Here is a 144,179-nt window from a genome sequence, read left to right on the forward strand (position 1 = left end):
CTCCCCTCCCCTCCAGCTCCGTGGCTTGATGACTCATTGCGAGCTCACAGAACAGGGCTCTGGGCAGCCGAGCGGAAATGGAGGAAAACTAGACTCCCTGCGGACTTGGCATCTTTTCACTCCCTCCTCTCTACATTTTCTTCATCTGTTTCTGCTGCTAAGGCCACTTTCTACCACTCTAAATTCCAAGAATCTGCCTCTAACCCTAGGGAAGCTCTTTGCCACCTTCTCCTGACTGCTGAATCCTCCTCCCCCTCCCCACCCCTCCTCCCTCTCTGTGGATGACTTCGTCAACCATTTTGAAAAGAAGGTTGACGACATCCGATCCTCGTTTGTTAAGTCAAATGACACTGCTGGTCCTGCTCACACTGCCCTACCCTATGCTTTGACTTCTTTCTCTCCTCTCTCTCCAGATAAAATCTTGCGACTTGTGATGGCGGCCGCCCAACAACCTGCCCACTTGACCCTATCACCTCCTCTCTTCTCCAGACCATCTCCGGTGACCTTCTCCCTTACCTCACCTCGCTGATCAACTCATCCTTGACCGCTGGCTATGTCCCTTCCGTCTTCAAGAAAGCGAGAGTTGCACCCCTTCTCAAAAAAACCAACACTCGATCCCTCTGATGTCAACAACTACAGACCAGTATCCCTTCTTTCTTTTCTCTCCAAAACTATTGAGCGTGCCGTCTTTAGCCAACTCTCTTGCTATCTCTCTCAGAATGACCTTCTTGATCCAAACCAGTCAGGTTTCAAGACTGGTCATTCAACTGAGACTGCTCTTCTCTGTGTCACGGAGGCTCTCCGCACTGCTAAAGCTAACAGTCTCTCCTCTGCTCTTGTCATTCTAGACCTGTCTGCTGCCTTTGATACTGTGAACCATCAGATCCTCCTCTCCACCCTCTCCGAGCTGGGCATCTCCGGCGCGGCTCACTCTTGGATTGCGTCCTACCTGACCGGTCGCTCCTACCAAGTGGCGTGGCGAGAAGCTGTCTCCGCACCACGTGCTCTCACCACTGGTGTCCCCCAGGGCTCAGTTCTAGGCCCTCTCCTATTCTCGCTATACACCAAGTCACTTGGCTCTGTCATATCCTCACATGGCCTCTCCTATCATTGCTACGCAGATGACACACAACTAATCTTCTCCTTTCCCCCTTCTGATAACCAGGTGGCGAATCGCATCTCTGCATGTCTGGCAGACATATCAGTATGGATGACGGATCACCACCTCAAGCTGAACCTTGGCAAGAGCGGAGCTGCTCTTCCTCCCGGGGAAGGACTGCCCGTTCCATGATCTCGCCATCACGGTTGACAACTCCGTTGTGTCCTCCTCCCAGAGTGCGAAGAGCCTTGGCGTGACCCTGGACAACACCCTGTCGTTCTCCGCTAACATTAAGGCGGTGACCCGATCCTGTAGGTTCATGCTCTACAACATTCGGAGAGTACGACCCTGCCTTACACAGGAAGCGACACAGGTCCTAATCCAGGCACTTGTCATCCCCGTCTGGATTACTGCAACTCGCTGTTGGCTGGGCTCCCTGCCTGTGCCATTAAACCCCTACAACTCATCCAGAATGCCGCAGCCCGTCTGGTGTTCAACCTTCCCAAGTTCTCTCACGTCACCCCGCTCCTCCGCACAATACACTGGCTTCCAGTTGAAGCTCGCATCTGTTACAAGACCATGGTGCTTGCCTATGGAGCTGTGAGGGGAACGGCACCTCCGTACCTTCAGGCTCTGATCAGTCCCTACAGCCAAACGAGGGCATTGCGTTCATCCACCTCTGGCCTGCTGGCTCCCTACCTCTGCTGAAGCACAGTTCCCCCTCAGCCAGGTCAAAACTGTTCGCTGCTCTGGCACCCCAATGGTGGAACAAGCTCCCCTCACGACGCCAGGACAGCGGAGTCACTCACCACCTTCCGGAGACATTTGAAACCCCACCTCTTTAAGGAACACCTGGGATAGGATAAAGTAATCCTTCTACCCCCTTACCCCACCCCAAAGAAAGAAAGAGAAAAAATAAAAAAATAAACATATATTGTAAAGTGGTTATCCCACTGGCTATAAGGTGAATGCACCAATTTGTAAGTCGCTCTGGATAAGGCGTCTGCTAAATGATGTAAATGTTAATGTAAATGTACAAGGTGTCGAAAGCGTCCCACAGGGATGCTTGGCCCATGTTGACTCCAATGCGTCCCACATTCTTGTCAAAATGGCTGGATGTCCTTTGGGTAGTGGACCACTCTTGATACACACAGGAAACGTTTGAGCGTGAACAACCCAGCAGCGTTGCAGTTCTTGACAAACACCTGTGTGCCTGGTACCTACTACCATACCCCGTTCAAAGGTACTTAAATATTTTGTCTTGCCTATTCACCATCACAATACATGTCTCAATTGTCTCAAGGCTTAAAAATCATTCATTAACCTCTCTCCTCCCCTTCATCTACACTGATTGAAGTTGATTTAACAACTTACATAAATAAGAGATCATATTTTTCACCTTGATTCACCTTATCAATCTATGTCATGGAAAAAGCAGGTGTTCATAATGTTTTATACACTCAGTGTATTAAAATATACGACATAAACAACTAATTATAAGCAGATGCTTTACAGTATATACTCAGATACAAAAAATACATCTGGTTTCAGATCTAGAAGATTATCCTCTTCAATAGTAACATCATAAATTCTGACCAGTAACTTACCTGGGGTCAAAGGTCACTGGTCCATCACTAAAATGTATAGGACGTTCCATAGAGAAGTCACTCTTCATGGACAGATGACTGGGTACTGGAGAGACTGATCTCAGAGTTTGGTTGGAGATTCTGGAAAACATAATAAATCACCATGAAACTACATTTTAAAATATTTCAAAACTATATTTCAATAGATAAAATACATTACATGAAGCAATAAAACATATGCCATTACATAAAGCAAAAAGCATACACTGAGTATACAAAACATTAAGAACACCCTCCTAATATTGAGTTGCACCTCCCCTCTCTTTTGCCCTCAGAACAGCCTCAACTCGTCGGGGCATGGACTCTACAAGGTGTCGAAAGCGTCCCACAGGGATGCTGGCCCATGTTGACTCCAATGCGGCCCACAGTTGTGTCAAAATGGCTGGATGTCCTTTGGGTAGTGGACCATTCTTGATACACAGGTAACATTTGAGAGTGAACAACCCAGCAGCGTTGCAGTTCTTGACAAAAACCTGTGTGCCTGGTACCTACTACCATACTCCGTTCAAAGACACTTAAATATTTTGTCTTGCCCATTCACCCTCTGAATGGCACATTTACACAATCCATGTCTCAATTGTCTCCAGGCTTAAAAATCCTTCTTTAACCTGTCTCCTCCCCTTCATCTACACTGATTTGAGTTGATTTAACAAGTGACATAAATAAGAGATCATATCTTTCACCTGGATTCACCTGTCAATCTATGTCACGGAAAAAGCAGGTGTTCATAATGTTTTGTACACTCAGTGTATATAAAGCATTTAAATATATGCCATTACATAAAGCAACAAACAAACAGTGTAAAAAACATTAAGAACACCCTCCTAATACTGAGTTGCAACCCCCCCTACCAGTCTCCTCCCCTGCATCTACACTGACTGAAGTGGATTAACAAGTGTAACTTACTTGTAACATCATCACATTGTAACATGGTCACATTGGCCTACTGATTCACTTTCTCATCTCAGTTCCACTTTAATCCTTAAGAGTCTATTCATGCACATCCTTTATAATATGTCCATATATAGTTATAATCTGTTCTAGGAACATCTACCCAAAATATTACACCTTCTTTATTACTTCACCAAACATACACTACACCGATCAAAAGTATGTGGACACCTGCTGGTTCAACATCTCATTACACCTGCTGGTCCAACATCTCATTACACCTGCTGCTCCAACATCTCATTACACCTGCTAGTCCAACATCTCATTACACCTGCTGGTCCAACATCTCATTACACCTGCTGCTCCAACATCTCATTACACTTACTGGTCCAACATCTCATTACACCTGCTAGTCCAACATCTCATTACACCTGCTGGCCAACATCTCATTACACCTGCTGGTCCAACATCTCATTACACCTGCTGGTCCAACATCTCATTACACCTGCTGGTCCAACATCTCATTACACCTGCTGGTCCAACATCTCATTACACCTGCTGGTCCAACATCTCATTACACCTGCTGGTCCAACATCTCATTACACCTGCTGGTCCAACATCTCATTACACCTGCTGGTCCAACATCTCATTACACCTGCTGGTCCAACATCTCATTACACCTTCTTTATTACTTCACCAAACACACACTACATTATCAAAAGTATGTGGACACCTGCTGGTCCAACATCTCATTACACTTACTGGTCCAACATCTCATTACACCTGCTGGTCCAACATCTCATTACACCTGCTGGTCCAACATCTCATTACACTTGCTGGTCCAACAAATCATTACACCTGATGCTCCAACATCTCATTACACCTGCTGGCCAACATCTCATTACACCTGCTGGTCCAACATCTCATTACACCTGCTGGTCCAACATCTCATTACACCTGCTGGTCCAACATCTCATTACACCTCCTGGTCCAACATCTCATTACACCTGCTGGTCCAACATCTCATTACACCTGCTGCTCCAACATCTCATTACACCTCCTGGTCCAACATCTCATTCCAAAATCATGGCCATTAATATGGAGTTGGTTCCCCCTTTGCTGCTATACCAGCCTCCACTCTTCTGGGAAGGCTTTCCACTAGATGTTGGAACATTGCTGCGGGGACTTGCTTCCATTCAGCAACAAGAGAATTAGTGAGGTCGGGCACTCGCAGTAGGCATTCCAAAGGTGTTCGATGGGGTTGAGGTCAGGACTCTGTGCAGGCCAGTCAAGTTCTTCCAGTTCAAACCATTTCTGTATGGACCTTGCTTTGTGCACAGAATCGTCTAGAATGTCATTGTATGCGGTAGCGTTAAGATTTCCCTTCACTGGAACTAAGGGGCCTAGCCCGAACCAAGAAAAACAGCCCCAGACCATTATTCCTCCTCCACCAAACTTTACAGTTGGCACTATGTATTAGGGCAGGTAGAGTTCTCCTGGCATCCGCCAAACCCAGATTTGTCAGTCGGACTGCCAGATGGTGAAGCGTGATTCATCACTCCAGAGATCGTGTTTCCACTGCTCCAGAGTCCAATGGCGGCGAGCTTGTTGGAAATGTTGCATCCTATGACCGTGCCACGTTGAAAGTCACTGAGCTCTTCAGTAAAGCCATTCTACTGCTAATGTTTGTCTATGGAGATTGCATGGCTGTGTGTTCGATTATATACACTTGTCAGCAACGGGTGCGACTGAAATAGCCGAATCCACTAATTTGATGGGGTGTCCACATACTTTTGTATATATAGTGTATGTGTAAAAATAAATACATATATACAGTACCAGTCAAAGGTTTGGACACAGCTACTCATTTAAGGGTTTTTCTTAATTTTTACTATTTTCTACATTGTAGAATAATAGTGAAGACATCAAAACTATGAAATAACACACATGGAATCATGTAGTAACCAAAAAAGTGTTAAACAAATCAAAAAATATTTTATATTTGAGATTCTTCAAAGTAGCCACCCTTTGCCTTGATGACAGCTTTGCACACTCTTGAGCAATTTCCAAACGCCTGAAGGTACCACGTTCATCTGTACAAACAATAGTACGCAAGTATAAACACCATGGGACCACACAGCTGTCATACCGCTCAGGAAGGAGACGCGTCCTGTCTCCTAGAGATGAACGTACTTTGGAGCGAAAAGTGAAAATCAATACCAGAACAACAGCAAAGGACTTTGTGAAGATGCTGGAGGAACGCGTGCAAAAGTATCTATATCCACAGTAAAACGAGTCCTATATCGACATAACCTGAAAGGCCTCTCAGCAAGGAAGAAGCCACTGCTCCAAAACCGCCATAAAAAAAGCCAGACTACGGTTTGCAACTGCACATGGGGACAAAGATCATACTTTTTTGGAGAAATGTCCTCTGGTCTGATGAAACAAAAATAGAACTGTTTGGCCATAATGACCATCGTTATGTTTGGAGGAAAAAGGGGGTTGCTTGCAAGCCAAAGAACACCATCCCAACCGTGAAGCACGGGGGTGGCAGCATTATGCTGTTGGGGTGCTTTGCTGCAGGCGGGACTGGTGCACTTCACAAAATTCTGCTTATTATGTGACTTGTTAAGCGCATTTATACTCCTGAAACTTTTCAGGCTTGCCATAACAAAGGGGTTGAATACTTACTGATTCAAGACATTTCAGCTTTTCATTTTTAATTACATTTGTAAAAACTTCTTAAAACATAATTCCATTTTGACATTATGGGGTATTGTGTGTAGGCCAGTGACCAAATAAATCTGATTTTTATGCATTTTAAATTCAGGCTTTAACATAACAAAATGTGGAAAAAGTCAAGTGGTGTGAATACTTTCTGAAGGCACTTTATATACCTAAAATCCGGCAAATTGAGAGCTCTCCACTAAAGTTTTACAAACAATAAAAACCTTGGGGCGCCCGAAAATATTATAAAAAAGTTTGGTCCTTGGACACAGAGGGGTTAAACACTAAAGTTACCGTCCATCTAGTGAAGAGAGGAGAACCGGACAGAGGGATGGTAGGTAGCCAGCATCCGTCAACGAGAGAGGGAGAAGCCCTCCACGGTATTTAACAGGTGGAAGAAACAACCAGGGAGCTCCATCGGTCCACAAGAAATGCAGGCAGCCGGTGATGATGTAGTGGTAGCTAGGATAACTAGGATGCTGCTGGTAGAGTAGCTAGCTTAGCTAGCTGTACCGACTAGCTTGGCTAGCTAGCAGGTCGTTCGTCTGTCCCTCAAGGATGATGACGAATCCGGTGAACCACACAATTAAACAAGACTAGCGAGTGAAAAAGGATCTGGCTACACTCATACTGTCACTGACCATTACGCAAAAGCAAATTGAACAATAAACTTCGGTGTCTCAACACTGTAACGAACTCCATCGTTATTCCCCAAGATCACCTCAGACCACTCTGTGCGTAACTGGACAATATGCTTGGCGCCAAACCGTACGTGGACGCGGACAGTTCTGTACGGGGGACGCGGACAGTTCCAGAACGCGGACATGAGCACTGCCACACAATAAACTAAAAGCAGTCTTTAAAGTCGGGTACATTAGTAATATTTATTTATTTATTATGTCAAACAAAAATTATTCGTTTTTTAAAACAATATTTAGAGATCTGGGCAGTTATCCAAAAAGCGTCTCAGAGTAGAAAATTGGTCCTTTCTCTCCCCAGACAGACTCATTTTAGACCACTGACCCCTAAACAGAGATACAGCATGTTGGTTGTGGTTAACACTGTGACAACTAATTCTTGAATGTACATCTGCTTCACTCTCAGATAAATAAGTAGTACTGCTAGGTTTTACACAGTCAAATGTAACAAATAACTATATTTTTTATAAAGAACTGTACACATGATACATTTGTAAAATCTATATAAAAATTGTTTAAAAAAAATTAATCCAGTAATATGAGATCTGTATGTAAAACATTTACCTTTGAATTTAGCAGATGTTTTTGTCCAGGGCCTGGTATCCCAAAAGCATCGTAAGGCTAAGTTAATCGTTAGAACATTCGTAGGAGCATTGTTAAATCTCTAAGCTGTTTCCCAAAACCATCGTTATTAACGTTGCACTTGAAAACGCTCATATTCTAAAACCTGCCTCAGACCACTTGTAGAACAGCCAAGTGTGTCGTTAGATGCTTTTTTGCCCTCCCGCATCACTTTATACACAGAAGATCTCCGCTAAACATAGAATCACATGGTTCATCCGTCTCTTTGTGACCGCAGATAAATTCAGAACAAAGTTGACTACAAATACAAAGTTGCAAATGTCTTTGCAATTGATTCAAACAAGGGAAGTACACAAATTTGGTTCAAATGAAAACCGAGATGACTGCATTACAATATAAACAGTAGGCTATAGGCCTATTTCAATCAAATTGAAATATATTCATGTTCAATATATTTTGTTTTATTTTGCTACTTGTAGGCTACTGTCTGTAAATTGTCTCAATATATTTCATGATGTGTAGCCTAACATGTGCGCAATGATGTGCCGAATCTGTGATTTAGTGAATTTTTATTGGGTAAGCATTCGAATAAACTACCTCAATATTTGCAGCCGTAGGTTGTAATATCTTTCTAGAAGCTGATCCGTGGTCAGTATTGTGAAATAATTATAATGTTAAGGAATGTTTTTAATGGAGAAAACTGATCCGAGAGCAGCGCTCCCCTTCTTTCGATCCTATCAGTATCGATACATGCTCCACCGGACGTGACTGATCCAGTTTCTGCTGGTCTGCCTGCGAATCTGGAACTCTGACCTGTTCTCCGGACGTGCTGTTTTCGACTCTCTCTCTCTCTCTCTCTCTCTCTCTCTCTCTCTCTCTCTCTCTCTCTCTACCTCTCTCTACCTCTCTCTACCTCTCTCTACCTCTCTCTCTACCTCTCTCTCTACCTCTCTCTCTACCCCTCTCTCTACCTCTCTCTCTACCCCTCTCTTTACCTCTCTCTCTACCTCTCTCTACCTCTGAATGCTCGACCGTGAAAAGGCAACTGACATTTACTTCTGAGATGCTGACGTGTTGCAACCTCTATAACCACAGTGATTATTATTTGACCCTGCTGGTCATCTATGAACATTTGAACATCTTGAAGAATGATCTGGCCTTAATGGCCATGTACTGTTATAATCTCCCCCCAGCACAGCCAGAAGAGGACTGGCCACCCCTCAGAGCCTGGTTCCTCTCTAGGTTTCTTCCTAGGTTCCTGCCTTTCTAGGGAGTTTTTCCTAGCCACCGTGCTTCTACATCTGCATTGCTTGCTCTTTGGGGGTTTAGACTGGGTTTCTATATAAGCACTTTGTGACAACTGCTGATGTAGAAACTGTCTTCTGGGAATACATATGAAGCAGACCAGGCCAGGGTTTGGGGTTTGAGAAGTCAATGAGAGGTAAAAATTACTTCCTTATTTGTTCATTTAGAAAATGTTCTGTCTTAAGTAGTTTAACAAACTGACACATTTTCATGTTAGTCAAAAACAACTTTATATTGAAGGAGTGCCTTTGATTTGACATCCAGCACATGTGCAGTTCGGCACAAGACGACCAATAATATATATCTGCCTCACTCTCAGAGAAATAAGTAGTACTGCTAGGTTTTACACAGTAATAATATATATCTGCCTCACTCTCAGAGAAATAAGTAGTACTGCTAGGTTTTACACAGTCAAATGGGACCAACCGGCTCTCGATTTTATGTAGCAAAATTTGAAATTGTGTTTTTTTTTACATTGGATAAAAGTAGAGACTAAGCTAGAAAAAGGTATATCATACACTACAGTTGAGGAACAATGGGAAAGTAATTCTGCTTTGAAAGATGATTATCTTGTAACCTCACTTTTGAGAAAATGGCCTTTGAATGTTTTGGTTCACCTACTGGAGAGCTCTTCTTTATCTACAGTGGTGTTACTTTGGCAGATAATGTCACCCATCTAAATAAATAGCATATATATATATAGTGAACTAAATGTATGGTGTTTTTGGTTTATGTCAGTTTCATTGTTTGTTATGCTATAAATTGTTATTTTATGGTTGTAAGTGGTAAAATGAACTAGAAAATGTCATATTTTGCAATTCTGAGTAATTACTACTTTAGTTAGGATATTCTTTATTCAGTACTACTGCAGTTGCTAAATAATTCCAATAGATGGCAGCGTAAGACCACAAATTACATTTCAGAAGGTTAGTTTAGTTTTCTCCCTGGATACACCACCACTCCCCCTCACAGGAAAACTCCTGCACACGCTTTTTACTGTCCCTTTCCACACTGCTAATGCAAGAGGAACGACTGAAAAAGCATTTAACACATTACTGTGAAATAATATAATGATGATTCATGTTTATTATTAACTGTTTTTATGCTCATGTTTTGAAATTATACTTCATTACTATAACGATTATCAATAAGCCTGAACATTAATTTAGTCACCTCTGGTTGAGAAAAACATATTTTCCTAGTACATTCATTGTCAGATTCATCAACCAGCAGCGAGCACTCTGCCTTCTAGCACAAGCAAGGGGCATGTTGAGGTACATTTGCTAACCGGGAGGGTTGCATGATGTAATTTATTGGCGGGCTGGAAGACGCACTCTTGTCTTATCTATTCCGAGGTTGTTTAATCGCAATATTGGATATTTCATAATGCATGTATACTAGGGTTGAGGTTGGAGCATCTGACTAGTGATTATTTACCCGGGGTTCAACACCTGCTATAGTCACTATTTAATTGCTCTTCCAAAAGCATCACAGGCCTAATACGAGATATATAGCTAGCTAAAGTAATGAGTGACCATTTCAGAGAATCATGGGACATATAGTATTTGGTTGCATGCTATTTTATGTTAATCATATTGCTGCTTGTAGCCTATAACTGATGCTTTGTTGTCTTATGCTGCCATCTATTGGAAATATTTAGCTATTAAAAGTTATTAATTCACGTACAGACATTGGTGAGGCAGCTGAGAAATAAAGTGTATTAGATCAGTCTCAATCCTGCCCCACGCCAATTGCTGGACTTTCACACAGAGGTTACTAGGTCACCCAATTCAAACCACATTTGAAAAATAAAACAAATGTGTCTTATTTATCAAGTGTTCTGTCTTGCAATTATACATATAATAAAATAACAACAAAATAATCAAAACACTATTTAATACTATAATTGTTTTTACTAAGATAATATTATTACTAAAATAGTTTCTAAAAGTGTTCTAGGCTACCCTACCCTAGAATTAGGGGTTAGGGTTACGGCTAAAATAGGTTATAAGTAGGGTAAGAGTTTCTGTATAGCACTTTGTGACATCTGCTGGTGTAAAAAGGGCTTTATAAATACATTTGATTGATTGTTAGGTTTAGGGTTTTTATGGCAAAAAACTGTATGGGTTTATAGCACTCTTGCGCCTCCCTTTGGCCATCTGTGGGTACTACATAACTCATTCATTACATTTTTTACATTTACATTTTACATATTTAGCAGACGCTCTTATCCAGAGCGACTTACAGTTAGTGAGTGCATACATTTTCATACTGGCCCCCCGTGGGAAACGAACCCACAACCCTGGCGTTGCAAGCGCCATGCTGTACCAACTGAGCTATATGACACTTGCTAGGCTCATAATCTGAGGTAGCAACTGCGTCAGATCTACAAATCCATTAGCTAGACCACCCAAATAGACAACAATCACCCCATTATATCCATTTGGTTATCAACTCAGTGAACCTGCGCAGCATTCGCTCAATTTGATGCCTATGAACGAAGATTTCGATGCATATCAAATTACCCAGCAGCCATTTAGAAACAACAAGTCATCAGAAAAATGGTTATTTCTTAATTAAAAAATGTATTCTGGCTGTTTAAATCGGCCACATCTTGAAAAAGAGGACAGGGACATGCGTTTTGTTTAGATTGTACACTTTTTTCTTAAAACAAATATGTTTAACCATGACCAGAAAATGTTTAACGTTTGATGGCTTTGCGCCAGACAACACCTCTTAGACTGTGGCTCACCACAACATGTACTCAGGTTAACATTGAGCGCGCTCACCAAGTAACCATAACCTTGTTAATATTAAGTGACCTGAGGTAAACCTACAGGGTTAACGCTCACCAAGTATCCATAACCTCGTAAATAATAAGTTACCTGAGGTAAACCTACAGTAGAACTAATAGTAGCTGGCGGGGTGAAAAATGCCCAAACATAAGGCCTGTTTTTTGCGATTACTTCATAACCAGGGACAGAAGGTAATATTATGAAACTGGGCTCCATGGCGGATGCAATGAACTAATTTTATCAGAAATAAACTTTGTAAAAAATGTAACTTGAGGCGCCCCGAAAATAATATTCAAAAAGTTCAGTCCTTGGACACAGAGGGGTTAAACACTAAAGTTACCGTCCATCTAGTGAAGAAGAGAACCAGACAGAGGGATGGTAGGTAGCCAGCATCCGTCAACGAGAGAGGGAGAAGCCCTCCACCGTATTTAACAGGTGGAAGAAACAACCCGGGAGCTCCATCGGTCCACAAGAAAAGCAGGCAGCCGGTGATGATGTAGTGGTAGCTAGCTTAGCTAGCTGTACCGACTAGCTTGGCTAGCTAGCAGGTCGTTCGTCTGTCCCTCGAGGATGATGACGAATCCGGTGAACCACAAGATGAAACAAGGATAGCGAGTGAAAAGGATCTGGCTACGAGTGAAAAGGATCTGGCTACACTCATACTGTCACTGACCATTACGCAAAAAAGCAAATTGAACAATAAACTTCGGCGTCTCAACACTGTAACGAACTCTGTCGTTGTTCCCCAACATCACCTCAGACCACTCAGCGCGTAACTGAACAATATGCTTGGCGCCAAACCGTCCGTGGACGCGGACAGTTCTGTACGTGGACGCGGACAGTTCTGTACGTGGACGCGGGCAGTTCTGTACGTGGACGCGGGCAGTTCCAGAACGCGGACATGAGCAAAGCAACACAATACATTTACATTTTAATCACTTAGCAGACGCTCTTATCCAGAGCGACTTACAGTTAGTGAGTGCATACATAACCCAGTCTTTACACTGGCTTACATTAGTAATATTCATTTATTTATTTTTATATGTAAAACAAACATTCAACGTTTTTTAATAACAAAGTGTCTCAGAGTAGAACATTGGTCGTATAAGTGCTGAGAAGAAAGACATTTTACACTTATGGGTATAAATTAAAGCTATGCATGAAGCCTCTAGTCCCACCTAGTCGGTAGATATTTAGGACACCTCATGAGCTGTCCTAACCAGTTAAGAGTTAACAGCAGGTGTCTTGATAATACTATATAATAATGCAGTGAGTCAGTGGTTCCTGCGCCACATGTAATTGCTTTGGAGTAGTTAAAATAATGTTTCTATATTTCTATATGATCAATCCATAAATAATATAGACCTACATGGAACAGTTTCTCTTCAGCTTTTGACAATGATTTCTGTATAATAATTATGTATAATAAATGTTGGTGATTCAATAGCCTAGTTAATCATTACATGTCTTTTAACACACTATCTATGTTTTGCTCAGTCTGGCAGTAACCCAGAACTATCAGAGGGTCTCTCTTGTGGCTGCTGCTGATGACAACTGCATGTATGTTATCATAATAATGATGTCTGCATAACATTTTGTCTTCATTTTGTCAGATTAACTCATGCTTATTTCTGAATATTAACTCAGGTTTTCGCCAGCGGCAAATGAGTTGGAGCTGTGGCAGGCGTTGGACCTGTGGCCGAAAAGTGTCCAGTTTGAATCCCGGGCCGGGCGCTGGAAAGAACGGACGGAATTGATCTGACCCCTGGAGGGCTGCTGGGTCCACGTCCTCAAAACAATCACCTTTCGTTGGGCCCTTGAGCAAGGCCCTTAACCCCACAACATGCTCTCCATCCAGGGGCGCTGCACTGCAGCTTGAACCTGTGCTGGTCTCAACTGTATGTGTGAGGTCTGCTGTTTGGGGGTAATGAACGGAGCAGAAAATACATTTTTGTTGTTTGCTGGAACTAATGGACAAAGTTGTACTGTATTGTAATGTATTGTATTGTAAAGAAGTCAGCCAGAGTTGGGCCATCGTTCGAACAAAGAGATGCCTCCCTGGCCACCAGTGTGTTTGAATATAACGAAGATAAATTCTACCCCCCATACAATACTTTCATACACAGTAATTACTTTTTTTATATATATAATAATAATAATTAATTATACACATTACATTTTGGATATATAGTACTCAGACATCTATAGTGTTTACAGTAATGACTATTACCAATCATGATATTTTTAATCCCACCCCTCTGCTACTCTCAGCCCCGCCCACCTATCTCCGTAGAACATCCTCTTTTGATTTCCACCTGCCATATTTTTTTCAGCTGCGCTGTGATTTCTTACATGCATTTTTAACCTTTCTAGTCGCATAGTATCCACAGACTGTAAGTTAAAGATCAATATTTTTCATAAGAGTATTGTTCTATTGTTGATTGACTGACTATGGCTTTCCAAACCCCCAGCACTGCTATTTCTAAGGATAATTTTTAATGAATATTGGGATTTTTCAACCATTCCTATTTTCCTATAAATTATATTCTTAGCTAAAAATATTCCTATTTAATAGTAGTAGCCATAATTCATAAATGACACCATGCAGGGTTCTATATGGAGCCATTTTGGTTCAGGGAAGAAGAACCTCTAGAGTTCTGATTAAAGAACCCTATAAAAGGTTTCTATATAGAACTTTTAGTGGTTCCATATATTAAGCAAGCGATAGAACCCTTGTTGTTTAAAACAGGAGTGAAGAGTGTGTTGATTTGACGGTAGTATTGTCAAAATTCCGCTTGTAACAACGATCAGAATTAGTAAAAACAATAAGGTTCTGCATGACAACATATTAGACAATAACTAAGAGTAGGATAAATGATTGTGTCATGCAAAAATTCTATAGATGTGTGTGTGTATGCTGGTAAAGATGTGTCGTGTGTGTGTGTGTGTGTGTGTGTGTGTGTGTGTGTGTGTGTGTGTGTGTGTGTGTGTGCTGGTGAGACAACCATATATCACAGTCAAATATACAGGATACAAACATTTCATTCCAGTTATATAGCGTTTTTGCTTAACAAAAATTAATACGCAAAAATCTATTAATTAAAATCTTAGAACAACAATATTTTACACGCACATGAAGGTACCCATAAGCAATCATTTCTGATGTAAAATAACAAACGTGAAAAAAATTGTGGATATAACGTTTTAGAAATAAACTCCTTATAAATTCTTAAACAACATTGTTATCTCACCTCTTAGCTTTGGTGTCATGTCCCCCAGAGAGACTTGTTTTAGAGGCAGGGACCCCCTCTTCTCTCTCTCCCCAGAGAGACTCATTTTAGAGGCAGAGCCCCCTCCTCTCTCTCCCCCAGAGAGACTCATTTTAGAGCACTGACCCCTAAACAGAGATCCAACAGTTTGGTTGTGGTTAACACAGTGACAACTAATTATTGAAGGTCAATTGTTCTATTTTATTCATTATCTCTTAGAAATAAAACATGTACTAACAGACACGTCCAAACAGTCAGGTGATTTAATGCAATCACATCAACACGTAGTTTAGTGAGCAGGTAGCTTAGTGGGTAAGAGCGTTGTGCCAGTAACCGAAAGGTTGCTGGTTCTAATCCCGAGCCGACTAGGTGAAAAATCTGTCGAAGTGCCCTTAAGCAAGGCACTTAACCCTAATTGCTCATGTAAGTCGCTCTGGATAAGAGCGTCTGCTAAATGACTAAAATGTAAATGTCATGACTGATATTGTTAACCCTTTTCTCCATGTAGTGGAACTAATAATAATTATAGTAATAATAATAATAATGGGGGATTGATGGAAGTTACAATCTATCCGAAATATTAAAGCTGATCTAAAACTAAAATAAAATAAAATAAAAATTATAATAATGTCTCACTTTCTCTTGTAATAATTCCACTCATTCTAGTGTGTTGCTTTGTTCAACAGGTCTGATATTATTATGATATTATTGAATTTAATTCATAATATCAATGTTAAGAAAAGTACGTTCAGGTTTCATACCAAATTACACAGGAAGTAGGAGCTCATTGTAATTTTGAAAACAACAAATATATATTATATATATATATATATATATATATATATATATATATATATATATATATATATATATTGAAATATGATTTAGAACTATGATACATCAACATTTGTACAAATTGTAAAATAACCACGATATACGAATCCTATAATAGGAGATATGAACAATATGTTTTTGAATCTGACTTGCCTACACCCAGTTAGCGCCATTTTGTATGATTGAACTGTCACGTATCTGTCCCAGGTGAAATGGACTGTTAGATCTGAGTGTTTTACTGTCATTCTCTATACTATAATAACACCATATATTTAATTTCCCTACACACTTTACAATAATCCCTTGGAAGATTCTTACCTTGTAGCCTGTATTCACAACCAGAACATGTCAAGTCATTGAGATATTTTCCGTTCTGCTGAGAGAGCACCTTCCTGATGACAAGTGGCTCTGTATCTATGTTCTAGGTACAGTTGATCTTTGGATGCAATAATATCTGGTCAAAGTCTAGTGGCACAACACCATAGTATAGCATTAACATAACAGTAGTTTAACCTTTGGCCAGTAATGGCCATGGCATACTATAAAATGTTGAATCATTATGACGGATCCAGTTTCAACATATCTCTAACTTAGAAGTTAAAATATTAAATTAAATGATTTTATACTAATACAATTTCTCAGAGAAAGAGATTGTTTAACAAGTAATACTTTTTTTCTCAAAAAGGTAGCGGTCAAAATTGACACCCCCGTTCAATACCTCCCTTGCGAGAACACATTAGGAGTGATATTAGACCATTTCTCCATACAGAATCCTTCCAAATGACCACCTACAGGAAGGTAAAGGTACAACTAAACACACAATAAAGAAACAAATCTCCCTAATTGACAGGAGGCTTGATTCTTAGTCATTTACCCACCGGCCTCTTACTACTGTCCCAATGTATACATTCTACCAACATCATACATAAATAATCCCTGGTAGGATCCTTACTACTATCCCAATGTATACATTCTACCAACATCATACATCAATAATCCCTGGTAGGATCCTTACTACTATCCCAATGTATACATTCTACCAACATCATACATCAATAATCCCTGGTAGGATCCTTACTACTATCCCAATGTATACATTCTACCAACATCATACATCAATAATCCCTGTTAGGATCCTTACTTTGCAGCCTGATGGCCTGCCAATGGCATGATGTGTAGGGTGTTTGCCTTTCACGCCAACAACCTGGGTTTGCTTCCCTGCCCCGCCGTTTGCTACAGAAGTGGGATGGTGGCCATGAGGCCATCAGAAAGCCTGGACGTGTGAGGGGGCTGAGTAGTGCCTTTGATGTCGAAATTTTTATTTGTCGTCAGTGAAACAAAAAGTACTTTCAGAGTTTTTGTAGAATTAAGTTAGACTTTATTACACAGATAATATAGCCGAGGTGGTCTGCAGAGCATCTAACTTTCCACCTCTCAGCTCTCAGTTTATATAGAGTTTCATCCTTACTCATTTTACATACATTTTAGCTTAATCCCTCCCTGTTTGGTTCCTCCACCATTGTCTCCAGTTTTCACCTCTTGACCGCTCCGCCCACTTCCTTATTTTATAATAATGGCGGTATCTGACTTCTCTTCCTTCTAATTCAGTGTCTGGAAACATTAGTGACGGGACCAAGGCCTGTCCTGTAAAAATAACAGCCCTGTCCTGTAGAAATAACAGCAGGCATTCTTCCAAGCCTCTTCCTTCTGTACCACTCAGTCCCAACACCTGTCATGCTGTGATTAACCATGTTTAACTTATAGTCTGAACTATGTTTAACCCCTGGCTCCGTTCCAGGAATATGCCTAAGGAGGGAGGCAAAGTGCAACAGTCTGGTTTCAGTCACTGATAAGGCAGGACAGCCATGGATTAGGGAGGAGCGAGGAATTTGACCAAAGTCAGATCAGATGACGAGAGAAGAAACTTCCACGCCCACGAAGGTTCTAGCATCAGGCAGGGCCATGACTACACCAGCGAGAGGAACCAATTAAGTTCCTGCCTAGCAACAGAGATGTAACTATGTTTATCCCTGGCTCCGTGCTTGTCATGTTGTGATTAACTGTTTAACTTATAGTCTACTGAGTCTAAAAGGATTGAACTATAGTCTACTGAAAAATCCCCAATACCTTCCTGTTTTGGAGGGGGCTGTGTAGTGAGCCACGTTACAATTCCCACCATGTGGGTTAACCCTATTGCCATGTGTAGGGTGTTTGCCTTTCTCGCCAGCGACCCGGGTTCACTTCCCTGCCCCGCTGTTTGCTACAATATTAATATCATACCTGTTGAACAAAGAGACTCAATAGAATGAGATAAAGGATTTTAGGATAATATAAATAAGTATCTATTTAGAGTTGTCTTCTGGGTTCAGCCTTGTAGCTGCTTTTATCAATTGGCTGAAATGTAATAAATGACATGGCCTCCGAGTTGGGGAGATAACCAGGCCCAGTTTAAATCACCATGACAACCATTTCATTATTTCCCCCAGTGCAGCAAGGGAATCTAGAGACTCAACCTTTGTACCCAATCACATAGGTTTACAGCAGCTCACAGTTGCAACTTCATTGCTAAGAAGTCAAACTGCTTTGGTTTAGATAAAGACATAGGTCATAATATCTGTAGCAATCAGGGTTGGGCTCATTTCAGAATTATGGAATTGACTCCCATTCAACTCATGAAAAGATTAATCGTCTTAGAGCAAATTTCAGGTCTGCTGAGCCCAAACTTGAATGTTGTGAAAATTCCGTACAACTTCCGGCACACGTTTACTGTGAACACTGAGGCTGTACCAGCTGGAAGTTACAGTTTTAACAGTGGCCAAGTATATTCATTTCTCTAGAAGCATGCTGAAAGTCTGTTGTTAATTTGTTTACAGAGAAATAGCATTGTATTCGGTCAAACACAACAGTTTGCTAAGAGCTGGCAGCAAGCTGCTAGGTCTGCTGTTAGAACCAGTAAAGGTCGCTTTACCACTCTTGGGTAGCGGAATGACTTTGGCTTCCCTCCAGGCCTGAGGACAAAGACTTTCCTCTAGGCTCAGATTAAAGATATGACAGATAGGAGTGGCTATAGAGTCAGCTACCATCCTCAGTAGCTTCCCATCTAAGTTGTCAATGCCAGGAGGTTTTTCATTATTGATCGATAACAAAAACAATTCTACCTCTCCCACACTAACTTTGCAAAATGTAAACTTGCAATGCTTTTCTTTCCTTTGTTGTTTTCTTATGCATGAGTACTATGGCTCAGAGTACAGGCCTGAGTCGTGCCTGGCAATGCTACAGAATCCTTCTCTGATGCGCTCTGCCTACAAAATCTACTGCATAGTTAGTTTTGTATACTAAGTCTTGCATAGTTTGCTTTATTTCAGTATGTTGGACTGAAAGTGGCTAATATTGTGTTAATTCCATCAGAATTCCCACAGTAGAGGCAAATGTTAATAGTGTTAACTAATCGGGAAAACGATCAAGTTGGAGAGAACATTGCTCATGAGTTGAAATTCTAATTGGCCACATCCCACAGGAATTTGAATTTTAGTAACAGAAAGTCGAATTTAATTCAGTGCAATCAAAGATTATGGAGACACTGACAAGATACGTCTCTCTGCCCTCACAATGGGTGTTGTTGTCCACAAAGCTCCCGCCTATCCTTTTCTTTGGATTGGTTCCAACCGCCGTGTCTTTGTGAGATGCAGGGTAGGTGAACAGATGATCTCCGCATGTGTGGTTCCCACCGTGAAGCATGGAGGAGGAGGTGTGATGGTGTGATGGTGTGGGGGTGCTTTGCTAGTGACACTGTCTGTGATTTATTTAGAATTCAAGGCACACTTAACCAGCATGGCTACCACAGCATTCTGCAGCGATACGCCATCCCATCTGGTTTGCGCTTAGTGGGACTACCATTTGTTTTACAACAGGACACTGACCCAACACACCCCCAGGCTGTGTAGGGCTATTTGACCAAGAAGGAGAGTGATGGAGTGCTGCATCAGATGACCTGGCCTCCACAATCACCCGACCTCAACCCGTTTGAGATTGTTTGGGATGAGTTGGACCGCAGAGTGAAGGAAAAGCAGCCAACAAGTGCTCAGCATATGTGAGAACTGCTTCAAGACTGTTGGAAAAGCATTCCAGGTGAAGCTGGTTGAGAGAATGCCAAGAGTGTGTAAAGCTGTTATGAAGGCAAAGGGTTGCTAAAAACACTTGTTTCATTACTACATGATTCCATATGTGTTATTTCATAGTTTTGATGTCTTCACTATTATTCTACATTATGTCCATCAACTGTAAACATGGAATGCAACAGAACCAGTTACAACTGAAGTATCTGATCATCAATGAATTCGAGAAAAAGTTATTCATTTTTCAACACAGCAGCCGCAAATCATCAGGTGGGCAAATGTGCACTTGTAAATTATTTTTGGGGAAACTATCATTTTCTAATGTATTCTATTTCATTCCATGATATTGTTGTTACAAAATAGATTTGTGTTGACTGTGATTAGGGCATGGGAATACACTAGCCTCTGCTAGGCTAAATTAACAAACCAGGCATTTATAACTCACCACATGATCCTCAAACCAAAGACTGGCCAAACTCGTGTTTCTAAAAGTAAATTCAAAGGCACTGAATAGCTTAATAAGGCATACGTTTTATACAGCCTAAATGCTCAATGTATAGGCATGTTGTTGAAGTGCTGTTGTTCATGTGTTGTTGAAATGCTGAATGCTCCTGCCAGCATGCAGCATGTGACCAATGCTACATGCCATGACTAGGAGGCTACCAGCCGGTTCCTCAACCCTGCACCTTAGAGGCTGCCGCCCGATATACACAGACATGGAATCACTGGCCACATTAATAATGGAACACTACCAGCCGGTTCCTCAACCCTGCACCTTAGAGGCTGCCGCCCGATATACACAGACATGGAATCACTGGCCACATTAATAATGGAACACTACCACCCGGTTCCTCAACCCTGCACCTTAGAGGCTGCCGCCCGATATACACAGACATGGAATCACTGGCCACATTAATAATGGAACACTACCAGCCGGTTCCTCAACCCCTGCACCTTAGAGGCTGCCGCCCGATATACACAGACATGGAATCACTGGCCACATTAATAATGGAACACTACCACCCGGTTCCTCAACCCTGCACCTTAGAGGCTGCCGCCCCGATATACACAGACATGGAATCACTGGCCACATTAATAATGGAACACTACCAGCCGGTTCCTCAACCCTGCACCTTAGAGGCTGCCGCCCGATATACACAGACATGGAATCACTGGCGACATTATTAATGGAACACTAACCACTTTAATAGTGTTTACATACTGCTTTACTCATCTCATATGTATATACTGTAATCTATTCTATTCTACTGTATCTTAGTCTATGCCACTCCGACATTGCTCGTCCTAATATTTATATATTTCTTAATTCCATTCTTCTACTTTTAGATTAGTGTGTCCTGTTGTGAATTGTTAAATACTACTGCACTGTTGGAGCTAGAAACACAAGCATTTCTCTACACCCACAATAACATCTGCTAAATATGTGCATGTGACCAATACAATTTCATTTGATTTTGATTTGAAATGCTTCACAATTGATTTCTTAAATGGCAGGCTATAGCCTTGGAATAATAATAACAATACAGCCTAAATAATTCATGTTCGTTCCTTAGGCTACCTGGCTTGCTCCTGACTCATTTAGAGTTAGTATGTTGTTTAACAGCCGGTTGAAATGTCCAACATCAATTGATGGTGACAGAATCACACATTGCTTAAGCAAAGTCAATTTTGTTTATCGTATAAAATGTTGTGCAGCCTCTGAATATCATAGACAAATCAAAGATGTCCAATATGCAAAATGTAAAATGGAAAATGGAACTGTCAAATTATATGCAATGTCTAAATCTGTCTTATCGACGGCCTTGTCTCTGCTATCTGCATGATCAATCATCAACCCTCCGGGTGGGAACAGAGCACATCTCAGGATGGGGGGGGCACATTTTTTATTGTAAAGATACTTATATTTTTATTTATTGCAGCGGCAGAGTTTTAAAACAGCCTATCACTTGAATACCGTTGCTTTAAATCAATGCACATGCCAGCACTCTCTCGCAGTCTTTCTCTCAAAAATATAAATGCAACAGCAAACAATTTCAAAGATTTTACTGAGTTACAGTTCATATAAGGCAATCAGTCAACTGAATTAAATGCATTATACACCCCCGGGAATAATATGATACTTTTAAAACATTTTCTGATAAGTGACCACTTAGAAATGTTCATTTTCACGTTTTAATAAATTATTTTGAATGTTTGGGAATGATGTGTACTAACTCTATAGCAGTCAGGAGCAAGCCAGAAAGCGGCCGTGCGTTTGGACAATGAATAGACACTGCAGGAAATAAAACCAAATAAAACCATCTGTCTAGCACATTTCTCCTATTTGTCTGCCTCTTCAGTCCAGGGTGCGTTGCCAGAGATATTAGAGGAAACAGATAGGAATCACATTGGACAATGCACGTCGGAGAGTATAACGCTCCACCAAGCAGACTGTCGACCAATCCCGTTGAAGTTGTCATGCAGCGTCACGCGGTTGCTAAACTAATCGTCGACCAATCCCTTCTCAAAGTCAGGGTATGAGTGGAGAAACGTGCCTATTTTCCTCTAAAGTACATAATGTGACGATTCCAAAGCTATACAATATTACAGATATAAAGAGATCAATTATATCATAACTCGGAAAAGATTCGTAATGTTGTACCTTGTTGACGAAATTCGTGCTAATGTTTTTTTTTTTTTTAGCTAGCACTCAATTGCCTCCCATTCACTCCTTGAAGGAGAGCTCTCCTTGTCCCAGAATCGCCCAGAATGCACCGCGCGGCCCATGGACGTAGCATGGGCAATGTACACAATGGGCGTTACCAGGAGTCCAATGGAGTTTCCCCAATCTCCTCAAAAGTATCTCTGCTGTTGTGAACGTCAGACTCCACTCTGTGAGGTACATCGATCTGCAGGTTGAACATGGTGAGATTGTAGACCCCTAAATTGATAGTGCAGTTTGTTTAGGCGACTTTACAGCTAACTAGCTACTTCACATGCTGATATTGTCTCTGGTATTAATGTGTGTAGCTACGTTTGCTTGCTTGCTTGCTTGCTTGCTTGCTAGCCAGCCTGCCAGCCCATAGAGAGAGCATTGTATTGTGGATTTTGTAGTCGACCTGAGCTGCGACAGATACCCAAAACGATTTTTACATGTTTCTACCAACCTTATTATAACGGCTAAATGAAACATTTGATCACAAAAAAATATTGTTCTCACATATTAGTAATATTATTAGTAGTGTTATTTAACAATGTAAATTATAGGAATGGGTGGATTTCTCCTTTCATAAGGCAATGCATCCCAGTGCTGAGGCGCCACTATAGCCGGCCATGACCGGGCCCATAGGGCGGAGCACAATTGGCCCAGTGCCGTCCAGGGGAGGGTTTGACCAAGGGGCTTCCCTTGTCTCGCCACGCTCTAGCCCGGGCGCCTGCAAGCTGACTTCAGTTGTCAGTCGAAAGTGGTTTCCTCCGACACATTGGTGTGGCTGACATCAAGCTTTGATGTTTTCAATCAGCTGTGTAGTTCTAGGACAAAAACCACAACGTGCACCCGGGGGGCAGGACCAAGTTTGGGAAACACTGGGCTATAGCAGTTATTTATTCAGACCTATAACTGTTCAATCTTCGTGAAAAGAAGTGAAAGACGTCTGCATCTTATTATAGGCCTGTATTATTCAGCATGTCATTACAATGATGAAGATAAGGACAACGAAACCTATTTAATTTAACTGTTTTAAAGCCAGGAAGGAATGAAGCACCAATAGAGAGAGAAGGAGGAGGTAGGCTAATAATATTAAGGGAAATATTATGAAAGGTGTATTTATACATTATACATGTGAAGTAGGCCCTATTATTAAAATCTAATTCGCTAGCTTATGTCCTGCGAAAGCATGCATGTTCTCTCCCAGCTTCATGGTTTGAACAATGTGTGTAATTCCAGTCCATATAATACAGTATAATACCATACAGTACAGTCCACACTCAAAAAGATTAGCCTACTGGAGCTTGTTTCATTGATTTACCTAAAAGAGCATAGCTACATCAATGGGCTTTTATGTTTTTCTGTCGTGCCTAAATTAAGGGAAAAATCCACCCAAAACCACAAATTCCTATAATTTACAGCGTTAAATAACACTAATATGTGAGAACAATGTTTTTTGTGAACAAATATTACATTTCTGTGTTATAGTAAGGTTGGTAGCAACGTGAAAATTGTTGTGGAAATCTGTTGCAGTTAAAGTTGACTACAACATCCGCAATGCTCTCTCTATGGGCTGGTTGGGTAGCTAGCTAGCATTAGATGTAAAACATAGTAATATTTTAGTAATATATATATATATAACAATTATTTGATAAAATATTGAATTTGGCCTTTACTACTAAAGCCCATATAAACTCATTGAATAACACATTCAGAAATGGCAAAAAAATACATCATAAGGAATAAAGTTTTGAAGTGTCTGTCCTGTATCTAGGAGACATAAGACAGATCAGGATTCTTTTTTCTTTTTTTTTACCCATATAACCCCATATTTATGAGGCACAAAACTACCTCCATACTTCTATTTGTTTGTATGGGATAGCTTCAGACGAGTCCTGTAGCACTTGTGTGGGTTGTAGAGCAAAACGGAGAACACTACCATGTTCATGAGAGTCTCTCCTTTTCATAGTGGGATCATACAGATGCTACAGACATTTTCCTGAGAAGACCAATTTTCGGGATGTCTCATGGTCTGACAAACTCCGCTGTAGATCCGCCACTTTCCACCGCAGATGTGGAAGGCCAACATAGGCGGATGCGGTGGATTGAGACGATATCTCCAGCTTAAACTGACTGATTTTGTTGGGGATTTTTTTATGTTACTTAGGTTGACGCACTGGTGCGTCGATATAATTTTAAGGGTTAATGGCAAGCCCTGAATAAGGTAAAAACTTTTTTTAAAGTCTCATGCAATGTAGGCCTGCATTGAACACCACATATAGGATTTGCTCCATTGGTTTGGTTGGTAGGCCTACATTATACTCAAATAGCCACAACAGCCTATTGGCTACTGTCTACAACTGTAAGGGTACAGCCTATTGGCTACTGTCTACAACTGTCAGGGTACATCCTATTGGCTACTGTCTACAACTGTCAGGGTACAGCCTATTGGTTACTGTCTACAACTGTAAGGGTACAGCCTATTGGCTACTGTCTACAACTGTAAGGGTACAGCCTATTGGCTACTGTCTACAACTGTAAGGGTACAGCCTATTGGCTACTGTCTACAACTGTCAGGGTACAGCCTATTGGTTACTGTCTACAACTGTAAGGGTACAGCCTATTGGCTACTGTCTACAACTGTAAGGGTACAGCCTATTGGCTACTGTCTACAACTGTAAGGGTACAGCCTATTGGCTACTGTCTACAACTGTAAGGGTACAGCCTATTGGCTACTGTCTACAACTGTCAGGGTACAGCCTATTGGCTACTGTCTACAACTGTCAGGGTACAGCCTATTGGCTACTGTCTACAACTGTCAGGGTACAGCCTATTGGCTACTGTCTACAACTGTAAGGGTACAGCCTATCAGCATCAGTGTTTACTGTAAACGTGCGCCGGAAGTTGCTCAGAATTCTCACAACGTTCAAGTTTCCGCTCACAAGAGCAGAAATTTGCTCAGTGCCCCAAAACATTTAGAGGGAACATTGGTGGATGATCCAAAAACCTCACACTTTCTCAGTGTTCAGCACTGGCCTACATGCTACAGATATCAGAGGAGGTTCTGGATGTGTTTGACCTGAAGGTATACAAGACATCAGAGGAGGGTCGTAGGAGACTGCTCCCAGCTGTGAGAGGCTACAGGAAAGCTCTGTAAGTATTCATGGAAATACCCCACACCAAAATACATTGTAGTTACAGCAGCATTTTTATTGGCTGACTGGCTCTGTAAGTACTCATGTGACTATCCCTCAGACCAAACTTTACTGTAGGTAAGAACAACAATATTTTCATTGGCTGACTAAACTTTCTATCAGCTGAAAAGTCTTAAACAAACTGTAATACAAAAAGTTGTAGCATTGAGACATCTATACACAGTGTTCACATTATTAGTGCAGGGGTAACAGTGTAAGCAGGAAAAGCTAAATGTAACATTTTAATACAACCTGTCCCTCATGGTATTTACTCTGTTGACAGACTCACTGGCTGTGAACTCACAGACACATCCTGTGAACCGTTGGCCTCAGCTCTCAGTTCAAACCCCTCACACCTGAGAGAGCTGGATCTGAGTAACAATGACCTGAAGGATTCAGGAGTGAAGCTGCTCTCTGCTGGACTGGGGAATCCCCACTGTAAACTGGAGACTCTGAGGTCAGTATTCCTGTAGTTGGTCAACAAGTGATAACTGTTCACCAGATCCACATGTGTTTACCAGGCACACATAGTCCACACCATATGTGTTTGGACAGTGAAGTTTACCGTTTTAAATTTGGTGCTGTGCTCCATCATTTTGGATTTGAAATTGTTTCATATTAGGCAACAGTACAGAATGTCACTTTTTATTTGAGGGTATTCATACATCCCTGTTTTACTGTTTAGATATGAAAGCACTTAATGTATCTAGTTCTCCCATTTGAAAAAGTCATAAATATTTGGACAAATTAATTTAGTTGAGTATTTGGTCCAATATTCTTTGCCTGCTGTTATTGGTAATGGTGAGAGGTTAGCATGTTTTGTTGTAGCCTCTGTAACTTTCTCACTCATTATTATTCATGATTCATTCATGATTTTTGCCCACTGACAAAGACATGATCAGTCCATAATTTTAATGATATGTTTATTTGAACAGTGAGAGACAGAATAACTCAAAAACTTAATGACTTGGAGAAGTTCTGCAAAGAGGAGTGGGACAAAATCCCTCCTGAGATGTGTGCAAACCTGGTGGCCAACTACAAGAAACGTCTGACCTCTGATTGCCAACAAGGGTTTTGCCACCAAGTACTAAGTCATGTTTTGCAGAGGGGTCAAAAATGTTATAAATTGATTTGCATTTTAATGAGGGAAATAAGTATTTGACCCTCTGCAAAACATGACTTAGTACTGGTGGCAAAACCCTTTTGATGTGGTTTCTCAATAATAATGCTAAGTTTGCTGTGAGATCAAGGAGTCCGCTTACACTGTACTTTGATTATAAAGGTTTATTCATATCACAAGATTTCAGCGTAAATTGACAGACATCTGCAGGCATCTAGAGAACAACGACCCAAAATAATATGTTGTTCTGACCTCCTTTGTTCCAACCAAGTATTTATAATCTTCACCATGATATGGGTGGTTTTCCCTACAGACCAATCCCATGACTCCACACAACAGACTTCCTCTGTTTTATGGGGTGCCCCTATAAAACTGCTCCCCAGATGCTTCCCTAAGCTGAATCAACATCCTCCCAGATACCATTTGCAAACGTTAGCAAAGTCATACATTCCTTAGACACCACATATTTCCCCCCTTCGAGACGAATTAAGTCTCGAAAACAAAAAGAATAGGATTATGACAAATAACAATTAATCTTATTGAGTAACTTTAACAATAAACCAAATTTTATGGAGAGTAAACACCTTTTCTATGGAGTGTAAATACATTGCTATGAAATATGAACAAATCTCTATGGAGTGTGAGAGCGAAAAACCTGTCTGGCAGCTTTCTTTCCAAATATCCCTCAATCAATCAAGACACTCAAATTCTCTCACGGCCCCTCTGCCCCAGGCAACCACTTAAGTACTCCAGATCAATTCATAAATCTTTATCAATGCATTTTAAACTATGATGCAATTTGAATACACATTAAAGCCTCAGCAAACAAAATACAATCAAAAATGTCCACATCAGGCTGGTCGACTCATCGGACCCTCCTGTGGATTCTCTCTATCCCTCCCTAGACCCAATATCCCTAAGCATCCACGAAATAAACAAAAACATCTGAGATCCCCACATGTACCCAATAACAGCAAATATCATTCTTCAAAAATTTATACAGAAAGAATATGACACAAATTATGTATTACACATGCAAATATGTCTATAGATCATTGCAGACACTGGAATGTAGTCCACTACACTTCATCTCCTCAGCAGTGTCGACTTCCAATGCAACGTCGATGATGGAATCTGAACCTTTCCACACCTTCCTTGTTCCACTTCCTCCAGTCCCTTCATATTGTCCATTTTTGAGTATTTGAATCCCCTCTACACATTCCCCCATATGCTTTTGGAAGAAAATAAAATACCAAACAGTATCTTTTGCAAAACAACACATTCAAATTAAAACATCAATATCAACTAAAAATGATACATAAAATTATATATAAAATGAATCACATTCTATTTCCCCCCTTTGATTCATCACAAAATACTAAAATCACACTAACATTTAAAAACATTTTAAAAAATGATCGGATAATCAAAATGGATATCTATCCATCAATACTTCATCCAGTCCCACTTGTTCATCTTCATCTAGATCAGTAACAGTTAACAACGGCATCTGAGTGTTTTCTCCAGGCATCACAACTCCAACCCATTGTCACGATCGTCGAAGGAAGAGGACCAAGGTGCAGCGTGAAATGCGAACATACTTATTTTATTAAGTATCACACGATAAACAAAACAACAAACGATAACGTGACATCCTAGGTCTAAACACAACCAACACGGAACAAGATTCCACAACTACTGTGGGAAAACAGCCTGTCTAAATGTGGTTCCCAATCAGAGACAACCAGCAACAGCTGACACTCGTTGCCTCTGATTGAGAACCACTCTGGCCAACATAGAAATAGAACAACTAGAATCTACAACACAGAACACAAAAACATAGAATCTACACACCCTGGCTCAACATATAGAGTCCCCAGAGCCAGGGTGTGACACCCATCTCAATATCATAGCCTTCGCAAAAGTCAATAACAAAGTACAATGGGATCAAAGTATAACAATCATCCCCCGTCAAATTCATAGCCAAACATAAGCCACCTTGTTTTGCTAAAATATAGTCAAGAGCCATGTCATGTTTCAACAGCGTCAGTCTGTGACTTCTTTGAGTATTCGACAGAAGGTTAAACCCTCTTATCGTTTCATTTGCAAAACCCTGCAAAGTATAGGTAATATTATCAATGTGTTCTGCCAAAAATTTTACACCATACCATGGAAAAGTCACAGTCCCCACTTCTCTCCTAGACTTATCCTCCAATGGTAGGCTTCCAGACTTTGAAATTCCGCCATGTCCCTTTTCACCCTATTTCCAAACCTAGACTCAGATTTATCTGTGTCCGGTGCTTCCCCTATTTTAATGGTAAAAACCTCATATGGAAGCTTCAACGTCGACATGTAACAACATCATGTCCATCCATAGGGTAAGAATATATACTTCTCACCACAAACCCCAGATGTTTCTCTAAAATTCCCAATAATCATATTACCATGCAAAAACTTCTCTCACCCTCAAAGTCTTGCTCTTCTTACTAACTGGAACATAAAAAGTTACATTATATTTCTCATTACTAACCTTATGTTCATGCTTACCCAAAGTCATCATCTCCTTTCCATCATATGTTTTATTAGAACAAACACAGCTTTTATCCCTCACTGGTTTCACCTCCAATGCTTCAGGAATCGCTTTTAACTGATTTTCCTTCCCATCTAACAAATTCACATAGGGTAATTCATTTAACCAAGAACACTTAAACCTAGGCCTAAACTAATGTTTCCAGAACTACATTATTTTATCTCTTAATGATTGTTGCTGATACAACATCCCTTATAAAGCATAAGATTGACACATACTTGATAGAGGTTTAGCTACCTTCTCTAAGATTCAACCCCATGTTCCTTGTGCTGGAATTCTCAACTGGCATGGACCCTCAAGATTCCTCACTGATCTTACAGAATGAATATGAGTAATGAGAATGAACTGTTGGAACCAAAGATTCCGAACCAAAGATTCCTACCTGCCCATCCATCTTTAATTTGCAAAACAGAAAAATCAAATCCATATGCCTTCCATTTAGTTTCTCTCTTCCCTAACAAGCAGTATTGATCAGATATATCTTCTTGTCTTCCATTAAAATCAAACAACTCATCCTGTACCTCTATGATAGTATTCTCCCTAAAATTGGTGCTGGAGCGATTGGCTCCCTTGTAATCAAATGTGATATATTTATAGCTTTAATAACTGTCAATGTTGAAAGAGTTGAATTGCTTCTCACTGTTGTTATAATAGGCTGAAGTGTTGATGTCATTGTGGTTGATTCATCCATTCTCCCTAAAGCTTTTAACTCTTTACTTGTATTTCCATCTATCACCACTAGTGTCACTACATTCACTCTCAGTCCTAACTCTAATCCCTCACTTTCAAACTGTTGATTATAAAAATACACTTATAATCACCTTGATCTTCCAGCTGGGAATTGTAAATATAGATACTGCAATCACCCTCAATCTTCATTCTTCTCTTATCATTCAGCTTCGCATACTTTCTCAATGCAACTGCTCCTAACAGATCTAAACTCCTTCAATATCTATCTTCCCACTGAACTCTAAATTTCCCTTCACCACTGTTCTCTCTCGTGCACTTACATGGGAGCTGATCTGACTGTCCTAGAGTTCCTTCAATTCTAGTTTTCTTAACTTTTTAGTCTGACTTTTCTCCAATTTTTCAAAAACCATTTCACTGATTTATCCACAAATTCCTTTCCCACTAATTTTAGGATATATACTTCCCCACCTGCTTATGACTTCTTTACACAAAAACTTGGCAAACGACTGAGCACCCTTTAGCTTAGTGTGACATCTTATGCACCTCTTGGTGTAGGAATAACAGTCACCCCCTGTAAACATCATTTTTCAGACAGATTGTCCACCTTCCTATGACATAGTCAATCTATTCAAGCAAATATGGTTCCCAAAAACCCTACTCCTTTATAATCTTTCTCCTAACCTTAGCCTTCTTTAAAGAATCTTCACTGAGATTTCCAATCCAGAATACTAAAGATGAATCCATCTCTGTCATCATCAACAATTGGTAAACCTTTTCCTTTGGCATTTCTACCAGACAGCCGTCTGGTGTACATCTTATTTTACAATTCAACTTACACAATGCATCTCTTCCCAACAATGCAATAGGTATATGTTCTGATACCAGTATGGGTATTGTAATTTTCTAATTTTCATAGCAGAGCTCCATTGGTTCCTTAAGAGGAATCAACTGTTTCATTCCTCGAATCCCTATCCTAATTAGTTGATTTTACATAGTGAGATGTGTAACCTCTTCAGGCTGAACACAGATAAAAGCAGTTCCGCTATCCATCATCACTTCCCATAGTCCGTTGTTTATTTTCACCTCAATTGTTTGATCTTTTTTCCCTAACTGGTGCTACCAGCTGACACCCCCCTTTCAGATCTTCTAGGCACCCCTATAATCCTTGCTCCTTGCCCTTATAAGGGTTCACCTGTCCTCCAGATGATCTTCACTTGCTCCTGTATCTTCCTCTGAAATTCCCTCTTGTGTTTCCTTCTGGCCCATTACACTCACAGCAAAGTCACCAACCTGTCCACAATCATAACACACTTCTTAAGATTGCTGGAAGTATGGCTTAAATCTTCCTCCTCTTCCTCTTCCTAAGCCTTCTCGCCCTCTTCCTCTCCAATTCTGTGTCTGTCCAGAAACTGTCTATGGATATGAAACAACTTGTACCACTAGTTGTGGCTGGTACAATTGCATTTGGCCTTTTTCAGTTGAAGCTATGGCAGTGATTGTTGATTTGGTGCACACTGATTCTTCATAACCAAAGCTTGTTTCTTCTCCTTCTTATTCTCCCCCCAGTTGTATTTCTTCAAGTTTTCTGAGAGTTTCTTGGTCCTGTTCTTTCTAGTTGTTGACATATCGGTATTCTTCAAAGGCTTATATTCTAAGTTTTGTCCTCGAATGATCACTGGCATCATCTTCTTACTTGTGCTCTCTTTCCTTGGCCTCAATGTATACTTCTTCTCCAATTCTGGGGATCCTTTTCTCAGCATTTTTTTCTTCTGTATCTTCAGCTTCTTGAGTTGTTGTTCCAGTTCTCTTACTTCTTCTAAATTATTTGCCTTATCCAGGCATGATACACATCGGTCTATATCTCTTTCTATTTCGTCTGTGCTAGTCATTGTAGGATAAAATCCTCTTGAATATGAAGCACCTTTAATCTCCAAATCTTTATCGCTGTCTTCATCTTTGTGTCAGGAATCTGATGTGGATGTGGTGTGGGAATCAAGTGCAGGACACAGAAGCTTCGTCTAACCAGACTTTACTGACGACAACAAAATAACAAAACGGGCCTAAACAAACCCACGATACGCAACAGTGCGTAAAACACCCAAAATACCGACTGCGCACGAAACAACAGTGCGACGGTTATAAACTAGCGAAAGGCAAAATGAACAGCACCACAAGACAGGCGGAACAATACACACAACACATGACTAACAAATGGAAAACTTATAGGGTACATAATTAACCCTAACAGGGAACAGGTGTACAAAGAAGACAAAACCAAAAAACATCGAAAACATACAACGGTGGCAGCTAGTACTCGGGACGATGACCGCCGAAGCCTGCCCGAGCAAGGAGAAGGAGCAGCCTCGGCCGAAACCGTGACAGTACCCCCCTTGGACGCGCGGCTCCAGCCGGTAAGCGTCGACCCCGGCCTCGGGACGCACCAGGAGGACGCGGAGTAGGGCGCGTGGGGTGACCACGGTGGAACTCTGTCAGGAGAGACGGGTCTAGGATGTCCCTCCTCGGCACCCAGCACCGTTCCTCCGGGCCGTACCCCTCCCACTCCAAGAGATATTGGAAACCCCCCATCCGACGTCTCGAGTCCAAGATGGACCGAACTGTGTACGCCGGAGCCCCCTCGATGTCCAGTGGGGTCGGAGGAGTCTCTCCTATCTCACCTTCCTGGAGTGGACCAGCTACCACCGGCCTGAGAAGAGACACATGGAACGAGGGGTTAATGCGATATTCATTAGGCAGTTGTAACCTGTAACACACCTCGTTCAATCTCCTCAGGACTTTAAAAGGCCCCACAAACCGCCGACCCAGCTTCCGGCAGGATAGGCGGAGGGGTAGGTTTCTGGTCAAGACTCAGACTCGATCTCCAGGTGCATACACTGGCCCCTCACTGCGGTGGAGATCGGCGCTCGCCTTTTGTCGACGGATGGCCCGCTGCAGATGGACGTGTGCAGCGTTCCACGTCTTCTCCGAGCGCCGTACCCACTCATCCACCGCAGGGGCCTCGATCTGGCTCTGATGCCATGGTGCCAGAACCGGCTGGTACCCTAACACACATTGGAAAGGGGTTAGGTTGGTGGAGGAGTGGCGGAGAGAGTTCTGGGCCATCTCTGCCCAGGGAATATACCTCGCCCACTCCTCCGGCCGGCCCTGGCAATACGACCTCAGAAACCTACCCACATCCTGGTTCACTCGTTCTACCTGCCCATTGCTCTCCGGGTGGTACCCCGAGGTAAGGCTCACCGAGACCCCCCAAGCGCTCCATGAACGCTCTCCAGACTCGGGAGGTGAACTGGGGACCTCGATCAGACACTATATCCTCGGGTACCCCCGTAATGCCGGAAGACGTGGGTGAATAGTGCCTCAGCGGTCTGTAGGGCAGTAGGAAGACCCGGCATTGGGAGGAGACGACAGGCCTTAGAGAACCGATCCACAACGACCAGTATGGTGGTATTCCCCCTGAGAGGGGGGAAGGTCTGTAACAAAATCCACTGAGAGGTGAGACCAGGGTCGTTGTGGAACGGGCAGGGGTTGTAACTTCCCCCTGGGAAGGTGTCTGGGCGCCTTACACTGGGCGCACACCGAGCAGGAGGAGACATAAACCCTCACATCCCTGGCTTACGTTGGCCACCAGTACTTAGCACTAAGGCAGTGCACTGTCCGGCCAATACCTCGATGTCCAGAGGAGGGTGACGTGTGAGCCCAATAAATAAGTCGATCCCGAACCTCGAGCGGAACGTGACGTCCGACCCACAGGACACTGTGGAGGGCTAGGGTCGGTACGCAACGCCGTTCGATTTCAGCATCGACCTCCCACACTACCGGTGCCACCAGACAAGACTCCGGTAGTATGGGAGTGGGCTCAACGGACCTCTCCTCTGTGTCATACCACCGGGACAGGGCGTCTGCCTTACCGTTCTGGGACCCAGGGATGTATGTGATTTTAAATACGAACCGGGCTAGAAACATGTTCCCCGAGCCTGGCGAGGGTTCAGTCTCCTAGCTGCCCGGATGTACTCCAGGTTACGGTGGTCAGTCAAAATGAGGAAAGGGTGTTGAGCCCCCTCAAGCCAATGCCTCCACACCTTTAGGGCCTGTACCACGGCTAACAGCTCCCTGTCCCCTACGTCATAATTTCGCTCCGCCGGGCTGAGCTTTTTGGAGTAAAAAGCACAGGGGCGGAGTTTGGGTGGCGTGCCGGACCGTTGAGATAGCACGGCCCCTATACCGGCCTCAGACGCGTCCACCTCTACCTGAAATGGTAAGCGGGATCCGGATGCGCTAGCACCGGAGCCGAAGTAAACAGGCCCTTCAGTCTCCGAAAAGCCCTGTCCGCCTCAGCTGACCACTGCAAGCGCACCGGACCCCCTTCAGAAGAGAGACGGTATGGGAGCTGCCACCCGTCCAAAACCCCGGATAAACCTCCGGTAGTAATTCGCAAAACCCAAGAACTGCTGCACCTCTTTAACAGTGGTTGGGGTTTGCCAATTACGCATGGCTGACACACGGTCCACCTCCATCTTCACCCCTGACGCGGACAACCGATAACCCAAAAAAGGAGACCGACTCCTGGAAAAACAGACATTTCTCTGCCTTGACATACAGGTCGTGCTCCAACAGCATCCTCAACACTCGGCGCACCAGGGCTACATGCTCGGCTCGGGTAGAAGAGCACACCAGAATGTCATCAATGTACACGACCACACCTTGCCCCTGCATGTCCCGGAAGATCTCATCCACGAAGGATTGGAAGACTGAGGAGCATTCATCAACCCGTATGGCATGACGAGATACTCGTAATGACCCGAGGTGGTACTAAATGCTGTCTTCCATTCATCGCCCCCCCTAATGCGCACCAAGTTATATGCGCTCCTGAGATCCAGTTTTGTGAAGAAACGGGCCCCGTGCAAAGACTCCGTCACAGTCGCAATCAGAGGGAGTGGATAACTGTACTTCACAGTGATCTGATTGAGACTACGGTAATCTATGCACGGGCGCAACCCTCCATCCTTTTTCTTCACAAAAAAGAAGCTCGAGGACACAGGAGAAGTGGAGGGCCGTATGTATCCTTGTCTTAGAGATTCGGCTATGTAAGTCTCCATAGCCCGCTTCTCCTCTTGGGACAGAGGATACACATGGCTCCGCGGAAGCGCTGCACCTGCCTGGAGGTCTACTCGCACAATCCCCCTGTCTATGAGGAGGCAAACGCGTCGCCCTCGATTTACTGAATACCAGTGCCAAATCCTCATACTCAGGGGGAATGCGCAGTGCGGGCACCTGGTTTGGACTCTCCACCGAGGTCGCCCCCACGGAAACACCCAAACATCGCCCCTCACACTGGGCAGACCACTCCTTAAGAGCCCTCTGTTGCCACGAAATGGAAGGATTATGGGTACTCAACCAGGGAATTCCCAGCACCACCGGATACACAGGAGAGTTGATCAGATATAGCTGGATAGTTTCCTCATGACCCCCCTGCGTACACATCCTAAGTGGCGCTGTGACCTCCCTGATCAACCCCGATCCCAACGGACGGCTATCTAGTGCATGAACGGGAAATGGGATGTCAACAGGAAGGAGGGGAATTCCTAAGTCTACACAAAATTTTCGATCAACAAAATTCCCAGCTGCGCCTGAATCTACTAGCGCCTTATGCTGGGAATGAGGTGCCACCTGTGGAAAACAAACAGGTATACAGAAGTGCACAACAGAGAGCTCTGGGTAAGTGGGACGCCTACTCACCTGGGAGGACTCCCCAGTGCGTGGCCTGCCGTCTTCTCCCCCAGGAGACCCTCCCCAGCACCTAGCCGCGGTGTGTCCTCCACGACCACAGTAGGTACAGGGGTTGGTTCCCCTGGGGCTCCTTCTCCTCTCCTCTCTAGCGCCAGCACCCCCGAGCTCCATAGGGCTCGGCTCGGGGGTGCTGGAGGATGGAATGGACGAACCCCACTCGGAACGTCCGCGGTTAGCCAGCAGGGTGTCCAGCCGGATGGATATGTCCACAAACTGGTCGAACGTGAGGTTGGTATCCCTGCAGGCCAGCTCACGACGGACGTGCTCCCGTAGGCTGCACCGAAAGTGGTTGATGAGGGCCCGCTCATTCCACCCTGCATCCGCCGCTAGAGTCCGGAATTCCAAGGAGAACTCCTGGGCGCTCCTCCTCCCCTGCCGGAGGTAGAATAGACGCTCCCCCGCCGCTTCCCCCTCAGGTGGATGGTCGAACACGGCCTTGAAGCGGCGGGAGAACTCCGCATAAGTGATCGTGGCGGCGTCTATCCTCCTCCATTCGGCGTTGGCCCACTCCAACGCCTTGCCGGTGAGACAGGAGATGAGGGCGGAAATGCTCTCGTGTCCCGAGGGCGCCGGGTGTACGGTGGCCAGGTAGAGTTCCACCTGCAGGAGGAACCCCTGACACCCGGTAGTGGTGCCATCATATGCCCTCGGGAGCGAGAGCCGAATCCCACTGGGTTCCGGAGCTTGGAGGGGCAGACTGACCGATGGTGATGGTGCGGTAGGTGGAGGTGTGGGTGCTCCTCGGTTCTCCCATCGGTGCAGAGTATTAATCACATCCTGAAGGGCAGTCCCGATACGCTGGATCCTGTCGTCCTAGTCGCGGACGTGCTCCTCCAACGACTCGGGCGCTGCTGCTGCTCCTGCTGATTCCATGGGTGGTGTGTAATTCTGTCAAGGCGTGCTGAATGTGGATGTGGTGCAGGAATCAGGCGCAGGACACAGAAGCTTAGTCCAAAGACTTTAGTAAACAAAATACAACAACGAGCCTCAAAAGAGCCCGGAGGCAAGCGATACGCACACAAGGCGTAAACAACAAAATAGAAAAACAAACGCGCACAGCTGTGCGAGAACCTCTCTAAAACAGTGGAGCAAAATAAAGCAGCTACTGCAGACAGGCGGAACAATTACACACAACACATGACTAACAAAACGAGAACTTATAGGACACATAATAAACGCTAAATGATAACAGGTGTACACAATCAGACAAAACCAAACGAACATCGAAAAACATACAACGGTGATAGCTAGTACTCCGGGGACGACGACCGCCGAAGCCTGCCCGAGCAAGGAGGAGGAGCAGCCTCGGCCGAAACCGTGACAAGTATCAAAAGTAAAAGTACAAGTATAAATCATTTCAAATTCCTTACATAAAGCAAACCAGACAATTTTCTTGTTTTTAAAATATATGTTCAGCCAGAGGCACACTCCAACACTCAGACAATTTACAAACAAAGCATGTGTGTTTAGTGAGTCTGCCAGATCAGAGGCAGTAGGGATGTTCTCTTGATAAGTATGTGAATTGGACCATTTTCTGTCCTGCTAAGCATTCAAAATGTAACGAGTACTTTTGGGTGTCAGGGAAAATGTATGGAGTAAAAAGTACATTATTTTCTTTAGGAATGTAGTGAAGTGAAAGTAAAAGTAATCAAAAATATGAATAGTAAAGTAAAGTACATATACCCAAAAACTACTTAAGTAGTACTTTAAAGTATTTTTACTTAAGTACTTTACACCACTGGTTAACGATCTTTCTTAGCTAGCTAGACTATGCACTTGCCTCTGCTATCAATACACTGTGCTAACATTAGCCTATTCTGTACCACAGAAAATAACAGTTTTAAACAGTTGTAAAAACCCACTTCTTCCAGACAGAATAGTTCCTGTAGATTCAGACGTACTCATCACCAATCTTTTGTTATGTCTGGTGGGTTTCATAACCATGTCTGTATAACAATTCAATAATGATGAGACAGGAGACAGGAATCAGTTCAACCATTTATCTGGAACATGATCATCTCAACACATACAAACCCCCATGATGCTCTGCAGCACAACCCCAATATACAACATATACAGTGGGGAGAACAAGTATTTGATACACTGCCGATTTTGCAGGTTTTCCTACTTACAAAGCATGTAGAAGTCTATAAGTTTTATCATAGGTACACTTCAACTGTGAGAGACGGAATCTAAAACAAAAATCCAGAAAATCACATTGTATGATTTTTAAGTAATGAATTTGCATTTTATTGCATGACATAAGTATTTGATCACCTACCAACCAGTAAGAATTCCGGCTCTCACAGACCTGTTAGTTTTTCTTTAAGAAGCCCTCCTGTTCTCTACTCATTACCTGTATTAACTGCACCTGTTTGAACTCGTTACCTGTATAAAAGACACCTGTCCACACACTCAATCAAACAGAGTCCAACCTCTCCACAATGGCCAAGACCAGAGAGCTGTGTAAGGACATCAGGGATAAAATTGTAGACCTGCACAAGGCTGGGATGGGTTACAGGACAATAGGCAAGCAGCTTGGTGAGAAGGCAACAAATGTTGGCGCAATTATTAGAAAATGGAAGAAGTTCAAGATGATGGTCAATCACCCTCGGTCTGGGGCTCCATGCAAGATCTCACCTCGTGGGGCATCAATGATCATGAGGAAGGTGAGGATCAGCCCAGAACTACACGGGCAGGACCTGGTCAATGACCTGAAGAGAGCTGGGACCACAGTCTCAAAGAAAACCATTAGTAACACACTACGCCGTCATGGATTAAAATCCTGCAGCGCACGCAAGGTCCCCCTGCTCAAGCCAGTGCATGTCCAGGCCCGTCTGAAGTTTGCCAATGACCACCTGGATGATCCAGAGGAGGAATGGGAGAAGGTCATGTGGTGTGATGAGACAAAAATAGAGCTTTTTGGTCTAAACTCCACTCGCGTGTTTGGAGGAAGAAGAAGGATGAGTACAACCCAAGAACACCATCCCAACCGGGAAGCATGGAGGTGGGAAACATCATTCTTTGGGGATGCTTTTCTGCAAAGGGGACAGGACGACTGCACCGTATTGAGGGGAGGATGGATGGGGCCATGTCATCGAGATCTTGGCCAACAACCTCCCTTCCCTCAGTAAGAGCATTGAAGATGGGTCGTGGCTGGGTCTTCCAGCATGACAACGAATCCCGAAACACACAGCCAGGGCAACTAAGGAGTGGCTCCGTAAGAAGCATCTCAAGGTCCTGGAGTGGCCTAGCCAGTCTCCAGACCTGAAACCAATAGAAAATCTTTGGAGGGAGCTGAAAGTCCGTATTGCCCAGCGACAGCCCCCGAAACCTGGAAGGGATCTGGAGAAGGTCTGTATGGAGGGAGTGGGCCAAAATCCCCCTGCTGCAGTGTGTGCAAACCTGGTCAAGACCTACAGGAAACGTTTGATCTCTGTAATTGCAAAGAAAGGTTTCTGTACCAAATATTAAGTTCTGCTTTTCTGATGTATCAAATACTTATGTCATGCAATAAAATGCAAATTAATTACCTAAAAATCATACAATGTGATTTTCTGGAATTTTGTTTTAGATTCCGTCTCTCACGGTTGAAGTGTACCTATGATAAAAATTATAGACCTCTACATGCTTTGTAAGTAGGAAAACCTGCAAAATCATTAGTGTATCAAATACTTGTTCTCCCCACTGTACATAGATAAGTAAATGGACACTAAACAAAACTCATAGAGGAATTTAAATGTTCAGTTGTAGAAAGTAGGGCCATGGGATAGGGTCAGAAAGGTCAGTATGTTTGATAACTGGTTACAGAGGTGACATAACAAGCATAAGGTCCATTATAACACAGTGAAGTAGAGGTGGGAGCTAAAAGCAGACATGGACAGTGAGACGGTGGAGGAGGTCAGGGGTGAAACACTAGATCAGGACAGGTAGAAATGGCAGGGCTGGAAATAGACACAGAGACACATTCTGATCATGGCTCAGACCTGACCTGAGACACCCAAACAGAAGATGCCATAGAAAAGTCCTGTCCAGTAGGCTATATGGGATTTCCTTTCATGAAAATCCAACACATGGAAATGTGTCCAGTGTGTGTGTCCAGTGTGTGTGTGTGTGTGTGTGTGTGTGTGTGTGTGTGTGTGTGTCCAGTGTGTGTGTGTGTGTCCAGTGTGTGTGTGTGTCCAGTGTGTGTGTGTGTGTGTCCACTGTGTGTCCAGTGTGTGTGTGTGTGTGTCAAGAGTGTGTGTGTGTCCTGTGTGTGTGTGTCCAGCATGTGTGTGTGTGTGTGTGTCCAGTGTGTGTGTGCAGTGTGTGTGTGTGTGTGTCCAGTGTGTGTGTGTCCAGTGTGTGTGTGTGTGTGTGTCCAGTGTGTGTGTGTATGTCCAGTGTGTGTGTGTGTGTCCAGTGTGTGTGTGTGTGTGTCCAGTGTGTGTGTGTCCAGTGTGTGTGTGTGTGTGTGTGTGTGTCAGTGTGTGTGAGTGTGTGTGTCCAGTGTGTGTGTGTGTGTGTCCAGTGTGTGTGTTTGTGTGTGTCCGGAGTGTGTGTGTCCAGTCTGTGTGTGTGTGTATCCAGTGGGTGTGTTTGTGTGTGTCCAGTGTGTGTGTGTGTGTGTGTCCAGTGTGTGTGTGTCCAGTGTGTGTGTGTGTGTGTGTCCAGTGTGTGTGTGTGTGTGTCATTTGTGTGTGTGTGTCCAGTGTGTGTGTGTGTGTGTGTGTCCAGTGTGTGTGAGTGTGTGTGTCCAGTGTTTGTGTGTGTGTGTGTGTGTGTGTGTCCAGTGTGTGTGTGTCCTGTGTGTGTGTGTGTCAGGTGTGTGTGTCCAGTGTGTATGTGTGTGTGTTCGTGTGTGTGTGTCCAGTGTGTATGTGTGTGTGTGTCCAGTGTGTGTGTGTCCAGTGTGTGTGAGTGTGTGTGTCCAGTGTGTGTGTGTGTGTGTCCAGTGTGTGTGTTTGTGTGTGTCCGGTGTGTGTGTGTCCAGTCTGTGTGTGTGTGTATCCAGTGGGTGTGTTTGTGTGTGTCCAGTGTGTGTGTGTGTGTGTGTGTCCAGTGTGTGTGTGTGTCCAGTGTGTGTGTGTGTGTGTGTCCAGTGTGTGTGTGTGTAAGTGTGTGTGTGTGTGTGTCCAGTGTGTGTGTGTGTGTGTGTCCAGTGTGTGTGAGTGTGTGTCCAGTGTGTGTGTCCAGTGTGAGTGTGTGTCCAGTGTGTGTGTGTTTCCTGTGTGTGTGAGTGTCAGGTGTGTGTGTGTCCAGTGTGTATGTGTGTGTGTCGTGTGTGTGTGTGTCCAGTGTGTGTGTGTGTGTGTCCAGTGTGTGTGTGTCCAGCGTATGTGTGTGTGTCCAGTGTGTGCGTCCAGTGTGTGTGTGTGTTTGTGTCCAGTGTGTGTGTGTGTCCAGTGTGTGTGTGTAAGTGTGTATGTGTGAGTGTCCAGTGTGTATGTGTGTGTGTGTCCAGTGTGTGTGAGTGTGTGTGTTTTAGTGTGTGTGTCCAGTGTGTGTGTCCAGTGTGTGTGAGTGTGTGTCCAGTGTGTGTGTGTGTCCTGTGTGTGTGTGTGTCAGGTGTGTGTGTGTCCAGTGTGTGTGTTTGTGTGTCCAGTGTGTGTGTCCAGTGTGTATGTGTGTGTGTCGTGTGTGTGTGTGTATCCAGTGTGTATGTGTGTGGGTGTGTGTGTCCAGTGTGTGTGTGTCCAGCGTATGTGTGTGTGTCCAATGTGTGTGTCCAGTGTGTGTCCAGTGTGTGTGTATCCTGTGTGTGTGTGTGTCAGGTGTGTGTGTGTGTGTGTGTGTGTGTCCTCTCTTGTGTGTGTGTGTGTGTCCAGTGTGTGTGTGTCCTGTGTGTGTGTCCTGTGTGTGTGAGTGTGTGTGTCCAGTGTGTGTGTGTGTCCAGTGTGTGTGTCCTGTTTGTGTGTCCAGTGTTTGTGAGTGTGTGTCCAGTGTGTCTGTGTCCTGTGTGTGTGTTTGTTTGTCCAGTGTGTGTGTGTGTGTGTGTGTGTCCAGTGTGTGTGTGTCCTCTGTGTGTATTTGTGTGTGTCCAGTGTGTATGTGTGTGTGTTTATGTGTGTGTCCAGTGTGTGTGAGTGTGTATCCAGTGTGTGTGTGTCAGGTGTGTGTGTGTGTCCAGTGTGTGTGTGTTTCCAGGTGTGTGTGTGTGTGTGTGTGTCCAGTGTGTCCAGCGTGTGTGTGTGTGTCCAGTGTGTGTGTCCAGTGTGTGTGAGTGTGTGTGTCCAGTGTGTGTGTGTGTGTGTGTGTGTGTGTGTCCAGTGTGTGTGTGTCCTCTGTGTGTATGTGTGTGTGTCCAGTGTGTATGTGTGTGTGTGAGTGTGTGTGTTTAGTGTGTGTGTCCAGTGTGTGTGAGTGTGTGTCCGGTGTGTCCGTGTCCAGTGTGTGTGTGTGTCCAGTGTGTGTGTGTGTGTGTGTGTGTGTCCAGCGTATGTGTATGTGTCCAGTGTGTGTGTCCAGTGTGTGTGAGTGTGTGTGTCCAGTGTGTGTGTGTGTGTGTGTCCAGTTTGTGTGTGTGTGTGTGTCAGTGTGTGTGTGTGTCCTGTGTGTGTGTCCTCTGTCTGTGTGTGTGTGTGTGTCCAGTGTGTGTGTGTGTCCTGTGTGTGTGTCCTGTGTGTATGAGTGTGTGTGTCCAGTGTGTGTGTGTGTGTCCTGTGTGTGTGTCCTGTTTTGTGTGTCCAGTGTTTGTGAGTGTGTGTGTCCAGTTGTGTGTGTGTGTGTGTGTGTCCAGTGTGTGTGTGTGTCCAGTGTGTGTGTGTGTGTGTGTCCAGTGTGTGTGTGTGTGTGTGTCATTTGTGTGTGTGTGCCAGTGTGTGTGTGTGTGTGTGTGTCCAGTGTGTGTGAGTGTGTGTGTCCAGTGTTTGTGTGTGTGTGTGTGTGTGTGTGTGTGTGTGTCCATGTGTGTGTGTGTCCTTGTGTGTGTGTGTCAGGTGTGTTGTGTCCAGTGTGTATGTGTGTGTGTATGTGTGTGTGTGTGTCCAGTGTGTATGTGTGTGTGTCCAGTGTGTGTGTGCCAGCGTATGTGTGTGTGTCCAGTGTGTGCGTCCAGTGTGTGTGTGTGTTTGTGTCCAGTGTGTGTGTGTGTCCAGTGTGTGTGTGTGTAAGTGTGTATGTGTGAGTGTCCAGTGTGTATGTGTGTGTGTCCAGTGTGTGTGAGTGTGTGTGTTTAGTGTGTGTGTCCAGTGTGTGTGTCCAGTGTGTGTGAGTGTGTGTCCAGTGTGTGTGTGTGTCCTGTGTGTGTGTGTGTCAGGTGTGTGTGTGTCCAGTGTGTGTGTTTGTGTGTCCAGTGTGTGTGTCAGTGTGTATGTGTGTGTGCTGTGTGTGTGTGTGTATCCAGTGTGTATGTGTGTGGGTGTGTGTGTCCAGTGTGTGTGTGTCCAGCGTATGTGTGTGTGTCCAATGTGTGTGTCCAGTGTGTGTGTCCAGTGTGTGTGTATCCTGTGTGTGTGTGTGTCAGGTGTGTGTGTGTGTGTGTGTGTGTGTCCTCTGTGTGTGTGTGTGTGTGTCCAGTGTGTGTGTGTCCTGTGTGTGTGTCCTGTGTGTGTGAGTGTGTGTGTCCAGTGTGTGTGTGTGTCCAGTGTGTGTGTCCTGTTTTGTGTGTCCAGTGTTTGTGAGTGTGTGTGTCCAGTGTGTCTGTGTCCTGTGTGTGTGTTTGTTTGTCCAGTGTGTGTGTGTGTGTGTGTGTCCAGTGTGTGTGTGTCCTCTGTGTGTATTTGTGTGTGTCCAGTGTGTATGTGTGTGTGTTTAGTGTGTGTGTCCAGTGTGTGTGAGTGTGTATCCAGTGTGTGTGTGTGTCAGGTGTGTGTGTGTCCAGTGTGTGTGTGTTTCCAGTGTGTGTGTGTGTGTGTGTGTGTCCAGTGTGTCCAGCGTATGTGTGTGTGTCCAGTGTGTGTGTCCAGTGTGTGTGAGTGTGTGTGTCCAGTGTGTGTGTGTGTGTGTGTGTGTGTGTCCAGTGTGTGTGTGTCCTCTGTGTGTATGTGTGTGTGTCAGTGTGTATGTGTGTGTGTGAGTGTGTGTGTTTAGTGTGTGGTTCAGTGTGTGTGAGTGTGTGTCCGGTGTGTCCGTGTCCAGTGTGTGTGTGTGTCCAGTGTGTGTGTGTGTGTGTGTGTCCAGCGTATGTGTATGTGTCCAGTGTGTGTGTCCAGTGTGTGTGAGTGTGTGTGTCCAGTGTGTGTGTGTGTGTGTGTCCAGTTTGTGTGTGTGTGTGTGTCCAGTGTGTGTGTGTGTCCTGTGTGTGTGTCCTCTGTCTGTGTGTGTGTGTGTCCAGTGTGTGTGTGTGTCTGTGTGTGTGTCCTGTGTGTATGAGTGTGTGTGCCAGTGTGTGTGTGTGTGTCCTGTGTGTGTGTTCTGTTTTGTGTGTCCAGTGTTTGTGAGTGTGTGTGTCCAGTGTGTGTGTGTGTGTGTGTGTGTGTCCAGTGTGTGTGAGTGTGTGTCCAGTGTGTGTGTGTGTCCTGTGTGTGTGTGTGTCAGGTGTGTGTGTGTCCAGTGTGTGTGTTTGTGTGTCCAGTGTGTGTGTCCAGTGTGTATGTGTGTGTGTCGTGTGTGTGTGTGTATCCAGTGTGTATGTGTGTGGGTGTGTGTGTCCCAGTGTGTGTGTTCAGCGTATGTGTGTGTGTCCAATGTGTGTGTCCAGGTGTGTGTCCAGTGTGTGTGTGTATCCTGTGTGTGTGTGTGTCAGGTGTGTGTGTGTGTGTGTGTGTGTCCTCTGTGTGTGTGTGTGTGTGTGTGTCCAGGTGTGTGTGTGTCCTGTGTGTGTGTCCTGTGTGTGTGTTTGTTTGTCCAGTGTGTGTGTGTGTGTGTGTGTGTGTCCAGTGTGTGTGTGTCCTCTGTGTGTATGTGTGTGTGTTTAGTGTGTGTGTCCAGTGTGTGTGAGTGTGTATCCAGTGTGTGTGTGTGTCAGGTGTGTGTGTGTCCAGTGTGTGTGTTTTCAGTGTGTGTGTGTGTGTGTGTGTGTCCAGTGTGTGTGTGTGTCCTGTGTGTGTGTCCTGTGTGTGTGAGTGTGTGTGTCCAGTGTGTGTGTGTGTCCAGTGTGTGTGTCCTGTTTTGTGTGTCCAGTGTTTGTGAGTGTGTGTGTCCAGTGTGTGTGTGTCCTGTGTGTGTGTTTGTTTGTCCAGTGTGTGTGTGTGTGTGTGTGTGTCCAGTGTGTGTGTGTCCTCTGTGTGTATTTGTGTGTGTCCAGTGTGTATGTGTGTGTGTTTAGTGTGTGTGTCCAGTGTGTGTGAGTGTGTATCCAGTGTGTGTGTGTGTCAGGTGTGTGTGTGTCCAGTGTGTGTGTGTTTCCAGTGTGTGTGTGTGTGTGTGTGTGTCCAGTGTGTCCAGCGTATGTGTGTGTGTCCAGTGTGTGTGTCCAGTGTGTGTGAGTGTGTGTGTCCATGTGTGTGTGTGTGTGTGTGTGTGTGTGTCCAGTGTGTGTGTGTCCTCGTGTGTGTATGTGTGTGTCCAGTGTGTATGTGTGTGTGTGAGTGTGTGTGTTTAGTGTGTGTGTCCAGTGTGTGTGAGTGTGTGTCCGGTGTGTCCGTGTCCAGTGTGTGTGTGTGTGTCCAGTGTGTGTGTGTGTGTGTGTGTGTCCAGCAAGTATGTGTATGTGTCCAGTGTGTGTGTCCAGTGTGTGTGAGTGTGTGTCCAGGTCCAGTTTGTGTGTGTGTGTGTGTCCAGTGTGTGTGTGTGTCCTGTGTGTGTGTCCTCTGTCTGTGTGTGTGTGTGTCCAGTGTGTGTGTGTGTCCTGTGTGTGTGTCCTGTGTGTATGAGTGTGTGTGTCCAGTGTGTGTGTGTGTGTCCTGTGTGTGTGTCCTGTTTTGTGTGTGTGTCAGTTGTGTGTGTGTGTGTCCAGTGTGTGTGTGTGTGTCCAGTGTGTGTGTGTGTCCTGTGTGTGTGTGTGTGTCCTGTGTGTGTGTCCTGTGTGTGTGTGTGTTTCCAGTGTGTGTGTGTGTGTTTGTCCAGTGTGTGTGTGTGTGTGTGTGTGTGTGTGTGTGTCCAGTGTGTGTGTGTCCAGTGTGTGTGTGTTCAGTGTGTGTGTGTGTCCAGTGTGTGTGTGTGTCCAGAGTGTGTGTGTGTGTCCAGTGTGTGGGTGTGTTTGTCCAGTATGTGTCCAGTGTGTGTGTGTGTGATCAGTGTGTGTGTGTCCTGTGTGTGTGTGTGTGTGTGTGTGTGTGTCCAGTGTGTATGTGTGTGTGTCGTGTGTGTGTGTGTGTCCAGTGTGTATGTGTGTGTATGTGTGTGTTTGTTCAGTGTGTGTGTGTAGCAGTGTGTGTGTATCAAGTGTGTTTGTGTGTCCAGTGTGTGTCAGTGTGTGTGTCCAGTGTGTGTGTGTGTTCAGTATGTGTGTGTACATTTTACATTTTACATTTTAGTCATTTAGCAGACGCTCTTATCCAGAGCGACTTACAGGAGCAATTAGGGTTAAGTGCCTTGCTCAAGGGCACATCGACAGACTTTTCACCTAGTCGGCTCGGGGATTAGAACCAGCGACCTTTCGGTTATTGGCACTACGCTCTTAACCACTAAGCTACCTGCCGCCCCTTGTATGTGTCCAGTGTGTATGTCCAGTGTGTCAGTGTGTGTGTGTGTGTGTCCAGCGTGTGTGTGAGTGTGTGAATCTAGTGTGTGTGTGTGTGTGTCTAGTGTGTGTGTGTGTGTGTGTCCAGTGTGTGTGTGTCCAGTGTGTGTGTGTGTCCTGTGTGTGTGTGTGTGTGTGTTTGTCCAGTGTGTGTGTGTGTGTGTGTGTGTGTGTGTGTGTGTGTGTGTGTGTGTGTGTGTGTGTGTGTGTGTGTGTGTGTGTGTGTGTGTGTGTCCAGTGTGTGTGTGTCCTCTGTGTATGTGTGTGTGTGTCCAGTGTGTGTGTGTTCAGTGTGTGTGTGTGTGTGTCCAGTGTGTGTGTGTCCAGAGTGTGTGTGTGTCCATTGTGAGTGTGTCCAGTGTGTGGGTGTGTTTGTCCAGTGTGTGTCCAGGGTGTGTGTGTCTGAACAGTGTGTGTGTGTCCTGTGTGTTTGTGTGTGTCCAGTGTGTGTTTGTCCGGTGTGTGTGTGTTCAGTGTGTTTGTTCAGTGTGTGTGTGTGTGTGTGTGTCAGTGTTACCATGGTTATTATTTACAGGGACACTGAGGAGTCAACATGAACCCTAAACCCTGGATAGAGGGGCTCAGTGAATTTGGAGTGGAATGTGTTCAGGTATGTCAGTGTGTCAGAGGAGACTCTGTAGAAGGACAGAGTGCCGGCTGGCCAGTCCAGATACACTCCTACTCTGTGGGAGCTGGAGGAGGGGACGTCTATGGTAGTGGACTTATTATTGTGCCAGGCAGAGTAACTGTTGCCAGAGCAGATCAGACTCCAGGACTTGTCATTGGATCCAATCCAACAGTCACTACCCCTTCGTCTCCTTCTGATTCCTTTATATGCCACTCCTATATCAGCCCCACTCCCACTCCACTCTACCTCCCAGTAACAGCGCCCAGTCAGACCCTCTCTACACAGCACCTGTTCCCAGTACTCAAATCTCTCTGGGTGATCAGGATACGGCTGCTCCTCTCTCCTACATGTCACCTTTCTGTTCTCCTCAGACAGAGAGAGGAATCTGTTTACTGTGTTTAGGTCCAGTGTGAGATCACAGACATCTGATGGATGAAACCAGACACAATATTAGAAATCATCATCATTCACATTAGAATGTTAACTCACTTTTCACTAATTCATTTAATGTAGATGTTTCTAGGTATCAAAAGGAGAAGTTAAGGTAACTTGAGACTTGTTGAATGATCATATGTTATACTGTATGGTAATATAAACACACTATTCCCATTAATTACACACACACACACACACACACACACACACACACACACACAACAAACACACACCTGTATGCATGCATGAACACACACACACATTCTAACGTAACATCGAATGCGTCACACACATACAGACACACACATTGTCAAAGCAACTCTTTGTAAACTTTGGTGTCCCTGATTTGTGCTTCTGTAGAACTACAGTTGATATTTAATATGACCAAGTAAGTAATGATGGTGGTCTTTGACTTTGACTTCACTTGAATTAAGACTTATTCTTAGTCATATTCTTCACAGCAGTCAACACTCACATTTTCTAAGTCCAGGTTTCATTGTGGTCTCTCCACCATGTTCCAGAGAAGAGCAGAAGAACAGACAGTCATTGAGGGATACACCTGAACTCACACACACACACACACACACACACACACACACACACACACACACACACACACACACACACACACACACAAACACACAACACACACACACACACACACACTCACCTCACACACAGTCAGCATATAACTTTGTCCAAGTGTGTGTGTGTCTGTGTGTCCAGTGTGTGTGTGTCCAGTGTGTGTGTGTGTGTGTCCAATGTGTGTGTGTGTGTGGTATGTGTGTGTGTCCAGTGTGTATGTGTGTGTGTCCTCTTTGTGTGTGTCCAGTGTGTGCGTGTCCTCTTTGTGTGTGCCCAGTGTGTGTGTGTGTATGTCCAGTGTGTGTGTGTGTGTGTGTGTGTAGTGTGTGGTGTGTGTGTGTATCCAGTGTGTGTCCAGGTGTGTGTGTCAGGGTGTGTGTGTGTGTGCCAGGTAGAGTTGTGTGTAACAGTGTGTGGTCCAGTGTGTGACACACACAAACATACACTGACAACACACACACACACACACACACACACACACACACACACACACACACACACATACTGGACCACACACACACAAACACACTGGACACACACACACACTGGACACACACACACACACTGGACACACACACACACACTGGACACACAAACACACTGGACACACACACTGGACACACACTGACACACACACACACACACACACACACTGGACACACACACACACACACACTGGACACACACACACACACTGACACACACACACACTGACACACACACACACACACACACACACACACACTGATACACACACACACACACTGACACACACACACAAACACACAGGACACACACACACACCACACACACACACACACACGACACACACACACACACACACACACACACACAGTCTTTATATAACTTAGTCCAAGTGGTGGTCAGAATGTTTGTCTTAACTAGCCTGATAACTCCAACATGTCTGATATGAACATTGACATAAACCCTCTACATACTTGAGTTTCTCCAGCTCTGCAGTGTGGATCCTCCAGTCAGCAGAGAGCAGTCCTGACTCCTGAGTCTCCTGGGTGATTGTAGCTCAGGTCCAGCTCTCTCAGGTGTGAGGGGTTTGACTTCAGAGCTGAGACCAGAGAAGCACAGCCTTCCTCTGTGACTAGACAGCCTGACAGCCTGCAAAGAGTCAAATCATAAAACCACACTGCTATTCTTCTGGTGTTGAGTCATTTTCTTTTCGGAGTGAGTAGATAACATGTTTCTAAACACTACTAAAGTAATCCTGATGATGCCAAGATTGAGAAGGATCATGAATGAATCATGAATTATAATGAGTGAGAAAGTTACAGAGGCTTGTCAAAAAAACAAAAAACTTTTCACTGGTACTGTATATAAATTAATTAATGTATCATTATTAACAGTAGATAACATGTTTCTAAACACTACTAAATTAATCCTTGTGTGTGTGTGTGTGTGTGTGTGTTTGTGTGTCCAGTGTGTGTGTGTCTGTCCAGAGTGTGTGTGTATGTGTGTGTGTGTCCAGTGTGTGTGTGTGTGTCCAGTGTGTGTGTGTGTGTGTGTGTGTGTGTGTGTGTGTGTATCCAGTGTGTGTGTCCTGTGTGTTTGTGTCCTGTGTGTGTCCAATGAGTGTGTGTTCATTGAGTAAAATTATATTAAAACCACACTGCTATTCTTTGGTGGTGAAAAATGTGGCAGTATATTTTTAAAACATTTTCAGATATATCAGTGTCCTGAAACCTGCCATATCTATTCATGAATGGATTTATCGTTATTAGAAATAAGAAATTATCAAAGGATTGCTTGTAGAGAGAAAAATATAATCATTTTAAAACCACACTGCTATTCTTTGGTTTTGAGTAATTTACTTTCTAAGTGGGTAGATAACATGTTTCTAAATACTACTAAATTAATCCTGATGATGACATGATTAAGAAAAATCATGAATAAATCATGAATAATAATGAATGAGAATGTTACAGAGGCTACAACAAAACATGCTAACCTCTCACCATTAACATCAAATAAAAGGTGACATTTCATACTGTTGCCTAATATGAAACATTCTATCTCAAATCCAAAATGCTGGAGCATAGCACCAAATGTAAAACTGTAAGCTTCACTGTCCAAACACATATGGTGTGGACTATGTGTGCCTGGTAAACACATGTGGATCTGGTGAACAGTTATCACTTGTTGACCAACTAAAGGAATACTGACCTCAGAGTCTCCTGTTTACAGTGGGGATTCCCCAGTCCAGCAGAGAGCAGCTTCACTCCTGAATCCTTCAGGTCATTGTTACTCAGATCCAGCTCTCTCAGGTGTGAGGGGTTTGACTTCAGAGCTGAGACCAGAGAAGCACAGCCTTCCTCTGTGACTAGACAGCCTGACAGCCTGCAAAGAGTCAAATCATATTAAAATCACACTGCTATTCTTTGGTTGTGAAAATAGTGGCAGTATATTTTTTTCAACATATTCAGATATATCAGTGTCCTGAAACCTGTCATATCTATTCATATATTAATGTATCATTATTAGAAATTATCATAATATTGCTTGTAGATAGAAAAATGTATATTACAAATATTTGAGTAGACTGACAAGAGCAGTTTAAAAAGCAGTATCAGTCAAAAGACAGACAGTGAGGTATCAGATTTAGATTGTATTGAGTATACAGTCCACACCATATCTAGTTTGACAGTGAAGATGACATTTTAAATGTGGCTCTATACTGCAGCATTTTGGATTTGAGATCAAATGTTTCATATGAGGTGACAGTGTGTAATGTCACCTTTTATTTGAGGGTATTTTAATACATATCTGTTTCACCATTTAGAAATGAAAGCACTTTATGTATCTATTCCCCCTATTTGAAGAAGTCAAACGTATTCTGACCAATTCACTTATAGTGTATTAAAGTAGTCAAAAGTATAGTATTTGGTCCCTAACTCGTTGGTTGCATTTGCAGGTTGTTTTGGTTGTGTTTTGGGTTATGTTTTACCCAATAGTAACTGAATGGTGGATGATGACTGGAGTAAGTTTCTGTCTAAGTGAGTAGATAACATGTTTCTAAACACTACTAAATTAATCCTGATGATGCCTTGATTAAGAAAATCATGAATGAATCATGAATAATAATGAGTGAGAAAGTTACAGAGGCTACAAGCAAAACATGCTAACCTCTCACCATTACCAATAACAGAGGGGGTAAGATCCTTGTTCCTCTGTAACTTTCTCATTCATCATCATTCACGATTCATTCATGATTATTCATAATCATGGTAGCATCCACATGAATGTAGAAGTGTTCAGAAACATCTTATATTCTAACTGACAATACAAGTGAAGTGACTCCAAAATGACAGGACATTATTCACCATTCAGTTTCTATTGGGAAAAACATCATCCAAAACACAACCAAGACAAACTGCAAATGTATTCAACAAGTTTGTAGAATCCCAGGCTTGATGTAATCACTGCAGGTAAGGAATATGGGACCAAATACTAAACTTATGACTACTTTAATACAATATAAGTGAATATTTCCAAATTATTATAACATATACAAATGGGAGAACTACATACATAAAGTGCTTTCATTTCTAAACAGTAACACAGATATGTATGAAAATACTCTCAAATAAAAGGTGACATTCTGTACTGTTGCCTAATATGAATCATTTGATCTCAAATCCAAAATGATGGAGCATAGCACCAAATTTAAAACTGTAAGCTTCACCGTCCAAACACATATGGTGTGGACTATGTGTGCCTGGTAAACACATGTGGATCTGGTGAACAGTTATCACTTGTTGACCAACTAAAGGAATACTGACCTCAGAGTCTCCTGTTTACAGTGGGGATTCCCCAGTCCAGCAGAGAGCAGCTTCACTCCTGAATCCTTCAGGTCATTGTTACTCAGATCCAGCTCTCTCAGGTGTGAGGGGTTTGACTTCAGAGCTGAGACCAGAGAAGCACAGCCTTCCTCTGTGACTAGACAGCCTGACAGCCTGCAAAGAGTCAAATCATATTAAAATCACACTGCTATTCTTTGGTGTGAAAATATATTCTTTCAACAATTTCAGATACATCAGTGTCCTGAAACCTGCCATATCTATTCATATATGTATATATACAGTACCAGTCACTCATTCAAGTGTTTTTCTTTATTTTTACAATTTTTTACATTGTAGAATAATAGTGAATACATCAAAACTATGAAATAACACATATGGAATCATGTAGTAACCAAAAAAGTGTTAAATTAATCCAAATATATTTTATATTTGAGATTCTTCAAATAGCCACCCTTTGCCTTGATGACAGCATTGCACACTCTTGGCATCTCCAACCAGCTTCAGGGAGGTAGTCACCTGGAATGCATTTCAATTAACAGGTGTGCCTTCTTAAAAGTTAATTTGTGGAATTTCTTTCCTTCTTAATGTGTTTGAGCCAATCAGTTGTGTTGTGACAAGGTAGGGGGTGATACAGAAGATAGCCCTATTTGGTAAAAGACCAAGTCCATATTATGGCAAGAACAGCTCAAATAAGAAAGAGAAATGACAGTCCATCATTACTTTAAGACATGACGGCCAGTCAATACGGAACATTTCAACAACTTTGAAAGTTTCTTCAAGTGCAGTCCCAAAAAACATCAAGGCTATGATGAAACTGGCTCTCATGAGGACCGCCACAGGAATGGAAGACCCAGAGTTACCTCTGCTGCAGAGGATAAGTTCATTAGAGTTACCAGCCTCAGAAATTGCAGCCCAAATAAATGCATCACAGGGTTCAAATCACAGACACAGCTCAACATCAACTGTTCAGAGGGGACTGTGTGAATCAGGCCTTCATGGTCGAATTGCTGCAAATAAATCACTACTAAAGGACCCCAATAAGAAGAAGAGACTTGCTTGGGCCAACAAACACGGGCAATGGACATTAGACCGTGGACATTTGTCCTTTGGTCTGGAGTCCAAATTGGAGATTTTTGGTTCCAACCGTGTCTTTGTGAGAAGTGTGGGGAATGGATGATCTCGGCAGGAGTTCCCACCGTAAAACATGGAGGAGGAGGTGTTATGGTGTGGGGTGCTTTGCTGGGACACTGTCTGTGATTTATTTAGAATTCAAGGCATACTTAACCAGCATGGCTACCACAGCATTCTGCAGCGATACGCCATCCCATCTGGTTTGGGCATCGTGGACCTATCATTTGTTTTTCAACAGGACAATGACCCAACACACCTCCAGGCTGTGTAAGGGCTATTTTACGAAGAAGGAGAGTGATGGAGTGCTGCATCAGATGACCTGGTCTCCACAATCACCCGACCTCAACCCAATTGAGATGGTTTGGGATGAGTCGGACGGCAGAGTGAAAGAAAAGCAGCCAACAAGTGCTTAGCATACAGTGGGGGAAAAAAGTATTTAGTCAGCCACCAATTGTGCAAGTTCTCCCACTTAAAAAGATGAGAGAGGCCTGTGATTTTCATCAAAGGTACACGTCAACTATGACAGACAAAATGAGAATTTTTTTTCTCCAGAAAATCAGGAAAAATGATTTTTAATGATTTTATTTGCAAATTATGGTGGAAAATAAGTATTTGGTCAATAACAAAAGTTTCTCAGTACTTTGTTATATACCCTTTGTTGGCAATGACACAGGTCAAACGTTTTCTGTAAGTCTTCACAAGGTTTTCACACACTGTTGCTGGTATTTTGGCCCATTCCTCCATGCAGATCTCCTCTAGAGCAGTGATGTTTTGGGGCTGTCGCTGGGCAACACAGACTTTCAACTCCCTCCAAAGATTTTCTATGGGGTTGAGATCTGGAGACTGGCTAGGCCACTCCAGGACCTTGAAATGCTTCTTACGAAGCCACTCCTTCGTTGCCCGGAAGGTGTGTTTGGGATCATTGTCATGCTGAAAGACCCAGCCATATTTCATCTTCAATGCCCTTGCTGATGGAAGGATGTTTTCACTCAAAATCTCACGATACATGGCCCCATTCATTCTTTCCTTTACACGGATCAGTCGTCCTGGTCCCTTTGCAGAAAAACAGCCCCAAAGCATGATGTTTCCACCCCCATGCTTCACAGTATGTATGGTGTTCTTTGGATGCAACTCAGCATTCTTTGTCCTCCAAACACGATGAGTTGAGTTTTTACCAAAAAGTTCTATTTTGGTTTCACCTGACCATATGACATTCTCCCAATCCTCTTCTGGGTCATCCAAATGCACTCTAGCAAACTTCAGACGGGCCTGGACATGTACTGGCTTAAGCAGGGGGACACGCCTGGCACTGCAGGATTTGAGTCCCTGGCGGCGTAGGTGTTACATTAAAAATCACATTGTAGGATTTTAATGATTTTATTTGCAAATTATGGTGGAAAATAAGTATTTGGTCACCTACAAACAAGCAAGATTTCTGGCCTCACAGACCTGTAACTTCTTCTTTAAGAGGCTCCTCTGTCCTCCACTGTTACCTGTATTAATGGCACCGTTTGAACTTGTTATCAGTATAAAAGACACCTGTCCACAACCTCAAACAGTCACACTCCAAACTCCACTATGGCCAAGACCAAAGAGCTGTCAAAGGACAAACAGAAACAAAATTGTAGACCTGCACCAGGCTGCGAAGACTGAATCTGCAAATAGGTAAGCAGTTTGGTTTGAAGAAATCAACTGTGGGAGCAATTTTTAGGAAATGGAAGACATACAAGACCACTGATAATCTCCCTCGATCTGGGGCTCCACGCAAAGATCTCACCCAGTGGGGTCAAAATGATCACAAGAACGGGTGAGCAAAAAATCCCAGAACCACACGGGGGACCTAGTGAATGACCTGCAGAGAGCTGGGACCAAAGTAAGAAAGCCTACCATCAGTAACACACTACGCCGCCAGGGACTCAAATCCTGCAGTGCCAGACGTGTCCCCCTGCTTAAGCCAGTACATGTCCAGGCCCGTCTGAAGTTTGCTAGAGTGCATTTGGATGATCCAGAAGAGGATTGGGAGAATGTCATATGGTCAGATGAAACCAAAATAGAACTTTTGGTAAAAACTCAACTCGTCGTGTTTGGAGGACAAAGAATGCTGAGTTGCATCCAAAGAACAACATACCTACTGTGAAGCATGGGGGTGGAAACATCATGCTTTGGGGCGTTTTTCTGCAAAGGGACCAGGACGACTGATCCGTAAAGGAAAGAATGAATGGGGCCATGTATCGTGAGATTTGAGTGAAAACCTCCTTCCATCAGCAAGGGCATTGACGATGAAACGTGGCTGGGTCTTTCAGCATGACAATGATCCCAAACACACCGCCCGGGCAACGAGGAGTGGCTTCGCAAGAAGCATTTCAAGGTCCTGGAGTGGCCTAGCCATTCTCCAGATCTTAACCCCATAGAAAATCTTTGGAGGGAGTTGAAAGTCTGTGTTGCCCAGCGACAGCCCCAAAACATCACTGCTCTAGAGGAGATCTGCATGGAGGAATGGGGCCAAAATACCAGCAACAGTGTGTGAAAACCTTGTGAAGACTTACAGAAAACGTTTGACCTGTGTCATTGCCAACAAAGGGTATATAACAAAGTATTGAGAAACTTTTGTTATTGACCAAATACTTATTTTCCACCATAATTTGCAAATAAATTCATAAAAAATCCTTCAATGTGATTTTCTTGATTTTATTTCCTCATTTTGTCTGTCATAGTTGACGTGTACCTATGATGAAAATTACAGGCCTCTCTCATCTTTTTAAGTGGGAGAACTTGCACAATTGGTGGCTGACTAAATACTTTTTTCCCCCACTGTATATATTTGGGAGCAGGATAACATTCAGTGGTTGGCTATAGCTACAGTATATATATATTTGGGAGCTGGATAACGTTCAGTGGTTGGCTATAGCTACAGTAGATATATTTGGGAGCAGGATGACGTTCAGTGGTTGGCTATAGCTACAGTATATATATTTGGGAGCAGGATAACATTCAGTCGTTGTCTATAGCTACAGTATATATATATATGGGAGCAGGATAACGTTCAGTGGTTGGCTATAGCTACAGTATATATATTTGGGAGTAGGATAACGTTCAGTGGTTGGTTATAGCTACAGTATATATATATATATATATATATATATATATATATATATATGGGAGCAGGATAACGTTCAGTGGTTGGCTATAGCTACAGATATATATATTTGGGAGCTGGATAACGTTCAGTGGTTGGCTTTAGCTAAAGTATATATATTTGGGAGCAGGATAACGTTCAGTGGTTGGCTATAGCTCCAGTATATATATTTGGGGGCAGGATAACGTTCAGTTGTTGGCTATAGCTACAGTATATATATATTTGGGAGCTGGATAACGTTCAGTGGTTGGCTATAGCTACAGTATATATATTTGGGAGCAGGATAACGTTCAGTGGTTGACTATAGCTACAGTATATATATTTGGGAGCAGGATAACGTTCAGTGGTTGGCTATAGCTACAGTATATATATTTGGGAGCAGGATAACGTCCAGTGGTTGGCTATTGCTACAGTATATATATTAACGTCCAGTGGTTCGCTATAGCTACAGTATATATATTTGGGAGCAGGATAACGTTCAGTGGTTGGCTATAGCTACAGTATATATATTTGGGAGCATGATAACGTCCAGTGGTTTGCTATAGCTACAGTATATATATGGGAGCAGGATAACGTCCAGTGGTTGGCTGTAGCTACAGTATATATATTTGGGAGCAGGATAACGTTCAGTGGTTGGCTATAGCTACAGTATATATATTTGGGAGCAGGATAATGTTCAGTGGTTGGCTATAGCTACAGTAGATATATTTGGGAGCAGGATAACGTTCAGTGGTTGGCTATAGCTACAGTATATATATTTGGGGGCAGGATAACGTTCAGTGGTTGGCTATAGCTACAGTATATATATTTGGAAGCAGGATAACGCTCAGTGGTTGGCAATAGCTACAGTATATATATTTGGGAGCAGGATGACGTTCAGTGGTTGGCTTTAGCTACAGTATATATATTTGGGAGCAGGATAACGTTCAGTGGTTGGCTATAGCACAATTGGTGGCTGACTAAATACTTTTTTTCCCCACTATATATATTAATCTTCTGTCTCCTAGAATTGCATGGTCATATTGTTATACTAATGTGAACACCAATGCACTGATTCAGTAAGTTTTTCAATTTAATATTATACATTATATACATATTATAATACATATATTTCTCTAAACTGAATATTTCTTCCTGATGATTAGTACTTAAATGTCATTTTATGTACTCACAGAGCAGCTCTGGAGGCTTTGACCACTGGCAGCAGCCTCAGAAGACCTTCCTCTGATCTGGAGTATTTCTTCGGGTCAAACACATCCAGCTCCTTTTCTGAAGTCAGCAATACAAAGACCAGAGCTGACCACTGTGCAGGTGACAGTTTGACTTCTGAGAGACTTCCTGATCTCAGGTAGCTTTGGATCTCCTCCACTAGAGAATGGTCATTCAGTTCATTCAGACAGTGGAACAGATTGATGCACCTCTCTGGAGAGGGATTCTCCCTGATCTTCTCCCTTGATGTACTTGACTGTTTCTTCATGGCTCTGTGAGCTGCTTCTTGTCTTTGACAGTAGACCCTGTAAAGTGCTTCTGATTGGACTCCAGTGAGAGGCCCAGAAGGAAGCGGAGGAAAAGGTCCAGGTTTCCCGTCTCACTTTGTAAGGCTTTATCCACAGCACTCTTGTAGACAGTAACTTCAGTAACTTGCGGTTCGGCCATTAGATTCTCATTGTTGTTGATGAATGAGGAGGAACAAATATACAGCAGCCAGAAACTCCTGAATGCTCAGATGCACGAAGCAGTACACCTTTTTCTGGTACAGGCACATTCCTCTTTAAAGAGCTGTGTGCACAATCCTGAGTACACTGAGGCTTCATTGACATCAATGCCAGCCTCTTTCAGGTCTTCTTCATAGAAAATCAGATTGCCCTTCATAAGCTGTTGAAAAGCCAGTTTTCCCAGTGACAGAATGCTCTCTTTATTCCAGTGTGGACCTGTCTTTTCTTTCCCAAGATACTTTTCATTCTTCTGTTTGGTATGAAACACCACAAGGTGTGTGTACATCTCAGTCAGAGTCTTGGGCATCTCTTCTGTCTTGTCTGTACTCAACATGTGTTCAAGGACTACTGCAGAAATCCAACAGAAGACTGGAATGTGGCACATGATGTGGAGGCTCCTTGATGTCTTTATGTGTGAAATGATTCTGCAGGCCAGGTCCTCATCACTGAATCTCTTCCTGAAGTACTCCTCCTTCTGTGGGTCATTGAACCCTCGTACCTCTGTCACCTGGTCAACACACCCTGAAGGGATCTTATTGGCTGCTGCAGGTCGGGTAGTTATCCAGAGGAGAGCAGAGGGAAGCAGATTTCCCTTGATGAGATTTGTCAGCAGAACATCCACTGAGGTTGACTCTGTGACGTCACAACATATCTTGTTCTTCTGGAAGTCTAGGGGCAGTCGGCACTCATCCAGACCATCAAAAATGAACAGAACTTTGTACTTGTCGTAGTTGGAGATTCTTGATTCTTTGGTTTCCATTGAGAAGTGATTGAGAAGTTCAATCAAAGTGAGGTTTTCACTTTTCATCAAATTCAGCTCCCGGAAAGGGAATGAAAATACAAATTGGACATCCTGATTTGCTTTTCCTTCAGCCCAGTCCAGAATGAACTTCTGCACAGAGACTGTTTTTCCAATGCCAGCGACTCCCTTTGTCAGCACAGTTCTGATATGTTTGTCTTGTCCAGTTAAGGGTTTGAAGATGTCGTACATTTGACTGCAGTCTCTGGTCTTGCTTGTTTCCTGGTTGTTGTCTCAATCTGTCTCAGCTCATGTTCATTATTGACCTCTCCTGTTCCACCCTCTGTGATGTAGAGCTCTGTGTAGATCTTATTGAGAAGTGTTGGGTTTCCTTGTTTAGCGATCCCCTCAAATACACATTGAAACTTCTTCTTTAGATTAGATTTGAGTTCACGTTGGCAAATCACAGCAAGCTCATCTGAATCTAGAAATAACACAGAGGATATTAATATTACGTCTGTTTTAATGCCTACAGGACTGTTACAACGTTTTTAATAAAAAAAATATATTCTCTTAACTTACTCTATAAATGTGTAAATGTTTTCATAATGTACACACACTGGAGTGACTGATTATATTATTATTGGTACTCTCTCTCTCTCCTCTCTCTCTCTCTCTCTCTCTCTCTCTCTCTCTCTCTCTCTCGCTCTCTCTCTCTGTTTCTTTCTGTCTCTCCTCTTCTCTTTTCTAAATTAATCAACACAACACATTCCGCTGCTACTTGATCACTAGGTGTTGTGTTAAGGCTGCTACAATATCACTGAGTTACACAGCTACTTTAGCTGTACTTTAGCTACAGCTTTTAAATGTTTGTTATAAAACAGCATTCAACATGAGGCAGACAGCTCTTACATATCTCCAGTGTGTCAGCAAGCTCCTTCTGGTTCATTTTCCTCAGGACGTGCAGTGTGATTTTCAGAGCCCCCTCTCTGGCACTGCTCTCCTGCTTCTCATCTTCAGCATCTACCACTTCCTTATCCTGCTTCTGACTCCCAAAGACTTCTGGGAGTTCTGGACTAAGAATCCTCTTGAACATCTTCAGCTCCTTCTTCACAAATGTCATAATATTATCTTCAAGCAACTGAAATAAATCAAGTAAATAAGTTAAGCAAGATACTAAATTCTTTCTCAATAACACATTAATGAATGATTGACAGATCAACTTTACTTGAGGTAAACAAAAACAAATGTACATAACAGGACCACATACACTGAATATGGAGGCCAGGTCTGTTTGATGACTCTGGATGACTGACCACTGAGAATCTCTGACTCTGATCTCTCCTGTTGGTTTCTGTGGACAAAACATGAGATTACATTTCCTCATCCAGGGAGTACACACACACACACACACACACACACACACACACACACACACACACACACACACACACACACACACACACACACACACACACACACACACACACACACACACACACACACACACACACACACACACACACACACACACACACACACACACACACACAGGGAGGGAGGGAATGTAGTGTTTGTTTAATATTGTTTCAGAACTATGAAAATTGAAAAAAGTATTAGCCTATGGATTATGAAAACAACCAAAATAAATGGGAAAATGGGAGAGGAGAAATGACTAGAGACAGTGTTGTTTAACTCACTGACCATGACCCATGAGTTCTTCTTACCTTTGTTCAGTAGAAAAGTCTCCCTCTCTAAACACTATAGGTTGAAACATAGACCAGTCACTCTTCATGGACACACAGCTGGGTACAGGGGAGGCTGGTCTCTCCTGCTTGATTGGGCTTCAATACAACAGAGACAAACATTACATCTCTCATCTACTCTGAGCTCAGATGGGGGAACATAAGAAGAGTTTCATTCCAAAACGCTATATATCCATTTTCAGAAATGTTCGGAAATTAGCTTTTATTGTTTGAAGGAATTATGAAAGAGATTGGTGTGTTTTTTCACTATCTAATCATGGTATGGGGTTGTTCAATGACAGACATGTATTTGTTAAAAATCTATCACTTGATGGTTTCATTTCAGAGAGACAAATAATCATGTTTTTTTGCAAAATGCTACAGATCTGCCTCACTCTCAGAGAAATAAGTAGTACTACTAGATTTTACACAGTAATAATATATATATCTGCCTCACTCTCAGAGAAATAAGTAGTACTGCTAGGTTTTACACAGTAATAATACATTTCTGCCTCACTCTCAGAGAAATAAGTAATACTGCTAGGTTTTACACAGTAATAATATATATATCTGCCTCAATCTCAGAGAAATAAGTAGTACTGCTAGATTTTACACAGTAATAATATATATCTGCCTCAATCTCAGAGAAATAAGTAGTACTGATAGGTTTTACACAGTAATAATATCTGCCTCACTCTCAGAGAAATAAGTAGTACTACCAGGTTTTACACAGTAATAATATATATCTGCCTTACTCTCAGAGAAATTAGTAGTACTACTAGGTTTTACACAGTAATAATATATCTGCCTCACTCTCGGAGAAATAAGTAGTACTGCTATGTTTTACACAGTAATAATAAATATATATCTGCCTCACTCTCAGAGAAATAAGTAGTACTGAAAGGTTTTACACAGTAATAATATACCTGCCTCACTCTCAGAGAAATAAGTAGTACTGCTAGGTTTTACACAGTAATAATATGTATCTGCCTCAATCTCAGAGAAATAAGTAGTACTGCTAGGTTTTACACAGTAATAATATATATCTGCCTCAATCTCAGAGAAATAAGTAGTACTGCTAGATTTTACACAGTAATAATATATATCTGCCTCAATCTCAGAGAAATAAGTAGTACTGAAAGGTTTTACACAGTAATAATATACCTGCCTCACTCTCAGAGAAATAAGTAGTACTGCTAGGTTTTACACAGTAATAATATGTATCTGCCTCACTCTCAGAGAAATAAGTAGTACTGCTAGGTTTTACACAGTCAAATGTGACCGACCGCTCGATTATACACTACAGTTGTGACCCATCTAAATAATATATATATATATATATATATATATATATATATAGTTAACTAAATGTATGGTGTTTTTTGTTTATGTCAGTTTCATTGTTTGTTATGCTATAAATTGTTATGTTATGGTTGTAAGTGGTAAAATGAACTAGAAAATGTCATATATTGAAATTCTGAGTAATTACTACTAGTAAGGGTATACTTTATTCAGTACTACTGCAGTTACTAAATAATCCCAATAGATGGCAGCATAAGACCACGAATGACATTTCAGAAGGTTAGTTTAGTTTTCTCCCTGGATACACCACCACTCCCCCTCACAGGAAAACTCCTGCACACGCTTTTTACTGTCCCTTTCCACACTGTTAATGCAAGAGGAACGACTGAAAAAGCATTTAACAGATTACTGTGAAATAATATAATGATGATTCATGTTTATTATTAGCTGTTTTTATGCTCATGTTTTGAAATTATACTTGATTACTATAACGATTATCAATAAGCCTGAACATTAATTTAGTCACCTCTGGTTGAGAAAAACGTATTTTCCTGGTACATTCATTGTCAGATTCATCAACCAGCAGCAAGCACTCTGCCTTCTATCACAAGCGAGGGGCATGTTGAGGTACATTTGCTAACCGCGAGGGTTATGTAATTCATTGGTGGGCTGGAAGACGCACTCTTGTCTTATCTATTCCGAGGTTGTTTAATCGATATATTAGATATTTTAAAATGCATGTATACTAGGGTTGAGGTTGGAGCATCTGACTAGTGATTATTTACCAGGGGTTCAACACCTGCTATAGTCACTATGTAATTGCTCTTCCAAAAGCATCACAGGCCTAATACGAGATATATAGCTAACTAAAGTAATGAGTGACCATTTTGGAAAATCATGGGACATATAGTATTTGGTTGCATGCTATTTCATGTCAATCATATTGCTGCTTGTAGCCTATAACTGATGCTTTGTGGTCTTATGCTGCCATCTATTGGAAATATTTAGCAATTAAAAGTTATTCATTGACATACAGACGTTGGTGAGGCAGCTGAGAAATAAAGTGTATTAGATCAGTCTCAAACCTGCCCCACGCCAATTGCTGGACTTTCACACAGAGGTTACTAGGTCACCCAATTCAAACCACATTTGAAAAATAAAACAAATGTGTCTTATTTATCAAGTGTTCTGTCTTGCAATTATACATATAATAAAATAACAACAAAATAATCAAAACGCTATTTAATACTATAATTGTATTTACTAAGATAATATTATTACTAAAATAGTTTCTAAAAGTGTTCTAGGCTACCCTACCCTAGAATTAGGGGTTACGGCTAAAATAGGTTATAAGTAGGGTAAGAGTTTCTGTATAGCACTTTGTGACATCTGCTGGTGTAAAAAGAGCTTTATAAATACATTTGATTGATTGTTAGGTTTAGTGTTTATATGGCAAAAAACAGTATGGGTTTATTGCACTCTTGCTCCTCCTTGTGGCCGTATTTGGGTACTACATAACTCATTCATGACACTTGCTTGGCTCATAATCTGAGGTAGCAACTGCATCAGATCTACAAATCAATGAGCTAGACCACCCAATTAGACAACAATCAACCCATTATATCCATTTGGTTTGCAACTCAGTGAACCTGCGCAGCATTTGCTCAATTCAATTCCTACAAACGAAGATTTCGATACATACCAAATTACCCAGCAGACATTTCAAACAAGTCGAAAAAAGGGTTATTTCTTAATTTAAAATGTCTTCTGGCTGTTTATCGGCCACATCTTGAAAAAGAGGACAGTTTTGTTTAGATTGTACACTTTTTCTTAAAACAAATATGGTTAACCATGAACAGAAAATGTGTAATGGCTATGCGCCAGCCATCGCTTCTTAGACTGTGGATCACCACAGCGTGTACTCAGGTGAACAGTGAGTGCGCGAACCAAGTAGCTGTAACCTTCTTAATAATAAGTTACCTGAGGTAAACCTACAGGGTTAACGCTCACCAAGTAGCCGCAACCTTGGTAATAATGAGTTACCTGAGGTAAACCTACAGGGTTAACGCTCACCAAGTAGCCGTAACCTTGTTAATAATAAGTTACCTGAGGTAAACCTACAGGGTTAACACTCACCAAGTAGCCTTAACCTTGCTAATAATAAGTTACCTGAGGTAAACCTACAGGGTTAACGCTCACCAAGTAGCCGTAACCTTGTTAATAATAAGTTACCTGAGGTAAACCTACAGGGTTAGCGCTCACCAAGTAGCTGTAACCGTGTTAATAATAAGTTACCTGAGGTAAACCTACAGGGTTAACGCAGGCAGGTCTCATTGATAACAATAGTGAAGCTGGCATTGTGACGCAGAACAATGGGCTGGGAATAGAAAGTTCTGAAGGCGAGTCGGTGTCACGGAGCTCAATAGAACTAATAGGAGCTGGTAGGGTGAAAAATGCCCTAAAATAAGGCCTGTTGTTTCGAGATTACTTCATAACCAGGGACAGAAGGTAATATTGGAACGACCCAGTATTGTGTTCTGTGTTCTTGGGTATGTTATTGTTCTCATGGGTGCTAGCAGGGGTTAAATATGCTAGGACAGACCGAAAGGTTGGGGGGGTATGATGGGTAATCCTGCAGGGTTTTGAAATGCATAAATAGGGGTTACTGTCTCCTCTCTCTCTCTTTCTATTCGGGATCCTGATCTGCTGCTATGAGTCTGCCCTTAACTTGAAATGTTATATTTGTGTAGGTTCTGAATTTAGCGGCGTGGGCTGTTGCCTGAACAATAGCCCCTTCAGGAATAAACCTGTGTTCTGCCCTGTACACCTGGTGCCCGTCTCTCTTTCCTTTATGACCCAGCTCGGGTCATTACAATATTATGAAACTGGGCTCCATGGCGGATGCAATGAACTACTTTTTATCCAAAAAAAACGTTGTTAAAAATGTCATGTGTCCAGCCTACTTGAGGCGCCCCGAAAATAATATTCAAAAGTTCGATCCTTGGACACAGAGGGGTTAAACACTAAAGTTACCGTCCATCTAGTGAAGAGAGGAGAACCGGACAGAGGGAGAGTAGGAAGCCAGCATCCGTCAACGAGAGAGGGAGAAGCCCTCCACGGTATTTAACAGGTGGAAGAAACAACCAGGGAGCTCCATCGGTCCACAAGAAATGCAGGCAGCCGGTGATGATGTAGTGATGGCTAGGATAACTAGGATGCTGCTGGTAGAGTAGCTAGCTTAGTTAGCTGTACCGACTAGCTTGGCTAGCTAGCAGGTCGTTCGTCTGTCCCTCGTCTTGGCTAACTTAAAAACAAACTGAACAAACGTTGGTGTCTCAACACTTTAGCGAACTCCGTCGTTGTTCCACACATCCTTTTTTAATTTCCACCTGGCATATATTTTTCAACTGTGCTGTGATGTCTTACATGCAATTTTAAACCTTTCTAGTCGCATAGTATCCACAGACTGTAAGTTAAAGATCAATATTTTTCATAAGAGTATTATTCTGTTGTTGATTGACTGACTATGGCTTTCCAAATCCCCAGCACTGCTATTTCTAAGGATCATTTTAAATGAATATTGGGGTTTTTAAACCATTCCTATTGTCCTATATTGTCCTATATATTCTTAGAAAAAATATTCCAATTTAATAGTAGTAGCCATAATTCATAAATGGCACCATGCAGGGTTCTATATGGAACCATTTTGGTTCAGTGAAGAATAACCTCTAGAGTTCTGATTAAAGAACCCTATAAAGGTTTCTATATAGAACTTTTAGTAGTTCCATATATTAAGCAAGCGATAGAACCTTTTTTGGTTTAAACAGGAGTGAAGAGTGTGTTGTTTTGAAGGTAGTATTGTCAAAATTCCGCTTGTAACAACGATCAGAATTAGTAAAAACAATAAGGTTATGCATGCCAACATATTAGACAATAACTAAGAGTAGGCTAAATAATTGTGTCATGCAAAACTTCTATAGATGTGTGTGTGTATGCTGGTAAAGATGTGTGTGTATGCTGGTAAAGATGTGTGTGTGTGTGTGTGTGTGTGTGTGTGTGTGTGTGTGTGTGTGTGTGTGTGTGTGCTGGTGAGACATCCACATATCACAGTCAAATATACAGGATACAAACATTTCATTCCAGCTATATAGCGTTTTGAAAAAGAAAAATTAATACACAAAAATCTATTAATTAAAATCTTAGAACAACAATATTTGACAGACACATGAAGGCACCCATAAGCAATCATTTCTGATGTAAAATAACAAACTTGAAAAAACTGTGTATATAACGTTTTAGAAATAAACTCCTTATAAATTCTTAAACAACATTGTCATCTCACCTCTTAGCTTTGGTGTCATGTCCCCCAGAGAGACTCATTTTAGAGGCAGGGCCCCCCTCCTCTCTCTCCCCAGAGAGACTCATTTTCGTTCACTGACCCCTAAACAGAGATCCAGCATGTTAGTTGTGGTTAACACAGTGACAACTAATTATTGAAGGTCAATTGTTCTATTTTATTAATTATCTCTTAGAAATAGAAATCTCTTAGAAATAAAACATTTACTAACAGCCACGTCCAAACAGTCAGGAGATTTAATGCAATCACATCAACATGTAGTCATGACTGATATTTTTCACCTTTTCTCCATGTAGTGGAACTAATAATAATAATAATAATAATAATCACAATATTAATAATAATAATAATAATAATACAATAATAATGACGGATCCAGTTTCAACATATCTCTAACTTTTGAAGTATACAGTTTGGTCCCAAATTATTGACTCCCTTGATAAAGTTGAGTAAAATGCTGAGCATTCAAATACTGAGCTATATTGTATGCTCAAAACAATGGTACATTAAATTATTTTATACTAATACATTTGCTCAGAGAAAGAGATTTTGTTTAACAAGTAATACGTTTTTTCTCAAAAAGGTAGGGGTCAAAATTGACCCCCCCTTTCAATACCTCCCTTGCGAGGATAACGGCACTGAGCCTTTTTCTAAAATGTTTTCTGAGTTGGAGTGATCTTAGACCATTCCTCCATACAGAATCCTTCCAAATGGCCAACTACAGGAAGGTAAAGGTACAACTAAACACACAATAAAGAAACAAATCTCCCTAACTGACGGGAGGCTTGAATCTTAGTCATTTACCCACCGGCCTCTTACTACTATCCCAATGTATACATTCTACCAACATCATACATAAATAATCCCTGATAGGATCCTTACTACTATCCCAATGTATACATTCTACCAACATCATACATAAATAATCCCTGGTAGGATCCTTACTACTATCCCAAATGTACACATTTTACCAACATCATACATAAATAATCCCTGGTAGGATCCTTACTACTATCCCAATTTATACATTCTACCAACATCATACATAAATAATCCCTGGTAGGATCCTTACCTTGCAGCCTGAATTAAATGTGCCCTTGAGCAAGGCACTTAACCCTAATTGCTCCTGTAAGTCGCTCTGGATAAGAGCGTCTGCTAAATGACTAAAATGTAAATGTAAATGTAAAACCAGAACATGTCAAGTCATTGAGATTTTCCTTTGTGCTGAGAAAGAAACCTTGGGAAGAGTTTATTCACCTCACCAATGTCAAGTGACGTTGTGTAATTTTTGTTACTGATTAATTTAACATCTGCTAAAGTCTAGTGACATTGACCCCATGGAAGAATAATCAGAAAACCAGTTGAACCTGTTTAGGAGAAAAGCCATGGGTTTCCAACATGGCTGTGTAGCTACTGCTAGAGGTCTCATGGATGGAATGTCAATGGTTTGTAATATTTCAGTATTCTGTCATGTATATAAAGTGTAATATTTGGATGCAAACTCAAAATGTAATACATTTCTACTCTATATCTGACATGGTACAGGTGTCTTCTTTTTATTAAGCCCATAACCATGTGTGTGAGGTGTGTACTTTTGTTTCAATGTAGATTTGTTTAAGAATACCAAGAAATACTGTGTGACCCTGATTTAGCCCACTGCAGTACAAGGTTAATCATTAAAAACAATACGGAATGAACAACTTGCAGTGTCCAGGACCAGTGATTGAAGTCTGAAGCACTGTCCCAAATGACACCCTATTCCCTACATAGTGCACTACTTTAGACCAGGACCAATGGGGCTGTAGTAGTGCACTATATAGGGTGCCATTTGAGGAGGCAGACTGAGTGTTATCCAGCCCCCTCTTCTCTCTCTCTCTCTCTCTCTCTCTCTCTCTCTCTCTCTCTCTCTCTCTCTCTCTCTCTCTCTCTCTCTCTCTCTGAACATGACTAAACTATTTTAGTAAAAGGAAATTGCATTAAACCGTGTTAAAAAACATTTCCATGTATGTTGTTCTCTCTCTCTGTTTGCAGGACTAGAAATGGGGTTTAAATCAGTTCAATACAGCCAGAGATAGAATTATATATCCTCAAACCGTAGACTCACGTCCTTCCACATGCTGGCTCAAACCTAACCCTAACCCTATCCCAACCCTATCCCTAACCCTAACCCTATCCCTAACCCTATCCCTAACCCAACCCTGTCCCTAACCCTAACCCTAACCCAACCCTGTCCCTAACCCTATCCCAAACTCCAAGCAGCAGCACTGTGGAAAGGACTTATGCCAAGTTGTTTGGATGAATTGTGATCTGCATGATTTTTAACAAGCAACTCCACTCTACTACAAAGTTAATATTCAATGTGATAAAAACAACTTGTTCCTTACTTTTTATTTTGTTTTTAGAAACCACTTTTCAGACCTTGTTTTGCCATTACCACATTTAAATGTACCCCTTGATTTCTGTTGAAATATTTAGTGTTTGTGTGTGTATCTTCTTGCCTAGTTTCCAGCAGAAGGGATCCAGGTGGGTATCTGAAGTTCAATTGATCCTGATTGTTTACAGGTTTGATGCCAGGAACAACTAGTGAAGATATACTGAGTGGCGCAGTGGTCTAAGGCACTGCATCGCAGTGCTAACTGTGCCACTAGATATCCTGGTTCGTATCCAGGCTCTGTCGCAGCCGGCCGCGACCGGGAGACTCATGGGCGCGCACAATTGGCCCAGCGTCGTCCAGGGTAGGGGAGGGAATGGCCGGCAGGGATGTAGCTCAGTTGATAGAGCATGGCGTTGCAACGCCAGGGTTGTGGGGTTCGATTCCCACGGGGGGCCAGTATAAAAAAAATATATATATATATGTATTCACTAACTGTAAGTAGCTCTGGATAAGAGCGTCTGCTAAATGACGTAAATGTAAATGTAAATATATACACTCCAGAAAAATATTCTCATGAAATCATATGACTTATAGTTAGAGAAAAGGATTCCTGTGAACGCGGCCTGCTACAAGCAGGAAACCAGTTATGGATGCGTGATCTAACTTGGCATCTTTTTGGGGTAACCACATTGGAACATTCCAACATTCATCTTTAAGGACATGAACTGGCAGAACAGGTTTCAGCAAAGTATGGAGTCATTGTTTTCAGGAAGGTGTCTCCATGGCGATAGGAGGGACAGGAGGCAGACTAAGGGCAAGGGAAGCCACCTGAACTACTGCCCTACAAAGGCAAAGAGCAGTCTACGCAAACAGTGAATCTGACAACAAATGGCTTAAAACTTTGTTTTTTTGTCCAATCATATCAACCATGACCACTGATCTGACCTATGACCCCTTAAATGCTGATACTGCACTCTGCCTTTTTATGACCTTAAACAGCTGTATGGGTAATGCAGAAGCAAAGTGCGGTATCTAAAAAATCTAAATGTGTTTATACAGCTTTCTTGTTGTTTTTCTGTTTGATGGAAACAGTTTGAGAGTTGTAACTATATTCCAACTGTATTTAATGCTGTTATGTAGTCGTGTTTTCATGTTTTCAATGTTGTATTGGAGTAGGCCTAACCCTCACCAATATTTCTGTTGATGGAGAGAGACACCAGACAAGACACAGAGACAGCAACAGAAGAATAGGATATGATGGAGAGAGACACCAGACAAGACACAGAGACAGCAACAGAAGAATAGGATATGATGGAGAGAGACACCAGACAAGACACAGAGACAGCAATAGAAGAATAGGATATGATGGAGAGAGACACCAGACAAGACACAGAGACAGCAACAGAAGAATAGGATATGATGGAGAGAGACACCAGACAAGACACAGAGACAGCAACAGAAGAATAGGATATGATGGAGAAAGACACCAGACAAGACACAGAGACAGCAACAGAAGAATAGGATATGATGGAGAGAGACGCCAGACAAGATGAGAGAAATCAATAGACGACACAGAGAAAGTGATGGAGAGAGACAGAGGAGGGGAGAACACACAGTAGACTACCACTAAAAGCTGATATAGGGATTCTAATTACTGCAGTGTGTGTGTGTGTGAGAGAGAGAGAGAGAGAGAGAGAGAGAGAGAGAGAGAGAGAGAGAGAGAGAGAGAGAGAGAGAGAGAGAGAGAGAGAGGGAGAGAGAGAGAGAGAGAGAGGGTGTTTAGGTACTGTTGGATTTTTTAATCAGTTTAGCTCATTGGACAAGTCAGAGTCAATGTTTGAAGTTCTTGAGTGGTTTTTGGCAATACACTGGTGATGTATTCATGGATTTAACTGTTGAAATTCCTTCCCGGACCCTCCTACTGGCTGTGGGCTAAGCCACCGATGTCTTCAAATCCTAGGGGAGAGAGGAGCTGTTACCCCTGGGGAGAGAGGAGCTGCTACCCCTGGGGAGAGAGGAGCTGCTACCCCTGGGGAGAGAGGAGCTGTTACCCCTGGGGAGAGAGGAGCTGATACCCCTGGGGGAGAGAGGAGCTGCTACCCCTGGGGAGAGAGGAGCTGTTACCCCTGGGGAGAGAGGAGCTGCTACCCTGGGGGGAGAGAGGAGCTGCCACCCCCTGGGGAGAGAGAGGAGCTGCTACCCCTGGGGAGAGAGGAGCTGCTACCCCCTGGGGAGAGAGGAGCTGCTACCCCTGGGGAGAGAGGAGCTGCTACACCTGGGGAGAGAGAAGCTGCTACCCCTGGGGAGAGAGGAGCTGCTACCCCTGGGGAGAGAGGAGCTGTTACCCCTGGGGAGAGAGGGAGCTGCTACCCCTGGGGAGAGAGGAGCTGTTACCCCTGGGGAGAGAGGAGCTGCTACCCTGGGGAGAGAGGAGCTGATACCCCTGAGGAGAGAGGAGCTGCTACCCTGGGGAGAGAGGAGCTGTTACCCCTGGGGAGAGAGGAACTGCTACGCTTTGGGGAGAGAGGAGCTGTTACCCCTGGGGGAGAGAGGAGCTGCTACCCTGGGGAGAGAGGAGCTGCAACGAAGAGAGACTGTGACCCTGCTCGGGAAGAGCTTAACGACTGGTGATTGTTGGGGCACGTTTGGCAGGAGCTTCAGTGATGAAGACTGCTGAACTTGCTGATGTTTCACAATATGCCATGGCCGTCTCAGTCACCAGGTCTCAATCCAATTGAAGACAACCATCAACAAAACACTAAATTCTGGAATTTATTGTGGAAGAATGATGTCACATCCCTCCAATAGAGTTCAAGATACTTTTTTTTCTTTTTTCTTTTTTCAACCTTGACAATAAACATGTTAATGAACCACAAACACTTGATGTATAGGGATGGCACAACATAGGGAGACAGTTTGCGTTCCTTCTCACATATGCACCTAGGAAGATGCAGTGTTTCTCAACCTGTCATTTTACATAATGTTGCAAGACACATACCATCAAATTAATCCATAGACTTTTGTCCATATTTACAGAAGGCTGTCATTTCACAAATTGTTCCTATATTGAAAGGACATAGGGAAAATAAAGTCAAACATTTCAATACAAAATAATAAAAACAATCACAGCATTACTCAGTCTTAATGTATTTTAACCATATTAACCAGTTTAATCAAATTGTTTTCATTTGGAACACTAAATCAGAACTACATTTGGAGTTCCAGACACTTGTAGAATGTATGCCAAGGCACATTGTAAGAGCTATAAAGAGACAGGGAGTGGGAGAGAGAACAGGTAGAACCTGATATGGAAATGAGCAGAACTAACTAAAGGAACTTTCTACCACCGAATGATCATTCCAGACTCTACTTCTATTGAGAGACATATAAAAGGTAAGACGACGATTGTTATGTGTATTAATATAGTTGATGATATTGTTATGTGTATTCATATAGTTGATGATATTGTTATGTGTATTAATATAGTTGATGATATTGTTATGATATTAATATAGTTGATGATATTGTTATGTGTATTAATATAGTTGATGATATTGTTATGTGTATTAATATAGTTGATGATATTGTTATGTGTATTAATATAGTTGATGATATTGTTATGTGTATTCATATAGTTGATTATATGTTTTGTGGACAGTGTTATAATAGGCCTACTCTCCTTAAAATGTTTTGGATATAAATTAGATGCGTGGGGTGAATTTGTTCTGTTTCCATCTGTGTGCCCCAGGGTGATCGCTCCTACACTATCTAGAATCTAAAAGGGGTGTCTTTTGGCTGTCCCCATAGGAGAACCCTTTGTAGAACCCCTTTTTGGTCCTAGGTAGAACCCTTTTGGGTTCCATGAAGAATCCTTTCCACAGAGGGTTCTACATGGAAGCCAGAAGGGTTTTACCTGGAACCCAAAAAGCGTTCTCCTATGGGGACAGCCAGAGGACCCTTTTGGAACTCTTTTTTCTAAGAGTTTACTGTATCATAGGTCTATAGACTTGTCTTCTCAAAACAGGCTTAACACACAACAAGCAACAACATTTTCTCTTTCTAATCTACTGTTAACTCTTTTCACTCAGGAAGGTATGTTGTGTGAAAGAGACAAATAAATACTGTGGAAAGACTAACAACAACTTACACTTCCTCAAAACAGGTTGTGTGTGTTCATTAGTGCCCACAGTAGCAAAACGTTTGGCAACAGAAACCGTTTAGGTCACGTTGTACAGCGTTTGGAGTAAAGTGTTTATGCAACATTTTAAAACTGTTGGCTGCGGAGTAAACTAATGAATACGACCCAGGTTGTAGCCTACAACTCGGCTGTTGATGTCTGCCTGATGCTGTAACCTGTATGTAGCCTGAGGGGTGGACTATGATGCAAGCTAGATATACTGGTTTTCTAAAGTTAGCTTCAGTTAGCTTCACATTCCAGATCAGACTTCACCAATAAGAATATACAGAGCGCTAGTCATCAGGAAGGTGCTCTCTCAGCACAACAGTAGATATCTCACTGACTTGACATGTTCTGGATGTGAATTCAGGCTACAAGGTGAGAATCCTGCCAGGAATGATTGTAAAGTGTGTAGAGAAATGTCACGATCGTCTAACAGAGAGGAGGACCTTGGCGCAGCGTTGAATGCAAACATATAATTTATTATACTGATCACACGATCAAAACAACAAAACGATGACGTGACAGTCAATGGTCATACACAAACCAAGACGAACAAGAAACCACAAATAATGAATGCCTAACGGCTACCTAAGTATGACTCCAAATCAGAGACAACGAGCTACAGCCGTCTCTGATGGGGAGCCACCCTGGCCAACATAGATCTACAACCACTAGAACATAAACAAATGAAAACTCACACCCTGGCTCAACATACTAGAGTCCCCAGAGCCAGGGGTGTGACAGTACCCCAAAGGCGCGCGGACTCCGACCGCGCCAACCAAATACCACAGGGGAGGGACCGGGTGGTCACTCCGCTTAGGCGGCGGATCCGGCCCGGGCCTGATCCCCGCTCCCTCTCCAACCCCCCAAAGTACCCTGGTCCGGTCTGTCCCCGCTGGCCGGAGCTGGACTGCACACTGGTGGAGCGGATTGCTCTAGCTCCGGCGTGAAGCATCTGACCGTGCCGGACCAGCCACCAGTGGAACAGGCACGGGCCGCGGCCGACTGACTACGCACACCACTGGCTTGGTGTGGGGAGCAGGAGCGGGCCGAGCGGGCTGACGGAAACGCACCACTGACTTGGTGCGGGGAGCAGGAGCGGGCCGGACCGGCTTGACGGGAGCGCACCACTGACTTGGTGCGGGGAGCAGGAATGGGCCGAGCCGGGCTGACGAGGCGCACCACTGACTTGGTGCGGGAGCAGGAACGGGCCGAGCCGGTTGACGGGCGCACCACTGACTTGGTGCGGGAGCAGGAATGGGCCGGACCGGCTAACGAAACGCACCACTGACTTGGTGCGGGGAGCAGGAACGGGCCGAGCCGGGACGGCTACGCACCACCGACTTGGTGCGGGAGCAGGAACAGGCCGAGCCGGGCTGACGAGGCGCACCACTGACTTGGTGCGGGAGCAGGAACAGGCCGGACCGCACTGGGGACACACACCACTGGTCCTACACAGGGATCTGGAATGGGCCGGACCGGACTGGTAACACACACCAGTACCTCTCGCCGTGCCTCCACACCTTCCATCCCCTCTTCGACCAGTGGCCCCCGTAACCTGGCGGCCTCCTCTGCCAACCCGCTGGGCCGCTCTGCCGCGGCCTCCTGCTGGGCCGTCGTCCACGGCGTTAGCCACCCCCTAAAAATTTCCTGGGCGTCTCTCCCCGTGGACCAGGCCTCCATGTCTCTCGCCAGACTCTCACCCCACTGCTCCAAAGTCCAACCTCTCTCCTCTTCACTTGGCTTGGCCCAGTCGAGACTCCTACTCCACTGCTCCCAAGTCCATCCTCTCTCCTCTTCATGCTGCTTGGTCCTGTTATGGTGGTTTCTTCTGTCACGATCGTCTAACAGAGAGGAGGACCAAGGCGCAGCGTTGAATGCAAACATATTATTTATTATACTGATCCCACGATCAAAACAACAAAACGATGACGTGACAGTCAATGGTCATACACAAACCAACACGAACAAGAAACCACAGATAATGAATGCCTAACGGCTACCTAAGTATGACTCCCAATCAGAGACAACGAGCTACAGCCGTCTCTGATTGGGAGCCACCCTGGCCAACATAGATCTACAACCACTAGAACATAAACAAATGAAAACTCACACCCTGGCTCAACATACTAGAGTCCCCAGAGCCAGGGTGTGACAAGAAATTAAATGTATGGTGTAATTTTAGTACAGTGAATGGAAGTAAAACACTCAGACCTAACAGTCTACTTCTATTGAGACAGGTTTGTGTCAGTCTAATCATACAAAATGGAGCTAACTGAACATGGGCAAGTCAAATTCAAAATATTCATATATTATAGTTCTACATTTAACATTTCATATGATAACTGTAATTGTATCATAGTTCCAATATAGTGTAGTGATCCTCGCTAAATGAGCCACGACACATTTCCAACCAAGTAACCCAATTGGCGCCAGCGGCGCGATGCGTAGGTTGTTTGCCTTTTTACAAGTGCAACCTGGGTTCGCTTCCCTGCCCCACTGTTTGCTACATTGGTGTCAGAAGTAGTATGGTGTCTGTGAGGCCATCAGAATGCACGGCCCGGATGTGTGAGGGGTCTGAATAGTCGAAGCACAGGACTTGCTTTTATAGGGGGCAGTGTGAGACAGGTTACAATTAGGTTTAACCCTATTGCTGCGATGCGTAGGGTGTTTGGGGTGTTTGCCTTTTTCGCCAGCGACCTGGGTTTACCGCCCTGCCTGCTGTTTGCTACAATATTAATATCACAGGCTTCCCGACATCCGTTGAACAAAGAGACACAACAATATGAGTGAAAGGATTTTAGGATAATATCAGTTAGTGTTTATTTAGAGTTGTCTTCTGGGTTCAGCCTTCTAGCTTCCTTTATCAATAGGGTGAAATATAACAAATGACATGGTCTCAGAGTTGGGAGATAACCAGGCCCAGTTTAAATCACTATGACAACCATTTCATTATTTTCCCAGAGCAGCAAGGGAATCTAGAGACTCAACCTTTGCAGAATCAGAATCACCTTTATTCGTCAAGTACATGTGCATGTACATATGTAGGATCTTAATTTGAGCCAGTTTGCTACAGCAGAAAAATATTCATGCAGCAACAGGAAATGTGAATTATAATTAATGGACATTTTTGTAGCGGTTGATACATTTCTATTAAGGGAAACTCAAGTCTGACATTTCTAAGTGGAAATTACAAACTTCAGAAGCCTTTTAAAACCTCAAATACACTACAAGTTTTACATTTGCTGCATTGAGGGAAAGTTAAGTTATTCTGCAGTGGGGGTGATCGAATTAAGATCCTACATCTGTACACATAATTCTACATGGTGATAGTGACAGACAACATTTAGAGACAGAATACAGACAGAAGAGTTTACACAAATGTCTGTACAACATTATACACAACTAGGAAGAGTGAGCATAGAGCTATAAGATAATGAACAGTGGATATACAGATATACAGTACAGTGGGAATACAGTTGATATACAGATATACAGTACAGTGGGAATACAGTTGGTATACAGATATAAAGTACAGTGGGAATACAGTTGGTATACAGATATACAGTACAGTGGGAATACAGTTGATATACAGATATACAGTACAGTGGAAATACAGTTGATATAGAGATATACAGTACAGTGGGAATACAGTTGATATACAGATATACAGTACAGTGGGAATACAGTTGGTATACAGATATACAGTACAGTGGGAATACAGTGGATATACAGATATACAGTACAGTGTGTATACAGTTGGTATACAGATATACAGAACAGTGGGAATACAGTTGATATACAGATATACAGTACAGTGGGAATACAGTTGATATACAGATATACAGTACAGTGGGAATACAGTTGATATACAGATATACAGTACAGTGGGAATACAGTTGATATACGGTGGATGTCCACATATACAGTACCAGTATAAATATATCTAAGAGGGATGAACAGAGTGCTAATGTAGTATAGTGCAGTTATTTAGTGTACAGTTCAGAGATGGCTTGATGTGGTGTGCAGCATAGAGTGTATAGTCCTTTAGTCTCTATGGGCCAGATGGTAGTGTACAGTTCAGAGATGGCTTGATGTGGTGAGCAGCATAGAGTGTATAGTCCTTTAGTCTCTATGGACCAGATGGTAGTGTACAGTTCAGAGATGGCTTGATGTGGTGTGCAGCGTAGAGTGTATAGTCCTTTAGTCTCTATGGACCAGATGGCCAGTTGGTCAGGGCCACAGCATGGGGAAAGAAACTGTTCAGATGGGGGTCTATAACATCCAATCACATAGGTTTACAGCAGCTGACAGTTGCAACGTTATTGCTAATAACTCAAACTGCCTTATTTAGATAAAAACATAATCTCTGTACAGATGTAGGATCTTATTTTGATCACCCTGTTGCAGGAGAACTAAAACTTGTAGTGTATTTGAGTGTATTTAAGCTTTAAAAAAGGTTTCTGAAGATTATCAATTCCACTTTTCTATTAAAAAATTGTTCATTAATTACAATCCGCATAATAATTAAAATGTCCTGTTGCTGCAGGATTATTTTCCTGCTGTAGCAAACTGGCTCAAATTAAGATCCTACATCTGTAGCAATACACCTCTCTTTGATGTACATGGCTATATCAGGATTGACTTTTGACCATTTTACATATTTTATTTACTGTTGTTTAGGCTGGTTGAATGAGTTGCCTATAAAAGCTACTTCATCTGCAAGAGAACAGGCGGCTGCACCAGCGACTGTAAGAAGTTATGTGATTTCCTCATATGAACATGAAAGTAAGTGTGTAGCCTACGCAGTTACACAATGGCTGTAGAAACTGTGGCACATATTTCTCGGTAACATTAGAAGTCAGATAAATGTGTTGATATGTAGGAAAGACGGGCAGACTCTCGTAGGTCTAGGCTAAACTACAAACTATTATAAGGTTAGGTCAACGTCAGACATTCAATGGTCAGAGTAGGTTTGAGCTATGATCACTTATCATGCAGACCAACCTGATGGTCTCAGTTTGAAATGGTGTGTAAAATACCATGCCTAGGCTACAAGCTCTGTCCTGCTACTGTTAGGTCTATAACGTTATGGGAACTGATCTGAACAGGTTTAGGCTGGTCATCTAGGATATGTAGGCTATAGCTGAGGTATAGACCTCCATCTGTATCAGGACTAGGCTCCTGCTACTGTTACTGTTATAACGTTATGGGAACTGATCTGAACAGGTTTAGGCTGGTCATCTAGGATATGTAGGCTATAGCTGAGGTATAGACCTCCATCTGTATCAGGACTAGGCTCCTGCTACTGTTAGGTCTATAACGTTATGGGAACTGATCTGAACAGGTTTAGGCTGGTCATCTAGGATATGTAGGCTATAGCTGAGGTATAGACCTCCATCTGTATCAGGACTAGGCTCCTGCTACTGTTACTGTTATAACGTTATGGGAACTGATCTGAACAGGTTTAGGCTGGTCATCTAGGCTATAGCTGAGGTCAGTGGTGATTTTAGCATGTCAATCTTGGTGGGGCAAAACATAAATAAAGGGGGATGCATGCCAGCAAAGCCACTCCACAACACAACACTAAACAATACATTCATTGCACTATAACGGTGACAAACGGTGCCCACAAACTGTCAGGGCCTACATAAAGCAGAGTCCCAACAGCAGAGTCCCAACAGCAGAGTCCCAACAGCAGAGTCCCAACAGCAGAGTCCCAACAGCAGAGTCCCAACAGCTGTCCTATCATTTCTCTTCATTATTTCTCTTCATATGACAAGGATTAAAAAGGATTTGCCTGTAGATTGTCGACCTGATTCGTGATGATGACTGCTGGCTAAGATTTTGAAAGTATGATGTTGACATGATCAGTTCAATCAAAGCTACTGTAGATATAATGTGATTTGACGTCATTTTGTCTGTTGGCCAATGACCTTCTTGGATGGGCACTTCTAATGTAACTCTGTGGCAGCACCCAAGGGGCTTGAATTTTCTAGCTCTACCCTTAGACTTGGCGGTGACGTAGTGTCCCCATGAGTGACAGAACACTGAGCCAATCACGAAGCAACGCTCTGTATTTTCTTCTGGCTGCCCCACCACCACAGAAAGCACTGAGCTAGGCTGAAACACCTGCATTTTGGAGCTGCCTTACTCAAGAAAACAAAAAAGAGACCATGTTTTTTTGTGGCTTTATTAACTCAATGATATATATATATATATTTTATAAAACAATTTTTGCTAACTGATATGTGACACGTATGAATGCCAAAATAACATGCAAAACAGGAAAGGCCACCTGCCCTGAATGACAGGTCGCTGGTTGAAAGAATGCCAAGAGTGTGCAAAGCTGTCATCAAGGCAAAAAGGTGGCTATTTGAAGAATCTCAAATATAAAATATATTTTGATTTGTTTAACACTTTTTTGGTTACTACATGATTCCATATGTGTTATTTCATAGTTTTGATGTCTTCACTATTATTCTGCAATGTAAAAAATAGTAAAAATAAAGACAAACCCTTGAATGAGTAGGTGTGTTTAAACTTTTGACCGGTAGTGTATATATTTTTTTACATTGTTAGCAAACTGATATGTGACATGTATTAATGCCACAATAACATGCAAAACAGGAAAGGCCACCTGCCCTGAATGACGGGTCGCCACTTGCTGAGGTATAGACCTTGATCTGCTTTACACAACAACAAAAAAACTGTTTTACATTATAACCTAGCCTACTTTAAATAATATAACATCTTTTCATTGTTGCAAAAAACCTTTCTGTATAGATCACTGATCCCCCCCAGATCAATCTAGCCTGTTTTAGCACTTCTGTCTACATTCTCAGATACGTTTAGAAAAGAACAGATTCACCGGATTCGTCATCATCCTCGAGGGACAGACGAACGACCTGCTAGCTAGCCAAGCTAGTCGGTACAGCTAGCTAAGCTAGCTACCACTACATCATCACCGGCTGCCTGCTTTTCTTGTGGACCGATGGAGCTCCCGGGTTGTTTCTTCCACCTGTTAAATACGGTGGAGGGCTTCTCCCTCTCTCGTTGACGGATGCTGGCTACCTACCATCCCTCTGTCCGGTTCTCCTCTTCACTAGATGGACGGTAACTTTAGTGTTTAACCCCTCTGTGTCCATGGACTGAACTTTTTGAATATTATTTTCGGGGCGCCTCAAGTTACATTTTTTACAAAGTTTATTTCTGATAAAATTAGTTCATTGCATCCGCCATGGAGCCCAGTTACATAATATTACCTTCTGTCCCTGGTTATGAAGTTCTCGCGAAAAAACAGGCCTTATGTTTGGGCATTTTTCACCCTGCCAGCTCCTATTAGTTCTACTGTAGGTTTACCTCAGGTAACTTATTATTAACAAGGTTACGGCTACTTGGTGAGCACGCTCAATGTTAACCTGAGTACATGTTGTGGTGAGCCACAGTCTAAGAGGTGTTGTCTGGCGCAAAGCCATCAAACGTTAAACATTTTCTGGTCATGGTTAAACATATTTGTTTTAAGAAAAAAGTGTACAATCTAAACAAAACGCATGTCCCTGTCCTCTTTTTCAAGATGTGGCAGATTTAAACTGCCAGAATACATTTTTTTATTAAGAAATAACAATTTTTCTGATGACTTGTTGTTTCTAAATGGCTGCTGGGTAATTTGATATGCATCAAATCTTCGTTCATAGGCATCAAATTGAGCGAATGCTGCGCAGGTTCACTGAGTTGCAAACCAAATGGGTATAATGGGGTGATTGTTGTCTAATCGGGTGGTCTAGCTAATGGATTTGTAGATCTCGACGCAGTTGCTACCTCAGATTATGAGCCTAGCAAGTGTCATATAGCTCAGTTGGTACAGCATGGCGCTTGCAACGCCAGGGTTGTGGGTTCGTTTCCCACGGGGGGCCAGTATGAAAATGTATGCACTCACTAACTGTAAGTTGCTCTGGATAAGAGCGTCTGCTAAATATGTAAAATATAAATGTAAAAAATGTAATGAATGAGTTATGTAGTACCCACAGATGGCCAAAGGGAGGCGCAAGAGTGCTATAAACCCATACAGTTTTTTGCCATAAAAACCCTAAACCTAACAATCAATCAAATGTATTTATAAAGCCCTTTTTACACCAGCAGATGTCACAAAGTGCTATACAGAAACTCTTACCCTACTTATAACCTATTTTAGCCGTAACCCTAACCCCTAATTCTAGGGTAGGGTAGCCTAGAAACACTTTTAGAAACTATTTTAGTAATAATATTATCTTAATAAATACAATTATAGTATTAAATAGTGTTTTAATTATTTTGTTGTTATTTTATTATATGTATAATAGCAAGACAGAACACTTGATAAATAAGACACATTTGTTTTATTTTTCAAATGTGGTTTGAATTGGGTGACCTAATAAACTCTGTGTGAAAGTCCAGCAATTGGCGTGGGGCAGGTTTGAGACTGATCTAATACATTTTATTTCTCAGCTGCCTCACCAACGTCTGTACGTGAATTAATAACTTTTAATAGCTAAATATTTCCAATAGATGGCAGCATAAGACCACGAAACATCAGTTATAGGCTACAAGCAGCAATATGATTGACATAAAATAGCATGCAACCAAATACTATGTGTCCCATGATTTTCTAAAATGGTCACCCATTACTTTAGTTAGCTATATATCTCGTATTAGGCCTGTGTTGCTTTTGGAAGAGCAATTAAATAGTGACTATAGCAGGTGTTGAACCCCTGGTAAATAATCACTAGTCAGATGCTCCAACCTCAACCCTAGTATACATGCATTTTTAAATATCTAATATTGCGATTAAACAACCTCGGAATAGATAAGACAAGAGTGCGTCTTCCAGCCCACCAATAAATTACATCATGCAACCCTCCCGGTTAGCAAATGTACCTCAACATGCCCCTCGCTTGTGCTAGAAGGCAGAGTGCTTGCTGCTGGTTGATGAATCTGACAATGAATGTACTAGGAAAATACGTTTTTCTCAACCAGAGGTGACTAAATTAATGTTCAGGCTTATTGATAATCATTATAGTAATGAAGTATGATTTCAAAACATGAGTATAAAAACAGGTAATAATAAACATGAATCATCATTATATTATTTCACAGTAATGTGTTAAATGCTTTTTCAGTCGTTCCTCTTGCGTTAGCAGTGAAAAGGGACAGTAAAAGCGTGTGCAGGAGTTTTCCTGTGAGGGGGAGTGGTGGTGTATCCAGGGAGAAAACTAAACGAACCTTCTGAAATGTCATTCATGGTCTTATGCTGCCATCTATTGGAATTATTTAGTAACTGCAGTAGTACTGAATAAAGTATATCCTTACTAAAGTAGTAATTCATTAATTAGTTAATTTTACCACTTACAACCATAAAATAACAATTTATAGCATAACAAACAATGAAACTGACATAAACCAAAAACACCATACATTTAGTTAACTATATATATATACTATTTATTTAGATGGATGACATTATCTGCCAAAGTAATACCACTGTAGATAAAGAAGAGCTCTCCAGTAGGTGAACCAAAACATTCAAAGGCCATTTTCTCAAAATTTAGGTTACAAGTTTATCATCTTTCAAAGCAGAATTACTTTCCCATTGTTCCTCAACTGTAGTGTATGATATACCTTTTTCTAGCTGAGTCTCTACTTTTATCCAATGTAAAAAACACAATTTCAAATTTTGCTACATAAGTTCGAGCCGGTCGGTCACATTTGACTGTGTAAAACCTAGCAGTGCTACTTATTTCTCTGAGTGAGGCAGATATATATTATTACTGTGTAAAACCTAGCAGTACTACTTATTTCTCTGAGAGTGAGGCAGGTATGTAGCATTTTGCAAAAAAACATGATTATTTGTCTCTCTGAAATGAAACCATCAAGTGATAGATTTTAAACAAATACATGTCTGTCATTGAACAACCCCATGCCATGATTAGATAGTGAAAAAACACACCAATCTCTTTCATAATTTCTTCAAACAATAAAAGCTAATTTACCAACATTTCTGAAAATGGATTTATAGCGTTTTTGAATGAAACTCTTCTTAAGTTTCCCCATCTGAGCTCAGAGTAGATGAGAGATGTAATGTTTGTCTCTGTTGTGTTGAAGCCCAATCAAGCAGGAGAGACCAGCCTCCCCCTGTACCCAGCTGTGTGTCCATGAAGAGTGACAAGTCTATGAATCTACCTATGAAGTTTAGAGAGGGAGACTTTTCTACTGAACAAAGGTAAGAAGAACTCATGGGTCATGGTCAGTGAGTTAAACAACACTGTCTCTAGTCATTTCTCCTCTCCCATTTTACCATTTATTTTTGTTGTTTTCATAATCCATAGGCTAAACCTTTTTTCCATTTTCATAGTCCTGAAACAATATTAAACAAACACAACATTCCCTCCCTGTGTGTGTGTGTGTGTGTGTCTGTGTCTGTGTCTGTGTCTGTGTCTGTGTCTGTGTGTGTGTGTGTGTGTGTGTGTGTGTGTGTGTGTGTGTGTGTGTGTGTGTGTGTGTGTGTGTGTGTGTGTGTGTGTGTGTGTGCGTGCGTGCGTCTGTGTGTCTGTGTCTGTGTCTGTGTCTGTGTCTGTGTCTGTGTCTGTGTCTGTGTGTGTGTGTGTGTGTGTGTGTGTGTGTGTGTGAGTGTGAGTGTGAGTGTAGTGTGTGTGTGTGTGTGTGAGTGTGTGTGTGTGTGTGTGTGTGTGTGTGTGCACTCCCTGGATGAGGAGATGTAATCTCATGTTTTGTCCACAGAAACCAACAGGAGAGATCAGAGACAGAGATTCTCAGTGGTCAGTCTTCCCAGAGTCATCAAACAGACCTGGCCTCCATATTCAGTGTATGGGGTCCTGTTATGTACATTAGTTTTTGTTTACCTCAAGTAAAGTTGATCTGTCAATCATTCATTAATGTGTTAATGAGAAAGCATTTAGTCTCTTGCTTAACTTATTTACTTGATTTATTTCAGTTGCTTGAAGAGAATATTATGACATTTGTGAAGAACGAGCTGAAGATGTTCAAGAGGATTCTTAGTCCAGAACTCCCAGAAGGCTTTGAGAGTCAGAAGCAGGATAAGGAAGTGGTGGACGCTGAAGATGAGAAGCAGGAGAGCAGTGCCAGAGAGGGGGCTCTGAAGATCACACTGCACGTCCTGAGGAAAATGAACCAGAAGGAGCTTGCTGACACACTGGAGAAAAGTAAGAGCTGTCTGCCTCATGTTGAATGCTGTTTTAGAACATTTAAAAGCTGTAGCTAAAGTACAGCTAAAGTAGCTGTGTAACTCAGTGATATTGTAAGCAGCCTTAACACAACACCTAGTGACCTCATGAAGTAACAGCAGGAATGTGTAGCAGAGAAAGAGAGAGAGAGAGAGAGAGAGAGAGAGAGAGAGAGAGAGAGAGAGAGAGAGAGAGAGAGAGAGAGAGAGAGAGAGAGAGAGAGAGAGAGAGAGAGAGAGAGAGAGAGAGAATTAATAATACCAATAATGTGTGTATTGCATTATGAAAATCAGTTAAGTGAAGAAATGATTATAATTTAAAATGTTATAACAGTCCTAGAATACTGTAGGCATTAAAACAGATGTAATATTAATATCCTCTGTTATTTCTTCATTCAGATGATCTTGCTGTGATTTGCCAACGTGAACTCAAATCTAATCTAAAGAAGAAGTTTCAATGTGTATTTGAGGGGATCGCTAAACAAGGAAACACAACACTTCTCAATAAGATCTACACAGAGCTCTACATCACAGAGGGTGGAACAGGAGAGGTCAATAATGAACATGAGCTGAGACAGATTGAGACAACAACCAGGAAACAAGCAAGACCAGAGACTGCAATCAAATGTAACGACATCTTCAAACCCTTAACTGGACAAGACAAACTTATCAGAACTGTGCTGACAAAGGGAGTCGCTGGCATTGGGAAAACAGTCTCTGTGCAGAAGTTCATTCTGGACTGGGCTGAAGGAAAAGCAAATCAGGACAAGTACAAAGTTCTGTTCATCTTTGATGAACCCACAGAAGGAGGAGTACTTCAGGAAGAGATTCAGTGATGAGGACCTGGCCAGCAGAATCATCTCACACATAAAGACATCAAGGAGCCTCCACATCATGTGCCACATTCCAGTCTTCTGTTGGATTTCTGCAACAGTCCTTGAACACATGTTGAGTACAGACCAGAGAGAAGAGATGCCCAAGACTCTGACTGAGATGTACTCACACCTTGTGGTGTTTCATACTGAACAGAATAATGAAAAGTATCTTGGGAAAGAAGAGACAGGTCCACACTGGAATAAAGAGAGCATTCTGTCACTGGGAAAACTGGCTTTTCAACAGCTTGTGAATGGCAATCTGATTTTCTATGAAGAAGACCTGAAAGAGGCTGGCATTGATGTCAATGAAGCCTCAGTGTACTCAGGATTGTGCACACATATCTTTAAAGAGGAATGTGGACTGTACCAGGACAAGGTGTACTGCTTCGTGCATCTGAGCATTCAGGAGTTTCTGGCTGCTGTATATGTGTTTCTCTCATTCATCAACAACAATGAGAATCTAATGGCCGAACCGCAAGTTACTGAAGTTACTGTCTACAAGAGTGCTGTGGATAAAGCCTTACAAAGTGAGACAGAAAACCTGGACCTGTTCGTCCCGCTTCCTTCTGGGCCTCTCACTGGAGTCCAATCAGAAGCACTTACGAGGTCTACTGACAAAGACAAGAAGCAGCTCACAGAGCCATGAAGAAACAGTCAAGTACATCAAGGAGAAGATCAGGGGAGAATCCCTCTCCAGAGAGGTGCATCAATCTGTTCCACTGTCTGAATGAACTGAATGACCATTCTCTAGTGGAGGAGATCCAAAGCTACCTGAGCTTAGGAAGTTTCTCAGAAGCCAAACTGTCACCTGCACAGTGGTCAGCTCTGGTCTTTGTGTTGCTGACTTCAGAAAAGGAGCTGGATGTGTTTGACCTGAAGAAATACTCCAGATCAGAGGAAGGTCTTCTGAGGCTGCTGCCAGTGGTCAAAGCCTCCAGAGCTGCTCTGTGAGTACATAAAATGACATTTAAGTACTAATCATCAGGAAGAAATATTCAGTTTAGAGAAATATATGTATTATTGAAAAACATATTGAATCAATGCATTGATGTTCACATTAGTATAACAATATGACCATACAATTCTAGGAGATGGAAGATGAATCTATATGTTGTTTAAGAGAATAAACCAAATGCATCTGCCATTGTCCTTCTACACTACTGGTGTTAAATTAACAGTGTGTTTGTGAAATCATGATGATCTCTCTGTCAGGCTGTCAGGCTGTGGAGTCACAGAGGAAGGCTGTGCTTCTCTGGTCTCAGCTCTGAAGTCAAACCCTTCACACCTAAGAGAGCTGGACCTGAGTAACAATGACCTGAAGGATTCAGGAGTGAAGCTGCTCTCTGCTGTCCTGGGGAATCCCCACTCAAACTGGAGACTCTGAGGTCAGTATTCCTGTATCACTCAATGACCACACACACACTGGACACACACACACACACACACACTGGACACACCCCCACTGGACACACACACTGGACACACACACACACATACTGGGCACACACACACATACTGGGCACACACACACAAAAACACAATGGACACACACACATTGGACACACACACACACACACACACACACACACACACACACTGGACACACACACACACTGTCACGATCGTCTTGAAAATGAGCAGACCAATGCGCAGCGTTGCGAGTGAACATGATGACTTTATTAATTAAAGCAACCACGGAAAAACAACAAAAGACGATAGTGAAGTCCAACAGACAAAATACTGAACCTGGAACACAAAAACCCACAAACAAACAGTGAAACACCACAGTATAAATATGGCTCCCAATCAGAGATAACGAGCCGACAGCTGACACTCGTTACCTCCGATTGGGAGTCAATGACCAAACATAGAAACAAACAACCTAGACTAACCAACATAGAAATACACCCAAGTCCCAACAAAACAACATACACTCTAGCTCACATACACAAGTCCTAGAGCCAGAGTGTCACAGTACCCCCTAAAGGTGCGAACTCCGCGCACCAGCCCACAGTCTAGGGGAGGGTCTGGGTGGCGTCTGTCTATGGTGGCGGCTCAGGCACTGGTCGTGGTCCCCACCCCACCATAGTCACTACCCGCTTGTGTAACCTCCTCCACATGACCACCCCCAACTAAACCCCACAGGATTAAGGGGGCAGCCCTGGACTAAGAGGCATCACCGGACTCAGGGGCAGCACCGGACTAAGGGGCAGCACCGGGCTAAGGGGCAGCACGGACTAAGAGGCAGCACCGGGCTAAGGGCAGCACCGGACTAAGGGGCAGCACCGGACTAAGGGGCAGCACCGGACTAAGGGCAGCACCGGGCTAAGGGGCAGCACCGGGCTAAGGAGCAGCACCGGGCTAAGGGGCAGTACCGGACTAAGGGCAGCTCCGGACTGAATGGCGGATCCTGGCTGGCTGGCTCTGGCGGATCCTGGCTGGCTGGCGGATCCGGGCTGGACGGCTCTGGCGGATCCCGGGGCTGGCTGGCTCTGGCGGATCCTGGCTGGCTGGCGGATCCCGGGCTGGGCGCTCTGGCGGATCCCGCCTGGGACGGCTCTGGCGGATCCTGGCTGAACGGCTCTGGCGGATCCTGGCTGAACGGCTCTGGCGGATCCTGGCTGGACGGCTCTGACGGATCCTGGCTGGACGGCTCTGGCGGATCCTGGCTGGACGGCTCTGGCAGATCCTGGCTGAACGGCTCTGGCGGATCCTGGCTGAACGGCTCTGGCGGATCCTGGCTGGACGGCTCTGGCGATCCGGGCTGCTCATGGCTGGCTGACGGATCTGGCTGCTCGCGGCTGGCTGACGGATCTGGCTGCTCATGGCTGGCTGACGGTGCAGGCTGAGCGGCTGGCTGTGGAGGCGGACCCCAGCCTCGGAGGAGTGGTCATCACCTCCCGCAGGACGGTTCCCATCTGCAGGAGCTGCTCTTGCTGGACCCGAACCTGGGCTTCCAGTCTTGTACGGGCTGCGTCGGCTCCTGCTGATTCCATCGCTGGTGTATGATTCTGTCTGGCGGAAGGCTCTAGCGGCTCCTGTCTGGCGGAAGGCTCTAGCGGCCCGGTCTGGCGTAGCACACCGTGGACCTGGTGCTTGGAGTAGGAACAGGCCGGTCCGTACCGGGAACACACACCACTGGCCTCAACCGAGGATCAGGAACGGGCCGGACCGGACTGGCAACACACATCAGTCCTTCACGCCGTGCCACAAACACTTCCCTCCTCTACTGCCAATGGCTCCCGTACTCCGTTAGCCTTTTCTCCTTTTCTCCCTGTGGCAGCCTCCTGCTGCCCAGCCGCCCAAGCCATGTGCCCCCAAAAATTTCTTGGGGTTGCCTCTCGTCCTTCCGACGAAAAACCTGCTGCCGCCGATGCTCCTCTCGCCAGGGCCTTGATCTTCCCCCAAGGTCCCACTTGCCCCCGAGCATGTCCTCCCAGGACCACGATTTGCCCACCTGGGCCATCGCCAGCCTCTCGATCTCCTTACCGGCGCCTCCACCCATGTCCAGTCTCTTTGCTCCTGGACACGCTGCTTGGTCCTTTGATGGTGGGTTTTTCTGTCACGATCGTCTTGAAAATGAGCAGACCAATGCGCGCGTTGCAGTGAACATGATGACTTTATTAATTAAAGCAACCACGGAAAAACAACAAAAGACGATAGTGAAGTCCAACAGACAAAATACTGAACCTGGAACACAAAAACCCACAAACAAACAGTGAAACACCACAGTATAAATATGGCTCCCAATCAGAGATAACGAGCCGACAGCTGACACTCGTTACCTCCGATTGGGAGTCAATGACCAAACATAGAAACAAACAACCTAGACTAACCAACATAGAAATACACCCAAGTCCCAACAAAACAACATACACTCTAGCTCACATACACAAGTCCTAGAGCCAGAGTGTCACACACACACTGGACACCCCCCCACTGGACACACACACTGGACACACACACACACACACATACACACTGGACACGCACACACAATGATTAATTTAGAAACATGTTATCTATTGTTATTAATGATACATTCATTCATTTATGTACAGTACCAGTCAAAAGTTTGGACACACCTACTCATTCAAGGGCTTTTCTTTATTTTTACTATTTTTTCCATTGTAGAATAATAGTGAAGACATCAACACTATGACATAACACATATGGAATCATGTAGAAAGTGTTAAACAAATAAAATATATTTGTTATTTGAAATTCTTCAAATAGCCACCCTGTGCCTTGATGACAGCTTTGCACACTCTTGGCATTCTCTCAACCAGCTTCACCTGGAATGCTTTTCCAACAGTCTTGAAGGAGTTCCCACATATGCTGAGCACTTGTTGGCTGCTTTTCCTTCCCTCTGCCGTCCGACTCATCCCAAACCATCTCAGTTGGGTTGAGGTCAGGTGATTATGGAGGCCAGGTCATCTGATGCAGCACTCAATCCCTCTCCTTACACAGCCTGGAAGTGTGTTGGGTCATTGTCCTGTTGAAAAACAAATGATAGTCCCACTAAGCCCAAACCAGATGGGATGGCGTATCGCTGCAGAATGCTGTGGTAGCCATGCTGGTTAAGTGTGCCTTGAATTCTAAATAATTCACAGACAGTGTCACCAGCAAAGCACCCCCACACCATAACACCTCCTCCTCTATGCTTTACGGTGGGAACTATACATGCCGAGATCATCCGTTCACCCACACCGCTTCTCACAAAGACACGGCGGTTGGAACCAAAAATCGCCCATTTGAACTCCAGACCAAAGGACAAATTTCCACCGGCATAATGTCCATTGCTCGTGTTTCTTGGCCCAAGCAAGTCTCTTCTTATTATTGGTGTCCTTTAGTAGTGGTTTCTTTGCAGCAATTCGACCATGAAGGCCTGATTCACACAGTCCCCTCTGAACAGTTGATGTTGAGATGTGTCTGTGACTTGAACTTTGTGATGGATTTATTTGGGCTGCAATTTCTGAGGCTGGTAACTCTAATGAACTTATCCTCTGCAGCAGAGGTAACTCTGGGTCTTCCATTCCTGTGGCGGTCCTCATGAGAGCCAGTTTCATCATAGCGCTTGATGTTTTTTGCGACTGCACTTGAAGAAATGTTCGAAGTTCTTGAAATGTTCCGTATTCACTGGCCGTCATGTCTTAAAGTTATTATGGACTGTCGTTTCTCTTTGCCTATTTGAGCTGTTCTTGCCATAATATGGACTTGGTCTTTTACCAAATAGGGCTATCTTCTGTATACCCCCCTACCTTGTCACAACACAACTGATTGGCTCAAACACATTAAGAAGGAAATAAATTCCACAAATTAACTTTTAAGAAGGCACACCTGTTAATTTAAATGCATTCCAGGTGACTACCTCATGAAGTTGGTTGAGAGAATGCCAAGAGTGTGCAAAGCTGTCATCAAGGCAAAGGGTGGCTATTTGAAGAATCTCAAATATAAAATATATTTGGATTAATTTAACACTTTTTTGGTTACTACATGATTCCATATGTGTTATTTCATAGTTTTGATGTCTTCACTATTATTATACTCTGTAGAACATTGTAAAAATAAAGAAAAACCCTTGAATGTGTAGGTGTGTCCAAACTTTTGACTGGTACTGTATATATACATATGTATATATGAATAGATATGGCAGGTTTCAGGACACTGATGTATCTGAAATTGTTGAAAGAATATATTTTCACACCAAAGAATAGCAGTGTGATTTTAATATGATTTTACTTTTGCAGGCTGTCACGCTGTCTAGTCACAGAGGAAGGCTGTGCTTCTCTGGTCTCAGCTCTGAAGTCAAACCCTCACACCTGAGAGAGCTGGACCTGAGGTAACAATGACCTGAAGGATTCAGGAGTGAAGCTGCTCTCTGCTGTCCTGGGAATCCCCACTGTAAACTGGAGACTCTGAGGTCAATATTCCTGTAGTTGGTCAACAAGTGATAACTGTTCACCAGATCCACATGTGTTTACCAGGCACACATAGTCCACACCATATGTGTTTGGACAGTGAAGCTTACAGTTTTAAATTTGGTGCTATGCTCCAGCATTTTGAATTTGAGATAGAATGTTTCATATTAAGTGACAGTATATAATTTCACCTTTTATTTGAGGGTATTTTCATACATATCTGTGTTACTGTTTAGAAATGAAAGCACTTTATGTGTCTAGTTCTCCCATTTGAAAAAGTCGTAATAATTTGGACATATTCACTTATATTGTATTAAAGTAGTCATAAGTTTAGTATTTGGTCCCATATTCCTTACCTGCAGTGATTACATCAAGCTTGTGATTCTACAAACTTGTTGAATACATTTGCAGTTTGTTTTAGTTGTGTTTTGGATAATGTTTTTCCCAATAGAAACTGAATGGTGAATAATGTCCTGTCATTTTGGAGTTACTTCACTTGTATTGTCAGTAAGAATAGAAGATGTTTCTGAACACTTCTACATTCATGTGGATGCTACCATGATTATGAATAATCATGAATTAATCGTGAATGATCATGAATGAGAAAGTTACAGAGGAAGAAGGATCATACCCCCTCTGTTATTGGTAATGGTGAGAGGTTAGCATGTTTTGTTGTAGCCTCTGTAACTTTCTCACTCATTATTATTCATGATTCATTCATGATTTTTCTTAATCATGTCATCATCAGGATTAATTTAGTAGTGTTTAGAAACATGTTATCTACTCACTTAGACAGAAAATTACTCCAGTCATCATCCACCATTCAGTTTCTATTGGACAAAACATAACCCAAAACACAACCAAAACAAACTGCAAATGCAACCAACGAGTTTGGGACCAAATATTTAACTTTTGACTACTTTAATACACTATAAGTGAATTGGACATAATACTTATGACTTCTTCAAATAGGGGGACTAGATACATAAAGTGCTTTGATTTCTAAACGGTGAATCAGATATGTATTAAAATACCCTCATATAAAAGGTGACATTATATACTGTCACCTCATATGAAACATTTGATCTGAAATCCAAAATGTTGGAATACAGAGCCACATTTAAAATGTTAGCTTCACTGTCAAACTAGATATGGTGTGGACTGTCTACTCAATACAATCTAAATCTGATACCTCACTGTCTGTCTTTTGACTGATACTGCTTTTTAAACTGCTCTGGTCAGTCTACTCAAATATTTGTAATATGCATTTTTCTCTCTAGACACAATATTATGATTTTCTAATAATGATATATATATATATATGGCAGGTTTCAGGACACTGGTATAAATAAAAATGTTGAAAAAATATATTGCCACTATTTTCACCACCAAAGAATTGCAGTGTGATTTTAATATGATTTGACTCTTTGCAGGCTGTCAGGCTGTCTAGTCACAGAGGAGGTATGATGAACACATGACATCTGTCTGTAACACAGGTGAGAGCTCCAGCCTCTAGCCCAGCCAGACTAGAAAACACTCATCTGAAATTGGACAATAAACTACAGTTTGTAATGAAATACAGGAATGTGTCTTTACCGGTTACTGCCACATCACTGAGCTTTCTACATCTGAATGAGTTTTCTACAGAGATGAAGCACAGTGGTCAAACAGCAGTGTTGACACTGTGACTATGGTGGGGCTGTTAAGCATGAAACACACTGAGAATCTCACTGCCGATATACTGCCGATGAGTACTTACTTTACATTACTGACTTTATTGTCCCCATGGGGACATTTTGTTGCACTATCATGCACATTTTAAAGTGGCGTTTATACAGTAGACAACAAATTGACAATACAAAACTCATAACAGTTACATACAGTATATATCAATGAAAGAGACTAGCCTGCTGGCCTTACTGGTGGATAGAACATTAGCCCAAGCTGTTTAGGAGGGATATCACACCTGGCACAAATGTTTGTCTAGTTCTGTTTTTCCTGCCGGGAAGTGCCCTGTACCTGCACCCAGAGGGGAGTAGTTCAAAGTTCAGGTACAGGGGTGGCTTGGGTCTAAAATGTTTTTGTGAGCCTTGCTGAGGGCTCTGAACTTAAAGATCTCATCACCTTGCTTGCTGTGGTGATAATCCTTCTCAGCATATTTTTCTGTCTGACAGTGGCATTGCCAAACCAACAAACAATGCAAAAGTTTAAATACTAAGATTTGTAAAACACAGTCAGTATAGTACAGTTAACATTAAAAGATCCCAGCTTTTTGAGAAAGTAAAGTCTCTGTTGACTCTTTTTTTGTAAATCAGGTCTGTAGATTTACTCTACTGAAGCTTATTGTCTAAGTGGACAGTCAGATATTTGTATTACTCTACAATCTCTATGTTCTGACCTCTGATAGATGTTGCAGAGGTGGGTGTTGTTCAGCTTCCTGAAGTCTATCTATGCACATCTCTTTGATCTTGTTGGTATTGAGGACCAAGTGTGATTCATCACACCATCCTACAAAGTCATTTAGTACTGGGCCATGACAGAGGGAGGCGTTCCTTCTCTTGCTAGAACAAAAATGGTACCTGCTGCGTGCCGACCAGTAGCAACGAACCTACCGATTCTACTTGTAGAATAGCAATGCTTGTCAGTGGCCAATAACTGACTTCTTGAGCCAGTCAGAGAGCACGAAACCCCATGTGGGGAGCCAGCAATATTTATTTTTAAAGAGGGCATTTTCTGCGTACATCCACAGATGAGCCAGTCACACTTCATATGCAAAGTAGGCTATGGGATGGTAGCTAGATAAGTGCACAGACGCAATGCACACAACACTAAATACTTCCTCCAAGACAGCTAACCACTGTAGTTAGTATTGCCATTATAATTAAATAACAATGGATTAGATTTACATTTACATTTTAGTCATTTAGCAGACGCTCTTATCCAGAGCGACTTACAGGAGCAATTAGGGTTGAGTGCCTTGCTCAAGGACACATCGGACAGATTTTTCACCTAGTCGGCTCAGGGATTAGAACCAGCGACCTTTCGGTTACTGGCACAACGCTCTTAACCACTAGGCTACCTGCCGCCACAGGCAGCTGTTTCCATTAAACAGCTGCCTGTGTTAGCTGCCTAGTTAGTGCAATGTCCTTAGCTAGCTAGCTATGTTGTGCTAGCTAAGCGAATATGCTAACATTAACTAGTTAGCTAAACATTTGGCTATGGGCTGGCACTGGCAATATGGGATTATGGAGAGTGCCTTAAATTGTTTCTTCATCATCTTGCTAGGTAGTTATCTAGTAGTGGCCATCTGGCTAGTATCAACAAGGGCTTTGTACAAAATAACGACATTAGCGCAGATAACTTGGAATCTAGACCATCAAAGCAATACGCACATATACGCATTGCCAAACAACGCTACTACCACCTTCTGGTTTGGAGTATTTTAACAAGGCTTAGTGGCTGACGACTTCAAGGTCTTTGCTGTGTGAACAAATACAGTGTGAATACATTAGTGAATACATAAAATATGTATTCACTAACTGTAAGTCGCTCTGGATAAGAGCGTCTGCTAAATGACTAAAATGTGAAATGTAAATGAACACATAAGAGATTGACTGCCGACACTGTTCAGAGGTGCTAGTACTAAATAAAGGGGGTGAAATAAAATAAATAAAAAAACTGTCGGCAGGCAAGCGTTTGACAATCCAACCGGTGTGTCTGAAGCTTTTAGAGGAGGAGACACCCTTCTGTGCGTCTGTCACAGCTGAAGACTAACACAGAGGAAGAGGGCTGTTGGTCTGAGAGGAGGAGTGAAAAGGAAGGTAGGGGAGAGATCAGGGCCTAAAGTGCTTAACAGTCCAGAGAGAGGAGTGTAGAGAAAGCCATCAAGGAGACCACACCTCTGTTAAAATGAAGAAGCACCAGTAACTACAACCACAACCCCCTCTGCTTCCTCTCTGGCCCCTCTCTACTATCCCCTCATTACCACTGGTGGTCCTGGAGGTAGAGCTCAGTGTTGCCAGATTGGGTAGTTTCACACCCAAAAGAAATGCGATGCAAGAAACATACAAATCCGCGCCACCCAGCTCACAGAGAAATCTGTTAAAATGTGGCTACTTTTTAGTGGATTGGGCAGATTTTGGTTCTGATTGTGCTAGAAAGTGGCAATAGAATCTGGCAACACTGGTAGAGCTTATACCGGCCTTGGGGGTGGGGAAGAAAGCCTCAGAGCAGCCTCCAAGTATGCTTTTATATTTTCCTTTAAGTGGAAAACATCAGATTTGTTCATGTTTAGCCTCTGGAAGACTATACAAGACTGAAAACTCAGAATGGATCCTGCTGGAACAACTAGCAGTGAGTAATGATAGGATGTGTCAACAGAACACTGAGGGATAGAGAGCAACTGGACATGCCTAGCTCTGGAACACAGTCCTAGTGGTGCTAGGCTTCTTCACTGGTTTATTTAGCTCTTAATGAAAGAAGAGAGAAGACAACGGAGGGAAAGACAAACAGAGAGGAAAGAAAGGGGAAGCTGCTGGTACTTTGGGAGACGATGATGAGTTTGCTGAGGTGCCAAGATAATTCACTGTAGAACAGTAGAGGACTCCACATACTCCCGCATAACTGACAGATCTCTGCTGCTAAGAGAGGCCCACACTCTCATACAGAGTACACACATAGAGCGTGATTTACCCTTTGGAGTCATGCACCGTATACCCTGACTGCACATGTACATATGCACGCACACACACACACACGCACACACACAGACAGAACTGATTTACTGGCTCCCTGAAGGCCTGATAAAACACTGTCTGCATGACCTCACTTCCTGTTGCTGCAGCCAGCGGGAGGATGGATAGACATTAACCCGCTGAGTGGTAGAGGAGATGAGGCACATACACACACATTTCCACTCAGGGTGTTTTACTGGCTGGGAATCTGCCCCCTGACCTTTCCCCTGTCATGCTTTAGGGGAGGTGGTCCGATCCTGACCTGTGACCCCCACATTGGCCCCTCGAACAAATTAAATCAATTTGTCCTTGGGGGTTAATAATGTTTTCCATCCTATCTATCTATATACAAGTTATAAAACTGAACCTCAACTCTCAGTCTCAATTACAGTTCCAGCAAGTTTAAGAGTGATGTCTGACGTGATGACATCATGAGGTTTTCCAACTTCTATCCCTCGTCGCTTAAATCATCCTTCAATTTGAATTCATCTTAAATAATTGTTTGCCCGCTGATGTCTGCCTTTAAATTATAGTATGGCTATTAGGAAATGCCTTTTTGGAAGTGAACCCCATCACTCAAGCTTGTGGCGTGAAGCGAGTTTTAGAAGATACATTTTCAGTGGACAACTTTCTTCTTTAATCGGTGCAATGTGTCGAGGAGTGAGGAAATACCTGGCCACAATTCCTGGCAAGCCCTGGGAGAATCTACTTCCATATGGACCATGACTTCAGATCAGTCCTTAGCAAAGCTGCACTGTTGAAAATGGTCAGACGGTAATTACTACGAATGGCTTCTTCAAACAGGTAAGATGACAGAGGTACCGGGAGTCAAGGCCAGACTCAGCGAGATGGCGGAGCACGTGGCACCCTATTCACATTGAACTACTTTTGACCAGTGCATTATATAGAGAATAGGGGGTTGTAGGAGCTATTCATCATGTTTGTGTTCTATTGATTTAATCCTATATTTACCTGTTTAGCACCTGACTGCCCGCTGATTTACATTTCCCCCATTGAATATATAAAAGGCTGCCAGGTGAATGAGACAATTAGCTGCAATTTTAAAGGAACCCGGTTGACTTTGTCTTTTAGATAGCTAGGTCTTTTAAATTTGCAAAAATAAAAATAAAAAGACACAATTGATGAAGGACGATGATTATGAAGACTAAATACATAAAATGTAAATGTTTGAGGACAGGGTTTTGTTCTTTCTGGATTCCACTAGAATGACGCTATTAGAGATCTCACATGAAGCCCTACCTAGACTGCAAGTGCCGGCATTTTTTCCTCTGGTCTAAAATAAAATATCGCAATGCCCCAGGGCAGTGATTGGGGACATTGCCCTGTGTAGGGTGGCGTCTTTCGGATGGGATGTTAAATGGGTGTCCTGACTCTCTGTGGTCACTAAAGATCCCATGGCACTTATTGTAAGAGTAGGGGTGTTAACCCCGGTGTCCTGGCTAAATTCCCAATCTGGACCCTCATACAATCATGGACACCTAATTAATTTTAATAATAATAATATGCCATTTAGCAGACGCTTTTATCCAAAGCGACTTACAGTCATGCGTGCATACATTTTTTTGTGTATGGGTGGTCCCGGGATCGAACCCACTACCTTGGCGTTACAAGCGCCGTGCTCTACCAGCTGAGCTACAGAGGACCACATCCCCTGCTTCCAATTGGCTCATTCATCCCGCCTCCTCTCCCCTGTAACTATTCCCCAAGTCGTTGCTGTAAATTAGAATGTGTTCTCAGTCAACTTACCTGGTAAAATAAGGGTAAAATAAAAAATACATTAAAATTGTGTGGGTGGGGAACTAGTGTGCCTGAGAGCACAGACAATTTTCAAACGTTTCATATCGTACTCTTTCTGTTAGTGACAATGATTTAAGAAAATAACAAAAATAAATGGAGTAAAATTATTGGATTTCTCTCTTTTATTGGATTGTGTGCAATGGAATTATCCCCAGGTCACTAGTAAGTGGCATCAATAACTTTTGTATTTGCCACTACAAACTGGTGAGATGACAGAGAGGTACCGGGAGGCCCAGGTCAAGGCCAGACTCAGTGTAATAATTGATGGAGGAGTGGGAGCAGGAGAGGTGGCCAGAGAGGTGTCCAGAGAGGGATGGATGAGAGGGGGCAGGAGAATGGGCCAGAGAGGGATGGAGGAGAGGGGGCAGGAGAATAGGCCAGAGAGGGATGGAGGAGAGGGATGGAGGAGTGGGAGCAGGAGAGGTGGCCAGAGAGGGATGGAGGAGAGGGGCCAGGAGAATAGGCCAGAGAGGGATGGAGGAGAGGGATGGAGGAGTGGGAGCAGGAGAGGTGGCCAGAGAGGGATGGGAGGAGAGGGCCAGGAGAGTGGGCCAGAGAGGGATGGAGGAGAGGGGGCAGGAGAGTGTGCCAGAGAGGGATGGAGGAGTGGGAGCAGGAGAGGTGGCCAGAGACGGATGGAGGAGAGGGGGGCAGGAGACAGCCACTGATGGGGATGAGGGGTAAGAGCAGTGTTGCTCATCGGAGGCGTGTACCACTGACACATACACACACACACCAGAGGAGGCTGGTAGGAGGAGCTATAGGAGGATGGGCATATTGGAATGGCTGGAATGGAATAAATGGAACGGTATCAAACACATCAAACATATGGAAACTCTTCCATTTATTCCATTCCAGCAATTACAATGAGCCTGTCCTCCTATACCTCCTCCCACCAGCCTCCTCTGACACACACGTATACATAAACACACTAGGCATTCATGCACCTAAGGGTATTCTGTTGATGCCTCTCTCTCTCTCTCGTTGCATCCAATGGCAGTGTACGCGATAAGCTAATGCAAAGGAGCTGCTTGTGGACTTGCCATCTCTAACGCAGTTCCACCTCCGATTTGATAGAATCTAGCCCTTCACATTGCATTATCCAGTAACCACATCAACCTTTAATACACATCTTATACTTTTCTCATATTTTGTGTGTTCTTTCTTCCATATGGGAATGAATGCTGACAAATAAATGCTCATATTATTTTATTGATGAAGTATTCCACTAAATGAAAGAAGATAGAAATGAACTTTTGACCAATGCTAGCTGATAATATTTACACTTCCATATGCGTTGTGTTCTTACATCTTCTTCAGTATGAGGTCTGGGATGTACACCATGTGATTTTCTTTGCCATATGCCTTTTTCAACAGCTTTTCTCTTTCTTTCTCCCTCTGTTTCTTTTCGTTATAGTTCCTTGCCACCTCGTCCAGGTGGGCTTTCACCCTCTCCTTATTCTTCCTCACTTCTTCCTTACTCTCTGCTTTTCTAGCTCTGAGCAGTTCTTTTACTTTGTTCTTCTCCAACAAGTCTCTTTCTTTCCCTCTCCTTTTTCTCCTGCTTTGCCCCTGACTCTCTGGGCGCGTTTAGTTTCCATCTGAAAGAGAAAGTCCATACATGTTGGTCAGTGATCTGAAATATTATTATTACTCCTTCTCTAGCATGCAGTCAACTTAATCTGTTGAATCTGATAGTATAACCATTAGGAGGTGACTTATGACCTCCCTGAACTGTGACTGGTTAAATGGAGTACTGTACCTGTGCCTGCTCTTGCTCTCTGAACCTCAGGACAGTCTGCATCTGGTAAAAGCTTTATGTACGCCTCCTTCATCCTCTCCACCACATCCCTCTTCTCTATTGCCCATCTCTCTTTGTCCCTTTGCATTTTCTCAATTTCACTACTCTTTCTCTCCCGCTCCTCTGTAATCTTCCAGTTCTCCTTCTCCATCTCTCTCTTTTCCATCTCCCCATCCCTTCTTCTCTTGTCCATTCAGGCACAGAATCCTCATCTTTTCTCTTTCCAGAGCCTCTATCGCTCTCTCCTTCTCTCTCAGCTCAATTATCCACTCCTCTGCTGCCTGCGTGCTCCTCCTCTTAATCTCCTCCTTCTCCTTCATCCATCTTTCCCCGTTGATCCAAGAGGCTTCGTAGGCCAGCCTTGGCCTTGGCCCATCTCCCCTGTCCTCCTTCCAGGCTACTAGGGTCTGATTCCTCTTCTGGTCTGCTTTGGCCAAAGCTGTCTCCAAACCATTTCTTATGAGGTTCCATCCATTCCTCTCTCTCACCCTCTCCTTCCCCACCCTTTCATTCTCAGCTAACAGTCTCTTCTTGTTCTCCACTGTCACCTTCCATAACTTGGCCAAGGACATCTTCACCTTTGATATCTTGTCCACCATTGTTTGTTTGTCGGTCGCTGCGCTTTCTCTCTGTTTGTCCATCACCTCTCGCTGCCTTTCATTCTCAGCTAACAGCCTCGTGTTCTCCACGGTCAACTTCCCTATCTTGGCCAAGTGCAGTATGTTCTGCACCTTCAGCTTTGCCATCTTGAGCTCCATATTTTTTCTGTCTGACACTGCACTTTCTCTCTGTTTCTCAAACAACTCTCTCTCCAGCTTCCATTGGTAGCAGTTTACCTCAATAGAAGCCTCAGTCTCCCTTATCTGTCTCAGCAACTCTTCAATTAGCCTTTCTCTTTCTTGCTCTGGTTCCACCCTCACCTTGTTGACTTCCTCCAACACCTCTCTCTGCAGCTTCCACCGGTAGTGGTCTACCTTGTTACAAGTCTCAATCTCCTTTCTCATTCTCAGCAGCCCCTCCATTTCTCTTTGTCTTTCTATCTCTCGTTTCCCCCCTCATCTTGTTGCCTTTCTCCATCTCCTCACTTTCAGTCATCTCTTTCTCCATCTCAATGACTTCTCTCTGCATCAATATGTATGGAGAAACATGTATTCCTTATTTTTTTATTTTGTGTGAATCTTTTCCATGTCATTTTCTTAAAACTGTCTGGCCATGCCAGTTTTTCCAACTTCAGTTACCTTCCAGGCTAACTGGTATAATTTATTAAATGGTAATAAGTAGGCCTACCTTCACTGATTTCCTTAGAAGTCAAACACTTTTACACATTATTATGTTCTAACTCACCTCTCCTCCCGCGATCTGTCCACTTATGAAGATTTAAAAAGATATACACTTGAGTAGTTATGGTGTGGTGAATGGATATGCTGGTTGTTTTTCTTTGGTTTGGAACTTGTTGTAGCCAAGTTCTAATTCCAAATTCTATGGTTGTAGCCTAGCTTAATTGTTGAGTCATAATGAGATTGGAATGTTGGCTTGAATTCTGTATTATGGACAAAAATCTCAGAATTCTGAAGATTTTAGAATTATATTTAAAAATTATTGTTTGTCATACATTCTATATACATCATTCTAGCCCTTGGATGCTCTCTCGGGTTATAAGTCTTATATTCTCAGCCCAAAGAAATTTGGTCTATTTCAAAAATATTCAAAATAAGGATTACTTTGTAAGTATTGGTTGTTATGGTGCCATGAGGAAGCCTAGGCAGAGAGCTCTGTTAATATGTGACCCCCCTCACACACACACACTCACTTAAAGACCTTGAAGTTTGGTTTGGAAACAACATCACATTTGTCCTGGCAATGAAGGTCTGTCTTCTGGAACACTCATGAAAAAAGAGAATGGTTTTCGTTTAAGTTGTCCACTTTAAAAACCCTTCAGCTTCTTCTCGCTGAGTTGCTTGAGGACACGGTAGCGCTATGGCGAGGAGGCACAAGATAGGTCCTTAAAATAAATTAACTAAGGCTACTTAACACTGTAGAAACTCTGGAATCACACTTTGTTGGCATAAAGACACCCACAATCTCTCCTTCTATCTCGGTACATTATGTGTTGCACCAACGAGTGTTCAGTCCTTGCACACCATATAATGGAGGGTGTCATTCCAAAATACCCCTTCGCTGCATTGAACCTGCTAATTACCGAGACAGTTGAGCGTTAAAATGATTGAGAATGACTTTCACCACTAAATAAACTTCCACAGTTTGACAAAGACACATCAGGGGAAAACAGCTACTCGTATTAAAAACCTTTCATTATGGCGATAGCTATTTGCTGCAGTGACTGAGAGCCAATTGAGGCCCAGTATTCTCAGTGCTTCTGGGGCCTGTGCAGTGCAGGTGAATGGTGTGCGTGTGTGTATGTGTGAAATGTAGGATTGTCTGAGCACAAACAGAGCTACTTATTTTGGCAACGCATGAAGCAGAGTTAGCAAACAGCTTGAGTGATGAATGACAGGCTGCTAGGAGAGGCAGAGAACCCAAAGATCCTTCCTCACTCACACTCCCAGAAAAAGCTTTTGAGTTGCTGTGGATCCAGTGGTTTGTGTGTGTGTGTGTGTGTGTGTGTGTCCAGTGTGTGTGTGTGTGTGTGTGTGTCCAGTGTGTGTCCTGTGTGTGTGTGTGTGTCCAGTGTGTGTATGTGTGTGTGTCCGGTGTGTGTGTGTGTGTGTATCCTGTGTGTATGTGTGTGTGTGTCCAGTGTGTGTGTCCAGTGTGTGTGTGTGTGTGTGCAGTGTGTGTGTCCAGTGTGTGTGTCGTGTTTGTGTCCTGTGTGTGTGTGTCCAGTGTGTGTGTGTTTGTGTCCAGTGTGTGTGTGTGTCCAGTATGTGTGTGTGTGTGTGTGTGTGTGTCCAGTGTGTATGTGTGTGTGTGTCCAGTGTGTGTGTCAAGTGCGTGTGTGTCCAGGGTGAGTGTGTGTTCATTTTGTGGAAACACAAACACACACACACACACACTGGACACACACACACACTGGACACACACACACACTGGACACAAACACACACTGGACACACACACAAACACACTGGTCACACACACAGGACACACTCACACACTAGACACACACACTGGACACACACACTGCACACACACTGCACACACACACACACACACACACACACACATACACACACACCAGAGCACACACACACACACACACACACACACACACACACACACACACACTGGACACACACTGGACACACACAGGACACACACATACACAGGTCACACACACACTGGACACACACACACACAGAAACACACACACACACACACACACAAGACACACACACACACACACACACAAGACACACACACACACACACACTGGACATACACACACACACTGGACACACACACAAACTGGACACACACACACAAACTGGACACACACAGTGGACACACAGGACACACACACACACAGGACACACACACAGGCACTGGACACACAGACACACACACACACACACACACACTGGACACACACACACATACTGGACACACACACACACACTGGACACACACACACACACTGGACACACACACAGACACACACACACACACTGGACACTCGACAAACACACAGACACACAAGTGACACACAGACTAGACACACACACACAAACACACTCGACACACACACACACGTACTGGACACACATACACACACTGGACACACACACAGACAAGCATTCTTACCACCGCTTGGACAAAGTTATATGCTGACTGTGTGTGTGTGTGTGTGTGTGTCCAGTGTGTGTGTCCAGTGTGTGTGTGTGTGTGTGTGTGTGAGTTCAGGTGTTTCCCTCAATGACTGTCTGTTCTTCTGCTTACCGCTACAGTGTGGATCATGTTGGAGAGAACAGAATGAAACCTGGACTTAGAAAATGTGAGTGTTGACTGCTGTGAAGAATATGACTAAGAATAAGTCTTAATTCAAGTGAAGTCAAAGTCAAAGACCACCATCATTACTTACTTGGTCATATTAAATATCAGCTGTAGTTCTACAGAAGCACAAATCAGGAAAATTTACAAAGAGTTGGTTTGACAATGTGTGTGTCTGTGTTTGTGTGTGGCATGTTCGTCTTAAGTTAGAAATGTGTGTGTGTGTGTGTTCAGAAAGTGTATGTGTGTCCATTGTGTGTGTGTGTGTGTGTGTTCAGGATGTGTGTGTTTGTGTCTGTGTGTGTTCAGTGTGTGTGTGTGTGTGTGTGTGTGTGTGTGTTCAGGATGTGTGTGTGTTCAATGTGTGTGTGTGTGTGTGTAATTAATGGGAATAAGTGTGTTTTATTTTACCATACAGTATAACATATGATCAGAACTGATCTGAGGAGAACAGAAAGGTGACATGGAGGAGAGAGAAGCAGCCGTATCCTGATCACCCAGAGAGATTTGAGGACTGGAAACAGGTGCTGTGTAGAGAGGGTCTGACTGGGCGCTGTTACTGGGAGGTAGAGTGGAGTGGGAGAGGGGCTGTTATAGGGAGTGGCATATAAAGGAATCAGCAGGAGAGGAGGGGGTGATGACTTTGGGATTGGATGGAATGACAAGTCCTGGAGTCTGTTCTGCTCTGACAACAGTTACTCTGCCTGTCACAATAATAAGTCCACTACCATAGACCCCTCCTCCAGCTCCCACAGAGTAGGAGTGTATCTGGACTGGCCAGCCGGCACTCTGTCCTTCTACAGAGTCTCCTCTGACACACTGACCCACCTGAACACATTCCACTCCACATTCACTGAGTCCCTCTATCCAGGGTTTAGGGTTTGTTATGACTCCTCAGTGTCCCTGTAAATAATAACCATGGTAACACTGACACACACACACACACACTGGACAAACACACACACTGGCCACACACACACATACACTGGACACAAACACACACTGGACACACACACTGGACACACACACACTGGACACACACACACACACTGGACACACACACACTGGACACACACACACACTGGCCACACACACACACACACTGGACACACACACTGGACACACACACACTGGACACACACACACACACACACACACTGGACACACATACACACACACTGGACACACACACTGGACACACACAAACACACTAGACACACACTGGACAAACACACACACAAACACACACTGGACACACACACACTGGACACACACAAACACACACACTGGACACACATACACACACACTGGACACATACACACACTGGACACACACACACTGGACACACACACACACTGGACACACACACACACACACACACACACACACTGGACACACACACACACTGGACACACACACACTGGACACACACACACACACACACACTAGATTCACACACACACACACACTGGACACACACAAACACTGGACACACACACACACACACACACACTGGACACACACACACACATACTGAACACACACACACACTGGACACACAATGACACACACTGGAAACACAAACACACTTGATACACACACACTGTACACACTCACACACACACACTGAACACACACACACACCGGACAAACACACACTGGATACACACACACACACAGGACACACACACACTGATCACACACACACACACTGGACACACACAGGACAAACACACCCACACACTGGACACACACACACACAATGGACACACACACACTCTGGACACACACACACACTGGACACACACACACACACTGAACACACACACACTGGACACACACACACTGGACACACACACTGGACACATTCACACACACACACACACACACACACACACACTGGACAAACACACACACACACACACAGGACAGACACTCATACACACTGGACACACACTCATACACACTGGACACACACACATACACACTGGAAACACACACAGGACACACACATACACACAGCACACACACACTCACACACACACTGGACGCACACACTGGACACACACACATACGCTGGACACACACACACTGGACACACACACACACTGGACACACACACACACACACACACAAACACTGGACACACACACACACTGGACACACACACACTGGACACACACACACACACACTAGATTCACACACACACACACACTGGACACACACAAACACTGGACACACACACACACACACACACACACACACACACACACACACACACACTGGACACACACACACACATACTGAACACACACACACACTGGACACACAATGACACACACTGGAAACACAAACACACTTGATACACACACACTGTACACACTCACACACACACACTGAACACACACACACACCGGACAAACACACACTGGATACACACACACACACAGGACACACACACACTGATCACACACACACACACTGGACACACACAGGACAAACACACCCACACACTGGACACACACACACACAATGGACACACACACACTCTGGACACACACACACACTGGACACACACACACACACTGAACACACAGACACTGGACACACACACACTGGACACACACACTGGACACATACACACACACACACACACACACACACACACACACACACACACTGGACAAACACACACACACACACACACAGGACAGACACTCATACACACTGGACACACACTCATACACACTGGACAAACACACATACACACTGGAAACACACACAGGACACACACATACACACTGCACACACACACTCACACACACACTGGACGCACACACTGGACACACACACATACGCTGGACACACACACACTGGACACACACACACATACACACTGGAAACACACACCTGACACACACACCCACAGGACACACACACTGGACACACACACACACACACACACACTGGACACACACACTCACACTGGACACACACACACACACTGGACACACACACACACACACACACACACACAATGGACACACACACACACTGGACACATTTCCATGTGTTGTATTTTGATGAAAGGAAATCCCATGTAGCCTACTGGACAGGACTTTGCTATGGCATCTTCTGTTTGGGTGTCTAGTGTTTCACCCCTGACCTCCTCACACCGTCTCACTGTCCATGTCTGCTTTTAGCTCCCACCTCTACTTCACTGTGTTATAATGGACCTTATGCTTGTTATGTCACCTCTGTAACCAGTTATCAAACATACTGACCTTTCTGACCCTATCCCATGGCCCTACTTTCTACAACTGAACATTTAAATTCCTCTATGAGTTTTGTTTCGTGTCCATTTACTTATTTATGTATTTGTTGTATATTGGGGTTGTGCTGCAGAGCATCATGGGGGTTTGTATGTGTTGAGATGATCACGTTCCAGATAAATGGTTGAACTGATTCCTTTCTCCTGTCTCATCATTGTTGAGTTGTTATACAGACGTGGTTATGAAACCCACTAGACATAACAAAAGATTGGTGATGAGTAAGTCTGAATCTACAGGAACTATTTTGTCTGGAAGAAGTGGGTTTTTACAACTGTTTAAAACTGTTATTTTCTGTGGTCCAGTCTAGGCTAATGTTAGCACAGTGTATTGCTAGCAGAGGCAAGTGCATAGTCGAGCTAGCTAAGAAAGAGAGTTAACCAGTGGTGTAAAGTACTTAAGTAAAAATACTTTAAAATACTACTGAAGTAGTTTTTTGGGGTATCTGTACTTGACTTTACTATTTATATTTTTGACAACTTTTACTTTTACTTCACTACATTCCCCCCCCCGCCTTATCTTAGCTCATTGGTCACCATAGCAACACCCACCCGTAGTCTGCGCTCCAGCGGGTATATCTCACTGGTCATCCCCAAAGCCAACACCTCCTTTGGCGCAATTCCTTCCAGTTCTCTGCTGCCAATGACTGGAACAAATTGCAAAAATCTCTGAAGCTGGAGACTCTTATCTCCCTCACTAACTTTAAGCATCAGTTGTCAGAGCACCTTACCGATCACTGCACCTGTACACAGCCCATCTGAAATTAGCCCGCCCAACTACCTCATCCCTATATTGTTATCTATTTTGCTCATTTGTACCCCAGTATCTCTATTTGCACATCATCTCTTGCACATCTATCATTCCAGTGTTAATACTAATTGTAATTATTTTGCACTATAGCCTATTTTATTGCCTACCTCCATAACTTGCTAAATTTGCACACTGTATATTATATGTATTTCTGTTGTATTTTGACTTTGTTTTGTTTTACCCCATATGTAACTCTGTTTGTTTTTATCGCACTGCTATGCTTTATCTTGGCCAGGTCGCAGTTGTAAATGAGAACTTGTTCTCAACTGGTTTACCTGGTTAAATAAAGGTGAAAAAAAAAAAAAAAAAAAAAAGAAAAATAAAGAAAATAATGTACTTTTTACTCCATACATTTTCCCTGACACCCAAAAGTACTCGTTACATTTTGAATGCTTAGCAGGACAGAAAATAGTCCAATTCAAACACTTATCAAGAGAACCTCCCTACTGCCTCTGATCTGGCAGACTCACTAAACACAAATGCTTAGTTTGTAAATTGTCTGAGTGTTGGAGTGTGCCTCTGGCTGAACGTACATTTTAAAAACAAGAAAATCGTCTGGTTTGCTTTATGTAAGGAATTTGAAATGATTTATACTTGTACTTTTACTTTTGATACTTTAGTATATTATAGCAATTACATTTACTTTTGATACTTAAGTATATTTAAAACCAAATACTTTTAGACTTTTACTCAAGTAGTATTTTACTGGGTGACTTTCACTTTTAGTTGAGTCATTTTCTATTAAGGGATCTTTACTTTTACTCAAGTATGACAATTGGGTACTTTTTCCACCACTGGAGTTAACATCGTCATGGACGGCAGAAAAGGACTGGAGACGGACAGTGGAGCAGAAAAACCAGGAAACCTGATTAAAAAGGAGGAATATGCAGTGATTAAAGGAAAGGACATCTATTCAACTGTGAAGACAAACCTTTTAAATAAATCTGCTAAATGAGCGAACTTAGGAGGAAACGTCAGTGAGTGAAGTGAATGAAGATCACGTGACTGAGGAAAATATTGCTTTGGTTGAGGACAATATTGAAGTGAGTGACAATCAGAAGATTATTGAGAAATGAACAATTATTGGAATTGATGGAAACATTGGACAGTTTGATAAAAGTATTGAGCAGTGGAGCTCATATACAGAACGGTTTGAATATTTTGTTATTGTAATTGACATGGATGAGGACAACATTGTGCCTCCGTGTTTTAGTGTAATGGGGCCAAAGATATTTAATTTACAAGGCAGCCTGCTACAGCCAGACAGAACAGGTAATAAGACGTATGGAGATATTGTGGAGATACTTAAAGGACATTTTTCACCAGAACCACTAGTTAATGCTGAAAGGTTCAGGTTCCACAGGAGACATCAGGAAGAGGGAGAATCAGTAACAATGTTTGCTGCTGCATTAAATAAACTATCAGAACACTGAGTTTAATGCTGTTCTAAATGACATCATTAGAGACAGACTAGTATGTGGGCTACGGAGTGAAGCTACACAAAAGAGACTGTTGACTGAAAGTCATCTGACCTTGGCAAAGGACATTGGAATCAGTGTGTCCATGGAACTAGCTGCTAAAGAGGCTCACCAGTTGAGTTCATCAGGAACTTAGTGGGTTCATCTAACAATCCTAATTATCAGCTGATACATTTTAATCTCATACACAGGGTAAACCTTCCACCTAGAAAACATAATTTAATGAACATATTAACCTCTCTTCTGTGTGATCTATGTAATCAATGTAAGGTTCTGTATTTATTTTTCTCAGTTCACCTTGAGTTCTTGAACGTAGCCCTGTTTCTTTGTGTTCTTGAACGTAGCCCTGTTTCTTTGTGTTCTTGAACGTAGCCCTGTTTCTTTGTGTTCTTGAACGTAGCCCTGTTTCTTTGTGTTCTTGAACGTAGCCCTGTTTCTTTGTGTTCTTGAACGTACCCCTGTTTCTTTGTGTTCTTGAACGTAGCCCTGTTTCTTTGTGTTCTTGAACGTAGCCCTGTTTCTTTGTGTTCTTGAACGTAGCCCTGTTTCTTTGTGTTCTTGAACGTACCCCTGTTTCTTTGTGTTCTTGAATGTAGCCCTGTTTCTTTGTGTTCTTGAACGTAGCCCTGTTTCTTTGTGTTCTTGAACGTAGCCCTGTTTCTTTGTGTTCTTGAACGTAGCCCTGTTTCTTTGTGTTCTTGAACGTAGCCCTGTTTCTTTGTGTTCTTGAACGTAGCCCTGTTTCTTTGTGTTCTTGAACGTAGCCCTGTCTTCCATGTTTGTTCATTGATTTCACCTGTGTTAGTTACTCACCTGGTCTCATCAGCTCCTTATTTAGTTCAGTTCATTCTGTTTGTACCTTGTGAGGTATTGTTCGTTTTGACTCTACTAAGACTTTTCCTAGCTCGTTTGTGAGAACCAGTTATAGCCTTCAGTCCTAGTTTTGATTCACCTGCCTGTTTGCCTACCTGTGTATGACCATTGCCTGCCTGTGACCACGATTCCTGTCTTCTGTAAAGGCGTAATACACACCTGCTGCGCTCTGCGCGTGAATCTACACCTTTTTCTCCCTGAGTATTCATTACAGTACCCTAATGTTAAGTTTCATAAATGTATAGTTATTAGGTGCTGACATCTTTAAAGATAATAAGAAAGAGGGAAAAAGATAGAAACTAAATGAAATTATGAAAGTATAAAATAGTAACCATCTGGTGAGCTAATACCCTGACCCTACCACAAACCCACCAACCCCCTCCCCAACTGAGGGAGTTAATAAACCATACCCTTAGATGCTAGTCTTTAAGCTAGATGTACCTGCTATGCATAGCATCGCCCCAAAGAGGTTCATTCTAAATTATATGGATATGGCATTAGAAGTGCATTGACTGTTCCCTGTAACATGAATATATTGTTAGTCGAGTCACAAAATACAATTTGAATCAAAGCGACAAACATCGGCAACAATAATGACTGGACTATTTATCCCCACTTGAGCATGTCTCAACAACAACAACAACAACAACAGAGGATGTGTTCATAGTCACCAACAGCGCCTACCCGCACACACAAACGTCAACCAATCGGCATTTTATTTATTTTATTTTTATTTCACCTTTATTTCACCAGGTAAGAAGCCAGTTGAGAACAAGTTCTCATTTACAACTGTGACCTGGCCAAGATAAAGCACCAAGGCGCCCTGAAACCTGCGCTGTGAAACCAACGCACCCAACCAGCACAGGAAAAAAGACATCAAGCTATGATGAATGAATGAAAACCTTTACCAGACGATAACTATTATCCCTCAAATATAAAATAGAGACAATTAGTTACACAATCACCATCCTCCTGAGTTCACCCTCCCAACCCCCCATTATATATATTTATATACACATGTACACACACACACAACTGTCCAGCTATCAGCTAGCTGGCAATTAGGTGTCCAGCCAGTGAGGAGCTTCTCCCTGCCTCGGTATCACTAACGCTAGCATACATCTCTAACAATAAACAAGCCAGCAAACGCAATAGTAGCTACAATTCCCTGAAGTAATATAAACTACATAGTTAGGCTTGAAACCCAGTCAAAAGCCACATCACTATTTAACCAAACCCCACTGGACCTCTATGGGTAAAATAAAAGTATCCAGAAAGAAAATGTAACTACCTGGCATAGTGTGGCTGTAGCTATAGTAACACCCTGGTAAACTTAGCGAGCTGGCTAAATAGCGCAGGCAACATTAGCTATGATCCAACTTTACCTGGCCTGTCATTATGGCGCTAGCCATCTAGCCAGCCAGCCAGCCGATCCTATGAGTCATTTGGATGTATACTCATGTTCTAACAGTTCACTATCCACTGTATCCAAGTTCAAAAGACAGTTCCTCCTGATGTAGTAGACGGGAACAAGTCAGGGAGTTCTTTCCTCATGTATGTTTCAGCCGTCTTCACAGAGTCAAATGTGTGCTCACCATTCTTGGTTTACGTCCACAAAGTCATCGGGTAGCAGCAGGCCGTATGCCGAGCCAGCCTGCCGCAGAAGCCTCTTCAGTGGTGAGAAAGACATCCTCCTCTTGTGTAGTATGGGAGAAAGATCCGGAAAGATCGTGATTCTGGCATCTCCGTACTTGAGCTCTCCCTTTGCTCGGGCAGCAGAGAGGATGCGGACAGTGTCCTGGTACCGTAGAAATGTAATGACAAATGCCCTGGGTGCAACCTGGCCAGGCAGCCGCCTCCGTAGGGTGCGATGGACCCTCTCCATTTCCAGTGGGTGCGCGGAAGGGGGTAGATCCAGAATTTTGGGAATCCATTCCTGTAGAAAGGAGATGGTGTCTCGTCCCTCCACGGCCTCCGGGAAACCTTGAAATCTCAAATTCAAGCACTTTTGGAAATTTTCGTAAGAATCTAATTTCTTGAGTTTAGAGATGGCATCTTCCAACTCTTTGTGCTTTTGATCCACTTCCAGGCGGACGTCCAGGATGGCAGCCTGTTGGTCAGCATGGTCTTTTTGTAACTTTGTCACTCGTTCCCTTTGTGACTTTCTGGTCTTCGTGGAGTTTATCGACCAGCACATACATTTTGCTGAGGCATTCAGAAAGTGTCTCTTGGATTTTAGTTATACCCTTGTCCATCACCATTCTGAACCATGCTGGAGCTTCTTCTGAGCTAGCATCCGCCGAGGCCGAAGAAGGGCTGTGAAACACTAGTGGTTCTGGGGGGGGGCAGTGCCCCTGTGAAAACAAGCTTGGACCCCCTTGTGGCCCCTCTAAATGTGGAGTCTGAAATCATTATCACAGAATACATTTTTGCGATCATGTTCTTTTTTAATTTTTTTTACATCCGTTATTAGACAGTGGCGAAGCGGAACACTAAAGTAACCCAACACATTTTCTAGTGGGACTCCTTTAGGCAGAACACAACAGTATCGTACCACATGGATCTGCAAGTTTTTTTCTATTCAGAAGTTGAAAGAAATTTGGCGCGAATAATATCGTTCAAGCAAGAAGAAGGAAATAAAGAGAGGTGAGCAACATGTTGAATATGTTGTATTTGTAACATCGTTAACTATTAAATGCATTACAGAAGTGTAACGTTAGATCAGCTAATGTTAACCTGTCCGTTTGTTACTTTCTTTGTGAATTAATTAACGAATTGGCTTGAATCCTGGGCTATGTATTCGTTTGCATTGTTTTTGGTTTAGTTTTGTAGCTAATTCTAACAGTCAGGCATCGAGAATGTATGGCAATATGAAAAAGGATATCATATTTGATCAAAAACGCATGTTGCTGAGTGCTTTTACTTAAACCACACTCAGTAAACGCATTGTAACGTTAAAAGGTTAGACATGAAAGCTAGCTACCTAGCAAGTCAGTTATTTTCAGTAAATGAATGAATAAGCTTGGTCCCCATAGCTTTTGCTCTATAGTTGTCACCAACATGAAGAGAAAAAAGGACTTCATGTTTCTTCCAAAGAAAAGACAAGGCAGAAAGTCAGACAGAGCCAGAGGGTTCAGGTGTGGAGAGAGCAAGAGAGAGCAGAGAGAGACAGCAGGAAGACCATTGGAGAGACTGAGAGTGATGTCAGCCAATCCCGGGAGGAGACACCGGTGCAGCCAGTGATGAACATGGACCCAAGAACTCTGATGGGGGACAGGAGGAGGAGCTTCAAGGCGGCCTGGTACCACATCCACCCCTGGCTTCAATATTCAAACAAATCAGACTCTGTGGTTTGTTACGCCTGTCTCAGAGACTGGATTAGATTCAAAATGGGGTTTTAACAACTGGAAGAAGGCAACTTACAAAGACAGGAGGATTTGCAATTCATGCAAGGTCTGAGCGGCACAAACAAGCAATGATTACATGGAGAGTCTATCAGAAAGCTGTAAAAAGTAATGCAACACTGGTAAATGCCCTAAACAAGGAACACAACAAACAGGTTCAAGAAAATGGGGACTATATTAAAACAATAGGAGAAGTACTACTACTTACAGCCACACAAAACATTGCACAAAGAGGACACGATGAGTCTGCAGAGTCTGATAATAAAGGGAACGTCATGGCAATCCTAGAAACAATAGCTAAGCATGACACAACTGTGGAAAAAAGGTTGACTTCTATTAATAACGCAAAATACCCAAGCAAAGGGATTCAGAATGAGGTTCTGAGTTGTTTGGCAGACATGGTTCCAACAGAGATGATAGAAGAAGTGAAAGACAGTGAGGTCTTCAGCATAATGGCAGACGGAAAACGAAAGATGTTAAAAAAAGGAGCAGATATCTCTAATACTCTAATATATCTCTAATAATCTCAGTGGAGCTGTCCATGAGAGCTTTCTCCACTTTGAATCGGCTGATCCACTAGATGCAGCAGGGCTTAAAGGATCAGATATCTCCAGTACTCAGGTACTATTTCAGTGGAGCTGTCCATGAGAGCTGTCTCCACTTTGAATCGGCTGATCCACTAGATGCAGCAGGGCTTACTGACTAAATCATACACATATTAGAAAGTCATGGTCTTGAATACAAAACCAACCTAGTAGGCCAAGCATATGACGGTGCTTCAGTTATGAGTGGCAGCATTCAGGCATCCAGGCAACGCATTAAAGAACAAGCAAAGCCTTTTACCTCCACTGCAGTGCACACTGTCTAAACTTAGTTTTAGTGGATACAGTCAAAGCTGTCCCTGAGGTAGGACAGTTCTTCTCCTTACTAGAAAGACTGTATGTCTTCACATCTGGGTCATACATGTGCATCAAAAATGGCTTAGCGTAAAAAGAGAGATGTACCCAGGTGCACCTAGAGAGCTTCAGAGACTAAGTGACACTCGCTGGGCATGTCGATATATGGCTCTACATACTATTATGGATAGATTGCCTGCCGTTAAGCGAGTCCTGCAAGACATAGTCCAAGAACACAACGGTAACAGATCTGTTGAGGCGCGAGGTCTGCTTGCACTGATAGATTTACAATTCATTGTGTTCCTTGTTCCACTCCATAAAGTTTTTGGAGAAGCAACATTTCTATCAGAGATGCTACAGTCTTCATCACTTGACCTGTCAAAGACTGTTGATTTAATTGAAGCCTTAGTTCAAACTTTGAATGACTACAGGGATGAGTCATTTTCTGATGACCTATGGAATGAAGTGTTGAACACAGCTGAGCAATGTGATACTGCAATACAGCCCCCTGCAAAACCACCAAAAAAGCTAAGCTCTCAATTTAATGGAGACTGTGTACTCAGTACAGTAGGTCAGAGGTCAGATCCAGAAATAGATCAAGACAGTTGTCGTACAACCTTTTTCTACCCTGTCTTAGATCAGATGCTCAATGAGCTCAACAGATGATTCTCTAGCAGAAACTGTGACATAATGAATGGCGTCCAAACTCTAAACCCCAAAAGTGATGCATTTCTCAAAGAGAAGTCCCTGTTTCCATTTGCTAGAATGTATGAATCAAATATTGAGGACTTGGGGCATGAACTACATCAGTTCAGAAGAATTTGACAAAGGAAAATCCAGAGTGGCATGCAGAGACCCTCCAGTGTAGTAGAGATAACATTATTCATTCAGCCTTATAAAGACGTTTTCTTTCAGCTCTTTAAACTGTGCAGAATAACTGTTTCAATCCCTGTTAGTACCGCTTCTTGTGAACAGAGTTTGTCTGCACTAAAGCTGGTGAAAACGTATCTTAGGTCCACAATGTCAGATGAAAGATTAAGCAATTTAGGTGTTGTCGTATATGATGAATGGTGGTCATTATTGCCGTCAACAAAGAGTCCGTTTTATGCTGCATCGTGTTAGAGGCTTTTAATAAAATCACGAGATTACAGCATAAATGACAGGTGACATGACACCCTGAGAACGGCTCCCGATTGCCATGGCCGTTCTGACGTCTTCCTCGCCTAACCCCCTTATTTATAAACAATGAAACTGACCTCTTCTGACCAATCCCCAGTCTCCAAGACACTTCCGGTCTGCTGGATGTGGCGTTACACCCAAAACATTCCCCTCTTGCTACTAACACAACCAACATTCCATTTCTTCATGAAAAACATTTAACAAAGGCATAATCTTCAGATACGATATTCCCCCTTCGAGACGAAATAAACGTCTCGAAAAACAAACAGAATAGGATTATGACTATTAACAATTTATCTTATTGAGTATCTTTAACATTAAACCAAAAACATTCTTCTCTAGAGTGTAAATACCTTCCTATGCAATAACTGTGTATGAAGTGGGAATACATTACTATGACATATGAAGTGTGAATACATTACTATGACACATGAAGAAATCTCTATGGAGTGTAAGAGCGAAAAACTGTCCGGCAGCCATCTTTTCAGATATCCATCCATCAATCAAGACAGTAAAATTCTCTCACGGTCCCTCTGCCCCAGGCAACCACCGTCGGTACTCCAGATAACCTCATAAACCATGTAAATGCATTTTGAAACTATGATGCAATTAAATACACATGTAAGCCCCTGCAAACAAAATCCTATCCAAAAACATCCACTCTAAAGGCTGGTCAACCCATTGGACCTCAAAAGTGGACCTCTCCCTACCTAGACTTTCTGTCCCTAAGCATTCACCGAAATAAACAAAAACATCTAAGATCCTTACATGTAGTCAATAACATCAAACATCATTCTACAAAAATTAATACCTGAGACTATTACACAATTATGTATTACACATGTCTATATTTCATTGCAGACACTGGAATGTAGTCCACTACACTTCATATCCCTGTAGTCCCCTCTTCCAATGGACTGTTGATGGAATCGGCCACACCCTCCTTGTTTCATCTCCTCCAGTCATATTGTCGTTTCATATTGTCTTTGTTTGAGTATTTCAATCTCCACATGTCATCCAAATGCTTCTGGAATGAAAAGAAAAAGACCAAACAGTATCTTTTCCAAAAAAACACTTTCAAATTAAACATCAATATCCACTAAGACTATAAAAATGATATATAAATGATGCATGAATCACCTAAACCCATTCCCCCCTTGATTCATAAATCATACTAAAAATCACACTAATATTGAAAAAAAAATTGAACAATGATCAAATAATCAAAAAGGATATTTATCCATCAGTAGTCCATCTAGACCCCCTCGTCCATCTTCGTCCAGATCAGGAACAATCAACAACGGCATCTGAGTGTTGTCTCCAGGCATCACCACACCAACCCATCTTAATATCATAGCTGATCTGATCCTCTCGTCTGACTCTGCCTCGTCACACCTTGTCACGTCACGTCACGCACACGTTAGCCCCTCCTCTCTCCTGTCGTACCGTATCATATTGCTCCATTCATATGCCAGAAAAACAGAGAAACAGAATCACATTTTAGTAGTTAATGCCATCACTGAGTATTTCCAACCATTCAATATTCATTCGTTCTACATTATTCACTCTAAGACTAAACTCAGAACTAAATAGATCGCTCAAAAACATTATTTTATTTTAATCCGTTATTTAATTATTTAATTCAATTTATTATAATCCGCTACCATATATCTAATTTATAAATTCAATAGGTTACAAAACAAGTTTCATCTTTAACCAATCGCAATTTAAACTAGAATCATCGTGTTAAAATTTCTCCTCTGTCTGTCTATTTTCCCTTGCAGGGTAACGCCAAATGAGACCTATGACCTTAACCCACCATTTTGTTTTGTAGGCTTAACCCAACCTCATGTCGTAGTTTTTAGCCCCGTAAAATCAACACGTGTCCTAATCTCGTGTCATAAACTCCCCCTTTCTGTAGTATAGTATCGCAAAATTAAACGCATGCGCATAGCCATTCAAAAATACCTTTTCACCGTGAAAGAAAGATTTTCTACTCTCTCTCCCCAAACAGACAGAATAACACTCCAGCTATAACTCCCATTTCCCCCTTATAGTCAAACAACATTTAACAGCGCTCACAAAACATATAACCTGACTTAAACACAGAGACAAATTTAAGAGACTTTAATCCATCGCAATGGAATCTCTAAGGATACGTTAGCATGTAGCACACAACACAATTAGCCTTTAGCCTTAGCCTCTAGCCACGATGTACCATGTAGCATGAAACACACTCCCATTTAACATTGACATTAGCCTTAGCCTCTAGCTAACTGCGACCTACTACGCAAATAAATATCCTGCACTGCCCTATCAATTTTAACATATTTATCCTACCGTTTTTGCTACCGGGACTAATGACCATTACACCGAGAAATCAGACCCAATCAAACATCCCGTCGGACGAAAGTCAAATCATAATCACAATCAGATAAACCTCATGAATCCGAGCTCTCTTTAAAAAAAAAGAAACCCACCGTCCACCCATTCTATCGTGTAAACGGATTTGTCGGCCCGACATCTAAAATGGCCCCCCCTGGAGGTCTTAAGTGGTACAGTGCTCTAAAGAATGCGCATATCTGCCTTAATCGTCACTTCAATACTTAAATCCTACCGTTTCATGCTCTAAAAACTCCCAATTATCTGCCGTTTCCCCTGGGATAAATTTTAGCAGACTCTAGTCGACCACAATAACGCCACCCGAGGCAAGGTCGAAATGGTGCATCTCTCCAGTGTACACAAGTCATATCCAATCTAACAAACTCCGAAGCGGTAAGAACACACTCACCCTTTTTGGCCATGCTTCAGAGCAGGTTAGCCTGGCGGTTGACTGAAACAAGGAAGAGACGCAAACCCAGCCCCACGTTGGGCGCCATTATGTCGTATATGATGAATGGTGGTCATTATTGCCGTCAACAAAGAGTCCGTTTTATGCTGCATCGTGTTAGAGGCTTTTAATAAAATCACGAGATTACAGCATAAATGACAGGTGACATGACACCCTGAGAACGGCTCCCGATTGCCATGGCCGTTCTGACGTCTTCCTCGCCTAACCCCCTTATTTATAAACAATGAAACTGACCTCTTCTGACCAATCCCCAGTCTCCAAGACACTTCCGGTCTGCTGGATGTGGCGTTACACCCAAAACATTCCCTCTTGCTACTAACACAACCAACATTCCATTTCTTCATGAAAAACATTTAACAAAGGCATAATCTTCAGATACGATAGTGTATTAAGTATTGAGTCAAGGAGGGCAAAGGCCTTGAATCCAGATGAATTTGCTGATCTATTTGCAAGAAACCACAAAAACCGTAGAATACAGTTGATGTAACTGATACTGAATATGTAATGCAAATGTAAAAAATTTAATGTAAATAATAAATAGTTGAATGATTATAAACATGGTCATTTGTCTATTAATGTCTGCAATGCAGTGAAGAAAACGACATGACAACAATAATGTGTGATGTAACTGGCCCCTCTAACAGTACAACTGGCCCCAGCCTGGCCCCTCCCACTGGGAATGTTCTAGAACCACCACTGCTGCTACGACTCACATTGGCCCAGTTATTGTTGAATAATAATGAAGCTAGGTCGATTCAATTCAAATAATATAGCTAGTAACTTCAAAATACTTACAGCTGAAATACACTGCCGTTTTCTTTGTGAACATGGTGAGATGGAGGAAGCCGCATCCACATGTAGAGTTGTGGGGGGAGGGGACAAGTTTCCCGAATAGACACTGGCTTTAGATCAGGTTTAAATTACCCCCACTAATGATCCTTGTTAGGTTTGGGGGAGGGGAAGCTGATCCTAGATCTGTATCTAGGGGAAACTTCACCACAGCAAAGAGAGATGGGGGAAGAGGAGGAGAGAGAGCGTTGCTCTCAGGATTGACAGATCATGTACAAAATCTACCAGTAGGAAATTGGTGAACGTTAGAGAAATACTCCAGTAACTGAAAGGTCACTGGTTTGAGTCCTGAGCCAGACAACAAAACGTGGGATTGGATCTGAACTGGCAGATCTGTGACCAACCCCTTCAGAAAGACAAATTCCCTTTGTTCCCTGTAACATGGACTAATAAAGTTGTACTGTACTGTGCTTTGCTGCACTTTATTTAACCAACGTTAGCTAAGCTTGTGATGAAATTGTGTGATGTTACTAATTGCTGCTTTTGAAATTAAACATTGTTGTTTTCTTACCAGGACACTGTCCTACGGCCGTAGGCAGAACTGGCTCTCAAGAGAAGACAGGCTATGTGCACACTGCCCACAAAGTGAGGTGGAAACTGAGCTGCACTTCCTAACCTCCTGCCAAATGTATGACCATATTAGAGATACATAGAGAGAGAGAGAGAGAGAGAGAGAGAGAGAGAGAGAGAGAGAGAGAGAAGAGAGAGAGAGAGATTCAGTGCTATTCTATTTCTCCCCTGAATGAAGGACTGGAGACACTCTGAGATTAAAAAGCAGAAAAGAAAGAGAAGGCTGGAGTCACAGTGACGGAGTGTCCCTCGAACAACAATGTGACAGCCAATAGGGCTTTAGGAGGAGGGAGATATGCTTCTTTGGGCTATGTCGGAGGAAATGAGTTTGTGACACCAGGTTATATTGAAATTCTACTTGATTAGCACCTACTAGGCGTAAGGCGATGTTAGGCGTTTAGGCTCACATGTCAACAAGAGCAGGAAAGGACAGGGGGACAGCAGAGAAGGATAATACCAGATGGAGAAAGTGCCGTGTCAGTGACACAAAGTCCCATCCAATAAAAACATCTGCTTTTCTCCATACCGTCATGACTGTAGCAGATATTTCAAAACGTTAAAAACAAGTCATTTAAATGACTCTTAATACACATTTCCATCAGAACCATCAGAAGCTCATAGCTATAAAGCAGTTGGATACAAAGCTTACCTCATGCTTTGTGATCGATAGTGAAGTCGGTCTTGAGTGGGTCCTCTTTCCTTTGTTTGAGAGCCTGGAACATCAAATCACTGTCTATTGGAATTCATAGTTGGAACTGAATATAATGAGTATTACTTTCCCTCGACCACTAGGAATGTTGATGATAGACTCGAAACAAACGGTGTAACAAAGGTTTTGTCCAGCAGAACACGTTACTGCTGAGATGTGGTCTATGCAGGTTTCTAAAGACCACTAGGGAAAAAACAAGGTCTCTGTTAGAAGGGATAGAATAGGCTTAAGGACGACAGATGGAGACCAGGGTTACAGGAGGGTGGAAGGAGACTAGTTTTAATGGAAGGTAGAGTGGAGACCAGGGTTAAAGGAGAGGGTAGAAGGAGACTAGTTTTTAACAGAAGGTAGATGGAGACCAGGGTTACAGGAGGGTAGAAGGAGACTCGTTTTAACGGGAAGGTAGATGGAGACCAGGGTTACAGGAGGGTAGAAGGAGACTAGTTTTAACTGGAAGGTGGATGGAGACCAGGGTTACAGGAGGGGTAGAAGGAGACTAGTTTTAACGGAAGGTCGATGGAGACCAGGGTTACAGGAGGGTAGAAGGAGACTAGTTTTAACGGAAGGTAGATGGAGACCAGGGTTACAGGAGGGTAGAAGGAGACTAGTTTTAACAGAAGGTCGATGGAGACTAGGGTTTTGAGGGCGTGAACTGGTATGGTAAGATTACCTAGTGGGGACAGTAACTGACAGGTTGCTGGTTCGAATACCTGAGCCGTCAAGGTAAAAATCTGTCTGTGCCCTTAAGCAAGGCACTTACACCTGATTTGCTCCAGGGGGCACCGTACTACTATGACCCTGTAAAACAACACATTTCACTGCATCTATCCGGTGTTTGTGACAATACATTTACAAATATTTTTATGTATTTATTACAACAGTTAATTTAACAATGCTGGTTATAAATCTTGTTGACATTCATCCAAGGACACCTTGACTTGCATTACACTCTCACTCCAGAAAAATATTCTCATGAAATCATATGACCTAAAATTAGAGAAAATGATTCCTGTAAACGCGGCCTGCTACAAGCAGGAAACAAGTTATGGATGTGTGATCTGTCTTGTCATCTTTTTGGGGTAACCACATTGGAACATTCCAACATTCATCTTTAAGGACATGAACTGGCAGAACAGGTTTCAGCAAAGTATGGAGTCATTGTTTTCAGGAAGGTGTCTCCATGGTGATAGGAGGGACAGGAGGCAGACTAAGGGCAAGGGGAAGCCACCTGAACTACTGCCCTACAAGGCAAAGAGCAGTCTACGCAAACAGTGAATCTGAGAACAAATGGCTTTAAAGTTGTTGTTTTGTCCAATCATATCAACCATGACCACTGATCTGACCTATGACCCCTTAAATGCTGATACTGCACTCTGCCTTTTTATGACCTTAAACAGCTGTATGGGTCATGCAAAAGCAAAGTGCAGTATCTAAAAAATCTAAATGTGTTTATCCAGCTTTCTTGTTGTTTTTCTGTTTGATGGAAACAGTTGGAGTGTTGTAACTATATTCCAACTGTATTTAATGGTGTTATGTAGTCGTGTTTTCATGTTTTCAATGTTGTATTGGAGTAGGCCTAACCCTCACCAATATCTCTGTTGATGGAGAGACACCAGACAAGATGAGAGACATCTATAGACGACACAGAGAAAGTGATGGAGAGAGACACCAGACAAGACACAGAGACAGCAACAGAAGAATATGATATGATGGAGAGAGACACCAGACAAGACACAGAGACAGCAACAGAAGAATAGGATATGATGGAGAGAGACAGAGGAGGGGAGAACACACAGGAGAGAGAGAGAGAGAGAGAGAGAGAGAGAGAGAGAGAGAGAGAGAGAGAGAGAGAGAGAGAGAGAGAGAGAGGAGAGAGAGAGAGAGAGAGAGAGAGAGAGAGAGAGAGAGAGAGAGAGAGAGAGAGAGAGAGAGAGAGAGGGTGTTTAGGTACTGTGGGATTCTTTAATCAGTTTGGCTCATTGGACAGGTCAGAGTCTATGTTTGAAGTTCTTGAGTGGTTTTGGCAATACACTGGTGATGTATTCATGGTTTAGCTGTTGAAATTCCTTCCCGGACCCTCCTACTGCTATGGGCTAAGCCACCAATGTCTTCAAATCCTAGGGAGAGAGGAGCTTCTACCCCTGGGAGACAGGAGCTGTTACCCCTGGAGAGAGAGGAGCTGCTACCCCTGGGGGAGAGAGGAGCTGATACCCCTGGGGAGAGAGGAGCTGTTACCCCTGGGGAGAGAGGAGCTGCTACCCCTGGGGGAGAGAGGAGCTGATACCCTGGGGAGAGAGGAGCTGCTACCCCTGGGGAGAGAGAAGCTGTTACCCCCTGGGGAGAGAGAGGAGCTGCTACCAGGAGAGACTGCTGACCCTACTCGGGAAGAGCTTAGCGATTGGTGAGTGTTGGGGCACGTTTGGCAGGAGCTTCAGTGATAAAAGACTGCTGAACTTGCTGATGTTTCACAATATGCCATGGCGTTTCAGTCACCAGGTCTCAACCCAATTGAAGACAACCATCAACAAAACACTAAATAATGGCATTTCTTGTGGAAGAATGATGTCACATCTCTCCAATAGAGTTCCAGACACTTGTAGAATGTATGCCAAGGCACATTGTAAGAGCTATAAAGAGACAGGGAGTGGGAGAGAGAACAGGTAGAACCTGATATGGAAATGAGCAGAACAAACTAAAGGAACTTTCCACGACCAAATGATCATTCCAGACTCTACTTCTATTGAGAGACATATAAAAGGTAAGACGACGATTGTTATGATATTAATATAGTTGATGATATTGTTATGTGTATTAATATAGTTGATGATATTGTTATGTGTATTCATATAGTTGATGATATTGTTATGTGTATTCATATAGTGGATGATATTGTTATGTGTATTCATATAGTTGATGATATTGTTATGTGTATTAATATAGTTGATGATATTGTTATGTGTATTCATATAGTTGATGATATTGTTATGTGTATTCATATAGTTGATGATATTGTTATGTGTATTCATATAGTTGATGATATTGTTATGATATTAATATAGTTGATGATATTGTTATGTGTATTCATATAGTTGATGATATTGTTATGTGTATTAATATAGTTGATGATATTGTTATGTGTATTAATATAGTTGATGATATTGTTATGTGTATTCATATAGTTGATGATATTGTTATGTGTATTCATATAGTTGATGATATTGTTATGTGTATTAATATAGTTGATGATATTGTTATGTGTATTAATATAGTTGATGATATGTTTTGTGGACAGTGTTATAATAGGTCTACTCTCCTTAAAATGTTTTGGATATATATTAGATGCGTGGGGTGAATTCGTTCTGTTTCCATCTGTGTGCCCCAGGGTGATCGCTCTACACTATCTAGAATCTAAAAGGGTTCTTTGGCTGTCCCCATAGGATAACCCTTTGTAGAACCTTGGTCCTAGGTAGAACCCTTTTTGGGTTCCATGAAGAATCCTTTCCACAGAGGGTTCTACATGGAAGCCAGAAGGGTTCTACCTGGAACCCAAAAGCGTTCTCCTGTGGGGGACAGCCAGAGGACCCTTTTGGAACTCTTTTTTCTAAGAGTGTACTGTATCATAGGTCTATAGACTTGTCTTCTCAAAACAGGCTTAAAACACAACAAGCAACAACATTTTCTCTTTCTAATCTACTGTTAACTCTTTTCACTCAGGAAGGTATGTTGTGTGAAAGAGAGACAAATAAATACTGTGGAAAGACTAACAACAACTTACACTTCCTCAAAACAGGTTGTGTGAGTTCATTAGTGCCCACCGTAGCAAAACGTTTAGCCACAGAAACTGTTTAGGTCACGTTGTACAGCGTTTGGAGTAAACTGTTTATGCAACATTTTAAAACTGTTGGCTGCGGAGTAAACTAATGAATACGACCCAGGTTGTAGCCTACATTCGGCTGTTGATGTCTGCCTCATGCTGAAACCTGAACTTAGCCTGAGGGTTGGACTATGATGCCAGCTAGATATACTGGTTTTCAAAGCTTATCTACATTTCAGTTAGCTTCACATTCCAGATCAGACTTCACCCATTAGAATATACACCCATTAGAGTAGCCTACAACTCGGCTGTTGATGTCTGCCTCATGCTGAAACCTGAACTTAGCCTGAGGGGTGGACTATGATGCCAGCTAGATATACCGTTTTTTCAAAGCTTATCTACATTTCAGTTAGCTTCACATTTCAGATCAGACTTCACCCATTAGAATATACAGAGCGCTAGTCATCAGGAAGGTGCTCTTTCAGCAGAACTGAAAATATCTCAATGACTTGACATGTTCTGGTTGTGAATCAGGCTACAAGGTGAGAATCCTACCAGGAATGATTGTAAAGTGTGTAGAGAAATTAAATGTATGGTGTAATTTTATTACGGTGAATGGAAGTAAAACTCTCAGACCTAACAGTCTACTTCTACTGAGACAGGTTTGTGTCAGTCTAATCATATAAAATAGGGCGGCAGATAGCTTAGTGGTTAAGAGCGTTGTGCCAGTAACCGAAAGGTCGCTGGTTCTAATCCCTGAGCCAACTAGGTGAAAAATCTGTCGGTGTGCCCTTGAGCAAGGCACTTAACCCTAATTGCTCCTGTAAGTCGCTCTGGATAAGAGCGTCTGCTAAATAACTATAAAAATAAAAAATAAAAAAATGGAGCTAACTGAATGTGGGCAAGTCAAATTCAATATATGTATATATTATAGTTCTATATTTAACATTTGATATGATAAATGTAATTGTATCATAGTTCTACTATATTGTAGTGATCCTCGCTATATGAGCCACGTCACAATTCCAACCAAGTAACCCAATTGGCGCCAACGGCGCGATGCGTAGGTTGTTTGCCTTTTACACATGCAACCTGGGTTCGCTTCCCTGCCCCGCTGTTCGCTACATTGGTGTCAGAAGTGGTATGGTGTCTGTTACGCCATCAGAATTGATGGTGAGGGGTCTGAGTAGTCGAAGCACGGGACTTTTATAGGGGACAGTGTGAGTCAGGTTACAATTCCCATTTCTGCTATGCGTAGCGTGTTGCAAAAAACCTTTCTGTACGGATCACTGATCCCCCTCAGTATTCCAGGTGAAGCTGGTTGAGAGAATGCCAAGAGTGTGCAAAGCTGTCATCAAGGCAATGAGTGGCTATTTAAAGAAACTCAAATATAACATATACTTTGATTTGTTTAACACATTTTTGGTTACTACATGATTCCATATAATGAAACAATGGTTTTGGGAAACAGCTTGGAGATTTTACAATACTCCTACAAAGGTTCTAACGATTAACTTAGCCTTCAGGTGCTTTTGGGAAACCGGGCCCAGGTGGTCTCTTTAGGAAATTTTTTGAAAATATTTGGCCTAGGCTACATGCCCTGTTATTTGGACTGGAAACCGATTTGTAGGTGATCAATCCTGCTACTGATAACCTATGTGAACTGATATGAACAGGTTTAGGCTGGTCATCTAGGATATGTAGGCTATAGCTGAGGTATAGACCTCCATCTGTATCAGGACTAGGCTCCTGCTACTGTTACTGTTATAACGTTATGGGAACTGATCTGAACAGGTTTAGGCTGGTCATCTAGGATATGTAGGCTATAGCTGAGGTATAGACCTCCATCTGCATATCACTAACAAAGCTCTATTATATATTATAACCTAGCCTACTTTACATAATATAAATCTCCTACTTGTTGCAAAAATACTTTCTGAATGTATCAATGATTTCCCCTCAGATCAATCATGCCCGTTTTAGCCCTTCTGTCTACATTCTCAGATACGTTTAGAAAATAACAGATTGAAAGAAATAGTCTACTTTTAATAAATACACAGCGTGAGAGAGTGGAAGGGCTGAGAGGAATGTGGCCTTGTGTTGCTGCACTGTCTATAACTACCTTAACAAACAGTAACAGGGAGATGAGGTGAAAGATATCAGTCACGACTACATGTTGTTACAGGCTTTGGTATTTCCATTTATATTTTGAGGTTGGACGTTAGCACGTTGGCCGCACCTCTTGGCGCCACCTCAATAGACAGTATGCTTATGCCTGTGCTGGCTTGTCATCTCTTTAGTCAGAAGGGTTCCATCTGTTATGTGATATTGAAGAGCAGCTGGTCCAGTGTTCTGGTTGGCCTTAGAGATGTTAGAAGACTGGCACCTCTTTGTAGCTCTGCTTCTTTAAGTTGATGAACAAAGTCTTTCTGTCTTGTATCTCCCAGGATTTGGTTTGGTCTGGTTTGGTCTGGTTTGGTTTGGTCTGGTTTGGTTTGGTTTGGTTTGGTCTGGTCTGGTCTGGTTTGTTTTGGTTTGGTTTGGTCTGGTTTGGTCTGGTTTGGTCTGGTTTGGTCTGGTTTGCTCCACTTGTTTTTTTACTCCATATTGTAAGTTGGAGGGTTTTTATTTCAGATGTCCTCGTCTGGAGCCACTTCAATGGGCACTCATGGTGGGTGTCTTTTAGGTACCACTTTCTTGTTGCTAGTCAACATTCAGTGGACACTAGGGATTGGACGATTAATACCGGAGCTACGATGCACCGTTGCAGTTTTCAAAGCACTACTGATTCGACACAACGTATCAATGCTTGTATCAAAGTAACAATACTACGTGATGATGACGGTCGAAGCTTCGGACATCACACTACCATATGACAGATGTCAGAAGAGCACTGACCTCTGCTGGAAGCTTTGTGTTTTTATCTATACAGAACAAAAATATAAACACAACATGTAAAGTGTTGGTCCCATGTTTCATGAGCTGAAATAAAATATTCCAGAAATGTTCCATATGAACATAAAAACACATTTCTCTCAGATTTTGTGCACAATTTTGTTAACATCCTTGTTAGTGAGCATTTATCCGTTGCCAAGATAATGCATCCACCAGACAGGGGTGGAATATCAAGCAGCAGATTAAACAGCATGATCATTACACAGGTACACCTTGTGCTGGTGACAATAAAAGGCCACTCGGAAATGTGCAGTTTTGTCACAAAACACAATGCCACAGATGTCTCAGGTTTTGAGGGAGCGTGCCATTGGCATGCTGACTGCAGGAATGTCCACCAGAGCTGTTGCCAGAGAATTACATTGGTGTCAGAAGTGGAATGGCGGTTGTGAGGTCATCAGAACGCACGGCCCGGACATGTGAGTTGTCGACTTCCTGGTCGGAGGGGGCAGTGTGAGCCACATTCCAATTCCCACCATGTGGGTTAACCCTATTGGTGCGATGCGTAGGTTGTTTGCCTTTTACACGTGCAACCTGGGTTCGCTTCCCTGACCCGCTGTTTGCTACATTGGTGTCAGAAGTAGTATGGTGTCTGTGAGGCCATCAGAATGCACGGCCCGGATGTGTGAGGGGTCTGAGTAGTCGAAGCACAGGACTTGCTTTTATAGGGGCAGTGTGAGCCAGGTTACAATTCCCATCGCAGCAATAGGTTTAACCCTATTGCGCGATGCTTGGGTGTTTGCCTTTTTCGCCAGTGACCTGGGTTCACTGCCCTGCCCCACTGTTTTCTACAATATTAATATCACAGGCTACCCAACGTCCGTTGAACAAAGAGACACAACAATATGAGTGAAAGGATTTTAGGATAATATCAGTAAGTGTTGATTTAAAGATGTCTTCTGGGTTCAGCCTTCTAGCTTCTTTTATCAATTGGGTGAAATATAACAAATGACATGGCCTCAGAGTTGGGAGATAACCAGTCACAGTTTAAATCACTATGACAACCATTTCATTATTTCCCCAGAGCAGCAAGGGAATCTAGAGACTCAACCTTTGCAGAATCAGAATCACCTTTATTCGCCAAGTACATTTGCACATACATATGTAGGATCTTAATTTGAGGCAGTTTGCTACAGCAGGAAAATATTCCTGCAGCAACAGGAAATGTGAATTATTATGTGAATTATAATTAATGGATATTTTTGTAGCGGTTGATACATTTCTATTAAGGGAAACGTAAGTCTGACATTTCTAAGTGGAAATTACAAACTTCAGAAGCCTTTTAAAACCTCAAATACACTACAAGTTTTACATTTCCTGCATTGCTGGAAAGTTATTCTGCAGTGGGGGGTGATCAAATTAAGATCCTACATCTGTACACATAAATCTACATGGTGATAGTGACAGACAACATTTAGAGACAGAATACAGACAGTAGAGTTTACACAAATGTCTGTACAACATTATACACAACTAGGAAGAGTGAGCATAGAGCTATAAGAGAATGAACAGTGGATATACAGATATACAGTACAGTGGGAATACAGTTGGTATACAGATATACAGTACAGTGGGAATACAGTTGATATACAGATATACAGTACAGTGGGTATACAGTTGATATACAGATATACAGTACAGTGCGAATACAGTTGGTATACAGATATACAGTACAGTGGGAATACAGTTGATATACAGATATACAGTACAGTGGGTATACAGTTGATTTACAGATATATAGTACAGTGGGAATACAGTTGGTATACAGGTATACAGTACAGTGGGAATACAGTTGATATACAGATATACAGTACAGTGGGAATACAGTTGATATACAGATATACAGTACAGTGGGAATACAGTTGATATACAGATATACAGTACAGTGGGAATACAGTTGATATATAGATATACAGTACAGTGGGTATACATATACAGGACCAGAATAAATATATCTAAGAGAGATTAACAGAGTGCTAATGCAGTATAGTTCAGTTATTTAGTGTACAGTTCAGAGATGGCTTGATGTGGTGTGCAGCATAGAGTATATAGTCCCTTAGTCTCTATGGACCAGATGGTAGTGTACAGTTCAGAGATGGCTTGATGTGGTGTGCAGCATAGAGTGTATAGTCCTTTAGTCTCTATGGACCAGATGGTAGTGTACAGTTCAGAGATGGCTTGATGTGGTGAGCAGCATAGAGTGTATAGTCCTTTAGTCTCTATGGACCAGATGGTAGTGTACAGTTCAGAGATGGCTTGATGTGGTGTGCAGCATAGAGTGTATAGTCCTTTAGTCTCTATGGGCCAGATGGTAGTGTACAGTTCAGAGATGGCTTGATGTGGTGAGCAGCATAGAGTGTATAGTCCTTTAGTCTCTATGGACCAGATGGTAGTGTACAGTTCAGAGATGGCTTGATGTGGTGTGCAGCATAGAGTGTATAGTCCTTTAGTCTCTATGGGCCAGATGGTAGTGTACAGTTCAGAGATGGCTTGATGTGGTGAGCAGCATAGAGTGTATAGTCCTTTAGTCTCTATGGACCAGATGGTAGTGTACAGTTCAGAGATGGCTTGATGTGGTGTGCAGCGTAGAGTGTATAGTCCTTTAGTCTCTATGGGCCAGATGGTAGTGTACAGTTCAGAGATGGCTTGATGTGGTGAGCAGCATAGAGTGTATAGTCCTTTAGTCTCTATGGGCCAGATGGTAGTGTACAGTTCAGAGATGGCTTGATGTGGTGTGCAGCATAGAGTGTATAGTCCTTTAGTCTCTATGGGCCAGATGGTAGTGTACAGTTCAGAGATGGCTTGATGTGGTGTGCAGCATAGAGTGTATAGTCCTTTAGTCTCACTGGGCCAGATGGTCGGTTGGTCAGGAACACAACATGGGGAAAGAAACTGTTCAGATGGGTCTATAACATCCAATCACATAGGTTTACAGCAGCTGACCGTTGCAACGTTTTTGCTAATAACTCAAACTGCCTTATTTAGATAAAGACATAATCTCTGTACAGATGTAGGATCTTAATGTGATCACCCAGTTGCAGGAGAACTGAAACTTGTAGTGTATTTGAGTGTATTAAGCTTTAAAAAAGGTTTCTGAAGATGATCAATTCCACTTTTCTATTAAAAGAATTGTTCATTAATTATAATCCACATAATAATTCAAATGTCCTGTTGCTGCAGGATTCTTTTCCTGCTGTAGCAAACTGGCTAAAATTAAGATCCTACATCTGTAGCAATACACCACTCTTTGATGTACATGGCTATATCAGGATTGACTTTTGACCATTTGACATCTTTTATTTACTGTTGTTTAGGCTGGTTGAATGAGTCGCCTATAAAAGCTACTTCATCTGCAAGAGAACAGGCGGCTGCACCAGCGACTGTAAGAAGTTATGTGATTTCCCCATATGAACGTGAAAGTAAGTGTGTAGCCTACGCAGTTACACAATGGCTGTTGAAACTGTGGCACGTATTTCTCGGTAACATTAGAAGTCGGATGAATGTGTTGATATGTAGGAAAGACGGGCAGACTCTCGTAGGTCTAGGCTAAACTACAAACTATTAGGGCCTACATAAAGCTGGCCCAACAGCAGAGTCCCAACAGCAGAGTCCCGACAGTAGAGTCCCAACAGCAGAGTCCCAACAGCAGAGTTCCGACAGCAGAGTCCCAACAGCAGAGTCCCAACAGCAGAGTCCCAACCGCAGAGTCCCGACAGCAGAGTCCCGACAGCAGAGTCCCAACAGCAGAGTCCCAACAGCAGAGTCCCGACAGCAGAGTCCCAACAGCAGAGTCCCGACAGCAGAGTCCCGACAGCAGAGTCCCAACAGCAGAGTCCCAACAGCAGAGTCCCAACAGTAGAGTCCCAACAGCAGAGTCCCAACAGCAGAGTCCCAACCGCAGAGTCCCAACAGCAGAGTCCCAACAGCAGAGTCCCAACAGCTGTCCTATCATTTCTCTTCATTATTTATCTTCATATGACAAGGAGTAAAAAGGATTTGCCTGTAGATTGTCGACTTGATTCATGATGATGACTGCTGGCTAAGATTTTGAAAGTATGATGTTGACATGATCAGTCCAATCAAAGCTACTGTAGATATAATGTGATTTGAGGTCATTTTATCTGTTGGCCAATGACCTTCTTGGATGGGCACTTCTAATGTAACTCTATGGCAGCACCCAAGGGGCTTGCATTTTCTAGCTCTACCCTTAGACTTGGCGGTGACGTAGTGTCCCCATGAATGACAGAACACTGAGCCAATCACGGCACAGCGCTCCGTATTTTCTTCTGTCTTACCCCCCACCACCACAGAAAGCACTGAGCTAGGCTGAAACACCGGCATTTTGGAGCTGCCTTACTCAAGAAAGCAAAAAGGAGACCATGTTTGTATGCGGCTTTATTAACTCAATGATATATATATTTATTTATTTTTAAATTTTTTGCAAACTGATATGTGACATGTATTAATGCCAAAATAACATGCAAACAGGAAAGGCCACCTGCCCTGAATAACGGGTTGCTGGTTGAGAGAATGCCAAGAGTGTGCAAAGCTGTCATCAAGGCAAAAGGGTGGCTATTTGAAGAATCTCAAATATTAAATATATTTTGATTTGTTTAACACTTTTTTGGTTACTACATGATTCTATATGTGTTATTTCATAGTTTTGATGTCTTCACTATTATTCTACAATGTAGAAAATAGTAAAAATAAAGACAAACCCTTGAATGAGTGTGTGTTCTAAAACTTTTGACCGGTAGTGTATATATTTTTACGTTGTTAGCGAACTGATATGTGACATGTATTAATGCCACAATAACATGCAAAACAGGAAAGGCCACCTGCCCTGAATGACGGGTCGCCACTGGCTGAGGTATAGACCTTGGATCTGCTTTACACAAAAAAAATAAACTGTTATACATTATAACCTAGCCGACTTTAAATTATAAAGAATCTCTTAATTGTTGCAAAAAACCTTTCTGTATAGATCACTGATCCCCCCAGATCAATAGCCTGTTTTAGCCCTTCGTCTACATTCTCAGATACGTTTAGAAAAGAACAGATTCAAAAATAATAAATGGCCGACTTTTAATGAATACAAATAAGGGTGTGACATGGCCATGGTGAAGAGATGTCACAACTACATATTCATGTGATTGCATTAAATCACCTGACTGTTTCGATATGTCTGTTAGTAAATGTTGTGTAAGAGATAATTAATAAATTATAACAATTACATTCAAGAATTACTGTGTTAACTACAACCAACATGTTGGATCTCTGTTTAGGGGTCAGTGGTCTAAAATGAGTCTCTCTGGGGAGAGAGAGGAGGGGGGCCCTGCCTCTAAAATGAGTCTCTCTGGGGGAGAGAGAGGAGGGGGTCCTGCCTCTAAAATGAGTCTCTCTGGGGAACATGACACCAAAGCTAAGAGGTGAGATGACAATTTTGTTTAAGAATTATTAAGAGTTTATTTCTAAATGCTATTTCCACAATTTTTCACATGTGTTTTTTAGTCAGAAATGGTTGCTTATGGGTACCTTCAATATTACTGTTCTCAGATGTTTAATTAATAGATTTTAAATGTATATCATATTATTATTATTATTATTGCAAAACGCTATATATCCATTGTTTAGCTGAAATTGAATGTTCGTATCCTGTATATTTGACTGTATTATCTGGTTGTCTCACCTAGCTATCTTAAGATGAATGCACTTACTGTAAATCGCTCTGGGTAAGAGCATCTGCTAAAGCATCTGCTAAACTGCCCTGAATGACAGGTCGCCACTGCTCCAAAGCAATTACATGTGGTACAGAAACCACTGACTCGCTGCATGTTTCTATTATCAAGACACCTGCTGGTACCTCTTAACTGGTTAGTACAGCTCATGAGGTGTCCTAAATATCTGCCAACTAGGTGGGACACTTATGAATAAAGAGGCTTCATGCATAGCTTTAATTTATACCCATAAGAGTAGGACTAAAATGGCTTTATTCTCAGCACTTATACGACACATTTTCTACTCTGAGATGCTTTTTGGATATGGGCCCAGATCTCAAAATATTGTAACGACCCCGTAACCTTGTTAATCCTTACTAAAGTAGTAATTACTCAGAATTGCAAAATATGACATTTTCTAGTTAATATTACCACTTACAACCATAAAATAACCATTTATAGTATAACAAACAATGAAACTGACATAAACCAAAAACATCATACATTTAGTTAACTATATATATTTAAAAAAAACTATTTATTTAGATGGATGACATTATCTGCCAAAGCAACACCACTGTAGATAAAGAAGAGCTCTCCAGTAGGTGAACCAAAACATTCAAAGACCATTTTCTCAAAAGTGAGGTTACATGTTTATCATCTTTCAAAGCAGAATTACTTTCCCATTGTTCCTCAACTGTAGTGTATGATATACCTTTTTCTTGCTTAGTCTCTACTTTTATCAAATGTAAAAAAAAAACAATTTCAAATTTTGCTACATAAGTTCGAATCGACATTTGACTGTGTAAAACCTAGCAGTACTACTTATTTCTCTGAGAGTGAGGCAGATAGATATTATTACTGTGTAAAACCTAGCAGTACTACTTATTTCTTTTAGAGTAAGGCAGATATATTATTACTGTGTAAAACCTAGTAGTACTACTTATTTCTCTGAGAGTGAGGGAGATATATATTATTACTGTGTGAAACCTAGTAGTACTACTTATTTCTCTGAGAGTGAGGCAGATATATAGCATTTTGCAAAAAAAACATGATTATTTGTCTCTCTGAAATGAAACCATCAAGTGATAGATTTTAAACAAATACATGTCTGTCATTGAACAGCCCCATGCCATGATTAGCTACTGAAAAAACACACCAATCTCTTTCATAATTTCTTCAAACAATAAAAGCTAATTTATGAACATTTCTGAAAATGTATATATAGTGTTTTGGAATGAAACTCTTGTTTCTCCATCTGAGTTCAGAGTAGATGAGAGATGTAATGTTTGTCTCTGTTGTGTTGAAGCCCAATCAAGCAGGAGAGACCAGCCTCCCCTGTACCCAGCTGTGTGTCCATGAAGAGTGACTGGTCTATGTTTCAACCTATACAGTTTAGGAGAGGGAGACTTTTCTACTGAACAAAGGTAAGAAGAACTCATGGGTCATGGTCAGTGAGTTAAACAACACTGGCTATAGTCATTTCTCCTCTCCCATTTTCCCATTTATTTTTGTTGTTTTCATAATCCATAGGCTAACCTTTTTCCATTTTCATAGTCCTGAATCAATATTAAACTAACACAACATTCCTCCCTGGTGTGTGTGTGTGTGGTGGTGTGTGTGTGTGTGTGTGTGTGTGTGTGTGTGTGTGTGTGTGTGTGTGTGTGTGTGTGTGCACTCCCTGGATGAGGAGGTGTAATCTCATGTTTTGGTCCACAGAAACCAACAGGAGAGATCAGAGTCAGAGATTCTCAGTGGTCAGTCTTCCCAGAGTCATCAGAACAGACCTGGCCTCCATATTCAGTGTATGTAGTCCTGTTATGTACATTTGTTTTTGTTTACCTCAAGTAAAGTTGATCTGTCAATCATTCATTAATGTGTTAATGAGAAAGCATTTAGTCTCTTGCTTAACTGATTTACTTGATTTATTTCAGTTGCTTGAAGAGAATATTATGACATTTGTGAAGAACGAGCTGAAGATGTTCAAGAGGATTCTTAGTCCAGAACAAACAGAAGGCTTTGAGAGTCAGAAGCAGGATAAGGAAGTGGTGGATGCTGAAGATGAGAAGCAGGAGAGCAGTGCCAGAGAGGGGGCTCTGAAGATCACACTGCACGTCCTGAGGAAAATGAACCAGAAGGAGCTTGCTGACACACTAGAGAAAAGTAAGAGCTGTCTGCCTCATGTTGAATGCTGTTTTAGAACATTTAAAAGCCGTAGCTAAAGTGGAAGTGTAACCAAATGATATTGTAGGAGCCTTAGACACAACACCTAGTGACCTCAAGCAGCAGAGGATGTGTTGTGTAGAGAGAGAGAGAGAGAGAGAGAGAGAGAGAGAGAGAAGAGAGAGAGAGAGAGAGAGAGAGAGAGAGAGAGAGAGAGAGAGAGAGAGAGAGAGAGAGAGAGAGAGAGAGAGAGAGAGAGAGAGAGAGAGAGAGAGAGAGAGAGAGAGAGAGAGAGAGAGAGAGAGAGAACCAATATAGTCAGTCACACTAGTCTGTAATGCATTATGAAAACATTTATACAGTCAATTAAGCGAAGCAATGATTATAATTAAAAAATGTATAACAGTCCTAGGATACTGTAGGCATTAAAACAGACTTAATATTAATATCCTCTGTGTTATTTCTTCATTCAGATGAGCTTGCTGTGATTTGCCAACGTGAACTCAAATCTAATCTAAAGAAGAGATTTCAATGTGTATTTGAGGGGATCGCTAAACAAGGAAACCCAACACTTCTCAATAAGATCTACACAGAGCTCTACATCACAGAGGGTGGAACAGGAGAGGTCAATAATGAACATGAGCTGAGACCGATTGAGACAACAACCAGGAAACAAGCAAGACCAGAGACTGCAATCAAATGTAACGACATCTTCAAACCCTTAACTGGACAAGACAAACTTATCAGAACTGTGCTGACAAAGGGAGTCGCTGGCATTGGAAAAACAGTCTCTGTGCAGAAGTTCATTCTGGACTGGGCTGGAAGGAAAAGCAAATCAGGATGTCCAATTTGTATTTTCATTCCCTTTTCGGGAGCTGAATTTGATGAAAATGGAAAAACACACTTTGATTAAACTTCTCAATCACTTCTCAATGGAAACCAAAGAATCAAGAATCTCCAACTACGACAAGTACAAAGTTCTGTTCATCTTTGATGGTCTGGATGAGTGCCGACTGGCCCCTAGACTTCCAGAAGAACAAGATCTGTTGTGACGTCACAGAGTCAACCCTCAGTGGATGTTCTGCTGACAAACCTCATCAAGGGAAATTTGCTTCCCCTCTGCTCTCCTCTGGATAACTACCCGACCTGCAGCAGCCAATAAGATCCCTTCAGGGTGTGTTGACCAGGTGACAGAGGTACGAGGGTTCAATGACCTACAGAAGGAGGAGTACTTCAGGAAGAGATTCAGTGATCAGGACCTGGCCAGCAGAATCATCTCACACATAAAGACATCAAGGAGCCTCCACATCATGTGCCACATTCCAGTCTTCTGTTGGATTTCTGCAATAGTCCTTGAACACATGCTGAAACATAAGAGAGAAGAGATGCCCAAGACTCTGACTGAGATGTACTCACACCTTGTGGAGTTTCATACCAAACAGAAGAATGAAAAGTATCTTGGGAAAGAAGAGACAGGTCCACACTGGAATAAAGAGAGCATTCTGTCACTGGGAAAACTGGCTTTTCAACAGCTTGTGAATGGCAATCTGATTTTCTATGAAGAAGACCTGAAAGAGGCTGGCATTGATGTCAATGAAGCGTCAGTGACTCAGGATTGTGCACACAGCTCTTTAAAGAGGGGAATGTGGGCCGTACCAGGACAAGGTGTACTGCTTCGTGCATCTGAGCATTCAGGAGTTTCTGGCTGCTGTATATGTGTTCCTCTCATTCATCAACAACAATGACAATCTAATGGCCAAACCTCAATCAACGTCCAGGAACTTTTGTGTGAGGATCAGTCACAAGCGTAAAGTTACCTTATACAAGAGTGCTTTGGATGAAGCCTTACAAATTGAGACAGGAAACCTGGACCTGTTCCTCCGCTTCCTTCTGGGCCTCTCACTGGAGTCCAATCAGAAGCACTTACGAGGTCTACTGACAAAGACAAGAAGCAGCTCACAGAGCCATGAAGAAACAGTCAAGTACATCAAGGAGAAGATCAGGGAGAATCCCTCTCCAGAGAGGTGCATCAATCTGTTCCACTGTCTAAATGAACTGAATGACCATTCTCTAGTGGAGGAGATCCAAAGCTACCTGAGATCAGGAAGTCTCTCAGAAGAAGGAACTGTCACCTGCACAGTGGTCAGCGCTGGTCCTTTGTGTTGCCCGGACTTCAGAAAAGGAGCTGGATGTGTTTGACCTGAAGAAATACTCCAGATCAGAGGAAGGTCTTCTGAGGGCTGCCAGTGGTCAAAGCCTCCAGAGCCGCTCGTGAGTACATAAAATGACATTTAAGTACTAATCATCAGGAAAGAAATATTCAGTTTAGAGAAATATATGTATTATTGAAAAACATATTGAATCAATGCATTGATGTTCACATTAGTATAACAATATGACCATACCATTCTAGGAGACGGAAGATGAATCTATATGTTGTTTAAGAGAATAAACCAAATGCATCTGCCATTGTCCTTCTACACTACTGGTTAAATTAACTGTGTGTTTATGAAATCATGATGATCTCTTTGTCAGGCTATCAGGCTGTGGAGTCACAAAGGAAGGCTGTGCTTCTCTGGTCTCAGCTCTGAAGTCAAACCCCTCACACCTGAGAGAGCTGGACCTGAGTAACAATGATCTGAAGGATTCAGGAGTGAAGCTGCTCTCTGCTGGACTGGGGAATCCCCACTGTAAACTGGAGACTCTGAGGTCAGTATTCCTGTAGTTGGTCAACAAGTGATAACTGTTCACCAGATCCACATGTGTTTACCAGGCACACATAGTCCACACCATATGTGTTTGGACAGTGAAGTTTACAGTTTTACATTTGGTGCTATGCTCCAGCATTTTGGATTTGAGATCAAATGTTTCATATTAGGCAACAGTATGTAATGTCACCTTTTATTTGAGGTTTTTCATACATATCTGTTTTACTGTTTAGATACGAAAGCACTTTATGTATCTAGTTCTCCCATTTGAAAAAGTCGTAATAATTTTGACAAATTCACTTACAGTGAGGGAAAAAAGTATTTGATCCCCTTCTGATTTTGTACGTTTGCCCACTGACAAAGAAATTATCAGTCTGTAATTTTAATGGTAGGTTTATTTGAACAGTGAGAGACAGAATAACAACAAAAAAATCCAGAAAACGATGTAAAAATGTTATAAATTGATTTGCATTTTAATGAGGGAAATAAGTATTTGACCCCTCTCAATCAGAAAGATTTCTGGTTTCCAGGTGTCTTTTTATATAGGTGACGAGCTGAGATTAGGAGCACACTCTTAAAGGGAGTGCTCCTAATCTCAGCTTGTTACCTGTATAAAAGACACCTGTCCACAGAAGCAATCAATCAATCAGATTCCAAACTCTCCACCATGGCGGGCAAGACCAAAGAGCTCTCCAAGGGATGTCAGGGACAAGATTGTAGACCTACACAAGGCTGGAATGGGCTACAAGACCATCGCCAAGCAGCTTGGTGAGAAGGTGACAACAGTTGGTGCGATTATTCGCAAAATGGAAGAAACACAAAAAAAATCCGGGTATGCAAGATCTCACCGGTGGAGTTGGAATGATATGAGAACGTGAGAATAGCCCAGAACCACACGGGAGGATTTGTCAATGATCTCAAGGCAGCGGGGCATAGTACCAAGAAAACAATTGGCAACATGCTACGCCCAAGGACGAAATCCTGCAGCGACCGCAAGGTCCCCCCCGCTCAAGAAACACATATACAGGCCAGTCTGAAGCCTGAGCAATGAACATCTGAATGATTCAGGGGAGAACTGGGTGAAAGTGTTGTGGGGAGGATGAGACCAAAATGAGCTTTTGATAACTCAACTCGCGGTTGGAGGAGGAGGAATGTGATGACCCAAGAACACCATCCCCACCGCCAAACATGGAGGTGGGAACATTATGCTTTGTGGGTGTTTTTTGCTAAGGGGACAGGACAACTTCAGATCAAAGGGACGATGGATCGGCCAAACGACAAATCAGAGAACCCCTTCCTCAGCCAGGGCATTGAAAATGGGTGTGGATGGGTATTCCAGCATGACAATGACCCAAAACACACGGCAAGCAACAAAGGATGGCTCAAGAAGAAGTCATAAGGTCTGGAGGGTAGGAGCAGACCACAGAGAAAATCTGGGAGGGAGTGAAGGTTGAGCTGCCAAACTCAGCCTCGAAAACCTAATGACTTGGAGAAGATCTGCAAAGAGGAGTGGGACAAAATCCTCCTGAGATGTGTGCAAACCTGGGGGGACAACTACAAGAAACGCCTGACCTGGATGGCAACAAGGGTTTTGAACAAGTACTAAGTATGTTTTGCAGAGGGGTCAAACACTTATTTCCTCATTAAAATGCAAATCAATTTATAACATTTTTTACATGCATTTTTCTGGATGATTGTTCTATGTTAAATAAACCTACCATTAAATTATAGACTGATCATGTCTTTGTCAGTGGGAAACGTAAAAATCACAGGGGATCAAATACTTTTTTCCTCTACTGTATATTAAAAGTAAAGTAGATGGTCATATTCCCAGTGATAACAATGATCTACAAACTTGTTGAATAATTTGCAGTTTGTTGTGTGTTGGATTATGTTTTTCAATAGAAACTGAATAGTGAATAATGTTGATTTGAGTACTTCACTTGTATTGTCAGTAAGAATAGAAGATGTTTTGAAACCAACAGTGGATGCTAATGATTAGAATAATAATGAATGAATCATGAATAATGACGAATGAGAAAGTTACAGAGGAACAAGGATATACCTCGTTATTGGTAATGGTGAGAGGTTAGTATGTTTTGTTGTAGCCTCTGTAACTTTCTACATCATTTTTCATGATTGATTTATGATTTGTATTAATCAAGGATAAGGATAATAGTAGTGTTTAGAAACATGTTATTACTCACTTAGACAGAAAATTACTCCAGAATCACCATTAGTTAATATCGGGCAAAACATAACCCAAAAACAAACCAAAAACAAACTGCAAATGCAACCAATGAGTTGAGTCACAAGTGATGTAGTCATTGTGTTAGTGAAATATCTGACCAAATACTCTTTGGTCGATACTTTAATACACTAAAGGAATATGGTAAATATATGAACTTCAAAAGGGGGATAGATACATAAAGTGAAATGGTGAAAAGATATGTATTAAAATATCTCAAATAAAAGGTGAATTATATACTGTACCTCATATGAAACATGATCTCAAATCAAAATATGAGACAGAGAATTAAAATGTTATCTTCATGTAAAATAGATATGGTGTGGATTATATAAATAATATAAATGATACCTCACGTCTGTCTTTCTGATGATATGCTTTTTAAATGTCTGGTCAGTCTAATCAAATATTTGTAATATGCATTTTTTATCTAAAGCAATAATTTGATAATTTGTATTTTAATAATGATACATTCATTTATGAATAGATATGGCAGGTTTAGGACACTGATATACTTGATATATGTTGAAAAAATATATGCCACTATTTCACTCACCAAAGAATAGCAGTGTGGTTTTTAATATGATTTGACTTTTGCAGGCTGTAGGGATGTTAGTCACAGAGTGAAGGCTGAGCTCATCTGGTCTAGCTTGAAGTAAACCCCTCACACCTGAGAGAGCTGGAACCGAGCTACAATCACCCAGGAGACTCAGGAGTAGACTGCTCTGCTGGACTGGAGGATCCACACTGCAGACTGGAGAAACTCACAAGTATGTAGAGGGTTTATGTCAATGTTCATATCAAACATGTTGGAGTTATCAGACTAGTTAAGACAAACATTCTGACCACCACTTGGACTAAGTTATATAAAGACTGTGTGTGTGTGTGTCCAGTGTGTGTGTGTGTGTCTGTGTGTCCAGTGTGTTGTTTTTTTTTTTTTTCAGTATTTGTCCACACACACACACACAAACTGGACACACACACATGGGACACACACACAGACACTGTGTGTTCAGGATATGTGTGTGTGTGTGTTCAGTGTGTGTGTGTGTGTGTGTTTGTGTGTGTTCAGGATGTGAGTGAGAGTGTATCCGGTGTGTGTGTGTGTTTGTTCAGGATGTGTGTGTGTATTCGTGTGTGTGTGTGTGTGTGTTCAGGATGTGAGTGTGTATCCGGTGTGTGTGTGTGTGTTCAGGATTGTGTGTGTGTGTTCAGGATATGTGTGTGTGTCCAGTGTGTGTCCAGGATGTGTGTGTGTGTGTGTTCTTGTGTGTGTGTGTGTGTTCAGGATGTGAGTGTGAGTGTGTATCCGGTGTGTGTGTGTGTGTTCAGGATATGTTTGTTGTTAGGTGTGTGTGTGTTCAGGATGTGTGTGTGTTCAGTGGTGTGTGTGTACCAAAGATGTGTGTGTGTGTGTTCAGGATGATGATGATTTGTAATATTGTGTCTGGTTTTATCCATCAGATGTCTGTGATCTCACACTGGACCTAAACACAGTAAACAGATTCCTCTCTCTGTCTGAGGAGAACAGAAAGGTGACATGTAGGAGAAAGAAGCAGCCGTATCCTGATCACCCAGAGAGATTGGAGGACTGAGACAGGTGTGTGTAGAGAGGGTCTGACTGGGCGCTGTTACTGGGAGGTAGAGGGTGGGAAGGGGGCTGATATAGGAGGACATAAAGGAATCAGCAGGAGAGGAAGGGGTAGTGACAGTAGGATTGGATACAATGACAAGTCCTGGAGTCTGTTCTGATCTGACAACAGTTACTCTGCCTGGCACAATAATAATCTCACTAACTTAGACGTCCCCTCCTCCAGCCCCCACAGAGTAGGAGTGTATCTGGACTGGCCAGCCGGCACTCTGTCCTTCTACAGAGTCTCCTCTGACACACTGACCCACCTGAACACATTCCACTCCACATTCACTGAGCCCCTCTATCCAGGGTTTAGGGTTTATGATGTTGACTCCTCAGTGTCCCTGTAAATAATAACCATGGTAACACTGACACACACACAGACACATTGGACACACACTGGACACATACAAACACACTGGACATACACACACTGGACAAACACGCACACTGGGCACACACACACACACAGGACACACACACGCAAGACACACACACACACAGGACACACACTGGACACACACTGGACACGCGCACTGGACACACACACACACACACACTGCACACACACACACACTGGACAAACACACACACTGGACACTCACACACTGGACACACACACACACTAGACAAACACACACTGGACAAACACACACACTGGACACACACACACACACTGGACACACACACACATACGCAGGACAAACTCACACACACACACCGGACACACACACAGGACACATACACACACACACACACACACACACACACACACAGGACACACACACACACACTGAACACACACACACACACACACTGAACACACACACACACACAAACACACTGGGGACACACACACACACACTACACACACACACACAAACACACACACACTGAACACACACACACACACACATACACACTGGACACACACACTGGACACACACACAAACACAATGAACACACACACTCACACTAGACACACACACACACACACTGGACACACACGCACACACACACACACTGGACACACACACACTGAACACACACACACACAGAACACACACACTTTGAACACACACACACACAAACACTGGACACACACACACTGGACACACACACACACACACAGACTGGACACACACACTGGACACACACACACACACACTGAACACACACACACACACTGAACACACATACACACACTAGACACACACACACACACTCAACACACACACACACACACAAACACACACACTGGACACACACACACACACACACTCTGGACACACACACCTGGACACACACACACACACACACACACACACACACACACTGGAGACACACACTTGAGACACACACTGGACACACTCACCTGGACACACACACACACACACACACACACTATCCCATATAGCCTACTGGACAGGACTTTCCTATGGCATCTTCTGTTTGGGTGTCTCAGGTCAGGTCTGAGCCATGATCAGAATGTGTCTCTGTGTCTATTTCCAGCCCTGCCATTTCTACCTGTCCTGATCTAGTGTTTCACCCCTGACCTCCTCACACCGTCTCACTGTCCATGTCTGCTTTTAGCTCCCACCTCTACTTCACTGTGTTATAATGGACATTATGCTTGTTATGTCACCTCTGTAACCAGTTATCAAACATACTGACCTTTCTGACCCTATCCCATGGCCCTGCTTTCTACAACTGAACATTTAAATTCCTCTATGAGTTTTATTTAGTGTCCATTTACTTATCTATCTATTTGTTGTATATTGGGGTTGTGCTGCAGAGCATCATGGGGGTTTGTATGTGTTGAGATGATCACATTCCAGATAAATGGTTGAACTGATCTCCTGTCTCATCATTATTGAATTGTTATACAGACGTGGTTATGAATCCAACGAGACATAACAAAAGATTGGTGATGAGTAAGTCTGAATCTACAGGAACTATTCTGTCTGGAAGAAGTGGGGTTTTACAACTGTTTAAAATTGTTATTTTATGTGGTCCAGAATAGGCTAATGTTAGCACAGTGTATTGCTAGCAGAGGCAAGTGCATAGTCGAGCTAGCTAAGAAAGAGTGTTAACCAGTGGTGTAAAGTACTTAAGTAAAAATACTTTAAAGTACTACTTAAGTAGTTTTTTGGGGTATCTGTACTTGACTTTACTATTTATATTTTTGACTACTTTTACTTTCACTTCACTACATTCCTAAAGAAAATAATATACTTTTTACTCCATACATTTTCCCTGACACCCAAAAGTACTCGTTACATTTTGAATGCTTAGCAGGACAGAAAATGGTCCAATTCACGCACTTATCAAGAGAACATCCCTACTGCCTCTGATCTGGCAGACTCACTAAACACAAATGCTTAGTTTGTAAATTGTCTGAATGTTGGAGTTTGCCTCTGGCTGAATGTACATTTTAAAAACAAGAAAATTGTCTGGTTTGCTTTATGTAAGGAATTTGAAATGATTTATACTTGCACTTTTACTTTTGATACTTTAGTATATTTTAGCAATTACATTTACTTTTGATACCTAAGTATATTTAGAACTAAATACTTTTAGACTTTTACTCAATAAGTATTTTACTGGGTGACTTTCACTTTTAGTTGAGTCATTTTCTGTTAAGGTATCTTTACTTTTACTCAAGTATGACAATTGGGTACTTTTTCCACCACTGGAGTTAACATCGTCATGGACGGCAGAAAAGGACTCTAGACGGACATCAGAGTGGGAAAACAAACTGATTAAAAAAGAGGAATATACAGTGATTAAAGGAAAGGACATTTATTCAACTGTGAAGACAAACCTTTTAATTAAATCTGCTAAATGAGCGAATTTAGAAGGAAACGTCAGTGAGTGAAGTGAATG

The 144,179-nt window shown here is 42.6% G+C and overlaps 1 protein-coding gene and 1 pseudogene across 1 annotated transcript; one reads left to right on the forward strand and one right to left on the reverse strand.

Moving 5' to 3' along the window:
- Positions 1-25,670: 25,670 nt before the first annotated feature.
- On the forward strand, positions 25,671-36,934 carry LOC123484327 (ribonuclease inhibitor-like). The gene is made up of 3 exons (XM_045214534.1): positions 25,671-25,821; positions 26,146-26,278; positions 36,830-36,934. The coding sequence occupies exons 1-3, from the start codon at positions 25,709-25,711 to the stop codon at positions 36,932-36,934; spliced, it is 351 nt and encodes a 116-aa protein (XP_045070469.1). The 5' UTR covers positions 25,671-25,708.
- Positions 36,935-49,241: 12,307 nt separating this feature from the next.
- Positions 49,242-111,485, reverse strand: LOC123484328 (annotated as a pseudogene).
- Between the last annotated feature and the right edge of the window lie 32,694 nt (positions 111,486-144,179).

This window comes from Coregonus clupeaformis, unplaced genomic scaffold (assembly GCF_020615455.1).
Source record: "Coregonus clupeaformis isolate EN_2021a unplaced genomic scaffold, ASM2061545v1 scaf0274, whole genome shotgun sequence".
Lineage (NCBI taxonomy): Eukaryota > Metazoa > Chordata > Actinopteri > Salmoniformes > Salmonidae > Coregonus > Coregonus clupeaformis.

Excerpts from the sequence above, each read along its gene's own strand:
- LOC123484327 (XM_045214534.1), top strand. The coding sequence starts at position 25,709 with ATGCTACAGATATCAGAGGAGGTTCTGGATGTGTTTGACCTGAAGGTA. Across the intron at positions 25,822-26,145 it reads AGAGGCTACAGGAAAGCTCT|ACTCACTGGCTGTGAACTCA; the intron begins GTAAGTATTCAT and ends CTCTGTTGACAG. Across the intron at positions 26,279-36,829 it reads CAGGAGTGAAGCTGCTCTCT|AGTATTAATCACATCCTGAA; the intron begins GCTGGACTGGGG and ends CCATCGGTGCAG.